Source organism: Balaenoptera ricei, chromosome 14 (genome assembly GCF_028023285.1).
Source record: "Balaenoptera ricei isolate mBalRic1 chromosome 14, mBalRic1.hap2, whole genome shotgun sequence".
Classification (NCBI taxonomy): Eukaryota; Metazoa; Chordata; class Mammalia; order Artiodactyla; family Balaenopteridae; genus Balaenoptera; species Balaenoptera ricei.
The window spans coordinates 87138041-87282219 of record NC_082652.1 but is presented as its reverse complement, the minus strand read 5'-3'; positions in this window follow the sequence as shown (position 1 = coordinate 87282219).

Sequence of the window (144179 nt, the reverse complement as noted above, 5' to 3'; positions counted from 1 at the left end):
AAATGGATGCCACCAAGAGAGTGTGTCTACAATAAAGAAGACGCAGGGCAATAAATTATGGATGATTAAGAGAATTAATTGGACTCTGCAGCTGAGCCTGGATATTTAGAGCAGGGTGGGTCGAAATCAGCAAAGTCACATACACACAACTGTCCCACCCCCAGGCCTTGACTCCGAATGGTCAGAGCCTCTCCTTGGAACAAAGCATCGTCTGGAAAGCCCCTGTTGAAACAGCTACTTGTGTGGAGGAAAGAGAGTCAGTCATGAACATCTCCCGACACGTTAGCTGCTCTTCTCCTTCTGTGAGGTCTGAGGACCAGATCCAGAAAGAAAAGGATAAATGTGAAGGCCTGGCGGAGGAGAAGACGAATCACTGAGACTATGAGACCCCATCTGAGGGAGACAACCTTGGAGAGACACTTCCCGGAAGGCGTGCACAGCGCAGAGGTGGTGAGCATGACCAGACGAGAGAGAGGAAGACTGTTTCCCTCAGGGGGCCGCATGCTATAGAGGGTTAGACCTGGATGCCTGGGCCAGGCTGCCTGAGTTCAAGTCCAACCTCAGCCTGCTTACTAGAAGCAGGAACAGAGCAAATCTCTTAACCTTTCTGTGCCTCTGTTTTCCTCATCTGTAAAATGGGAAAAACAACAGCACCCCCCCCCCTGTGAGGACAAAACAGCTATTTGGAGTTGCTGCCCTGGCATTTCACAGCATGACAACCCTGTCACGCCAGAGTCTGGACATTTAAAGAAGGACCCTCCTACACTGTTGGTGGGAATGTAAGTTGGTGCAGCTACTATGGAGAACAGTATGGAGGGTCCTCAGAAAACTAAAAATAGAATTACCATACGACCCAGCAATCCCACTCCTGGGCACACATCCAGACAAAACTATAATTCAAAAAGATACATGCACCTCTATGTTCACAGCAGCACTATTTACAATAGCCAACACATGGAAGCAACTTAAATGTCCATCGACAGATGAATGGATAAAGAAGATGTGGTACATAGATACAATGGAATATTCCTCAGCCATAGAAAGAGTGAAATCACGCCATTTGCAGCAACCTGGATGCAGAGATTATCATACTAAGTGAGATAAGTCATACAGAGAAACAGACACCATATGACATCACTTGTATGTGGAATCTAAAATGTGACACAAAGGAACTTATCTAAAAAACAGAAACAGACTCACAGACATAGAGAACAGACTTGTGGTTGCCGAGGTGGGAGGGGGGTGGGGGAGGGAAGGATTGGGATGTTGGGATTAGCAGACGCCAACTATTAGATACAGGCTGGATAAACAACAAGGTCCTCCTGTAGAGCACAGGGAGCTGTATTCAATATCCTGTGATAAACCATAACGGAAAAGAAAAAGATACCAGCTACTGGCCCCCAACCCACCCCCGGCAAATACACACTAGGTTGTCATGAGGATCTGAATTGCAAAGCCTTCGATCCAGACCTTGCCCGTGGTGATAACCACCGAAGTGATGCTCTTGTTCTCATTGTTATTACCTGAAGCTGTCCTGTCTTAAGATTAAAGACACGGGTCCTAGAGGAGAGTAAGGATGAACACGCTGCCCCACCCACACGTGCAAGAAATTCATCCCGTTTTCTCTGTCGTGTTGCACTTGCTTGTGCTGAGTTTTTTATGAAGAGCAATTTCCAATCCTCCTATCGGTTTAAACAGTACAAGTACGGTTTTGTTTTCTCCCTCCCTTATTTCCCTATTTCTTGGCAAATAAGACAGAAAGGTAGAGAGTGATCTTTCCTCCAAAGGCCCCCGTACGTGCGTGAGTCATACGTGTCTTTAGAGATCAACCCACAGAGTCATTTTCTTGTCAGCCTACCGTTAAGACTCGCTAACCATCTTACAAATGTTCTCAGATGCTGCCTCCCTCATGTCAGGCTGTCAAATAGCTCGTGGAGCACTCCGCAGGAACTATACTCACAATTCCTGGGTTTAGCGGCTTTAAACAGAGCAGGAGCGTTTGCAAGTGTGACCAAGGGTCTCCAAATATAATTACACACCGTAATTGATACTGTGAGCTATAAATATTTCACTGTAGGATCTAACACGATCCTCGAATGTTTGCCTCAAAACCCTATCAGGCTGTTGTAAGAGACAACATAGGAATAGCCATTCAGTCACTAATATTAGTCCTTCTAATCTACCTGCCACATACAGGTGATTTATATTTACATGACAGAGTGATGGAACTTTTTAAAAGTCACTTTATATTTTAGGGTCACATTTTATTAACTTCTCCCATTTCCACCACCATCATACACGTACAGATCAATTATAAAATATCCAGTCCTCATAATTTCATCGATGGACCATCCAGTTTATCGTCAAAAGATAAAATTATTAAAGGGTTTTCTGCTGAAGCTCCAGAAAAATAGGATTTGAAAATAATTAGGTAACCAACTAAATCACAGCAATGATTTCCATGTTTCTTTAGCCGTTAATGAGACCAGAAATCATCACCTTCCTGGCTTTGTTCAGATGATTAGAAATGTTTCCAGGCTAAAGTCAAATTTCCTCAGCAACATTTGGGTTCAATAAGGGCAGAACTTTGGCAGTTTTTAGGGTCTAAAATCAACGCATACATGAAGACAAAGTCAAGTAAAAGGCCTATTACAGCAGCTTCGATCTGTCAGTCTTTCAGAGATGACATATTTTAGGACACCAAGCACACATTTGTGCCAGCAGAGATTTTAATTAGCTTTCTGGCCTAACAGCAATAAGGGAGGGAGCAGAACCTGGGTCACCACTTGGTGTGTTTTGGATCCTTTGAAAACTCACTTTTGTTCTCTTGTGAGCCGTGGCATTGAGTGCCCTGCATCTCTGCCCCGCGTCCCTCTGTAGGGATTTCACAGAATGACAAATCAGCTGTGGGACAAATAGTTTCTAATTAACAGTGACAGGATATTGACTGGGGTAACAACTGCTTGATAGAGGCCAAAGAAAAGTTTTAGGGCCATGAATTTTCCATTACATTCACAAGTGATTATTCTCTCAAGATTTCAGCTTGATCGTTATCTTTCTACCACAGATATTGGAAAAACCCCTTCTGAAAAAAATTTATTGTTGTAGCTCAGTTGGAGGAAATGGATGAAAAATCACTGATCAATGATCATTCTTGCCATCAATCAGCTCTTCTACTTGTAGTGCTATCTTATAAAATGCATTCATTACAAAACACTGGGATGATTGGCAACCAAATTCTTTTTTCCTGAGGATATCATATTCTGAATATCATATTCTGAATTCTTCAGCACAGACTTTTTCCTCTTCTTTCTGACACTTGTCTTTAAATAGTGCAATGCTGCTATTGAAAATAATAGCTGAACAATTCTCCTGGTCCCCCAAGTAGCTAGACGGCTCCAGATCCCTCAAAGCCAGCTACCCTAAAATGAAGAGGGTCCCCAAGTCATTTCCTAAGCCCCAGAGGGAGGGTCAGTCTGACTTCCCAAATCCCTTCTGCTGAATATGACACATCTGTACAAGAAATATTTGATTCCTGCCATTTTAAAGATTTTTTCGTGGTCAGGAGAACGAATAAGTGCTATGTTCCCAAATTTAAGAAGAAAGATCAGTCCATCCTAAGGTGCTCAGGAAGTAATCTTTACTCTAGAAATACAACCTAGAATAGTGTCTTCCTGACTGTGTTTCATGAAGTCCTCGTGTTCTACTAAATTAACTGCAACAGCCTCCTTAAGGAGCAGGCATGGTAAAAGGAACTTCAGGAACGTCTCCACCTCCCTTTACCCAAAGAACTCCATGGGTGAAGGTCAAAGCACTGAGCAATTGGTTCCCACGGGTGCTCCCCAATCAGTATGGACACCATTTGGCTCTAATGATCATGGACAGACAGGTGTTTATCAGCCTGGCATCGGCCCTAAGCAGACCCACTTGCACTGATGTTATGTACTGGAGATGAGGGTCCAAGTAAAGTTAGTTATTAAAAAGTGCTCACTGCTAAAAGTTTTAAAAACTGCATGTATACAAGAGGAAATGTTTCCATTTTTACCTGTTGCAATTGAGCACTCCTGCAACTACTGGAAACTCAAGAACTGTTACATGGTATACAATGAATTTCCTCCACTAATTATAACAAAGTTATGGCCTCAGAAGCAGACAAGGCTTTATATATCCAGCTAGTTCAACTACCCCTATGATCCTTGAATTCCCTCTACTGCACCCCTTCTGGTTAACAACCGTGTCTACAGGCAGCTTCAGAGATGGAGGCGTCCTAGGGGTAAGGCACCGCAGAGGAAAAGGTCCTAATGCAGGGACATGCCTGGCTTGTTTGAGGAATAACAAGGAGGCCAGTGTTACTGGAGTGGAGTGTGTATGAGAGAGAATTAATAGGAGAGAAGGTTAGAGAGACAACCAAGGGGTGGGCAAATATGGAAGGAGGTCATGGTTTTTCTGAATGAAATGGAAGCAGAGGGTTTGGGGCAAATAAGGAACATGAACTGACATGTCTTACCATGATCATCTGGTGCATGTTGAGAACAGATTGAAGAGGGGACAAGGCCAGAGGTGGGAAAACCAGTGAGGAGGCTACATCAATAATCCACGCAAGGTGGGACAGAAGATCAGGCCAGGGCGTTAGCAGAGGAGAAAGGGAGGCATAGTTTGATTCCCAAGATATGTTTAAGGCAGAACCAATAGAACTTGCTGGTGAATAGAACGTGGTCCCTGAAAGAAAGAGTGAAGGACGAACCCAAAAGCTTTATCCCAAACAGCTGGAAAGATGGCGCTGCCATTTACTGAGCTGAGGAAGACTGAGGGGTGAGCAGGCTTACTGGGCTTGTACCAGGAGCTCCATTTTGGAGAAATCAAGTTTCAGGTGCTTATCCAAGTGGGTGTATCAAAAAGGGATAATAGATAAATAGATAAAATAGATAATCAACAAGGACCTACTGTACAGCACAGGGAACATTGCTCAATACTCTGTAATAACCTATATGGGAAAAGAACCTGACAAAGACATATGTACATGTGTAACTGAATCACTTTGCTGTACACCTGAAACGAACACAACATTGTAAATCAGCTATACTCCAATATAAAATAAAAATTTAATTAAAAAAAAACACACAAAAAACAAAAAAGGAGTGGGATATGCAGTTGGGCACTCAGGGGAGGGGTCAGCTTGGAGATTTAAATTTGGTGTCATCCTCTTCTCGATGGTATTTAAAGCCATGAGACTGAGCCCTGGGTGTTCTATCACCTAAGAGAAGAAATGAGGAGAAACCAGCAGAGGAGATTGAGAAAGAAAGGTCCAGAAGTCAGGAGAGAAACCCGTGCTCGAAGCTGAATGAAGACCATGTTTCAAGGAGCAGAGAAGGATCTGCTGCATTGGATGCTTCTGTGGCTATGGCATCTAAGAGCGGCATAAAGTGTAACACAGGAAGGTGTTAGAAAAACACCTGTTAGTGTTAGTGAGAGAAAGAAATGGAGAGACAAAGATGACTCCTTCAGGCAGGCTGGCTGGCAAGGAAGTCTGTCTCACTTTGTAACAAGTTGGGCAACAGGTATAGTACACCTATCTGACTGTTGAAGAAACCAAGGTTCTAAAGAACTAAGTTAACATCTTAAGGCAATGGAACCAAACCTCCCATGTCTGGTTTTAGTTTCTCTGCTTTCATTAAAGGGAACCTATGGTTATATGAGTATACTGGAACAACCCTAACACCAATAATATCAACTTAAATCCCATTCAGCTCTACTACTATTTCATCTCTCCCTCATCTTTTTTTGTGCTGTTGTTTAGAACTTTACTTTTGTCCTAATCAATTTTCATTCTGTTAGAGTCATTGCATTATCCCTGAATGCTGAGATTTTTAGAATCCCGATTCTGTTCTTATATATATTTGTTATTTCCCCCCAATTTAGGTAATCTAAATATGTGAAATAGATATAATTGGGTTTTTTTCCTTTTTGTTTTCCCAAGGATTCAAGTACATATATTTCATCTCAATTTTTCTTAATCAATATGTAAATGTCTAGAGCTTTCTCTCTGATTAACCTAAAATACTTACACTGTAATTTAAGTCTCATTCTCATCTAGACAGTACTTTTAAGAATTCTGATCTTTTCCATAGATCATGAAATATTATTTAACTCTGAAAAACTTCAAGTGCAGGTGTTAGCATCCATCATTCTTCTTAATTAAAAAAAATGTAATAAAAGAAAATCAACTGTTCTTCATATTTGATTTGTATATATATATATAAAACTGAATCACCTTGTTGTAGACCTGAACCTAACACAACATTGTAAATCAACTATACTTCGATTTAAAAAACACCTATATGTATCAAAATACAGGCAAATAATATTTTTGCAAATATATATGCTATATGTGAACATCGAGGTCCATAATTAATATAGATTTTAGAAAAATTATGAAATGACCGAGGGAAAACTTTTAATAGTGGTCACCTTTGGGGAATAACATTGAGGAAGCAAAAACATGACATGAGCTTTCATACTCACACATGTGCCATTTAAACATTTACATGATATTTTTAAATGAAATGCTAATTCCTGACCTATTTTCCAAAGACCTTTGTTGTGAAGATAAAATTGGATGTGATGGGCTTCCCTGGTGGCGCAGTGGTTAAGAATCCACCTGCCAGTGCAGGGGACACGGGTTCAAGCCCTGGTCCAGGAGGATCCCACATGCCGCGGAGCGACTAGGCCCGTGAGCCACAACTACTGAGCCCGTGTGCCACAACTACTGAAGCCCACATGCCTGAAGCCCGTGCTCCACAACAAGAGAAGCCACCGCAGTGAGAAGCCCACGCGCCGCAATGAAGAGTGGCCCCCGCTCGCTGCAGCTAGAGAAAGCCCGTGTGCAGCAACAAAGACCCAACACAGCCAAAAATATAAATAAATAAATAAATTTATTTAAAAAAAAAAATTGGATGTGATATTTCTCTACAATATTGTTTCAAGCACTACGAAATTCAGTATACTTTTATTATTCCTTTAGCATGAATAATAACATATTAATGAAATACCTTAAAAGCACCAAAAAAATGAAACTAAATAAGGTTATATAAATAGAAGAGAGTGCAATCAGATCAGATGACCATTCTGATCACGCTGATGGTTGACGTGGTGTTAGCATAACGGATTTGTAAGAAGAATTAGCAATCCAGTCATTAGAAAGCTCCTTGGGTTTCATCCATATATTATTTTCTAGCCTATGAAACAACGATAGATTGGTGAACACTGCAGAAACTCTTACACTCTTAGAAGTAAATTCTCTATTCATTTTCACTACTTACTAAACTCCTTTAGTAAGACTTTTACTCCATGTTACATTTCACTCCTAAATTTGTCATCCAGAGAAGGGCTGTCCGGTGACTTCATTTTCAAGCTACATCTCAGATGCCTCTAAAATTCATGCAAATTTATGAAAACTGATATATAAATTATGTCATACAGATGTTCACACCCACACAGAGAAGATACTTGACCCTTGTCCTCACTGCAGTTCTGAAGAAACCAATATGCTTTAGCAATATGCTCGAAAATTGGTTTTATCGAAAGCATAAAATAAAATGTAAGAAATCAATACTGAAACAGATTGCATAACTCAATGGCATAGTGCCTCTTGACATACATGTGTATAAATTTGGAGAATAACCAGCTATCCTATTGGAACACCTATTAGTGCTTTGACCTTACAGTAGAGTCTTTCAACTCATTTTCCTTTTTAAATCTTTGATTTGGCAAAATAGAGTATTAGAAAGGCACCTGAAAGTACAGTAGCAATCACACTACAGTTTTGAAATTGTCAAAAAATAGAGTATATAATTTTACTCTTTTTAAGGCAATTATAAAAACAAGAAGCAATTTTTGTAATGCAATTTTCAGTTTGCTTGACAATGATTATCAGGAAAATAGAATCTCAGATGGGGACTTCTCTGATAGTTATCAAAACAATTTTGTAAGTTCTAGTTTAATTAATTGATCGTTTTTCCTGCCATTCATCTAATTGCTTAAAGCTTTTCAACAAATCTGAAAATTACACTTTATGTTTCTTTAATGACATCCTTAAAATTAAACTGAAAAGTCAAATCAGTGAAATATTTTTAAAATAATTTTATCATTCATTTTATTCATCTAGTATAAATATATATTTCCTATACTTTGGTGTGTTAGAGAACTGGTCATTTTCAAGGTTTTCATAAGTTTATAATCAGTAAGATTCCAGAGGACAGACAAATCCATAAGGATTTCTAGTGCTTCAACCTCTACTCTTTTTACTTTTTATTTTTTTCAATTTTTATTTATTTATTTATTTTTGGCTGCGTTGGGTCTTCGTTGCTGTGCGTGGGCTTTCTCTAGTTGCAGCGAGCAGGGTCTACTCTTCATTGCGGTGCGCAGGCTTCTCATCGCGGTGGCTTCTCTTGTTGCAGAGCACGGGCTGTAGGCGCACAGGCTTCGGTAGTTGTGGCTCGCGGGCTCCAGAGCGCAAGCTCAGTAATTGGGGTACACGGGCTTAGTTGCTCCGCGGCATGTAGGATCTTCCTGGACCAGGGCTCGAACCCCTTTCACCTGCACTGGCAGGCGGATTCTTAACCACTGCGCCACCAGGGAAGCCCTGGAAGTCTTTTTTAAATATGAAAGATCCTCATTTCTTTTTATGGTTTAACTATAAAACAGCAGAAAATACCTGATGACGAACTAAAAGCTTTTCTTCCCCCCGGATCTATGTGACAGCCAAGAAATAACCAAAATAAGAAGTCTTCCCCAGGAATAGAAATGTACCACCGGTATTTGCATTCTAGAACTGCCCTTGGGGAAGCAGTGTTCTACTCACTCAAAGATGGCAAGTGAACCATTGTTAATCTCACAGCCAATTCAAATGCTCTGATATGTTATTAAATTGCTCTATAATGAATAAATAGTGTTTAGAAGATTATCCACAGGTGCCCAGATATCCACAGAGTCAGGAATGATTTAAATATTGAGACAGATTACGACCAGCCTTCAGGGAACTCTACCAAGAGGAGAAGAAACAGATATTTATCGAAAGAGCCAGGATCTGGGTATCTGACAGAGAGTAGAATAACCAACAACTGTTATTCCTGCTAATTTCCCTAACCATGGGGACAGGGAAGTTAAACCCCTGACTTTGCTGAATAAAATGTTTGGTTTTGCTTTATCTAGTTCTCTGGGTTTCCTTTCCTTTGGGGACAAGAACTAGCTATATTTTAGGAAAGAGTCTCAAGCTTGAGGCTCACTCTGGAAAATCTATCACATGTTAAAGAACAGCATGCTCAGCCTTGCTGCTCAGAATGCTGTCAGTCATTCAATTTACATCCGACAAGCCAGGTTCACCTCCTGTCCAATAAGAGATTGTGTGTTGGACGAGTTAAAGCAGGAGTCCTAGGTGATTCCTAAACTAAGACATCCTACTGGAGCAGAAATCAGGGCGATTCAAGCCAATGAGAAACCTCATGGGCACCACAAGGCAGGTGCAATGAGGAAATTACGGGGGCCCCTAGGATGCAGTGCCCAGAAAGGCAGGGGCAGTGTTACTGATTGACACTTTGTGGGGACTCCAGCCAGTGAGGATGAAGATCAGTGGGGGAGCTTCACCAACGTCCTTGTTTCCCCTCCACTGAGCCCTCAAAGTCAAGCAGACTTGAGAGGGGAACTCAAAGGAACTGTCAAGTCCAAGAAAAGGGCTAAATGCCCTAAGTGCTCTGCGGTCTGAGTAGCCTGGAGACTTTTTATCTTCCCCAATGGCTTCCTGGGTTTATTCTAGACAGACTAGTGGAACACAAAAACCCTTTGGCGCCTCTCTTGGATTTTTTCAGAAAGACCAAGGCCAGAAGTCTATTAATGAAAGGGATATCTTTTCTCCTTAGGTTTTTTTGTATTTTTTAAATCAATGGAATAGTCCTGGATTAGTCTACAGGTGGACCCCTCCCATAGAGGCATGGCTAAAAATCTCTATCAAGAATCACTCCCGCCCTGGCCAGGTCTGGTTGGCCCTACATAACTCCAGGAGGTACCTGAGGAAAACCAGTACCACAGAATGAAACTTTTTAAGCTAGGTTGAAAAAGAAGGTGGATGAAGCCAAGGTAGGCATAGGAGAGACCACCTACTGTAGAAGTATTACTGGAAGCCTTGCACACACACTCTGGTGCCACGTCTGTTCTGAATGTACAGCCCCTTCTGAGAGAGGCTGGGACCTGGGACCCTTTGCTGCAGCGCTGCAATGCTTGAGCAACAAACCTCTCCTTGAGCAACAAAATGTAAAGAAACTATATGGGACTAAAAATAACTGCATGCATGCACAGTTGGGACAAAATTATGGACAAAAGATACAAAGAGACAAAAAAAACCCCAACGGCCACTTTTGAAGAGCCTGGAGCAAAAACAGGGTGTTGGGAGCAAAATCAGGGTACTGAGCATGCCCTCTGCACTCAATACCACCAGAGGGGTGAGCAAAACACCTAAGCCACCCCTCCAGCCGGACCTCTAGACACACCCCTACCCTCACCCCATATAAGTAACAAGCTCGCCCTCCCCCTCAGGGAGCGAGCTAGCAGGAGAACCTGTTACTTGTTCTCACTCCCTGCTGCTGCAGCAGGGGCCCCAATAAAGCCTTGCCTGAATTTCTTGTCTGGCCTCTAGTCAATTTCTATTGATTGAGGAAGGCCAAGAACCCTGGTGGGTATCACTTCTTGTTATCCACTGCTAATATGGTCTATAAAATCACTTCTAATGGGGAATTACAGAATCCTGAACACTGTTCCTCAGGGAAAGACAGGGTTACATTCCTTGAGTCTCAGGCATATTTATCAAGAAATCTAGTATCTCTTGACAGTTTCCTAAATTCAACTGAGTCCTTGCAAGAAGGATTTACCCTATCCTCAAGTTTAGGACTTGCTTATTTTCACCTCCCGCTATTGCAAATACTGCTGACAGAGTTTGCCCAAACTCTGTTTAGTTTTGTCATAAAACATAGATTTTCAACATATTTCTGTGCCACAAATGGAATCATACTCAAATTCAAAGAACAATACTGTACTATAAGTTCACATGCATCTTCTGTTCATAAATATCACAAATATCCTAAGTAGGGTAACTGTGCTATGAGTCAGAGCATCCCAAAGAAATATCTGGAACGTTGATATTAGAAAAGAAAGAAAATCTATACAAAGGAATAGGAGGAACGGCTGTGGGGACAGATAAAGGGGGAAAGACCCAGCCAACTCTCCCTGCAAAATGGACCCTCACAAGCTTCTCTGCAGCCCTGCTACTTTACTGTCATTAACTAAAAAGTGTAACTTTTATTTAAGAAAACAGAAAGAAATACAATGTTTAAAATAAGTAAAATGAAACAGAAGTATTAGAATAAACTAAAAAGTTAAGAACATGAATAAAAAATTCTAAAAGTTAGGTGTAAAATACGAAGACAATCAAAGAAGTATGGATGATTCACATACCTTTAAAATAAGAAAATAAAAGTGTTTAAAAATGTAAAGGGAGAAATTAAGAGTATGAAAACAAGTCAAATATATTTAAATTAAAGAAAGTAGAAAACTTTTGAAATAAAAAATGGCTAAACATTTATCAAAGAAATTAAAAATAAGATATGATAAATGTTAAAGGACCACATGAAATAAGTGAATAATGAAAAGCAATAAGATGGAGAGGGCAGACAGCAGAAGCAAGAAGAACTACAATCCTGCAGCCTGTGGAACAAAAACCACATTCACAGAAAGATAGACAAGATGAAAAGGCAGAGGGCTATGTACCAGATGAAGGAACAAGATACAACCCCAGAAAAATAACTAAATGAAATGGAGATCGGCAATCTTCCAGAAGAAGAATTCAGAATAATGGTAGTGAAGATGATCCAGGACCTCGGAAAAAGAATGGAGGCAAAGATCAAGAAGATGCAAGAAATGTTTAACAAAGATCTAGAAGAATTAAAGAACAAACAAACAGATAATGAACAATACAATAAGTGAAATGAAAACTACACTAGAAGGAATCAATAGCAGAAAAACTGAGGCAGAAGAATGGATAAGTGACCTGGAAGACAGAATCGTGGAATTCATTGCTGTGGTACAGAATAAAGAAAAAAGAATGAAAAGAAATGAGGACAGCCTAAGAGACCTCTGGGACCACATTAAACGCAAAAACATTTGCATTATAGGGGTTCCAGAAAGAGAAGAGAGAGAGAAAAGACCTGAGAAAATATTTGAAGAGATTATAGTTGAAAACTTCCCTAACATGGGAAAGGAAATAGCCACCCAAGTCCAGGAAGCGCAAGAGTCCCATACAGGATAAACCCAAGGAGAAACACGCCAAGACACATAGAAATCCAATTGGCAAAAATTAAAGACAAAGAAAAATTATTGAAAGCAGCAAGAGAAAAACAACAAATAACATACAAGGGAACTCCCATAAGGTTAACAGCTGATTTCTCAGCAGAAACTCTACAAGCCAGAAGGGAGTGGCATGATATACTTAAAGTGATGAAAGGGAAGAACCTACAACCAAGATTACTCTACCCAGCAAGGATCTCATTCAGATTCGATGGAGAAATCTAAAGCTTTACAGACAAGCAAAAGCTAAGAGAATTCAGCACCACCAAACCAGCTCTACAACAAATGCTAAAGGAACTTCTCTAAGTGGGAAACACAAGAGAAGAAAAGGACATACAAAAACAAACCCAAAACAATTAAGAAAATGGTCATAGGAACATACATATCAATAATTACCTTAAACGTGAATGGATTAAATGCTCCAACCAAAAGACACAGGCTTACTGAATGGATACAAAAACAAGACCCATATATATGCTGTCTACAAGAGACCTACTTCAGACCTAGGGACACATACAGACTGAAAGTGAGGGGATGGAAAAAGATATTCCATGCAAATGGAAATAAAAAGAAAGCTGGAGTAGCAATACTTATATCAGATAAAGTAGACATTCAAATAAAGAATGTTACAAGAGACAAGGAAGGACACTACATAATGATCAAGGGATCAATCTAAGAAGAACATATAAAAATTATGAATATATATGCACCCAACATAGGAGCACCTCAATACATAAGGCAACTGCTAACAGCTCTAAAAGAGGAAATCTACAGTAACACAATAATAGTGGGGGACTTTAACACCTCACTTACAAAAATGGACAGATCATGCAAACAGAAAATTAATAAGGAAACACAAGCTTTAAATGACACAATAGACCAGATAGATTTAACTGATATTTGCAGGACATTCCATCCAAAAACAGCAGATGACACTTTCTTCTCAAGTGCGCATGGAATATTCTCCAGGATAGATCACATCTTGGGTCACAAATCAAGCCTCAGTAAATTTAAGAAAATTGAAATAATAACAAGCATCTTTTCTGACCACAACGCTATGAGATTAGAAATCAATTACAGAGAATAAAAGGTAAAAAGCACAAACACATGGAGGCTAAACAATACGTTACTACATAACCAAGAGATCACTGAAGAAATCAAAGAGGAAATCAAAAAATACCTAGAGACAAATGACAATGAAAACACAACGATCCAAAATCTATGGGAAGGTATAACCTTCCAAGAGTGAACCACGAAGAAATAGAAAATATGAACAGACCAATCACAAGTAATGAAATTGAAACTGTGATTAAAAATCTTCCAACAAACAAAAGCCCAGGACCAGATGGCTTTACAGGTGAATTCCATCAAACATTTAGAGAAGAGCTAACACCTATACTTCTCAAACTCTTCAAAAAAATTGCAGAGGAAGAAACAGTCCCAAACTCATTCTATGCGGCCACCATCACCCTGATACCAAAACCAGACAAAGATACTACAAGAAAAGAAAATTATACACTAATATCACTGATGAATATACATGCAAAAATCCTCAACAAAATACTAGCTAACAGAATCCAACAACATATTAAAAGGATCATACACCATGATCAAGTGGAATTTATCCCAGAGATGCAAGGTTTCTTCAATATATGCAAATCAATCAATGTGATACACCATATTAACAAATTGAAGAAGAAAAACCATATCACCTCAATAGATGCAGAAAAAGCTTTTGACAAAATTCAACACCCATTTATGATAAAAACTCTCCAGAAAGTGGGCATAGAGGGAACCTACTTCAACATAATAAAGGCCATATACGACAAACCCACAGCAAACATCATTCTCAATGGTGAAAAACTGAAAGCATTTCCTCTAAGATCAGGAACATGACAAGGATGTCCACTCTCACCACTACTATTCAACATAGACTGCCAAAGCAGCCTTGAGAGAAAAAAACGGAGCTGGAGTAATCAGGTTCCCTGACTTCAGACTATACTACAAAGCTACAGTAATCAAGACAATATGGTACTGGAACAAAAACACAAATATAGATCAATGGAACAGGATAGAAAGCCCAGAGATAAACCCATGCACCTATGGTCTACTAATCTATGACAAAGGAGACAAGGATATACAATGGAGAAAAGACAGTCCCTTCAATAAGTGGTGCTGGGAAAACTGGACAGCTACATGTAAAAGAATGAAACTAGAATACTCCCTAACACCATACACAAAAATAAACGCAAAATGGATTAGAGACCTAAATGTAAGACCGGGCACTATAAAACTCTTAGAGGAAAACATAGGAAGAACACTCTTTGACATAAATCACAGCAAGATCTTTTTTGATCCACCTCCTAGAGTAATGGAAATAAAAACAAAAATAAACAAACGGGACCTAATGAAACTTAAAAGCTTTTGCACAGCAAAGGAAACCATAAACAAGACAAAAAGACAACCCTCAGAATGGGAGACAATATTTGCAGATGAATAATCGGATAAAGGATTAATCTCCAAAATATATAAACAGCTCATGCAGCTCAATATTAAAAAAAAAACAACCCAATCCAAAAATGGGCAGAAGACCTAAATAGACATTTCTCCAAAGAAGACAAACAGATGGCCAAGAAGCACATGAAAGGCTGTTCAACATCACTAATTATTAGAGAACTGCAAATCAAAACTACAATGAGGTATCACCTCACACCAGTTAGAATGGGCATCATCAGAAAATCTACAAACAACAAATGCTGGAGAGGGTGTGGAGAAAAGGGAACCCTCTTGCACTGTTGGTGGGAATGTAAATTGATACAGTGGATCCACTATGGAGAACAGTATGGAGGTTCCTTAAAAAACTAAAAATAGAATTACCATATGACCCAGCAATACTGGGCATATACCCAGAGAAAACCACAATTCAAAAAGACACATGCACCCCAATGTTCATTGCAGCACTATTTACAATAGCCAGGTCATGGAAGCAACCTAAATGCCCATTGACAGATGAATGGATAAAGAAGTTGTGGTACATATATACAATGGAATATTACTCAGCCATATAAAGGAACGAAACTGGTCATCTGTAGAGACGTGGATGCATCTAGAGACTGTCATACAGAGTGAAGTAAGTCAGAAAGAGAAAAACAAATATCGTATATTAACGCATATATGTGGAACCTAGAAAATGGTACAGATGAACTGGTTTGCAGAGCAGAAACTGAGACACAGAAGTAGAGAAAAAACATATGGACACCAAGGGGGGGGAAAGCGGCAGGGGGTGGTGGTGGTGGTGTGATGAATTGGGAGATTGGGATTGACATGTATATACTGATGTGTATAAAATGGAAGACTAATAAGAAAAAATAAATAGATAAATAAACAAATGCTCTTCCTGCAAAATAAATAAATTAATAAAAATTCATTCCTTTTTTCTAAAAGAAGTAAACAAATAAAATAAAATAAAGCAATAAGATGTAGAAAAAAATTAATAGTAGAAAGGTACGTAAATAACAGCAGTTTCAATATGGTAAATACACACCAAAAAAGGTCAGTACACAGTGGTACAAATTAAAAAGCATTTCAAATGTGTTCTTTTTTTAAGTTGCAGACTAACTGAAGTAACCGTTTATTGAAATGAAATAAAGAAATTATGGGTAAAAATGGAAGAAGGGCTCACCTCGAAAATGTGTAAATTGAATGTGTAATCACAGAATTCATTGAGTTCAACCCCTTCCTTTAGCATGAAATCCTTACAGAAGTGTCCCAGGAGCAGAATGAAATGCACAGCCTTGATCTCCCCTCCCTCACCCTGGGCACAGACCGGGGCGACCCACCTCTGGTGGCTCTTCTGGAATATTCCTGCTTATCAGACCAACATAACCCACAAGAATACCCCAGGCAGGAAGGCAAACTCATAAGCTGACCCTACACAGTACAGAGGGCTCCAAACAGAATAATTCATGGAAACAAACAGGACTAGAAAACAAGTGGAATTTCCACATAAAACCCTACTGAGAGGGTTGATACTTCCATGACAATAAAGCTTTCACACACAATCTCAATTTTTTTTAGTTTGTATCGAGCAACATCATATGTTATCGAAGCAAGAATATAAAGATAATTTATTTCAATAACAATTATAACAATTCCAGATGGGAACAATTTCAATGTATTAAATGAAATCATTACTCCGTAGCACCCCAAATTCAGGGAACTTTTAAAGTCTTTATATAAACACACACATAGTCCCAAGCAAAACTATCTGGGGAACCAGGAAGTAAAGATTCCAGGCCATGGTGTGGATGAAACCAAGCCAACAACTAAAGGAGCAGATTGTGGGTTTTAAAAAAGTGATTCAAATGAACTTATTTACAAAACAGAAACAGACTCAAGACTTAGACAATGAACTTATGGTTACCAGGGGGGGAAGGGTGGGGGACAGGGATAGATTGGGAGTCTGGGATTGACAGGTACACACTGCTATATTTAAAAAAGATAACCAACAAGGACATAGTGTAAAAAAATAAATTTAAAAATAAATAAATAAATATATATTTTTTAAAAAGACAGGTAGTGTTTCTCTTTTTCATCCTCTCTATACACAGAGGACCTAAATATCTCCAGTGGGTCATGAATGAGATATATACGCAATCAAAATTAAGGCATACATGACATATTACACAATTATCTACATTCATTTCAATTTAAGATTTAATAATGTCCTTTATTCATTATGACACCTTGGCATAGCCTTAGCTGGAAAATATCTTTCTCAATGACTATATATTCTTTGTAATTACTCGATGTAGGAAACTTAGCAAACAGCCACAGTGACTACCCTTTTTCCCCACTGAGAGAACACACAGGAGAGTAAACTGTAGAGGAACAACCATAAGTGTAAGTCCCTTATCACACTCTAAAAGAGATTTGCCATTTTAATTGTCTGGCACTTTAGCAATTACTCTCAATTTTCTCCTGCATATTGACTGATTTCTTCAGTTTTTCCCACTCAAAGGGAAGCCCTGAGTAGTCTGAAATTGCATTTCTTCATTTTAAATTTGTCCTTTTTCTTATGGATTAGTAGAATTCTCGGCCCAGTGGGGGGAACACACATGTGACTTGTAGCTAATACCCAGACCTGAGGAATACCCCTGCCACTGACTGCAACACCAGCAGCTTGTCCAGACCCACCGTCTCAGGTGCTCCACGTGGACATGGGAATAATAATATAACAATCTTACAGCATTTGTTTGCAAAAGATTTACTGTACATGAAGTCCATGTCTTTTTACATTTTGAGTATTATATTATTAAGTGATGGGAGGAGTTCTAGAACAACATGGTGGCCTCATCTTCTATTTCATTATTTTATAATCAAAAGATAAACATATAATGATAAAGAGGCAACTACAGCTATATTGAAATGAGATGGATGCAGAACGTGTGATTATGATTTTGGCTGCGAGTGCTCAGGCAGGTGGTTCAGCGGGCTGATGAGAAAGTCCACGGAGGAGGGAAAAGGTGGGCTGTGCCAGTTCCAAGCTGCTTTCCTCATTTGTCCTTGATGTCACGTCCTTTCTTACTTAAACATAAAATGTTAGTGTCAAGTCAATGCCATTATAACAAGCTGATAATTCTCTGTCTTCGCATTTTTCAAAGCTGCATTCAACCGTCCTTTGAAAAACACCCTTGATTTTCCATTAAAATTCAATTTGTTGACTTATGTATTTCAAGACGGGGCTTCAGAGATCATTTTAAGAAATCAAAAGCTCTAGTTTTTGAGACATGGTTCTTTGAAAAGCCTGATGCATTGGGTACATACTGGTTTTCAAATTTAGTTGCTGTTTCCTTTAAAAAATATAAATCCCCTAAGATAAAAAAGTATTCCTGCCTGGGTTCACTTTGAAGACAGATCTCTGCAATATTATATTCTTAAAATGGCAAATTCATCTTTTAGCTGATCTAAAGAATTCAAAGGAAGTTAACATATGCTTTTTTCAAGATCATAAGTGTTTCTTTTTTCACACAAGGATCAGAAGAAAATCTTGATTGCCAAAAATACTTTTAAATTTTCTACTGTATATGTATAGATTGTGCAAGAAAAGGTCAAAGTCATGAAATTTTTGACAAGATAAAACAGATAAAAGAACACACTTTAGATTCATGGTAGCTGTGGCCACCACGTAAACGTTAAGTGCCCAAATTAAATGTCATCGGACTCTTGGGTCACCACTTACTTTAGAGAGTTTCATTTCTTTTGTAGGATTCACAAAAGAAAGACAGTGCCTCAAAAGGTTCCTTGGTCTAAAGGATTCTTCAGAGGAAAACACCTAAGAGGAGGATTACATTTTCAAGAAAGAAAATCAAATCTATCAAGATAACGTGGAACCATCAGATGCATCTGTAGAAGTGAATTGCTAGGCTCCAAAAGGCATATTTTTTTCTAAGAATTATTGTTATAAAAGAACATGGACCCCCCCCTAGGTGTGAACTTGTTTGCTCCTGATTCAAACAAACAAACTTAAAAAGAGACGTGTGAAGCAATGGGGGAAAATATGAAGCTGACAAACTGTTTCATAACATTAGGGAATCACTGCTAATTTTTAGTTGTGATAATAGTAGTTTCACACTTTAGAAGAACTTTCCTTTTAGAGATGCATACTGAAGTATTTATGAAAGAACTGCTATCATGTCTGGTATCTGCCTCAAAATAATCCCCTGATGGAAGAAAGTATTTGAGAATTTAGATGAAACAGGACTGATCATATGTTGACCATCACTGAAGCTGAATGATGGGACTTAGTAGTTCACCATAAGATCATCTCTAATTTTATAGAGGTTTGGAAGTTTATTACCAAAAATGTTTTTAGGGAATTCCCTGTCAGTCCAGTGGTTAGGACTCAGCGCTTTCACTGCCAAGGGCACGGGTTCAATCCCTGGTTGGGGAACCAAGATCCCACAAGCTGTGCGGCGTAGCCAAAAGAAAAGAAATGTTTTTAATACACATTATCCTTTCTCTAATATTTTTCTCTGTGATAAATATTACATTTCAATTTGAAACAGCTTAAATGTATTTGATGACTTCAATCCTTTAAATTTTAGACTTGGTTCATTATTAAATAAATCATCTTTCCTAAAGCACTCTACCATTCCTAGTAGGTAAATTGCAAAAAAAAAAAAGAAAAAAAAGTCACATTGCTTTCATTCTTAAAAATTAGCATGACATTGTCCCATCATTTGCTATATGATATACTTGCAAGTATGCAGTAGCCTAGGTGCTTCATATGTTATAATTTGCAAATGATTTGGCTAAAACATATTTGTATACAAATATACTCTATAACCTGTAAAATATGTCAAGATATTCTTATATAAGGAAATGCAAGGAGACCAATGCCCCGAGATGCAATGCCATCCAAAGTCCATTAACCATAAACTCTCTCACTTCTGAACTGTGCTTCACCTTTTCATCATCCATTAGGGAGAAGCTTTTACAAGAGACAACAGCACTACGAAGAACTTTCTGTTGGGGTCTTTTTATTTTCTGACTTAACTTTGATGCTCCCTTTGGCACTTGACTCCATTACGTTTCCATGAACGCTGAAGAGAATCACAGAAACAGGACTGGGGTAGGTGCACTTCTGGGGGGTTTGCTCTTGTGAGGATGTGAAAAGCTCAAGACAGGGTGGTCAGTGGAGAACGTGATGGACCCTCGAGCACGTAGGACAGAGCAGGCTGGACAGACACAGGTAGGAAAGTTGATTCAGCCACTTTTAACGGGTCTTCACTCTCCTTCCCTCACACCCAGGTCCTCATTGACGTCTAGTCATCCTGCCACTGATTCTGTGCTGGTTGCCCTTCTTAACCATGTGTTTCTTATTTAGGGATAACTATAGTCAAAGTTAAAGCTTGATGTTAAACAATAAGGAAAATAAAAGGTGTCGATAACAATCAGAGGAACAACTGAAATTTAATATAATCTATGTAGCGGCCACCTACACAGGAGCTTTGAAATCATAAATACCATCAAATCATTCCAAAATGTGCAATTTTTCCCTACTTCCCTCTGATTTGCTTAAGGGTCCTCTAATTTACACACTTGAATGCTGACACTAGGGGAAAAAAGCAATCCTAATGGGTAGCGTTGCACATTTGAGATTTTAAATGAAAACCAAATAAAGGGGGCTTCCCTGGTGGCGCAGTGGTTGAGAGTCTGCCTGCCAATGCAGGGGACACGGGTTCAAGCCCTGGTCTGGGAAGATCCCACATGCCGCAGAGCAACTAGGCCCGTGAGCCACAACTACTGAGCCTGCGCGTCTGGAGCCTGTGCCCTGCAACGGGAGAGGCCACGATAGTGAGAGGCTCGCGCACCGCGATGAAGAGTGGCCCCCGCTTGCCGCAACTAGAGAAAGCCCTCGCACAGAAACGAAGACCCAACACAGCCAAAAATAAATTAATTAATTAAATTTAAAAAAAAAAAGAAAGAAAACCAAATAAAGGGGCCAATCTTCAAGTTGAAATGAAAATCTGAGTATTTCATTGATATTTTTAATAATTGTATGCTATAGCTAGACTTCCTGGTTTCCAACAGATTAATTCGTTATGCAACTCTCACGTTTATGAATGGGAGAAGGAAACCCATCGTTCATTTAGCTCATCACCTGCTCCATTTTGTGTACAATGGAGCCTACAAACGTGTGTGCATTATTTTCACTGCTCCCCATGTTGCAGGCAACTGCAGGAAACAAACTGTTGCGATTCATCATGTAATCAGTATCTTGTACATTAAAACCTCAGCATCTCTCTATGCAGCCTCAGAACATTTAATCACTGTCACCAGCCCCGTGTAATTCTAGAGTGTGCGGTGTACTCCTCAATAAATATTTTATGCTTCTCTTTAGAGGTTTATTTCTATTACCTCTAGAATACCTGGAAAATAGTTTCTTCATTGTTCTTTCCTTTTGTAGCCATTAGCATGGTATTTATCTCCTGCCTTAGAATGAATTTGATTTTGTGATTCTTAGTTTAACATATAAATATAGGGGAATTTTTATCTTGCCTTGATACCTGTTTCCTGAGTGCTCCACAGTGGTTTTGTCTTGTGAAAATTGTTTGAGTAGTGTTCGAATTCTTAAGAGCGTCTCAGAGGAGTTCCCATACTGGCTCTGTTGCTTAAGGGTGTCTTGTCACATTCATTTTTAAAGGGAGAGTAATGAATATGGAAAGAATTAATCTGGTATGATCACCCATGTTTTCCTAAATGCCTATCAGACTCACCAAGTAAATAAACCTGAAACCACACAAAGTAAAAGTAGGATTAGGTCTAACCTGCCCTCTGATTTCAAATAATGCAATAGTAACAGAAACAAAGAACTTTTTTTTTTTCATTAAAAATCTACTTCCTCAGACCAGAGCTCTCTCAGTAGGTTCAGCTTGGGACTAACAATTACTACCACAGTGCGAAGCCATTTCTGGCTATTTATGATTCATTTTGAATTTTTATTTATAATAAGAAAAAAATGGAAAATATTTACCTTTTATTTCTCGACTTCTAAAAAAAATTCTACATCATTATTTCACCTGACAATTATTTGAAGGCAAATCAACTAAAATGACTGATGTCCCTCAAGGCTGTTCCTCCTTTATGAGCCCATTTTGCCCTGCACTAAGTAGCTGGAGAAAATACAAAGCATCTGATTCATTAAGCTGGAAACATATTGTCCATACAGCAGGATGGGATGGTAATTTACTGTATGCAGCCAGGAAAGACACACTTTACAACACAGATTTGCAGCTTTTAACCTGGAAACTTAATAGAAAAGGCAATTCTGCTTTACTTTGCTTCCCTTCAAATCCAAAAGAAAGCAATATCTACTTTGTTACAATACAGAGCAGGCAATATTTTATATTGCCATAGTCAATTATGTGAAGCTGTGTAACCTTTTCCAGCTATTATAGTCTTCAAATCTTCCTGTGCTAATGTTGCCAACACAATACAGGAGGAGCTTCAAAGCATCTTTGCAGTGATAGAAAGAGAAGACAGCTGGCACTGCTCAGAGACTGAGCTGAGATGACCAGATTTCTAATTTACAAAATTGGGACAGCATACATCAGGGCAACATCATTGGGGGTTTTGTGAAGGTCTATCTCCAGCTATTTCCTTCTGTCAGGTGAAGACTTGTTTATTGAACAAAGAAAAGGAAAAACTGTAAAAGGTTTTGTTGAGAGACTCAGGGAAAACAAAACAAAACTACAGCCCAAAAACCCACCTTTAATTAAAAAGAATGCTACAAATAAATATTCACATTCAAACCAATGCTGTGCTCCAATGTACAGATTTGAGAGAATTCCATCAACAAGGTAGATCGAGAGACATAAGAATTCATCAGTCTCACCTTCAAAACCCATTAGACCTTGGTTATAACAAAACATTCACTGCAGGAAGGATGTGATACAACTGTAAAAACCATGGACTTTCAATTGTTAGTAACGACTGATAATCTCTTGTGTCATTTTGAAATTAGGCTCCATCTGATGTATCTTGTGAACTACGATAACTCCTGATAACACCAGAACATCAGCCTCTGAAAGGGTGGAGATGGGATAACTTAGACTGAAATATGCACACTGTAGGCATGAGTCTGGGGGTGAGGGGGAGGGTCCACTGTGGGCAGTGGAGACCACACATTCAGTTGATTTAATAGAACAATTCACCCTGTTTTCTAGATTGTCTCAACTCTTCATTAGTTTTGTAGACGGCTGTTTTCAAACACCACCTCATCTAGTATCTTCAGTTTTCACAACTCGGAAGAATGTTGAGTAAATGTCAGTTCGCCCATTTAAAAGAAGAGGAAAATTTGGATTCAAAGAAGTTATGTGCCTTGTTGAGACAAGGTCACACAGCTGAAGAGTACAGGAATTGGGCCCAGAATTCTGCTCTTCTAACCCTTAGATGGATACACTTTCTTCTCGCTTCTTACAAATGGATTTTGGGAACACCAAATATTAGGATTACCAATCTATAACCCTCTAGGGTATCCTATTTCACATTTTGCCAGGGGAAAGCCAGGGAAATGCTGCTGAGGTGTGGATAAACTAGATAGAAAAGAGCTTTTCACAGAATGGTTTTGAGCTGTTTACACCGTGTTGCTTTGTTCTTGCAGACATATTCCTTACAACTTACATAACAATTCCCTCCTTCTTTAGAAAGAGGGAAATGTAAATTATTCATCATGAATCATATTACAAGCTCTGTTTTAAATGGAAATGCCTCAAGTCGTTGTGTTTAAACTCTGCAATATATTAATGTTCAGAAGCCTAAATGAGAAATTAATTCTCAAATGTAAGATATACTTACAGTGGGGGACCAAAACAGATAAGATTTTATTTAGCCCTCAAAGTGAAGGTTTTCACAAGATATAACAGCCAAGAAGAAATCATGGCCTGAGCATGAGGGACTTTCATCATGTAATGATGGAGACACACTCCTTACACATTTATTTTTGTTTTTGCACACAGTTTACGGACAGTGCTTCAGCTAACACAGCAAATATTCTCCCGATGGATTGTTCTTTTGACAATGCTATTGTTATTCTGTGAATATCAAACAATAGAAATATGAATGCAACATTGAAACTGGTCGTGGTCCTACTTACCATGTCAGCATCTCCTGCAAACAAAGATCGCTCTTAACTTGATAACCAGTGAATCTTTTAAAGAATTATCTTTGTTCTTCTGTCTTACATTTTTGCGACCTTAAATGAAATGGTCTATCCTTCACGTAAATACTGAATCCAATGTCCAAGGTATATAATGTCAAAGAGGGAATTCATTCACAATGTATGAAAGTATGGAAGCACAATAGCAAGTCTACACCAGAACACAGAATGCTAGTTTTGCTACATCCTTGACCGTGAGAATAACTACTGCCAAGCCAGATCCTAAATACGAAAGTCATCACATTTGATAAGCCAAGTTGCTCAAATAAATTTCATCCAGCTATAGAATCTGATGATCCGGGCTAGTTCTACTCATCTGCCTTGGCAGACACCCTCTTCCTTCTTCACTGTTCCGTGGACATGCCCCTGAATTTGGGTCCCTGACTCCAAGTGGACATATGTTTCAGCACTTGTAGCATTCGTCAGTTTGAATTAGAATTTGCTGACATAAATGTGTGAGGATTTGTATAGCATCCACAAATTCAACACTACTGTCACAGGTGTGACGTTGTCAGGCTATGAAGTAGGATGTGGACATTTTCACTTCACAGCTGAATGTGGATGCTCCCTTGAATCCTCGTGGTAATGAGCTGATTTGAGGGGATTCGCTGGTTTGACATCATCGGAGAGAATTATCAGGTATTGGACCCCCGCCCTTCAGACATCCACAATTTTATTCCATCTCACTAGACTTCTTATATTCACATTGTCATCAGTCTCCCTTTCTTCATCTAAACACTCTTATTTCTAAGCAGAAATTACGACCACCTCCGGGTCTCTATCAGCCATTTCTTTTTTATTTATTTATTTATTTTTAGTTATTTCTGAGATATACATTTTAAAGTAATAACTAGAATTATGACTTATAACATTATACCAGAACATATAAGATTTTTAGAAATTTCATGTAATGTCTGAAACATTTATATCAACATATTTCCATAAAAATAACCCAGTGAAAGTTTAGTATTAGTTGCTTTGTTTGTTTGTTTTTTTATACTGCAGGTTCTTATTAGTCATCAATTTTATACACATCAGTGTATACATGTCAATCCCAATCGCCCAATTCAGCACACCACCATCCCCACCCCACCGCAGTTTTTCCCCCCTTGGTGTCCATATGTCTGTTCTCTACATCTGTGTCTCAACTTCTGCCCTGCAAACCGGCTCATCTGTACCATTTTTCTAGGTTCCACATACATGCGTTAATATACGATATTTGTTTTTCTCTTTCTGACTTACTTCACTCTGTATGACAGTCTCTAGATCCATCCACGTCTCCACAAATGACTCAATTTCGCTCCTTTTTATGGCTGAGTAATATTCCATTGTATATATGTAGCACAACTTCTTTATCCATTCGTCTGTCGATGGGCATTTAGGTTGCTTCCATGACCTGGCTATTGTAAATAGTGCTGCAATAAACATTGGGGTGCATGTGTCTTTTTGAATTATTGTTTTCTCTGGGTATACGCCCAGTAGTGGGATTGCTGGATCATATGGTAAATTTATTTTTAGTTTTTTAAGGAACCTCCATACTGTTCTCCATAGTGGCTGTATCAATTTACATTCCCACCAACAGTGCAAGAGGGTTCCCTTTTCTCCACACCCTCTCCAGCATTTGTTGTTTGTAGATTTTCTGATGATGTCCATTCTAACTTGTGTGAGGTGATACCTCATTGTAGTTCTGATTTGCATTTCTCTAATAATTAGTGATGTTGAGCATCTTTTCATGTGCTTCTTGGCCACCTCTATCAGCCATTTCTTACCCTCTTGAACTTGGTCATGGGAGACTAAGGAATCTTTCCCCATCTCTCTTTATCTAAACATAAAATTCCTCAATTTCTATTCTTTGCTGAACCACAGTGCTGAAATGACACAGGAAAAAAATTCTCGAGCAACACTTACATTTCTGGTACCATTTCGTGTAATTCTGAGGTACAGCCAGAGACAGCCCCAAACCTCTATATCATTACAGGTCCAGTCAGACACATTTAAAGGCACCTAGCCCTCTTGACCATTACTGAAACTCTCTCTCCCTCTCCTAGGTCAGAGAGGTCTTACACTCTCGTGCAGAAATCTGAGGGGCACAGTGTGTTGCTTGCCATGTTTTCAAATCCAAGTATACTGTTTATATTTAGATATAACTGAGATACAACATTATATTAGTTTCAGGCACACAACATAAAGACCTAATATTTGTATATACTGCAAAATGATCACCTCAATAAGTCTGCTTAACATCCATCACCACACATAGTTACAAAATGCTTTCTTGTGATGAAAACTTTTAATGTCTACTCTCTCAGCAACTTTCAAATATGCAATACAGTAGTATTAACTACAGTCACCATGACATCCCCCTGTCATATTTGACATCCCCATGACATACTTATTCTACAGCTGGAAGTTTGTACTTTAACACCCTTCACCCCTTTTGTCCACTCCCAGCCCCTACTTCTGGCACCCACCAATCTGTTCTCTATATCCACGAGAAGTACACTTTCTCAGCTTAAACAAAGGAGGGGAGTGTCAGCTTTACTGCATTTGCCTCATAATGCCTTTTACCCTCTCTCCTCCTTTCAGACTAAACCCTAACCTCCACTACCCTAGTCAAACAAATACCACAGCCAAAATGCAGAGAGGAAACACCATTCGTTCCTGAATTTTGAGCTTTCTGATGCTCATTCCCTGGAATTTAAGGATTTTTAAATATAATCTTTAATATACCTATTTTTTCTCATAATATATAATGCTGAGTAAACTGCAACTGTATTTTATTCTCCCAAACCTACTCCCCACCTTGGGTCTCAAAAAGTATTTTCTCTCAAAGATACTACATCTAGTATTTACCACAAAAGTCTATTTGGAAACTCAAAAGCTGATCATTTCTTTCCCTTTACGTTTCTGTGGAACCATTATTGAGGGGGCAGTAAACATACAGAGAATGAATTAATGGCTGCCTGACTGGAGAAGATAAAGAGTAGCAGGAAATACTGATTTTTAAGAATTGGTTCACAGCTGATAATATTATGCCTTCACATTATCACGTATCCTGACTTAAAACACTCTTTATGAAGAATCAGTCTATGACACTGGAAGGTCATATTTCACGAAGGAAGTTTAACAGATGTGGTTTTACCTCTTTTTTTCCAAGCAAATAAGTCACTTGATCCCCACTCCCTAAAAGAAAGGCTCATCATCCTCAGAAGGTCCCCTCCTCCCCTCACACAAATTGCCTGAGATCCAGTGCAAGGAGGTCTCAGTCCTGTGTCCAAACACGAGTAAAGAGATCTGGTACCTAAAGAGCTGAATGCTGCAACTGTTTCTCTTTGCCACACAGAGTGGCTGCCATGAGTGATCCTATACCATGTGATGTGTGATGCTTGTCTACTGATGCCAGGATGCCCTTTCTGGTCCAGGTCGCAGGACAAGCCACAGTGGAAGGGCCCATGTTGGATGCTGAAACTGGAGTTTGTTTAATTTCACACTCGCGTACTCAGCTAGCGTTTCTCATAGCAGAACCACTGTGCTAACGTGACTGAATTGAGAAACCTTTCCAGCATCAGTTGTGGATTTCACTCCTTGAACTCTTGAGTATGGGTCACCAGCCTAAACTCACATTTTTCTCAAGGAAGTTATATTTCAAGAGATTTCATCCCCTTTCGTGCCACCAGACCTCAGCCAATGCTACCATAATCCACGCTGATGGCTCTGCCAGTTGATCTTAGAGAACAGTTGATCTTTTGGTATCTCACCCCTCCTTAAGACTGTGGGGTTCCCAAGGTAAAGGGATCCACTCCCCCCCAGTGACCAGCTTCACACATTTGAGGTCCCAACAAATGGCAGTCCGATAAAGTCACCAAAAACAATGGTTGCACCAAAACCCAGAAAAATGGCTGCTAAGCTGCCAACTTCTGCGTAACTTGGAGAAGTGTCTGAGGAACACTTTCAACGTAAAAGTACCTCTTGTTCCCACTACATAATCATGGTGTGAAGACAGTAAGAGTTTGGGCATGTTACAAGGTTAAAAAAAAGTCTGCAAAAAGAAGATATATGAGCCTGGTCTATGCATATGAACAGACATGTAATAGCCACTCATAAACTTTCCCAGAGAAAATAATAACATACCAAATGAGTAGCTAAGCACCCTGATTTCATTTACTTTGCTATCTGGAACCTTCTATTTCTAAAATGAGCTCTAGTCTCACACCCCAGAGCCCCAGAAGATTTGTCTATTTTGTTCGCCCAGAGCCATTGGTGATTTTTAGAAGCAGTGATGTGCACACAGGCACTGAAGCCCCTTCCCCTTCTCCTCCATGAAAACCCAAATGCATGGTACTATCAGGGCTGCAACATAAGCCAACACCATGAGCAAACTATTTTTCTAGGTAGTACTTTTCCAACTAGAGGGATTTAGAGTTTTCAGGACAAGTAACACACTAAACACATACTTGATATGACAATGAAATACCTGAAGCGATCGGAATGGAGGAATAGGCTTTGCTCCATCAGGACCCTTTGATATTCCTTCTCCTTCCCAGGGTAAGAGCAAACCCAAAGGAGGACCATGGCAGCAAGGCTGTAGAGAACTACTTCACGGTGGAGATGCATGAAAGGTTGAAGTGACATCCTAGAAGGATAATGCAAGACAAGGTGAAACTCTCAAGGTCACAGGAGAAAAACGCTTAAAGCCTAGACTTCTAGGAAGGAGGTGAGTCGTTTAAAGAAACCTTGTATTGTTTCTGTGTTGACCGCCTTTAGCAATGCTGTTCTGCCTCATGTTCTACAGGATAAGCATCCATATAAATGCACTCCCTGGACCTATTGCCCAGTCCCTGTATCAGGGACATATGAGTTGAGAAGAAATAGCTTGCATGCGGTCACCTTCTGGCCTCTATTATGCATAGTGCCATTTAGCCACAAACATAACTTTTCTTTAAAAAGAATAAAGGTCTGTACAGAGAATGTAATTGGAAGAAAAAAATATCAGACAAAACAGCTGCCAAACTCTATAGCCTTGGAGGAAAATACTGTTTGGGCCTTTTCGTGTTTCCATAGCACTCATCTCACAGGGACTATTCAATCCAGAGGAACTCTGTCCCCTCTGTATTACCACAGAACCCTCGCTCTAAGCCTACATGCCTCTGAACGTTTGGCCTCTAGTTATTTTGCCACAAGTTGAGAAAGGAAGAACTATAATCTTTATTTATGTCACAATTTCAGTAATCTAAGTGCAACTTTTACATCTGAAATATTAAATACATTAATTGGTCTCTGAAAAGGGGAGAGAGTGAATTTTTATACTTAAAAAAAAAAGATATGCAAACCCAGTCACTCAATTTTACATATGTTTCAACTGTGAACTTAGAGCACTGAAACAGTCCTTCCTTCATCCTGCACCAAATGTGGCTTCTCTCCAAAGGGTCTTTTCTGACATGAACGCACAGGAAACTTTTGGGCTCTTCTATTAATTCAGGGAGCTGTGTGGGTTTTTTTCAGATCACCCCACACCTGCTTTTACAGTAGTCACATAAATAAACAACACCCAGCCTCACTGGAAAATAATGGAAGCTTTGTCAGCAGAACTTCATGAAGAAGATTCTCTCTTCTTGAGAAAACAAATCATGATTAAAAAGTAAAGGCAGGGTCTATGAAGAAACCTTTCTAGTCAGAACCCTACACTTGCAAAAAGGTTTGACTGGCTCAGTCCCCACGGGGTCACCCACAGACCATTCTGCTGTGCTTCTGTCACCCAGCTTTCACCCTGGTCTCCCTTTCTCTCTCTGTTTTTTTACCTCCCCAAAGTGGAAATCCTTTCTCCATAGAAACCTAAGTCAAAATAAAGTTTTAGTAGAAGAAATAGTATGACCAAATTAAGTCTAACAAGGGAGTCTTTTAAGAAGACGCTACAAGGTCTGCTGAAGAAGCTATTATAACCAGGAGATAAATGCATTTTGTACTAAGTTACACAAACCTCCTTCAGGAGGGCAGTAAAATCTGGATGACACCACTGACAAGACGCCTGGCTTTCTCGACATCTTAGGGAAGACCACTAAGTAAATCATCATGATAGAATTTAATTTTAATGTAGATTGTTGAGCCATAATTCTTGTTTTCTGAGATTAGAGACCAGACCAGACTGACGCTCACATTCTCCGTCCCAGTTGGCAACGTGAAGAAAGGGTTCTGGCTGCAACATTAGGACTGGCAAGGTACACGGACACCTGCGCTCTGGCCCTGCTTCCCTCTTTCTGTAGACCTCGGCCCTGTTGGATGGGCAGCTCCAGGACCAGTGGGTGGTCCGCTGGTTGAGTGGGATGTTCTGATCACAGAGCTTGAGTTATCTGAGTGCGGTAACGAGGAGTCACCACAAGCAGAGCCCAGGAATCCCTCAGTGTTTATAGTTCTCTTCTGCTTCAATTAGAAACTCGAGGTAAATCACCCTACAAATAGGATAAAATCAGATACCTTTTCTGCATAACTGGTAGAGATTACATATCTGAGAACTCAATATCTAGCCCAAAACCCTACACATAGAAAGGCTAAATGAGGCACAGTGTAATACATGAACACACAGAAGCTAGCTACCTAACCAGTCACCTGGAGAAAAGCACTCTCCTTAGCAAAGTTTACCACGCAGGAAGTTTGGGTTTGGGTGGTGGAAAGAAAGGATCATCGTTGCCAAGGACTGTCCACTAAAGCTTTGTGATAGAGACTAATTGTCATCTGGTAAGGAGGACTCTTTCATCTAGAATAGGAAAATGTACACTATCAACTTTTTAAGTTATTTTCTTTATTCTATGTGCTTTTCTCTCCCAATTAAAAAACATTTCCTATATTGTAATTACTTCAAAAGCCAACACATCACTACTCCTCTTGGGTTAAGCAATCTGCAAAATTAAATTGCAGAATATGAATTAGATAGCTGGAAATATGTTATCTCATTTTACAGATTTACATATATACTATATAGTTAATAGACACATATATACATGTAATTAATATATAACATATACATATATAATTATATAATGTCATATATAATTATACACAATGATTATGCACTGTAAGCCATTTTAAATGTTTTATTTTCATTTTAACTCAAAAGCCTCCCCTACCAATATGAAGAAGGAAACATAAGAGCATCTAGTTTCAGTACCTCTGCTATTTATGTAGTCATTTATTTGATCCCAGGAGACAATTTACATTTTTAGATTATTTGCATCCTTCCACTCTATGCTACACTGTAGAAAAGAGTGTTTCCCTGATAAGGAACTATTTACAAGGCAGCTGTTATTGACTGAATTATGTCCCCCAAAATCATGTTGAAGTTTAACCCCCAATGTGACTGTATTTAAGAAAGAAATAAGAATTATTTCTTATTAAGGAAGAAATAATAATTAAATAAGGTCATGGGGAGGGAGTTAATCCCATAGGACCAGTGTCCTTATAGGAAGAGGAAAAGACACCAGAGACCCCTCCCTGCACACAGGGGAAAGGCCATGTAAGGAGGCAGCTAGAAGGCAGTCGTCTGCAAGTCAGGATGAGAGTCCCCACCAGAAACCAACCCTGCTGGACTTTGATCTTGGACTTCCAGCCTCCAGAACTGTGAGAAAATAAATTTCTGTTGTTTAAGCCTCCCAGCCTGTGGTATTCTGTTATGGCAGCCCAATCAAACTAACACAATAGCCAGTGTGTGCCTGGGAGCTGGAACAGAATGAAACTACTTTGTTGCATATTCCTGTAAAAAGAATGATGCTGTTCCATATTATTTCACCAGGAATGAGATCGTAGCGGCATTGTTTCCACTTACAGCAGAAACACATTAAAAATAACACAGGAGCAAGACATGGTATCCTATTCTATACCTGGCCCATTTTGTTTATGTAAGGAGATGAATAGATTAAAAGTCAGCTAAGTTATCTAGATTGCTTTGACTTAAATACTTACTGATAAAGCAGAAAATCACACAACTAAGGTGACAATTCACAGGTGTGCACAGCCAAAGCCAGAATCCCCTGAGTCATTTTAGACATGAAATCCATTATTGGAAAAGACAAGGCTATTGAAAGAATTCAGAACGTCTCATTTAACTTAAATCTAAAATTTCTTATCAACTAGTTTATACTGTTTACTGGCTCTAAGTGAAGAAATTGTTCATGAGTTTAAGAAGAAATATTCGACATTCCTGTTGTTTTTACTGTTAAAGAGCTAGTGGGAAATAAAATTCAGCATCCCATCACAAATTAAGACACTGATCATCACACTGATGCTAAGAAAAACCCATCTTCCCAAAGTGGGTGATCACAGCCTCTCTTTTCCGAGCGAAGGCCCCCTGGTTCAGACACACTATGACTGTAAACCAGACACTGGGCATCCATCCTTTTTAGCCTGTGGACCAGGTTTACTTGGGTACACATAGTATTTTGTATGTTTATAGTTTCATTTTAACCTTATTTGGTGTTTAAATAATTGGGTGATTTCACAAAATCTAGATTTTTGTCTTTTGGTGAGAAAACAGAAAAGATCTGGCAACTGTGAGTAGGGCTGAGCAGCAAGTGCCCCTTTATTTGGACAGGATCCCCCATGTGCCTACAGACCCAGCCAAGACCACTTCCCTCCTTTTTCAACTCCTGGCTTTTTCAGACGTTTCGTATATAACCACAACTTTAACACTGGGAGGAGTGTTTAAGAAAACCAGTGTACTGTCCTTCCTCCCTCCCAGCAATACTTCTCTTCCTATAAACCAATCTAATTAGAAATGGCCACATCTGGACGACTGGATCAGAGAAGAAGAAGAACCAGCCATCATAAATTTGATCCTGGAAAGCACAGCCCGGGCCACTAAAGCACAGCAGAAATGGTAAAGACAGAGAGGTGTGTGGCAATGCATATTTTTATTTCAAATTTTTATATAGTCGGTACCTATTGTCAGTGTCAGAGGAGACAGGGTTAGAAGAACATACTGCCTCGTTTACCAAAATTATACTAGTTAAAACCCAGTAGATGCTGGGGTTTGGGCCAGGAAATGCACATCTCAGCCTCCATCTGGTTCTACATTTGAGAAGGGGATTCAGGGGGGCCCAAGTCCATACCGAGTGAGGCCAGAGCCCCGAAGGGCGTGTCTGTGTGGGTCATAGGCCTCCTCTGTGAGGCTGGGTACTCGGAAAGTAGAGAGGTAGGGAGGACTATGTACCAGTGGGGCTCACACCCACCAGAAATGCAGAAATGTGGAAAGGGAACATTAGCCCAAAGATTCTGAGCACAACCCTAAACATAACTTAGCACAAAAAGAGAAGAAATATCTATAAATCGTTCGCATTTGAAAAAAAGACTCGAGATCAAGTACGTCCACATTATTGTGCAATTATCACCACCATCCATCTCCGGAACTTTTCATCTTCCCCAGCTGAAACTCTGCACCCATAAAACAGCAACTCCCCATTCTCTCTTCCCCATCCCTTTCACCTGCCCACCGAACCTCTCCCTTCTCTCTTTCTTCTCTATGAATGTGGCTACTCTAGAAGTAGAATCATAACAGGATCCTTTTATAACTAGCTTATTTTACTTGGCACTTTAAAATGATTATATTATATATATTTCACCTCAAAAATAAAAAAATTTAAAAAGACTCAAGCAATCACTTTCTTTATGAAATAGGAGTAGAAAGTTATAAGGGGAAAAGAAAAAATAGGCTCTATTGAAAAAAGCCAACAGGACAGAAGATCAGTCGAATAAGGGAGAATTGCAGATACATTTCAAAATAGAAAAAACCATTAAAATTGACATTGGAGATAGTACACAGCTAGACTGATGCTATAGAAAATGGAATCTGGAATACGAGTGACAAACATAAAATAAGACAGGAATGTATAGAAAGCACTGTGCCAGCACAGAGCAAGTTCTCTACAAAGGCAGCCAGGATTGTACTTGGGGGAGCAGGAGTAAGAAGGTCTTTATGATACAAAGAAAAGAATAAACAAATAGGCAATGGGAAGATGTGAAGGACACAGAACCAGGGGCTTCCCAGGAACTAGTCAAAAAGGATCGCCAGGGACTTCTCTGGGGGTGAAGTGGGTAAGACTCTGAGCTCCCAATGCAGGGGGACCGGGTTCAATCCCTGGACAGGGAACTGGATCCCACATGCATGCCACAACTGAGAGTTCACATGCCACAACTAAGGAGCCCGTCTGCCGCAACAAAGGAGCCCACATGCCGCAACTAAGGAGCCGGCAAGCCACAACAAAGGAGCCTGCCGGCCACAACTAAGACCTGGTGCAACCAAATAAATAAATTAAATAAATAAATAAATACAGTAAATAAATCAGTAAATAAATCACTGATGCAATACAGTGATTTTAATGGCAAGTTTTTTTTTGTGGCGGGGGGTGGTTTAATCCACAGCATAGGGAAAAGAGGTAACCTAAAGAGGAAAAAAAATTTTTTTTAATGTATTTTTTCTTCTACACTAACTGCCATAAGACAACAGGGCAATATATACTATATTTAAAGACTTTAAAAAATTATGACCTACGGATTATTCCTTTCACAAAATACTGAAAAACTGCCTCCAGCCAATCAAGAAATGAATCAAAACGAAGAACCTAAGAACAGGAACAGCCTCATAATGACGACAGCACACACGGACAATGTTGAATTTTCATGGATTGAGATTAAAAGTGCCATAAGCTACAAAGCGTTTATTTTCTCTGTCTTCTTTCTACTACTTTGGTGTCACTTCAATTATCACTGAACCTGTAGTTGCTTTGCTCTTTAAAAGCTCTCATCAGAAAAAAAAAAAAAAATTCTCATCTATTTCATAATGAGAAGCCCTCAATCGTCAGTCAAACTACAGGATTCAAAACCTGTATTTTCTACAAAGCATCCCATCGTTTTAGCATTTTTCCTTGATAAAATGTCCGCCTTATGATTTGCCTCAGATTTCAAGCTATTTTCTTGTTACACACTTTTTAATCTGATCACTGCTTCTCCTTGTAATTATTTCTTATGCTGTTGTAATTTTCCACTGGTCTTCTTTCATTCCACTTTGTGTGGAGGCTGAATGCGTGTCTGATCTTTCAGGAATTTATTAATTTTGCGGTAACCTCTGGGCACCTGCACTTCTCCTGACTGGCTTTCCCAGAATGTTTTCAGCCTCACTTTTTGCATCTGTCCACATCTTGCTCCGGAATGATTTATCATCCCTGTTGTCCTCAGGAATCACTTTTGTTCTAATTTCAATGCTAAATAAATTGGATTCCTTCACTGCCACTCTGGCAAATTTCACTCTCAGTTGAACATTTCTAATTATAGCCTAGGGAGGTCCTAAAAATTAAGGTCAGAATCACTCCATTTCAAGAGTGCTACAAAACATTGTGAGCACAGAGACCTTTTGTACATATAAACAAACATTTGGCTAAGTGTATGCCTCTCGTGTAAAGGCTTTTCCGTACGTTTTCAAATATTTTGTCTCTCAGCTCTGCTGGGTCACGGTCTCAAACCTGTGAGAGACCCAGTGCAGAAATAGACAATGGTCAGACCGGATAGAAAAACTGAACTCTGACCCACAGTCTGCAACCGGTCCAGGAAGCCAACTTACCTTCAATGACCAGTCCAGGAAGCTAACCTACTATCTGCAAGTCAGACTTGTAGAAGGTCAGACCATTACATTTAGCAACCAATCCAGGAAGCCAAACAGTAACCCCGTAACAATCAGCCCTAAACAGCCAGGACTTGATCAATAACTGACAGCTTCCCTAATCTTTCCCCCACGCCCAACTTAGGACCAACCAGAGAAAGCCAAATACGCACCTCTAGCCAATCACGTAGGATGCCCTGCTTCTAAGTACCCACTGGCAGCTTACCCATGACAATACCCTCCCATCAGGGCACACCTGGAGCCTTCATTTATCCCCAGAGAGCTTCCATCCCTCTGCCAGCCTCTGAGTCTCTGCCAAACCCAAGTAACAGTGGCTGGCCCCTTTGCTAGACCAAGCTCTGAATGAAGAGATTTTGCTTTTTCTCATTTGGATGGTCTTCTTCTACATCCAACTTAGCTATCAAAAATTCTGCTAGAGCTTAACTTTTAGATATGATGTGAAAACTAAAATGTCCACTTTCTTTTCTATTTCACTATTCCTAGAGACATAAGGCGCTGGGGACGGCACAGAGCAACAAGACGTAATATTAACATAGATGCTCACGGCCTCGTGCAGAGACGGTCCCAGAACTTCTAATTCCTTGTCTATTTCAGTGAGTATTGCCCTATTGCTTTTACAAGTCAAGTTCAGTACAAAGCAACAGGAGTCTTTTATATCTAACAGGGAAAGTGTGGGTTTCCCCCCAGGTTGCCACCAGCTCCCACCTGGAGAAGTGGATGTCGAGGCACAAAGAAGCAAAGCCTTCCCGAGTTAGGACTGACTCCCTAGGACCCCACCGAAAAGGTTCCAGTTTCCAGAAACAGTCGTCAGCAAGCTAAGTTGAAAAGAAGCAGATCACCAGGTGCTCGGTGGAAACACAGAACTCTGCGTCCTTCCCAGGAAGCTTCATTTTTATCCTAGCCAAATATACGGCTTTCCTTTGGGCTATTAACAAAATCTCTGAGTGCAGAGCCTGTATCAAAGCTTGGCACTGGCTTAAAAGAACGAGAGGAAAGCCCTTTTGTACCTGCAACTTTTCCCATCTAACCTATGGGCAATGCTGGTTGTTTCCAGAGAGGACCATGTCCCCTGCAGTCTCTCAGCAGGCTTTCCTCTGGGTATACGAGAAGTAACAAGACCCCCAGAGGGAGTATCACAGTCGCCAGGATTACCCACAGTGTCTCACTCCTGCTGGAAGGCACTCAGAGCCACAGTTTACAGTTTAGAACCGGAAAGATTTCATCCTCCATATCCCACCTTAGTTATTCCACCACTTGTCAGAAAGGACTGTGTCTCCATCTAGATCTGTACCTCCATCTCTATCCATCTACATACTCGAGGTGCATACTGTAGCAGCCTCCCAGCAGGGGTATCACAGAACAAGCAGAATAACAATGAGGTTGAACCAGTCTTGAAAAAAAACAAGTCATGGCGATTAAGAGGAAGAGCTATGTGACAAAGTAGCATGCAGCTCAATGCTGGGGTCCTGCTGCCACAGGAGTTCTGATGTAAGAGAATTACTAATTGCCCTGTGCACATGGCCCACTCATTTGCTTTGTTTTAGCCTGCCTGCCTAGCTGGAAAGAAATATTTGTAAATCTCAGTTACAAGGCCCAGCATGGGCATTCGAGAATATGCAAATTTCAGGCCCTAGATCCTGTGTGTTTGTCAAGCAAGGGCATAAAATTCACACCAGGGCCAGATTCTAAACTGAAAATATTATACAAAATATTTTGATTACCTAAAAACTCCTCCAAGCTCCCTTGGTGGTATTTTTGGAGGTATGTCTACAGAGATTACCTAAGTGATGGGTTCCCTAGTCATTAACACAGGGTTGGAAGACACAGTCAGGAGATTTTTATTTCATTTCTTTCCTTCCAGATGCAAGACAATCTCCCCTATTTTTTCAAGACTCCTGGGAAGAATGCACCAGGTACCCTCTGGAATTCTTCATCTAACCCTTGATATAACCCACCTCCCAGTTGTCTTACTATGAGTTTATGCTTATACTAAGAAAAAAGTTTCTGAACTATAAAGATTAGAGCACCTTGTTCAAATGATATTGTTTAATGACCTTGTTTAAAATGATACATTTACACATACACATGAATCATCATTTGAAGGATTTAACTTTATATTCCTTATACCCGTAAATTGAAACAGGATGAGATATTCATGACCCCTTGCACAAGAAAATAAAGAAATCTCATCTTAGTCACTTACAGTCTCATATAAAGTGTTATTTCTAACCCACCCTTTTAGTGGTGAGAAGTTGATTCAAACTTCCCTTCTGCTAACCTGCACTGAAGCATTTTATATTCTTCCTGACTCCTTATAGGCTTGTACTTGGTAATTAATCCCCCAAGTGTAATATAAAGCTAGGCTAATACAAAGAGCCAGGTTGCTCGAAGCAGCCGGCGGAGCAGGTGAGGCAGGCTAACAGATCCGCATCTTGAACCTCACTGGGGAATGAGGGCGTGGAGCAGGGATGGCAAGAGTGGCAGGACAAGATAGGACAAGACAGTTACAAAATCAACCACGCCGCCGTTCTATTTCCAGGGAAAGCGGAGTTCGCCGGCTAGATTAAAAATGGCCAAGAAATTTTATTACCAGCTTATTTCCACATTGTAAACATTGTTAAATGAAAAGAAACAGGAAACCAATTCAGTTCCAGGGTGAATGTAAATAATGGTAATGGGCAATGCAGCAGCATACCACATCTGACCTCCTGGGTCTCAGACTCATAAACCTCCTCTGCTTATGATGACAAATGCTCCAGGGTATATTACAACCAGGACCAATGCAACAGCATAGGAAATTGAACAACTTCCAATCCCTGACTCTTGTTCATTCTTTTTGGATGAGATGTGTGATTAGAATTTTGCTTGAATTTCAAATTCTTTCCAGAAAAGCAATAGTCTAAGTTGGGGAATAATTACCATAGTTGTTATCATGGATTGATTCAGCAAAAACTGGAAAAGGCAGATTCTTTTAAAAGCATGTGTTTTTTTATAAATATTTTTGGAATTATAAGAACCAACTAATATGATAATTAACATGCTAAAATAGCAGTTCTATGGATCTAAGAATGGTTACTAGATCAAGTATTTGCTGATAATCACAATCTCATCATTAAATCATTTGTGTAAAGAGAATAATCTTGAAATTTGGTCAGAGTCATCATGCAGTTTATAATCTGGAAAGAAAAGAAAACATTTATGAAACAATAAAGATAGCACAAATACCTTAACAGTATCAATCGACTGCCAGTCTTTTCAGAGAAAGGGGAAATTTTTAAGGAAAGGCGTTTGCAGGAGACATTTATGAAGGAAGCCAGGATGTCAGGTAACCCGCAAATGATAAGTAAGCTACAGCAAAGGGGCAGGGAAACATCCCAGCTCCGAAGAACAACAAGGGTAAATGGAAACCATAAAAATGGTTGTGTAGAATATTAACAAATGAAAAATCAATAGCTTTCCCCTACACTTGCAATAACCAAATGAATACAACAAAAATTTCCATTCACAAGAGCCATAAAAATTTTTAAAAACTGTAAAACACCGAATAAATCTCTCAAGAAATGTGCAAGATCTAGATGATAAACAATCTGAAACTTTTCTGAAGGACAAGCTGAATAAGTGAAGGGAGAAAGCCATTCCCACATGAGGGGACTCAACCCCAATATTGCTGATCATGTCCCTTAAATTGACGTATATATTCAATGAAAGCTCAGTACGTACCCTAATGTTTATAAAACACTGCAAAAGTTGACAAGCTGATGAGAAAAGTCATGTAAAAGAGAAATAACAACATGAATGGCAAAGAGGTTTTGGAAAAGAAGGAGGGAATACTTGCTTGATATACTTCAAAATTGTAGGAAATTAAACGGCATGGGTAAAAGTGCCAGCAATGCTAAACAGATCAATAGAACCAAGAAACTATTCACAAACAGTCCCAGTTTTTAGAGCTGAAAATATGAAAAGGTGGCCTTTCAAAGTAGTTGGAAGGGATGCACTGTTCAGTTGGTCCATGCAGTGTTGGAAGAATAACGATAATTTTTTTTTTAAAAAGTAAATTTAGACCCCTGCATCACATAAACAACATATCAATTCTCAATGTGTAAAGGACTAAGTGTGAAAAAGAAAACTCTGGTAGCATGGGGGAAAAAACAGCGGAATTGCTTATAACCTTGGGGAGAGGAAGGAACCTTCCTTAAACAAGATGCAAAGCAGAGAAGCAATAAAGAAAAGTGGATAATTCTGACTACATAAAAACGGTAATCTCCACTGAAAATAAGACAAGCCCAGTCTGGAAGAAAATATTTTTAAACACACAAAGGACATTCAGAAAGTGCCAAGAGAGGAGCTTCAAGATGGCAGAAGAGTAAGATGCGGAGATCACCTTCCTCCTCACAAATACATCAGAAATACATCTACACGTGGAACAACTCCTAAGAACACCCACTGAATGCTGGCAGAAGACCTCAGACCTCCCAAAAGGCAAGAAATTCCCCACGTACCTGGGTGGGCAAAAGAAAAAAGAAACAACAGAGACAGAAGAATAGGGACGGGACCTGCGCCAGTGGGAGGGAGCTGTGAAGGAGGAAAGGTTTCCACACACTAGGAGCCCCTTCGCGGGCGGAGACTGCGGGTGGCGGAGGGGGGGAGCTTCGGAGCCACGGAGGAGAGCACAGCCACAGGGGTGCAGAGGGCAAAGCGGAGAGACTCCCGCACAGAGGCTCGGTGCCGACCAGCACTCACCAGCCCGAGAGGCTTGTCTGCTCACCCGCCGGGGTGGGCGGGGCTGGGAGCTGAGGCTCGGGCTGCGGTCGGATCGCAGGGAGAGGACTGGGGTTGGCGGCGTGAACACAGCCTGAGGGGCTAGTGCGCCACAGCTGGCCGGGAGGGAGTCCGGGAAAAGTCTGCAGCTGCCGAACAGGCGAGAGACTTTTTCTTACCTCTTTGTTTCCTGGTGCGCGAGGAGAGGGGATTCAGAGCGCCGCCTAAACGAGCTCCAGAGTCGGGCGTGAGCCGCGGCGATCAGCGCAGACCCCAGAGACGGGCATGGGACGCTAAGGCTGCTGCTGCCGCCACCAAGAAGCCTGTGTGCGAGCACAGGTCACTCTCCACACCGCCCCTCCCGGGAGCCCGTGCAGCCCGCCACCGCCAGGGTCCCGTGATCCAGGGACAACATCCCCCGGGAGAACGCACTGCGCGCCTCAGGCTGGTGCAACGTCACGCCGCCTCTGCCGCCGCAGGCTCGCCCCGCCTCCTCCGTACCCCTCCCTCCCCCCACCTGAGTGAGCCAGAGCCCCCGAAGCAGCTGCTCCTTTAACCCCGTTCTGTCTGAGCAAAGAACAGACGCCCTCAGGCGACCTACACGCAGAGGCGGGTCCAAATCCAAAGCTGAAGCCTGGGAGCTGTGCGAACAAAGAAGAGAAAGGGAAATCTCTCCCAGCAGCCTCAGGAGCAGCGGATTAAATCTCCACAGTCAACTTGATGTACCTGCATCTGTAGAATACCTGAATAGACAACGAATCATCCCAAAATTGAGGAGGTGGACTTTGGGAGCAACGATATATATATTTTTTTCCCTTTTTCTCTTTTTGTGAGTGTGTATGTGTATGCTTCTGTGTGTGATTTTGTCTGTACAGCTTTGCTTTTACCATTTGTCCTAGGGTTCTGTCTGTCCGTTTTTTTTTTAGTATACTTTTTAGCACTTGTTATGATTGGTGGATTTGTTTTTTGGTTTGGTTGCTCTCTTCTTTCTTTCTTTCTTTTTTATTACATTAAAAAATTTTTTTCATAATTATTTTTTATTTTAATAACTTTATTTTATTTTATTTCATGTTATATTATTTTATCATTTTCATTCTTTCATTCTTTTTTACTCTGAGCTGTGTGGATGACAGGCACCTGGTGTGCCACCCAGGCATCAGGCCTGTGCCTCTGAGGTGGGAGAGCCAAGTTCAGGACATTGGTCCCCCAGAGACCTCTCAGCTCCACGTGATATCAAACAGCAAAAATCTCCCAGAGATCTCCATCTCAACGCCAAGACACAGCTTCACTCAACAACCAGCAAGCTACAGTGCTGGACACCCTATGCCAAACAACTAGCAAGACAGGAACACAACCCCACCCATTAGCAGAGAGGCTGCCTAAAATCATAATAAGGTCACAGACACCCCAAAACACACCACCAGACGTGCACCTGCCCACCAGAAAGACAAGATCCAGCCTCATCCACCAGAACACAGGCACTAGTCCCCTCCACCAGGAAGCCTACACAACCCACTAAACCAACCTTACCCACTGTGGGCAGACACCAAAAACAACGGGAACTATGAACCTACAGGCTGTGAAAAGGAGACCCCAAACACAGTAAGTTAAGCAAAATGAGAAGACAGAGAAACACACAGCAGATGAAGGAGCAAGGTAAAACCCCACCAGACCTAACAAATGAAGAGGAAATAGGCAGTCTACCTGAAAAAGAATTCAGAGTAATGATAGTAAAGATGATCTGAAATCTTGGAAATAGAATGGAGAAAATACAGGAAACGGTTAACAAGAACCTAGAAGAACTAAAGAGCAAACAAACAATGATGAACAACATAATAAGTGAAATTAAAAATTCTCTAGAAGGGATCAAAAGCAGAATAACTCAGGTAGAAGAACGGATAAGTGACCTGGAAGATAAAATAGTGGAAATAACTACTGCAGAGCAGAATAAAGAAAAAAGAATGAAAAGAATTGAGGACAGTCTCAGACACCACTGGGACAACATTAAACGCACCAACATTCGAATTATAGGGGTCCCAGAAGAATAAGAGAAAAAAAAAAGGTACTGAGAAAATGTCTGAAGAGATTATAGTTGAAAATTTCCCTAATATGGGAAAGGAAATAGTTAATCAAGTCCAGGAAGCACAGAAAGTCCCACAGAGGATAAATCCAAGGAGAAACATGCCAAGACACATATTAATCAAACTATCAAAAATTAAATACAAAGAAAAAACATTAAAAGCAGCAAGGAAAAAACAACAAATAACATACAAGGGAATCCCCATAAGGTTAACAGCTGATATTTCAGCAGAAACTCTGCAAGCCAGAAGGGAGTGGCAGGACATATTTAAAGTGATGAAAGGGAAAAACCTACAACCAAGATTACTCTACCCAGCAAGGAACTCATTCAGATTTGACAGAGAAATTAAATCTTTACAGACAAGCAAACACTAAGAGAATTCAGCACCACCAAACCAGCTTTACAACAAATGTTAAAGGAACTTCTCTAGGCAGGAAACACAAGAGAAAGAAAAGACCTACATAACAAACCCAAAACAATTAACAAAATGGTAGGAGGAACATACATGTCAATAATTACCTTAAATGTAAATGGATTAAATGCTCCAATCAAAAGACATAGACTGGCTGAATGAATACAAAAACAAAACCCGTATATATGCTGTCTACAAGAGGCCCACTTCAGACCTGGGAAATACATACAGACCGAAAGTGAGGGGATGGAAAAAGATATTCCATGCAAATGGAAATCAAAAGAAAGCTGGAGTAGCAATTCTCATATCAGACAAAATAGACTTTAAAACAAAGACTATGCTAGAGCTAATTAATGAATATGGTAAAGTTGCAGGATACAAAATTAATGCACAGAAATCTCTTGCATTCCTATACACTAATGATGAAAAATCTGAAAGAGAAATTATGGAAACACTCCCATTTACCATTGCAACAAAAAGAATAAAATACCTAGGAATAAACCTACCTAGGGAGACAAAAGACCTGTAGGCAGAAAACTATAAGACACTGATGAAAGAAATTAAAGATAATACCAACACATGGAGAGATATACCATGTTCTTGGATTGGAAGAATCAACATTGTGAAAATGACTATACTGCCCAAAGCAATCTACAGATTCAATGCAATCCCTATCAAATTTCCAATGGCATTTTTTACAGAGCTAGAACAAATCATCTTATAATTTGTATGGAGACACAAAAGACCCCGAATAGCCAAAGCAGTCTTGAGGGAAAAAAACAGAGCTGGAGGAATCAGACTCCCTAACTTCAGACTATACTACAAAGCAACAGTAATCAAGACAATATGGTACTGGCACAGAAACAGAAACATAGATCAATGGAACAAGATAGAAAGCCCAGAGATAAACCCATGCACCTATGGTCAACTCATCTATGACAAAGGAGGCAAAGATATACAATGGAGAAAAGACAGTCTCTTCAATAAGTGGTGCTGGGAAAACTGGACAGCTACATGTAAAAGAATGAAATTAGAATACTCCCTAACACCGTACACAAAAATAAACTCAAAATGGATTAGAGACCGAAATGTAAGACTGGACACTATAAAACTCTTAGAGGAAAACATAGGAAGAACACTCTTTGACATAAATCACAGCAAGATCTTTTTTGATCCACATCCTAGAGTAATGGAAATAAAAACAAAAATAAACAAATGGGACCTAATGAAACTTCAAAGCTTTTGCACAGCAAAGGAAACCATAAACAAGACGAAAAGACAACCCTCAGAATGGGAGAAAATATTTGCAAATGAATCAACGGACAAAGGATTAATCTCCAAAATATATAAACAGCTCATTCAGCTCAATATTAAAGAAACAAACACCCCAATGCAAAAATGGACAGAAGACCTTAATAGACATTTCTCCAAAGAAGGCATAAAGACGGCCATGAAGCACATGAAAAGCTGCTCAACATCATTAATTATTAGAGAAATGCAAATCAAAACTACAATGAGGTATCACCTCACACCAGTTAGAATGGGCATCATCAGAAAATCTACAAACAACAAATGCTGGAGAGGGTGTGGAGAAAAGGGAACCCTCTTGCACTGTTGGTGGGAATGTAAATTGATACAGCCACTATGGAGAACAATATGGAGGTTCCTTAAAAAACTAAAAATAGAATTACCATATGACTCAGCAATCCCACTACTGGGCATATACCCAGAGAAAACCGTAATTCAAAAAGACACATGCACCCGAATGTTCATTGCAGCACTATTTACAATAGCCAGGTCATGGAAGCAACCTAAATGCCCATCAACAGCCGAATGGATAAAGAAGTTGTGGTACATATATACAATGGAATATTACTCAGCCATAAAAAGGAACGAAATTGAGCCATTTGTTGAGACGTGGATGGATCTAGAGACTGTCATACAAAGTGAAGTAAGTCAGAAAGAGAAAAACAAATATCGTATATTAATGCATGTATGTGGAACCTAGAAAAATGGTACAGATGAGCTGGTTTGCAGGGCAGAAGTTGAGACACAGATGTAAAGAACAGACATATGGACACCAAGGGGGGAAAACTGCGGTGGGGTGGGGATGGTGGTGTGCTGAATTGGGCGATTGAGATTGACATGTATACACTGATGTGTATAAAACTGATGACTAATAAGAACCTGCAGTATAAAAAACCAAACAAACAAAACAACTAATACTAAACTTTCATTGGGTTATTTGTATGGAAATATGTTAATATAAATGTTTCAGACATTACATGAAATTTCTAAAAATCTTATATGATCTGGTATAATGTTATAAGTGATAATCCTAGTTATTACTTTAAAATGTATATCTCAGAAATAACTAATTTTCTTGTCAACTGCATTATTATGAACTTTCATCAAATCTTTAACTGTGGTCATTTTTAAGTCTTTTGTCATTTACAGAGAGTTCTGGGTGTACTCTGATGCTTTTGCAAATATGTTCCTATAAAAGGGTTTCATCTTCAAGAAATTCATGGAAAAGACTCTGACAAGTACAGGTTTCTGGTAACTGACTGTACTGCTGAACTGAATGAATAAGCATTTTCAGAACTCTAATGAAAAACTGATGAACTCATAAAAGTGCTAACAAAAGATCAAGATGAACAAAAAAAATTAATTACATGGGACTGAGTGAACTGATGAGGATGAGTATAATTTTTGTGACTTTCTGTTTGAATTAAAAAAAAAAATCCCACAAGGACTCAGAGGCAAAGAATATACAAATCAATTTTCACTGCAAAGTAAAGCAGCTGTTACAGTGGAGGATTACCAGACTGAATGTCAATATTATGACATAGTATGAGTGTGTTTCGTGTTTGGTAATTGCAATCATTGTTGCTTTTGTTGTGGTCATCCATGTACAATGCTTGGTGTCAGTCTATTTATCTCTTGTAAAAATAAAATACAGTGTGTGTGTGTGTGAAAAAAAAAAAAAAACAAAGACTATTACAAGAGACAAAGAAGGGCACTACATAATGATCAAGGGACCAATCCAAGAAGAAGATATAACAATTGTAAATATTTATGCACCCAACATAGGAGCACTTCAATACATAAAGCAAATACTAACAGCCATATAAGGGGAAATCAACAGTAACACAATCATAGTAGGGGACTTTAACACCCCACTTTCACCAATGCACAGATCATCCAAAATGAATATAAATAAAGAAACACAAGCTTTAAATGATACATTAAACAAGATGGACTTAATTGATATTTATAGGACATTGCATCCAAAAACAACAGAATACACTTTCTTCTCAAGTGCTCATGGAACATTCTCCAGGACAGATCATATCTTGGGTCACAAATCAAGCATTGGTAAATTTAAGAAAATTGAACTCGTATCAAATATATTTTCTGACCACAACGCTATGAGACTAGATATCAATTACAGGAAAAAATCTGTAAAAAATAAAAACACATGGAGGCTAAACAATACACTACCTAATAACCAAGGGATCACTGAAGAAATCAAAGAGGAAATCAAAAAATACCTAGAAACAAATGACAATGAAAACATGACGACCCAAAACCTACGGGATGCAGCAAAAGCAATTCTAAAAGGGAAGTTTATAGCAATACAATCCTACCTCAAGAAACAAGAAACACCTCAAATAAACAACCTAGCCTTACACCTAAAGCAATTAGAGAAAGAAGAACAAAAACCCCAAAGTTAGCAGAAGGAAAGAAATCATAAAGATCAGATCAGAAATAAATGAAAAAGAAATGAAGGAAACGATAGCAAAGATCAATAAAACTAAAGTCTGGTTCTTTGAGAAGATAAACAAAATTGATAAACCATTAGCCAGACTCATCAAGAAAAAAAGAGAGAAGACTCAAATCAATAGAATTAGAAGTGAAAAAGGAGAAGTAACAACTGACACTGCAGAAATACAAAGGATCATGAGAGATTACTATAAGCAACTATATGCCAATAAAATGGACAAGCTGGAAGAAATGGACAAATTCTTAGAAAAGCACAGTGTTCTGAGACTGAACCAGGAAGAAATAGAAAATATGAACAGACCAATCACAAGCACTGAAATTGAAACTGTGATTAAAAATCTTCCAACAAACAAAAGCCCAGGACCAGATGGCTTCACTGGCGAATTCTATCAAACATTTAGAGAAGAGCTAACACCTATCCTTCTCAAACTCTTCCAAAATATAGCACAGGAAGGAACATTCCCAAAATCATTCTATGAGGCCACCATCACCCTGATACCAAAACCAGACAAAGATGTCACAAAGAAAGAAAACTACAGGCCAATATCACTGATGAACATAGATGCAAAAATCCTCAACAAAATACTAGCAAACAGAATCCAACAGCACATTAAAAGGATCGTCCACCATGATCAAGTGGGGTTTATCCCAGGGATGAAAGGATTCTTCAATATACGCAAATCAATCAATGGGATGCACCATATTAACAAATTGAAGGAGAAAACCATATGATCATCTCAATAGATGCAGAGATAACTTTCAACAAAATTCAACACCCATTTATGATAAAAACCCTCCAGACAGTGGGCATAGAGGGAACCTACCTCAACATAATAAAGGCCATATATGACAAACCCACAGCCAACATTGTCCTCAATGGTGAAAAACTGAAACCATTTCCACTAAGATCAGGAACAAGACAAGGTTGCCCACTCTCACCACTATTATTCAACATAGTTTTGGAAGTTTTAGCCACAGCAATCAGAGAAGAAAAAGAAATAAAAGGAATCCAAATCGGAAAAGAAGTAAAGCTGTCCCTGTTTGCAGATGACATGATACTATACATAGAGAATCCTAAAGATGCTACCAGAAAACTACTAGAGCTAATCAATGAATTTGGTAAAGTTGCACGATACAAAATTAATGCACAGAAATCTCTTGCATTCCTATACACTAATGATGAAAAATCTGAAAGTGAAATCAGGAAAACACTCCCATTTACTATTGCAACAAAAAGAATAAAATACCTAGGAATAAACCTACCTAAGGAGACAAAAGACCTGTATGCAGAAAACTATAAGACACTGATGAAAGAAATTAAAGATGATACAAACAGATGGAGAGATATACCATGTTCTTGGATTGGAAGAATCAACATTGTGAAAATGACTATACTGCCCAAAGCAATCTACAGATTCAATGCAATCCCTATCAAACTACCACTGGCATTTTTCACAGAACTAGAACAAAAAATTTCACAATTTGTAGGGAAACACAAAAGACCCCGAATAGACAAAGCAATCTTGAGAAAGAAAAACGGAGCTGGAGGAATCAGGCTCCCTGACTTCAGACAATACTACAAAGCTACAGTAATCAAGGCAGTATGGTACTGGCACAAAAACAGAAATATAGATCATGGAACAGGATAGAAAGCCCAGAGATAAACCCACACACATATGGTCACCTTATCTTTGCTCATGGAGGCAAGAATATACAGTGGAGAAAAGACAGCCTCTTGAATAAGTGGTGCTGGGAAAACTGGACAGCTACATCGAAAAGAATGAAATTAGAACACTCCCTAACACCATACACAAAAATAAAGTCAAAATGGATTAAAGACCTAAATGTAAGGCCAGACACTAGAAAACTCTTAGAGGAAAACATAGGCAGAACACTCTATGACATAAATCACAGCAAGATCCTTTTTGACCCACCTCCTAGAGAAATGGAAACAAAAACAAAAATAAACAAATGGGACCTAATGAAACTTGAAAGCTTTTGCACAGCAAAGGAAACCATAAGCAAGACGAAAAGACAACCCTCAGAATGGGAGAAAATATTTGCAAATGAAGCAACTGACAAAGGATTAATCTCCAAAATTTACAAGTAGCTCATGCAGCTCAATGTCAAAAAAACAAACAACCCAATCCAAAAATGCGCAGAAGACCTAAATAGACATTTCTCCAAAGAAGATATATAGATTGCCAACAAACACATGAAAGAATGCTCAACATCATTAATCATTAGAGAAATGCAAATCAAAACTACAATGAAATATCATCTCACACTGGTCAGAATGGCCATCATCAAAAAATCTAGAAACAATAAATGCTGGAGAGGGTGTGGAGAAAAGGGAACCCTCTTGCACTGTTGGTGGGAATGTAAATTGATACAGCCACTATGGAGAACAGTATGGAGGTTCCTTAAAAAACTAAAAATAGAACTACCACATGACCCAGCAATCCCACTACTGGGCATATACCCTAAGAAAACCACAGTTCAAAAAGAGTCATGTACCACAATGTTCACTGCAGCTCTATTTACAATAGCCAGGACATGAAAACAACCTAAGTGTCCATCGACAGATGAATGGATAAAGAAGATGTGGCACATATATACAATGGAATATTACTCAGCCATAAAAAGAAACAAAATTGAGTTATTTGTAGTGAGGTGGATGGACCTAGAGTCTGTCATACAGAGTGAAGTAAGTCAGAAAGAGAAAAATAAATACCGTATGCTAACATATATGGAATCTAAAAGAAAAGTTTCTGAAAAACCTCGGGGAAGGACAGGAATAAAGACGCAGACGTAGAGAATGGACTTGAGGACACAGGGAGGGGGATGGGTAAGCTGGGACGAAGTGAGAGAGTGGCATGGACATATATACACTACCAAATGTAAAATAGCTAGTGGGAAGCAGCCGCATAGCACAGGGAGATCAGCTCGGTGCTTTGTGACCACCTAGAGGGGTGGGATAGGGAGGGTGGGAGAGAGACGCAAGAGGGAAGAGATATGGGGATATATGTATATGTATAACTGATTCACTTTGTTATAAAGCAGAAACTGACACACGATTGTAAAGCAATTATACGCCAATACAGATGTTAAAAAAAAAAGAAAAGAAAGTGCCAAATCGACTACGATCATCTGGTAGGCAGATTTTTGGCCCCCATGACCTTCATCCCCTCATGCTATGCCCAGGAGTTACATGGCAACTCATTTAGATTATTCATCAAGTGACCCTAAGATAGGGAGGTCCTCCTGGATTATGAGTGGGCCCCGCATTAATCACATGAGCCCTTGAAAAAGAGCTTCTTCCCAGATGAGGAAGAGAAAGTCAAAGAGAGAACAATCAAAAGGCATCAGGAGAACAATCAGAGCACCAGAAACAGAGCACCCAGCCGGCTTGGAGATGGAGGGGACCACAGGGAAAGCATGAGAAGGAAAATGATTCTGCCAAGAACCACTGAGGTTGGGAGAGGGCCCTGGGCCCCAGGTGAGAAGCTTTACTCCGGCCAACACTTTGATTTCAGCCTCGTGAGACCCCGACCAGGGAAACCAGCTGAGCCCCCGGCACTCCTGGCCTTCAGAACTGAGATGATACTCGAGTGTTCTTTTAGGCTGCTAAATTTATGGTGATTTGTTACCCAAAAATAGAAAAGTAACATACATGGTCACCTCTGAAAAGAGGAAGGAGATTAACTGGGGTGAAGATTTAGATTCATACACATTGTTTGAACTTTTAACAACAAGAATATATTTATTTATTACATATGCATCTTCATTTCAAAATGATAAAAACAAACACTAACCTTGAAACAGCACGCAAAACACTGACCAGCTAAAACTGGTTTTGCCTCGTAAATGGGTTATTGGTTAATCAAACTGAAACAGCACCAGCTTAAACTGATTTGGGCCTCCCTGAATAGGCTGTTAATTAATCAAACCTAGAGTTATTTTACAGAGGCAACACTGCGCAGGTGCAAGACGGGAATCCATGCCTCCAGGATGACCCTGGAGCCAAAAGTCTGCAGTTCACGGCACTCAAAGAATAGAAATGTTGCCACTGGAGCCCTTTATGCAGCAAGAAGCTGGTCAGTGAAGAAAATCAGGATCCCAGCAGCACAGATAGTTTATATGGCTTGATTAGCAACTAGCCAATCAGCTTCCAAGTTTGAAATTCCCCTAACTCTTTACATCGTGCCCCAAACCCTGGATGAAGAGACAGATTGGAGAGCTTGCCTCCTGTCTGCTTGCTGGTGCACCCCCATAAAGCTCTTTCTTTTCTCAAAAGCCAGTGCCACAGCGTTAGGGGAACCACCGAGTGAAACCGCCCGCCCTGGCCACGCACCATAGTAACCACTTGCATGAGTTCTCTTACACCAGGAGGTCCAGGTAAGGAACGGGGAACTAACAAGCTGCCACCCACCGGAAGAATTCGGGGAAGGTCAAAAGGAGAGAGGAGACGCCAGTCATATGTCCTACCGACCTCCCACGATCCTCCTCGCTGAATCCATCTTGGCTGCGCGGTGACCAGGAAGAACCCTGGGTCAGAGTGATTGGCCAGAGACAACCCGGAAACTCACCGCATTACCATAAAACCCGAGACTGCGAGCCACGTGGCAGAGCAGTTCTCCTGGGTCCCGTTACCCTACTGCTCTCCGCCCCGGCGCCCCTATCCCGATAAGGTCTCTTGCTTTGTCAGCACGTGTGTCTCCTCGGACAATTCATTTCCGAGTGTTAGACAAGAGCCCACTCTCGGGCCCTGGAAGGCGTCCCCCTTCCTGCAACAACAGTATTGGCTTTCACGTGAGTCAGTCAGCGAGACCGTGCTTAGAACCACTCGGCTCAAGAAGTCAGGTTAAATATGAACATGTGGGTGGGCAGAACCTGAGCGTAGAATGAGACAAATGAGATAACTATCTCTCAGATTTTAAATAAATATATATGGAGATTTGTTTGGTTCGGTCCATTCATTTTATTCTAAATCTATTGCTAAACATGTGGATACTCTATAAATTTGAAAAATGGATCGATCTTTAAGTGAACGAACAAGGTTTTCTCAGAATTTCTATGAGAATACTTGAGAGTGTGGGAAATATTTCATCCAAAGAAGTAAAATATCAATACTAATAAAGACTTGTCTTTTTTTTCCTCCCAGAGAGTCAATGAGAACTTTAAGCACTGATTTATCTGACCACTTTTTATAGTCAAATGCTGTCAAAGCAGAAACAATTACACTTCAGCAACATATTTTACTGCCATTTGAGAAAACGCCCACACGTGCAGGCATCTTAGCAATCGTGAGAAACACCTTCTGAACATTTTTATATGCTTCATACTTGAATGAGTCTCACACACCAAAATTACATCAGACACTATTTCAACCATTCAAAACAGTAAGAATACTTACAGTCCCAATGCCCTCAAAAATGTTAGCCTACCTCTCCATGGCATACCAGCTTGGTAGTTTTAATGCATGTATAATATTTTTAGGGAATTTACACTGAGTTTAAATTTATAGATTTGAATAACTCACATACATTTTATGTTTCACTGTTTAACAAGTTAATTTAGATTTTCAAAATACGCATACAAATAAACTCCGTAAAGAGACATTTTCCTCTCCATTGGAGGATGACTTTTCTCACACATATTTTCTGAACAACAGGTTCCCAAGAGATTTCTAACAATGGTTTCTCTGATTCATTTTCATAGCCATTATTTGTATTTAATTAACGCGACACAACCCTTTCTGAGTTTTGTCCTCACATAATGATTGAAGAATGAGCCAATCTGTCACCTATTCATTTATACACGGCCTATTTTTCTCACGCAGAAATGCTAACATAGATACTATATCACAAACAGGATAAGAGGGAAAAATATTCCTTTTTTACATGACCTCTTAAATTTTACTAAACAATTAGCCAGAGCAGCCTAAGGGGAAAAAAAAAAACAAATGTTTTTTAAATCACTGGATAGCAAAATAACAGGAAAGTTTCTAAAAACCTAGGAGACAAACAAGAATGACTAAACAATACAAATTAGTGAATTAATAGAAAGTATTCGCTAAGTTTGGATATTTCCTAAGTCACTAAACATTAAGAAAGGCATGGATAACTTTGAGTTGCCCTCTCCCATGGATTTCCCACCTTACCTGTTGATTCATCATTTCTAGTTTTCCCATATAACTATTTTCACAGTGGGAAACCACAGTTGTATTTTCTTTGAATATGTGTTCTCAAAAAATGAAAAGCAAATTATTCTGTAGCTATATTTTAGATTTTCTTGATAGCTAAGTGTGGATACTTAGTTCTCTCTTGATAAAATCAAGCATGTATTATACCTGGTATCTAGTAAGCACCTGGTAAATTTGTTAAATATATGAATCTGATAGACATTCTATGATTCCGAAATCTGAAGTCATAGAACTTATCTAATGTCATTAAGGACACCCAACCAGGAATTACCACTGCCCTTGGTTTTTTTCTTCTCCTTATAGTTCCACCAAATTCAGAAACCAGATTTTAGATAATATTAATGCAAAATGCCAGATCAGAGAAGGAAGCAGTGGGTGTGCTTTACATCAGAATTACCACCCACACCCACAGCAGAAAGAAGCAAAGAGGAGACCTCACTGTACAAGATCTTGACTTCCTGAAGCGGAATCATTCAGGAGGTCAGGGGTTGGGCATTTCTCCTCATCCCTAGCTGCCCCCTTAATTCCAGAGCTCCATGGCCATGTGTGCTTTGCAAAAGCAATTAGGACAGAATGAGGTAATTGGGGCAGGAAGATGGAGAAGAGCCTTGAGCTGTTATTTAAGAGGCCACAAACGTACACTTAAGAATTAATTTTTTTAAAAAAGTACACACACTACATAAGCTAAACCTGGAGGATTTAAGCTACAAAAATAAATTAACTCATAGAGTTAACTCTAATTATATTTTTAACTCTAATGAAGAATAAAAAGTTAGTTTTTTTTTTTTTTTCCAACCACTTGCAGCAACATATGAAGGATGGGAAGCAAGAGTTCTGTTCCACACTGAACTCAAGATGTCAGGTAGGCAGTTGGATACAAAGATTTATAGCCCAGGGGAGAAGTTTGTGCTGCAGTCCAAGTGGGGCAGTATAAGCATACAGAGAATTCCTGATGCCATGATGTAACCCAGGGAGGGAAGGTTATCAAGGAACAGGAGGTCCAGGCTCCAGCCTCGATGCACTTTGCTATTCAGTGATGACAGAGGTGACACGGAGGAATCAACAAAGACTCCATCCAAGAAGGAGCCGGCAGTGTGGACTGGAGAAGAGAGAGCGGACCTCACTTTACAGAAGCACTGGGAGAGTGTTTGGAAGGTATTGAGGCTGCGGGCTTGAGTGCACTAAGCCTAGGGGAGTGTTTCAGGATTCAGCCGCAGGAGAGACTGAGGGACCAGGGCAGTTTCAGGGGAGACGTGGAAACAGCAGCCAGACGGGAGGACGGTAAGACGAGAGGTGAGAAGGGTCCTGCCCTCCCTCCCACGAAGCCTGCTACAACTTCCCCCTCCTTCGCTTCTGCCCCTTCATTTTGTCCCACATGACCTGCCCTTCTCCGGCTCTGCTCTTCCTTCTTTCGTCCAGGTGGCCGAGGCACTAAACCACTTCCTCAGCGACTCCCAGTGAGGGTTTACAACCCAGGCTTCGTCCTCTAGGACGCAGGAAACCAGAGGCTGCTGTAAGCTGCTGTGTCCCCAGTGGCTAAAATACACCCTGCGAGCCAGCGGTGAAGCATGACCTTCGACCAAGGATGACCTTCGACCCACCAGCCCCAGATATCCCCTGGGGAAGTTATGTTCCCCAGCCCTGTACCTTAAGGTTTACATGATCAGAGGTTATGGTTTCCAGCGTGATGACCACTCCCACAAGAGGATAAGGTAAAGTTCTACCCGAGTCTAAAGCTACCACTCACACCTGGCCATGTTGCCCTCCTGCTAGTGGCTCAAGACAAGAAAGGACCCTGGGCTGCCCTGGATGCTTTTAATAGGGAATAGGTCTTTGCAGCAACCAATCCTGGGAAGAAGAAGAAGAAAAGAACACACCTCCCCCACCCCAGCCCCCGAGGATGAGCCCAGGTCACCTCACCTGTGCAGGCAGAGCAGCTGAAACGCTGGCCGGAACTTAGGATGGGCGCAGAGAGAACGCTGAAGCTCGTTGCAATTACGGTCCCGAAAGCAGACGCAGCAGTGGGTTCCGCAGTGCCTTCTATGACTAATGCAATTGTACTGAGTCTTTGGGGGAGACTGCAGCTGACGCTGCATTGAGGGGAACCCTGTGATGCTGAGAGGAGTGGATCTCAGCGGTGCTCGGGGGCTGTGTTGGACGCCTCTCCCTTCCTGACCAAGGCTTGGAGGTCCCCCAGAGACGGACAGTATCTCTGGAAATAACTCTGACTGCTTGCACCAACCTCAGAGAGCTAAATACATTTTGCGGTTTCACTTGGTGTTATAGGAGTTAATCAAAGTCATTCTTGTCCTGCCAAACCTTGATCAAGATTCTGGCCTAAAGCTATGGGCTCTACCCAGGATACTCCATGGGAGGCCACGCCCTGGACAGTGCTAGACCAGAACCGAGGCCTGGCTTCCCCACGTCACAGGAGCTAGTGGAGGGAGGGCGGTGAGCGGAGGACAGGCTCGCAGGGGCATCTTGTTGTGGCCTTTGCTGACCTTCACCAGGTATCTTCCCTTCCTCTGTCTGCTCTGAGGGAGGGGGCGGTATAGATTCAAGGGGAGATGAGGAACCTAGTAAAACCTCTCGTGAGAGTCAGTTCCAGAACTGATTCAGAAACTGTGCATGTTAGGTTCAGAGAGGATCTGTATGAATTAGGTACCCCCTCCGGCTGAGGCTAATGAAAACCTGCTTCCAGACAGGGTTGCCCGAGCAGAAAGGATGTCCCTGGGTGGAAATGGGAGGCTGTGCTGACAGACCAAACGTGGGAACTCTGCACAAACCGGCCCTGCTCTCTCAGTGCAGCCCGCGGGGGACATCTCCATCCCAGGGAACCTGGGGAGCTGGGTAGTCAGAGGTGGGGAGTATGGCCAAAGTTTGGAGTTTGCCCTGAGTTGGAGTCTTGCCTCTTCAGTTAGGGGTAGAGACGTGGCAGTAAGTTACAAGGGAGACCATGGTTGGGGAGGGGGGGTAGGGCGGGCAGGACCCCCCAGGGCAGCACATCACACTGCCTCAGCATCTCCCGGCCATCGTGGTTCAGAAACATTTCCTCCGGCCCTGACAGTTAATCCTCTTACAGCCTTTATTATGATGATCCCTGGTTTCTGTGTCTTTCCCTCCCTCCTCTCTCCTATAAAGACACAAAGCATCCTGGGCTGTTTTGTTATCCGGCCCGTGTCTCTCTGCATGGCTCATGTTAAGGAAAACACCTGGTTGTTTGCCTCGTTCCTGTTTTACTAAGAGGATGGTTTATCGGCATCTGCTTGTTTTGCTGAAATGTGCTTCACAGACATGCAAACCCCACTCAAGGAAATGGTATCCATCCCCACCCTCTGAAACACCGTGGTCCCTTCAGAACTGCAGCAACCTCTCATGTCAGCTCCGCAATCACCACGTGCAGCCCTCGACCCAGACACAAGATGCATTTTAGCATTCTCCTGTCAGCTCCAGACAAGAGAAGATGCATAGACAAAGTAGTGCTAGCTTGCTAAATGCTCAGTCTTTCCCGTAAATACATGAATGAGGATTAATGAAATTTATTAGTTATGAATTCTTGGTATTTACCCATGTTTAAATTGTACCATATATGCTAAGTACCAAGAAAGATAGGTCCTTTTCTCAACTTCTGATAATTACATTTAAAAATAAGAGAAGCGCAAACCACAGCCACAAACACGTTGGGATATTTCATATTTACCTCCTAGGCCACTAGTACTAGATACAACAGCCAAGGTTAGCAATTAATATGAGTAAGAGAGCTAGTCAGATGCCTGCCCTTCTCAGGTGTTATGCTGGGAACCGGAGCTGATCAGACAAGGTGTTGCCTTCAGGAAGCTCACAGTATCATGGTGAAAACATGTGAGCAGTGCATAGTGAGTACTGAGCAGCTCGCCAATGACACAGCAGAAGCATCTAATCCAGACCCAGGGAGGAGGAGGCTGAGTGAAGAGTGGGTGAAACAGTCACAGAATACCTCCTGGCGTACAGGGTCACCTAGGCTGAATCTTAATGTAGAGGATTTAGCTAAGTAGAAAAGAGAACAGAGAAAAGGGCAAACATGCCATCCAGGTAGAAGAAAAGCTTCCCGTGAAACGTAGTATGTTTCTATGAGCAACATAACAGCTCGTGTTCAATGACATTTTGAAGTAGAAAGTGGTGTATCTATTCTTTACAACCCAGTCCTAGTCTTGAATCGAGATATAGCCTGAAAAACTCAGATCTATGTGCACACTAAAATGTGTTATCTTTCTCAATTCTCAATTTATGTAGGCAACAGATATTTTTGAGCACCTACTGTGTGCCAGGTACAGTGATAAGCACTGAAGATACAAGAGGGACCAAGATAGACCACATCGCTGCCTTTAAAGAACTAATACTCTCATGGGCTCAAAGTAAACACTTATAAGTACTTTAAGAAAACTAAATGATCCAATGATCTAGAACGGCCTGTCCAACAGGGTGGCTACCTGTCACATGGACTATTTAAATTTAAATTAATTAAAAGTGAATAAAATTTAAAATTCAGTTACTCAGCAGCACTAGACATGTTCCAAGTGCTCAACAGGCACATAGGATACTATATTGGAAAGCACGACATAGAACATATCTATCATCACAAAAACTTCAGTTGGACCTCTTCCATGTAAAAAAGTCTCCCGTGCTTACAGTAAGGAAATAAGGACTTTGTCAGAGACCCACTGACTGACAGCTGATTCCGAATACTAATTCATCAACAAAAGTCTACCATTACTTTAAAAATTCTGCCGAAGCACAATTCTTTATAAATTGTGATTTCACCAAAGTAAAATACAACATACCTTCAATATAAACTTTGATATGTGACCCTTTATATTTTGGACACAAGATTAAAAATATGCTTTTATTGCCTCCATTTCTGAGATGTCATTAGAATGATGAATAAAAAACAGCCACAATAATTTTCTTAAATGAGAGGGAGATTTGGCCAAAGATTACAAGATGGCCCAGATGCAGGAGACGTGAATGATGAAGCACAGCAGGAAAATCACAGCGCAGAAGATGCCCTGTGGGGACCTCCATTGAGCCAGTTGCCAATTTGAAGGAACTCAAGACCCAGAAGGGCCAGGAAAGAAGGAGTAGGAGATATGGGGATAAAAACAGCCTATAAATGTTGATTCCCCACTCCAATCCCAACTTCCATGTTCAAAACACTTGGCAGCCTGTTTTTATAATACAAGTCACAGAAAAAGATGCTCTTCCCTAAAGAAATTGGGAATAATGTTGAGAAGAATTGGGAAGGCCATCATAGGGGACACAGCACCAAACAAAGCCATGTGTAGCTTGGCATTTTAGAATATATCAAAAACTAAGCCATGCCTTCTGGGGTCTGTTTCTTAGTGCTTCATTCTTAAATATGAATGGGCAACCAAGCATCACCAGACATTTGAGGAAATTCTGCAACATAAAGACCAAGGTTTAAAAAAACAAAACAAAACGAAAAGATCCCAGGATTAAAAAAAAAAAAAGAAAAAGACACAAGGCAGGAAATAGAACTTTTTTTAAAAGTCTAATTTGGTGACCTCTTAGGAGATATGCCATCCACAAATAATAACAGTTGCTATGAAAAAGGAAAAATCAGAGAATCAGAAAAGACTCAGAGATTAAAAATATAATTGCCAACAATGTTAGTAGGAGGACAGGAAGAAGATAAATTTAAAATATCTCATAGAAAAATAGAACAAAGAGAAGAGATGACAGTTGTTCAATAAAATAAAAAAAGAAATCCAGTTTGTTTTCCACCAAACTAACAGATTCCAAACGGAGATCACAAGGAACAGAAAAAAGAAATTAATCAGATAATTTTTAGAACACTGAGAATAAAGAGAAGATATTAAGGCTTCCACAGAAGATAGAGGAAAATCACCTACAAAGGAGAAAGAATTAAATTTCTCATCACTAGTACTGGATGGCAGATGACAATGTAGCAACATCTTCAGATTTCTGATGGGAAAGTCATTCTTAACAGAAATTTCTATAGAAGTCAACCAGTTAATCGATTTTAAGTGCCAAATGGAGACATTTTTAAACATGGTAGGACTCACAATACTTATTTCCTTCTTAATAACTTTATTAAGAATGTAAATCAGCAAAAGGAAGGACTAAGTCAAGAAAAAGGATGAGAAAGAGGAAATAAGGGGATATAGGAATGAGTGGACCCAACTGAGGAGAGCTATGAAGGGGGTCCCTAGGTGAGAGTTATGGAGCAGCCCTAGGAAAAAGCCACCTAAGATCAGAGAAAAAAGATAAAGGTCTCAGAGAGAGGCCTTTAGGTAAAAGGGAAATTAACAAAATAGTTGGTATGATATTGATTTATTTAAGAATGAGGGGACTTCCCTGATGGTCCAGTGGCCAAGACTCCACACTCCCAATGCAGGGGGCCCGGGTTCAATCCCTGGTCAGGGAACTAGGTCACACATGCTGCAACTAAGAATCCACATGCTGCACCTAAAGATCCTGCATGCCCCAACTAAAGATCCCACATGCTGCAACTAAGACCTGACACGGCCAAATAAATAAATAATAAATATGAAAAAAAATAAACATGAGACTATGATAAAGGCAAAGAGTCAAGTTTTTTAAAAGAAAGTCAACAGAAACTCCATGTGAAACAGAGTTCAAAAACAAAGACAATACAATCATTACACTACATGGCCCTCTAGTGAACAATAAGCACATAGTGAGATCAAGTAAACTATTCTATTTTCAAGTTCTTATCAAAATCTCAACAAAGAAAAGAGGACAGTTTTGGTTATAGAATAAAATGAAAGGTTATGTGAAGAAATCACAGAAAACAAGAGCTAGAAATTGAGAAGAGCTGAAAGAATAATGTTATTATCTTCATATCATGAAGTGAGGAATCAAGAGCTATGGTCTATAATTGATGAAACAAGAAATAACAAAGGTAAAATACTACTTAGAGTCTAAAAATAATCAATCAAGGAACTAAAGTTAGTAATACAATCCTTCTGGGATGGAGACAGAGAAGTTTGGTTTACTAATTCAAGGATTCCTCTCACAAAACAAGTATGTGTCTAAAAGTGACGAATCAAGAAACAACAGTTTAAACATATTAGCAATATATAGGGGTAAATGTCAGAGAAGAGGGTTAATTGAGGTGAAGATGGTTCCCTCTGAGAACTGGAAATACAGAAGGCGAGGAAGTTGCTCTTCACTTTAAATGCCTCTGTACCGTATGATTTTTTAACCTCAAGCATGTAATACTTGATCATATTTGTACATTACTCTATAATAATAACAACAGCAACAGTTTTTATTGACAAAGTGAGGATTTCAAGGCAGGCAGTTTCAAGGCCACCCTCTTAACCGCAAAATTAATTAGATGCTTCCCCTAAGATAGATTTGGGGAAAGGAAATTAGAATAAAAAACAATTTAACCGGGGCTTCCTTCCCTCGTGGCGCAGTGGTTAAGAATCTGCCTGCCAATGCAGGGCACACGGGTTCGAGCCCTGGTCTGGGAAGATCCCACATGCCACGGAGCGACTAAGCCCGTGAGCCACAACCACTGAGCCTGCGCGTCTGGAGCCTGTGCTCCGCAACAAGAGAGGCCGTGATAGTGAGAGGCCCGCACACCGCGATGAAGAGTGGCCCCCGCTTGCCGCAACTAGAGAAAGCCCTCGCACAGAAACGAAGACCCAACACAGCCAAAAAATAAATATAAATAAATTTATTAAAAAAAAAAAAAAAACAATTTAACCTGTAGCATTTTATAGACCAGCGGACTCCAAGTGTGATTCCTAGGCCAGCAATATCAGCAACACCGAAAAACTTTGGAGAAATTTGCTCAAAGTATTATGTGCATGTGGTTAAAAATCAACCAGTCCCCATCGACCACATACTGAATCAGAAATGGCGGAGATCGGCTTCAGCAATCTCTGTTAATAAGCCCCCCTGTAGATTCTGATGCCTTCTGAAATGTAAGAACCACTGTTAGGGACGTAGAGAAAAGCTGGGAAGAACAGACACCCAATCATTAATAAATAAAGCTCTGGGAAGGACTTCCATATTCTTGGTTTTTAACTGTCAAGCATTATTTTCATAATAAATATAGTTTATATAGGAGAAATGTTAGTATGTATATGTGTGTATCTGCATAGAAAATGACAGAAATTTTCCAGAACCACCAAAGTATTTACTTAAATATGCTTACTTTCCTAGAAAAATAAATGGAAAGTTTTAACAAAGACTTAGAGAATTTATCATCCCCAGTCAAACCTGTCTGAAAGAATTATTAAAGGATATACTACCTCATCAAGAAGAAACATACTGAATGAAAAGTATCAAAAGGTACAAACTTCTAGTTATAAAATAAATCCATCATGGGGATGTAATGCAGGGCATGGTGACTATAGTTAATAATACTGTATTACATATTTAAAAGTTGCTAAGAGAGGGGATCTTAACAGTTCGCACCACGAGAAAAAAAATTTGTAACTATGAATGGTGATGGATGTTACATTTGTCACTTTTTATGATATTAGACATTAAAACTGAAAAATTCAAAAGTATGTATTTATTTTAAGTGAATGATGATAAACCCATTACTTTTTAAAGAAAATGATATATTTTTATAAATAATTATATTTATAATTATTTATAATTATATTTCCCAAAGAAAAGAATTGTGAGAAGAGTGGCAATGTTTTACATTTTTGCAAACATCTTTAATGTTTGGCTTAATAGAAGCAGCTGAATTTTCATATAAGGGTCTATATTCAATATGTTGAGAGGTTACTCTTGCTGAAGTATACGAAAAATATCTGACTTAATGCAGATATATACTTAAGAAAAGGAGAAGTATTTTCATAGCTATTTTCAGATGATTGTGGATATTATTTCTTTTTTGAAACTACACCAAAACTCAGTAAGTGGAAGTTTTTTTAAATTTAGCTACAATGTGGAAACTTAAATTGTCTAAGTAAATATTTTTACTCTATTACATTAAAATCGATTGGTCTATCTTGTACATTGGATCGTTCTCTTACCACACATAATTCTGTGACATTATACATTGATACTTTTTAGAAAATATTGGTTTACTGAGTTATACCGATCTTCCACATGTTCACACATTTCACTACACAATATCAAAAAGTTACCTTTGTATCACCATTGAGCTCGTCAGAAAAATCTTTAAGAACTGGGAAGTTTTCAAGCTCAGGGTAGACACAAGTTTTCAAAAATGTAAATTTTTACCTGAAATTTCCAATTTTATCCTTGGCAACAAATATAGTAGTTTGTTTTCTTGAATTGACATTTTTAAGGAAAGGTCTGTCGAATATACAAACCTGAACAGACATAGATGTGTATGGTTGTGTATCAGTGGCTCTTTCAAGGAAAAATGGTATTCTATGCAAAAAGCCAATAGTTCAGCTCACAATTCAACCTCATGATAGCCTTCGTACTTCAATATAAAGCAAAAATGTTTTATGTATACTTCCCATTTTGTCACAAAATATTAAAAAGATGTTTACTCAAGGGTCAAGGTTTAATAAAGTTAATAAATTGTATTGTGTCATTAAAGACAAAAAAAAATAGATGGGAAGGTTTAGATAGTTGTGCTCCCTAAACACCGTAGGATAGAAAACCAAGACCGAGTTGAACATATGTACAGATACAACAAACATACCAGAAGCTGAATTAAAATTCTAAATAAGTGCATATACAGCAACCAAAGTATTTCCCACGACATCTCTCTCTAGCATGACAATATTTATGTCTCTGACATTCCTAAATGTCACATCCATACAAAACACACTGGCAAGAAAATTGTTAATTAACCAAAACAGATGAAATTTCTTCCTCACCAATTTTATTCTAATTCCGGCAAAAGAGGCCAAATTATTCGTCAAATAAATTTATTGTACTGCTCATCATTTCTGATTTTCAAATATCAAAGTTTAAGTTAACATATTTAATCTCAGCCTTTTAAATCCCTGCTTCCATTCAACTAGACACCTTTTGGATCATATTCTAAAGTAAAGAAAACTTTTAGGTTAGAGAATTTCTAACCTAAAGTTCTAATAAAAAGTTCTATTTCTAATAAAAGCTACGTGTGTATAAAATATTTTAGAAAGAATATAGAAGAGAGAGAACTAAAAGGAGAAAAAGGAAAGAACAGATGACACGGATGACTGTGATTCAAGTTCAAATTAAAGAATAAAGCAGGTGTAAAATGAAAAGAATACAGAAAAGAAGACAGGAAGCCTGGGTGTCGCCAAAGATATCTGATGATAGAATCATAAAATAAAACGGACCTGGGGAAAATGGAGATTTAAAAACCATCATTCTCCTCGCTTTATATAATCCAGTTAAACTGCCTGTTAGAAAAACATCTGGTGCATATCTAGCTGCAATTTTTTTGGAGCTGCTCTCTTTTCAGAAGATTTATTTGCAGCAGTGCTGTATGATTAAAATTCCATAACAAAGGTGGATGCAAGTGTAAGTATTTCCCTAGCTCCAAATTCTGAAAAGTTCTCTTTCTCCTCTTCTGGAAGAGTGGAAAGGTCTGAGATAATTTTTTAATAATAAAAATTAAAAATTAAACATTTATTAAGGGAAATCAAAGTAAATATACGTTAAATCTTCAATGCAGACCACAGCGTATTATTGATACATGTCTTTTCTTAGATTACTCCCTTTTCTGGTCTTGAAAGTATGTAATAATTAAAATACGTATGTCTTCATAAAAGTGCTAGTTGCTTTACAATGTACTTTCAATTTTACTAATGAAATAAAAATCACAAAACATTAACAAGCAGTCTATTCTAACCTATGTATAGGGACACATCAGAGGCTCCTTCTTTGTATGGCCATCTCTTTCCTGGCTATAATGCAATGACCACTTTTGTGATCGTTATTAGTATTGGAATGTCAAGTCAACATCCATATCTATCACCGTTTAAAAGCCTTGAAGTATAAGCAAACATTTTATAACAAAAATACAGGCAACCATTACATAAAATTCAATTGCCTTCAGGGGACTTCCCTGGTGGCGCAGTGGTTGGGAATCTGCCTGCCAAAGCAGGGGGACACGGGTTCGAGCCCTGGTCTGGGAAGATCCCACATGCCGTGGAGCAACTAGGCCCGTGAGCCACAACTACTGAGCCTGCGCGTCTGGAGCCTGTGCTCCGTAACAAGAGAGGCCGCAATGGTGACAGGCCCGCGCACCGCGATGAAGAGTGGTCCCCACTCGCCGAAGCTGGAGAAAAGCCCTCGCACGGAAACAAAGACCCAACACAGCCCAAAAAAAATTAATTAATTAATTAATTATTTTTAAAAATTCAATTGCCTTCAATCGTTTAGTTAAAATTATTTGTAATTCATCCAATTCCCCTCTACCCACCTTACAGATAAGAACATTTCATTCACTCATGTTGATCCAATAACAAGTCCCTGGACCTGACACACAGTAGGACTCCAACAAATGGCTGTTGTATCGAATTGAACCCAGGTCCATGAAAATTGCTTTCTTAGCTTTCTGTATTTTATCTATTCATGTGTTGCTGTGGACTGAATGTTTGTGTCCTCCCCAAATTCATATATTAAAATCTAATCCCTGATGTGATGGTATAAAGAGGTGGGGACTTTAGGAAGGTGATTAGGTCATGAAGGTGGAGCCCTCATGAATGGGATTATTGTCCTTATAAAAGAGACCCCAGAGAGTTCTCTCTTGCCCCTTCCATCATGTAAGGACACAAGGAGAAGACTGCATCTACCAAGAACCAGGAAGACGGTCCTCACCAGACACTGAATTTTCAGATGCCTTCATCTTGGACATTCAGCCTACAGAATTTTGAGAAATAAATGTCTGCTGTTTAAGCCACCAGTCTGTGGTATTTTTGTTATAGCAGCCGGACAGACAATGAATTGAATTCACTTGATTATAGGTGATCGTCAGGTGTTTAATCATCAGATGATCACATCACAATCATTCATGATCACTAACACATTTCTTTGTTTTTTAAAAGCCTTGTATTTCCGTTGAGATGAGGCCGAAATATTTTGAGATGAGAATGGGAGAACTGCTTCCGAAATCAAAGTATAAACACAACGGTAGATCAGAGCACATAAATGAAGTTGGAAAAGAATTGTTCACAGACTGCACGACTAGACATTACCCTAATGATACATTTAGCTTTTTAAATCCAAATGGTGGGTTGTCTGCCCTGGAAGCACAGAACAACGTCTTGCAGAAAAGGGCTTGCAAGGATGGCGCCCATCCCAGGAGAGTCCCAGAGAAAAATCTATCCCCAGCAAAGCAACCCCTTTCGTGGAAATGTTGGTGACAAACATTCAAAGCCTCTAAGTCCCTCCGCTCCGAATCCATGCTTGCTTATAAATCTTTTAAGTTTCTATGTTTCCACGGTTAGTCACCTGGCATCCTAATTTCATAAAACTTGGGCCTTATAAACCCGGCTCATGAGCTTGACCAGGGTGGCAGCTTTGCTCTCAGGACGCTGACAAGACGGGAAGTTTGGCTTTGGTCTATTTCCCGAGTCCAGGCACTTCAGGGATGAGCAGGACGTCTCCCGGGTGGCGCCCTCTTGCGTCCGTTCTCTGAAGCCCCTCAGCTCAGCCAACCTCATCACGTCCCATGGAAATAAAAATACAGATGTTATGTCCTATTTTACCAACTGACTCTTAGAATTTTAGGGAGCTTAGATTTTCCACAGGGGGAGGTCACTGCGGAATAATCAGTGGATTCCCCAGGCCGCCTTTCAACATTCCAGCAATGTCCACTCTGCTGCCCCTCAGGCGGGATTCACAGAGCACGGCCCTGCACCTCACTGCCCACAGCTGCCCCCTGTTGGGTGCCAGGGTCCCCTGGCGGCCAGGAATGTTGCTGCGGCGCGTCCTGCGGACCTGAAGTCAAGTGGTGTCTCAGCCACTGTGAAAAGGGAGCAGTACAGCTGCAGGGTGACCTGGCAAGCTGCCCTCTGCAAGGGTGTGCTCTGGGCCAGCTCACCCCCTCACCACTGAAGGCCTGTCCCCTCTGCTGACTGTGGCACCTCGCGGGCCCTGGCAGATCCCAGGACAAGAAAGTCCCCACCTTACAGCCCCGCCCCGCCCCCTTCCGGGAGTCCCTCTCAGGCTGGGAGCAGCTGCACACAGCGCTTTGCTATATCCACCTCCCCACCCCGATCCAGCAGGCCTGGGGTGAGGCCTGGCCCTGGGACCAGCAGCTCCGCAGGTAACTGTGCTGGGCCCCAGAGCTGGGGGCACGGCTGCAGGGCCTCCGTGCCTTCTTAGGCGGAAAGGCTCACCCAGATCTCTGCAGCACCGAAGGCTGTCCACCAATCGTCTTCACACTGGGACAGCTGCTTTTCCTTTTCAACCTAAAACAGCTCTGCAGAGAAGGCCTGATGCCTCCCGAGCCTCAGGTCTCACTTCCGAAAGCCCGCCGCCCACCCTGAGAAATCTCTGGGGAGATCGGGACAGCAAGATGACTTAGGCGCAGCAGGAACGAGACCTCGGCAGCCAGAAGGCTGAAAGGCATGAGAGGCCTGGGTGAAGAGCGAGCATTTCACGGGGGAGCGTCTTCAGCCCACAGTCCCAAGTCCAAGCCCAGTGAGAGGCTCTGTGGGGGTCAGGCACAGCCTCATAATCAAAACAGAAGGAAATCCAAAAAGAGGGGATACGTGTATATGTATAACTGATTCATCTTGCTGTACAGTAGAAACTAACACAGCATTGTACAGCAACTATACTCCAATAGAAATTAATTTTTAAAAATAGTGCCCAGCTTCCCTGGTGGCGCAGTGGTTGAGAATCTGCCTGCCAATGCAGGGGACACGGGTTCGAGTCCTGGTCCGGGAAGATCCTACATGCCACAGAGCAACTGAGCCCGTGTGCCACAGCTACTGAGCCCACGTGCTGCAACTACTGAAGCCTGCGCGCCTAGAGCCCGTGCTCCGCAACAAGAGAAGCCACCGCAATGAGAAGCCCATGCACCGCAACAAAGAGTAGCCCCCGCTCACTGCAAATAGAGAGAGCCCGCGCACAGCAATGAAGACCCAACGCAGCCAAAAATAAATAAATAAAATAAATAAATTTATTAAAAAAAAAAAAATGTGACCTCTGTGTCCACTGCCCTGCATGAAGCCCTCCATCTTTGAAAAGTAGAGCTGCTCTGCAATATTGGGGACATATTTATACTAAAAAAAAAAAACAACTATTCTTATAAAACTAAACATACTCCTACCATATCATCCAGTAATTACACTCCTTGGCATTTATTCAAAGTTGCTGAAAACATGTCCACACAAAAATCTGCACATGGATATTTATGGCAACTTTATTCATAATTGCCAAAACTTGGAAGCAACCAAGATGTCCTTCGGCACATGAATGGATAAATAAACCAGTACATCCAGACAATGGAATATTATTCAGCAATAAAAAGAAATGAGCTATCAAGCCATGAAAAGACATGGAGGAACCTTAAATGCATACTTCTAAGTGAAGGACGCCAATCTGAAAAGGCTACATACCGTATGATTCCAAATATATGACATTCTAGAAAAGGCAAAACTACGGAGACAATGAAACGATCACTGGTTGCTAGGAGTTTCGGGAGAAGAGGGATGGAGCACAGAGGACTTTTAGGGCAATGAAAGGACTCTGAATGACACTAAAATTGTGGATACATGTCATTATACATTTATCAAACCCCATAGAATGCACCACACCAAGAGTGAGCCCTAAGGTGAACGGTGGCCTTTGGGTGGTGATGATGTGTCCATGTCGTGCATCCTTGGTTAACAAATGCCCCGCTCTGGGAAGAGTGCTGATTATGGAGGAAGCTGTGCATGAGTGGGGGAAGGAAGTAAACGGGAACTCTCTACACTTTCTGCTCCATTGTGCTGTGAGCCTAAAACTGCTCTTAAGGTCTATTAAAAGGAAAAAAAAAAAGTATTCATTGTTGAGCTGAAATTCAGTTTTAACAGGTGTCCTACATTTTTATTTGCTAAATCTAGCAATCCTGTTGGAAAAGCATGGAAATTTCAAATTACAAAAATCATAATGAAGATTTCAATACAGTGGCCATACTGTGTGCCTCGGCAGGTGCCCCATGTTACCGACCTGCTGAGACACCCCAGTTTTGTCAAGGGAGGGTTTAGATGGCTGGATACCCCCAGCGCTGGATGCGTTTGGCTCCCTCTAATGACCCCCAGAATTTAAAATAAATTTTTTACATTAATGTCTAGTCTCTTAAACTAACACGCTTTGTTTATATGAGGTTTACATTTGATCATAGGATTTTCTGTGTACATGTGTGCTTTTTTCAGTCATTTCATTAAAGCACATGAAATCAGCAACTGGGATTTCAAATATTTCAGTGCTCACCAGTAACCCCAAAAAATGACATCCAAAAAATGTTCTCGATAAATGCTTGTTAAATTATTCTTCTCTTGTCTCAGATATTTTAAAAGCAATACACCTGACCTTTAATGCAACATGCTTTCTTTCCATTAATGGGACTGTTTCTTAGAAGATCATTTACATGATCTCAGTATTAATGTAATATTTTATTTATTTGAGCAGCAATCTCCACCAAACTCTGCAGAGACAGGATTAGCATCTCTATATTTCTGAAGTCACCTGTCAACACAGGGTTGAATAATTACATTTAGCAATCTATAACCTCGGGCAATTCCAGTTACTACAGCTTTGCCCAGACTGAGATTTCAGGCATCAGCACATCACCAAGATAACAATAAAGCTCATAAAACTGAACCTATTATCTGCCAAACACATCGCTGGATACTTGCATCTTGGAGAGAAGTCTATTATAGAGATACTGACACACATCACCCCCTCCCATCCCACTACATACCTACAATATTATTATTGACAGGAAGCACCAACTAAGGCTTGTCATCAGGCATAATCGGCTGATCTGCCTGGGACAGATTTAATTTACTGACATAAAACATTCTCATTTTCTGCCTGCCTGGGTTAGGTGTATGCCTGAGAGGTCACAGGGAGTAATAATGCCCACCCTGGGGGCTGACTGCAGGTCACCAATTACAACTGGGCATTGGAAATTCTTTGCCACACACACACACACACACAAAACTATAATGAATATGAAGGGACTTCCAAGCTATTCACACTTTCTTAGTCGCTTTTATTTAGAGGTTTTTCTCAAATGCAAAGCCAAGATAGAATAGCTCAGCATAGCATTTTCATTTTTAATGACTCTCAAGGTAGAATGTAAATCCATGCTCAGCGTGCATTAACCTCATCGGGATTTTAACAACTGGCCTAAATCTTGCCTTTGCCCACACTGGATCAATATCCTCAGCACACGCGTGGTAATGCCAAGGCAGGCAGGGCTGAGGGCCGCAGAATTCCTAACAGCTGGCTGGAAATAGGGAAAAGCACAAGCAACTTTAACTCAGTGAAGACAGTCTCTCCTTCCTTCCCTTGTGGAGTGCACACACTAACCCCCCAAGCAAGAAAGAGACAGATCAGGGGCTCTAATATTTATGCTCAGGGAACAGAGAAGCCCGCTGGGGAGTCAATGGGCTCTCAGACATTAAGAACAAGGACCCGAATCAGGAACAAGAGTTTCGGTCTCCAGCGCCTCTGTAAAGAAAATCTAGAACACACCTTTTGCTCTTCAGCAAAATCTGAGAATTCAGACGCAGCAAGGTCACCCATATCTCACTCCTGGAATAACATACAGCAATGCCTAAGAATAAAAATTAAAGTTAGCCATCAAGATATACGCGTTGGCAATGTCATGCTAGTCTAAAAGTCCCTCAGTCACAATAAATGACCCTTCTTATCCTCTGCGCCTTGGACATGACGGAACAAATTAGCCACACGGCACTCCATGAAGGAAACCGTCAAAGCCCACCCCACCCCCGTCCCACATGATGACAAGTAAATATCGTTCTTTGTGCCTTTGGAGAATGCCTACTGGTATATGAAAAATCCCACCAGAGGATGAAATACGTTATTAAAAACAAATGAAAATTCCATATGCACTCTGTAGAAAGAAATCATTCTGTGCTCTGTGGCCCAAGTCCACATAATTGCTTTTAGATATGGTGTCCAGTGCCCACGTATAAAACAGAACTTTGCATTTCATGTCTGGTGCAGCAAACACTCACTGCCCCTGAATCACCTGCCACGGGTGTGAAGTGTCTCTCTGGGTCTTTTCATTTGCTCTAGCAAGCGAGGTGTGTGCCTTTTATGACTTCTCCGTGATGAAACTCAGAGACAGTGACTCAGAGAATAGGAACTGAACTGTGCCTGAAACGTGGGCTGCCATGAATAAGGGGGAAAAGGTAAACTGGTTACTTTGGCTGCTAATTTAATTATGTTTAATTAATTAATATCAGCCTGACACTCTCCCTTTGACACCCCTCACCTATACACACGCGGTATAAGACCTAAAATTAAGTACTGTATTATGTGCTGTCTTGACATCTGAGACCAAGAGGGCCTTGGATAGGCTAAGGTCAAGTTCCCCTCCCCACCCTGCTCCTGCAGAAAAGATCCTCTAGTGCGTGACCCTTGTCACGGGACCAGGCAGGCTCCTGCGCACAGCTGAGTAGTGGGTGTCAGCCCCCAGCCAGGCCAGGGAATGATTCAAACGAGTCAATCACATCCTCCCACGGGACCCAGGGGCACCTCACCCTCTTGTGAGTACCCAGCCCACCTCCTGCAGCCCCTGCTGGGTCAGCCTCTTCTGAGCTCGGCCCCATGTGGTCCAGCATGGCCCGTGGTGTCCTCCTCTAGGCTGTGTGCTGGCCATCCCCATTCCTCGGGTGGAATCCCTCCCTCACCAGCAGGGCCAACAGGAGATGAGTAAAACAATACAGTCCATAACTGGCTAATTCCCCAAAGTCCCCTCAAGCTTTCGCCACATGAAACCTTAGCTATTGTGAACCTCCCAGATGGGTCAGGGGTGATTCAAGGGCAGGCCTCCCCTCATGCCACAGGACAGGCCTCTGATCCTCTGCTTTTTAATTAAAAAAAAATAAGAAGAATGATTATATATCAAATCTTTTCCTCTTCTTAAGTAACAGTTTCTCTATAGACACAAGTTCATGGAAGAAACATTTTTCCTCTGTTAAAAAAAAAAGTTCCAGGCCAGGGTTTCACGTGGGTTAGCACAACACCAAATAGTAATTTATTCTTTTTTTTTTTTTTTTTAGTTTATTTATTTATTTTTGGCTGCGTTGGGTCTTTGTTGCTGCGCGCGGGCTTTCTCTAATTGGGCCCCCGCTCGCTGTGGGCTACTCTTCGTTGCGGCGCGCGGGCTTCTCATTGAAGTGGCTTCTCTTGTGGAGCACGGGCTCTAAGCACATGGGCTTCAGGAGTTGTGGCACACAGGCTTCAGTAGTTGTGGCTCGCGGGCTCTAGAGCGCAGGCTCGGTAGTTGTGGCCCGTGGGCTTAGTTGCTCTGCGGCATTTGGGATCTTCCCGGACCAGGGCTTGAATCTGGGTCCCCTGCGTTGCAGGCGGATTCTCAACCACTGTGCCGCCAGGGAGGCCCAGTAATTTATTCTTTTCTCTACTTTCATGTTTATAATGTTGATTTTAAGAATAACCTCCCGCCTACGACATGAATTATGCCCTGCTTACCTCGCCTAGGAAAATTCTAAAACTTCTTCTGCAGCAGCCATTAAATAATGAACACTTTATAGCGATGCTTTGAGTCATAGTCACTCCATGGTTTAATGATGTATTTATACAGATCCCCAGGGAACTGCAATTTATCACCTCAAAGGCCACTTAGTCTCCATACCCCCTGACCACACTCACTCCTCTCTAAGCAAAGATGTGACAGTAACTGCCAGGCCACCTTCCGGGGAGCACAGGGGAGCCCCCGACAGCAGCCGTTGCTGGGCCAGTGGAAAATATGTGTCCGGCTGCTGTGCCCGCTGGCCTGTCCCTCCTCAGGGCGTGTGTCGCTGCCCTGAAGACTCAGCACCAGACCCTCCAGGTTCCCAAGAATAAAACCAGCCACGGCCTGACATCATTTCCCACAGCCCTTTGAAGACCTGCCACTTAGCGGCACCCTCCAAAACGAATGCTATTGTAGCCGATTTAAAAGTCCTTTCTTTCCACTTTTCTTATTTAAACAAACATTTATTGCAGACCTACTACTTAGCCAGTCTTGTCCCAGATTCTAAGGCTACAGTGATGTGTAAGCTGCAATCTCCTCCTCCATCGGCTCCCAGGAGTGGGTGACAGAGGGAAGGAAGCAGTTCAAATACCATGGAAAACAAGAGGTGAATGGGTAAACAAAATGTGGCCAGAAAACGGAATATTACTCGGAGATGAAAAGAAATGAGCTATCAAGCCAGACATGACATGAAGGAAACGTCAATGCAAGTTACTAAGTGAAAGAAGCCAATCTGAAAAGGTCAATGCAAGTTACTAAGTGAAAAAGCCAATCATCATACTGCATGATTCCAACTATACGACATTCTGGAAAAGGCAAAACTCTGGGGACAGTAAAAAGATCAGTGATTCAGACATAGAGAACAGACTTGTGGTTGCCAAAGGGGAAGGGAGGTGGGGGGAGGGATGGATTGGGAGTTTGGGGCTAGCAGATGCAAACTAGTATATACAGGATGGATAAATAACACGGTCCTACTGTGTAGCACACGGAACTATATTCAATATCCCATGATAAGCATAATGGAAAAGAGTATGAAAAAGAATGTATATATTTGTATACCTGAATAACTTTGCTATGCAGCAGAAATTAACACAACATTGTAAATCAACTATACTTCAATAAAACAAATTGAAAAAAAAAAGATCAGTGATTGCCAGGGGTTGGGGGAGGGGAGGGATGAATAGGTGGAACAGAGAAGGTTTCTAGGGCAGTGAAACTATTCTGTATGATGCGAACATGTTGGACACATGACATTATCCATCATCAAAACCCACAGAATGTACAACACAAGGAGCGAACCTTAATGTAAACTATAGACTTTAGTTTATAATAATGAATCGATATTGGCTCATTGATGACAAAAAATAGTGGAAGATGTTAATAATAAGAGAAACTGTGGGTGGGAAAGAAGAGAATGTGGGAAATCTCAGTTCTCTTTGCTCAATTTTTCTGTAAACCTAAAACTGTTCTAAAAAATAATATTAATTTAAAATAAAAAATTGTACAGGCAAGGCCAGTTTTAGTACCCGGTTTTACCACCAGTTCTGTCAGTTAACAATAACTAATAATGACCGTTCAGCGTTTTATAGACAGAGTGGCCCTTCACCTTCACAGTAACCTGTTCCTACATCCAATTTGCACATGATGAAACTGAGGCAGGGAAGTTGAACCGTTTGCCTAAACTTACAAAGTTTGTTCCTGGCTGGCCCAGGTTTGTTTGGCTCCAGAACCTGGGTCTTAACCACAATCTACTTGTTGCCTCTTCCCTAGAGGAGGCCACATAAATGCTTGAGAAAAAAGGGAACAATTGCTCGCCTTGGGTGGGATGGGGGGTGGCATCCTTGAGCTCTTCCTGTGTTAGGGTAAATGCTATTTGGACAATGCTATTTAGACTCTGGCCAGACAATCAGAGACCACACCCATCACACCCCAGGATAAAATAGATCCAGCCTGCGCTGAAAATACACAGGTAATTAGGAAGCAATGACTCTTCAATACAGAACTTATTACAAGTCGTTGATCCAGGCAACGAGAGAAAAGCTTCTCTTAAAATAACAATAATTTACAAGCAATAATCACTTTAAGTAAATGACTGTACAAATTCAATGACTTGAAGCTAATCTTTAGACCATCAAGGTATGACACCCCAAGGCTGTCATTAGTCTTCCCAACGCAGTGTGTACCAATGTACTACTAACATATAACAAACCAGTTCCAAGGAACTCCTATTCCAGTTGCCTCGCCAATCCAAAATGAAATGTAAGAGGCCAAACATTTCGTGGTACAGAGGATTCTATCTGCAGAACGATACATGGTTACAGGATCACCTCCAGGTACCCAGGTGGTCACTCACTGCACAGAGAGCCAAGGGGCAAACGTTCATTTGCTTTCCAAGCGTAAAAGACAAATCATGATTTAATCTAAAGAGTGGCTTTAACCTATATCTAAATCTCAAAGCACTGCATAGCTGCTATTTGATAGTTTTCAAAATTATAATTATTTCCCTTAAAAGTTTCCCCAGTAATATTTGATAGTCTGGGTTAGGTCATATCTCATTTCCACCACTACACTTTTACTGTGCCAAGCAATAACCCTAAGTAGAAGTACTAGTTAAATGGAGCATGGATTAAGACGTGAGAGAATGTCTTATCACTTTCTGATTCTACGTAACACCTACTTATCAGGGCAGGACTTTGTTACAAACTGTCATTAAACATGTCTGATAAATTAGTAAGAAATCACCGGAACACAGAGCTTACGGTTTGGGGATGTGGGATTCCTGCAAACAACAATCTACTTGAATGTTTTCCTCCTTCTGAGAAATTTGGGGTAGGTTCTTGACAGTGTTTACATGATTTGGGCCCATTTCATGGGGCCAGTTCAGTTTGCTCACAAATGCCAGGCATTGACTTAAAGTGTCAGCCATGGTAACAAAGGGCCTCCACATTGCCAAGTTTGACCACGTGCAAATGGGCTTAAAAACATGATACCTTTAAAAAGTTTTAAGGAAAAGATGGAGGAGAGAAAATCATACTCGAAAAATGTTTCGGAATCCTCAAATCCATAGGGGAAATACATAAATTAAAATATCTTTGTAGGACTTCCCTGGTGGTCCAGTGGGTAAAACTCCGCACTTCCACTTCAGGGGGCGCAGGTTTGATCCCTGCTGGGGGAACTGAGATCCCGCAAGCCATGCGACGCAGCTAAAAAAAAAAAAAAACAGAAACAAAACAAAACTCTGTAAACAGACAGGAAAAGAATTTGTGCACAACTACAACATTCTGACACTATTCAAACAATAATATCTACCTCAATGTCTAACAGAATGTAATACATTAGGAACTAGTTCTTTTTCTTTAGTTTAAGATGGAGAATTAAACCACATAATGAAACTAAAAACATTTTCAAAGAGAACTTAGAAGTCATGCTGATTTATACAGGGCACTGATGTTATTATATTACCTTCTCTTAACTGATGTAAGCTACATTCATAACCATGTAGACGTTTCCTCTTTATTAACAATTAAAGAGAAATTCTACTATGCCATTTATCTAATTTCTTTATTCACACTGCCCCCTTTTTTTAAGTTCCCTTGCTTTTTTAAATTTAATTTTTATTTTATATTAAAGTATAGTTGATTTACCACACTCCTCTTTTAATTTCTGCCATATTTTTTGGTCTGAAACAGTTGCCAACAGACCTGAGTGACACAGTCACTTCTGGAGCCTTTGAAGATTTGAGCATCCAATATGGAGGCACCGTCAGTATGCAGTGCCCTCTGCTGGCCAATTTATTTAACATCGCGATTAAACAAAGCGCCTGAGTATTGATGTTACTTATAATGGGAAGAAGAAAGTAGGAAAAAAGGAAAACTAAGACATTTTTCGGAATTAGAGATATAATTCCAGATAGTCACCATTCACTGCTGTAGTTCCTTTATTGAACAAGCGTTTAGCTTTATTGAACAAAACAAGCGGAATGCTACCTTGTACAAATATCCATTGCAAAAAATAGAGCGTATGTAGAGAATTAGGGTTCTTATGCCTGCTGCAAACCCCAGGTCAAAAACTACCCCATCTGTAACCCCTTCCTCAATGTTGCACAGCCCTCCATGGCTGCACTAACCACTTGTACTGTAAACTTTCACCCCATGTCTTCTCCCTTTGAACTGTGAGCTCATCCATGGCAGGGGTACATGTTGCTCATCTTTGAAGCCTTGAATGTTATAAACATCCCATAAGGTCTGTCTGATTTTCTCGAATGCTGCAAAATTAACCATAGGGCCAAATTGCGCAATACTGCAATAAACTTCCCGGTGATGAATTTAGAGAGATGTCCTGGGCTCCAGAAGTAAATAGAATTTTTAATAGTAAGAGGTGATGAAGAACAGAATAGATGTAACATAATAAATCTCTGTTTGTGTACTCAGTACCTTTAGAAAAGAAAACAGGTACAACACTGTGCTAAGACTTAGATGGGTTCCTGTCTACAACCTCTATTTGAGTTCCAGGCCAGATTCTCTGGTCCAGAGACCAGTAAGCGAGGGAGGAGGGGACCCTTCTGGGACAAGGTAGGTCAACCTCTGGGGGGGGGTGGCCGATACAGACCTCAGTGACACAGATGGCAGGGACAGGGGGTGAGCAGGCCTCTGGGACAAGGGGAGAGAGCATTCTGGGCCCCTCTTTAGGGGTCAAATTGACTCCGTTTTATCTGGAGTAAAACAGAAGTCACTTCAATTAGTCCTTGAGATTCACACCCTATGCTTGAGGTGCTGTAGGAGCACTGAGAAGACAGAAGGCTCATCCAGATCTTTGTTGATGACCACTTAACCCGTATACCAAGAGGTCTTTCAAATAAGAAACAAAACCTAGAAGTAATGAAGATAAAATTGTGTGATTTGACTACATAAAATAGCAAGTTTTTACTGTGCCAAACAATATTACCTAAATGTCAAAATACAAGTGACAAACTGTGAAAGTTTTTGCAACACACATGAAAAGGCTAAAGTCTTTACTATTTAAAAAGTGTTTACGCAAAACGGAAAGAAAAATACCAGCCATCTACTAAGACACACATGGGCAATTTTCAGAGAGAAAAGAAATACAGATTGCCTTTAAGCATTTGTAAATATGCTCAACCCCACTAATGATTAATGAAATGCAAATAAGGTACCTTTTTAATCTAACAACTCTCAAATTGGTAAAAATAAAAACATTTTATAATCTTTGTGCACTAAAGCAGGTATGGGCAAACAACCTTTCTAATATACTGTTGGCAAGAAAAGACACTCCTACAACTTTTACAGAGGACAGTTTGGCAATGTTTATCATAATCAGTCTTATATAATGCCCACATGCATCTAGGCATTTATCTTACACATCAATTCATGCTGATACAAAGATATTCGTTGCATCATATGTTGTAATAGCAAAAAACAAAACAAAACAAAACAAAACTGGAAACAACAGAAATGTCCATGGAGGAAGCTGAATAAATAAATCCTGTTACCTCTCTCCAATGGAATTCTATACTGACATTTGGAGCAGGAGTAGAATTACATATACCAATATGGAAAGATTTCTGAGACACTGTTCTTTGGAAAAATGTACAGAATACAGAATATCATACACCCCCCATTTTGTGTTTAAAAAACAGATATACATGCTTGTTGATCAACAGCATTGCTCTGGAAGAGTATGGAATGACCTCTGGGAAGGGGGGCTGGGGAGGAAGGGGGGAGGGGACTTAGTTTCCGCTGCATAGTGTATATTCTGGTACTGCTTGGTTACTTTTTAACCGCATTCTTATACGGTTCTCTCAAAAAATAAATTTTAAAAACTACATTTAAAAGTTTAAAAAGAACTCTCTGCAGAAATTCTGTGTCTATAATGTGAATTGCGTACGTATAGGAACAATGAAGTCATTCTGTCTTAGCTCCTAACTTGTCAAACAAATAGGGTGACAGGATGGCGAGATGGAGAAGAGGAGGTCACGGAGGCTCTGGGAAGGGATGCTCAAGAACGAGCCCAGGATGCAGGGACCTTGGCAGCCGCTCAGCTCCCACGGCCCCTGCTACGCGGGAGTGGAGCATTTCCAGCAGAAGTGCAGGCCGAAGACTCAGGGGATCCAGTGATGCTGGGAGGTCTTTGAATGTAATGCAGAACACTGCTCTTGGGCAACTGCCCTTCCTCAACTGCCCCAGGGCTGTATCCCTACGCTCAACAAATCCCTGGTTCTACTAGAGAATGAAAACCGTGTGATTCCTGTAGAGCTTAAGTAATTGTGGACTGAACAAAACTCCTGTGTTACGTGATTTCAGGAAAAATAAAATAAAAGAACAAAAATTATCCAGCACCCTCCCTTCATCTCCGTCAATGAAACACATATGCCGAGAGCTGTTCTCTCCTTGGTTCTCGACGTCAAGGGTCTTGCCCAGACATTAACACGTTATCCACAAGCACACAATGCACAGGCCTCAGTTTTCCAGGGTGTTGGCCCCTGGTATCCTGCAACCTCCAACAGCGGTTTGATTGTTCAATGACGGAATCTTGCCTGGTTCCCTGGACAAAATGTATCAATTTTTACAGCTGGTTTTACAAGCATCTTGGCAATCAAATGTATAAATTACATCCTTTTTCCTAAGGAATTCACCATTCCATGATCCCTCTGAAGCTTTGGTCACTTCTCCACCGTTAGGAAAAAAAATTTTTTTAAGTCCATTTTCAAAAAAGAAAATCTTTAATTCGTAGTTATTCTAAAAATCTTCAATGGGTTTATAAAAAAGGTGGTGATGCCTTGTTTTAAAATGGCTCAAAGCTTTGGTGGGTTGTTGCCACCACTGTAATCTATGTATATGTCTTGACATATTTATTAAGTGACATTATCTAATACAATGTACCTAGTAGGATCTCAATAAATACTAACTGAATCAATGAAATGATTGATCAGTTACGATTGCAAATTAACTAGGCATTGCACAAAATTATTCTTGATACTGAGCTACTAAGAGGTATCCTGGAGTGAAAGAAGGCATTGTGCATAGAATTACCATTCGTTTATTCACTCACCCATCATAAGGTAAGACCTCCACGCTTGTTCTACCACTTACAGGTTGTGACCTTCAGTAGATCACGTCTCTGTGTTTTAGCTCACACCATTCTCTCCTCCAGCCATGCTCATCGACCCCCACTGCTAACTTTCAGCACAATCCTCTAATCTACCTAGCAAAAGTCCAAATCAAAACATCTGGAACTCAAGGGAGAGCCAGTGCCAAAAACACAAGAGAGAAAAAAATGTCGAGTATTATGCAGAGGTAAGACTTTATTTTATGACATATTGTTGCATTTGTCGGCAATCAAATTTGACTCAATCCATAAATGACACCCTCCTATTCTTTGGCCAGTAAAATTTATTTTCCTCTTAGCCTCACAGAGTGCATATCTGGTGCATATTTTTCCTGAATCCTCCTTAAAAATGTCATGAAAGTACCCAGGGCTGTAAGAGTTAGTCCTTGTCAAAAATAGATGTTCTTCTTCTATCTGGTGCATACTTCCTTTGAGCCATCATTTTGACCCCCAACTGCAGCCAAAAGGGTTGCATACATTTATTGAGAATGTACTATGTGCCATAAGAATTATCATTTAAGCCTCACAGTCATCCTGTAACGTTGGCACTTTCACCGTCCCCATTTTAGGGATGAGGAAACTGAGGCTTAGTGAGGTTGAGTAATTTACCCAGGGTCTTAAGGCAGCATCAGAATATGAACCCAAGTCTGTCTGGTTCCAAAGTTCAAAATCATAAACGGTAATTTATATTGCCAGTGGTCTCATCTAACTGCACTCAGAAGTGCTTTCTTGACTTTGTCCCCGCAGATGTATCTCCTCTCCTTTATTGCCCCTCAAATCACCAGCAACATGTTTCCAAATTCAGGGTCCTGAACGTTTGTAGTTAGAATCTTTGTCAAGAATGGTCCCTGAATTGATACCATCGTCTTTTTCATCCAGAGGCTTATTCCAAAAATAGTAGAGATGTTGAATGGCATTCTTTTTTCTCTATATATAGATATTAACAACTTAAATATCAATGAAGACTGCATGTAAAGATGGAGAAAAAAATAGACACAAAATACTCTGAAACTTCTGCCTGAGGAAACCTCTCTGAAATCTGTTCCAGCATAGCTGAATGATGATTAGTAAATAAAAAGGCCACATTAAAGAAAATAGGTTTAATGAAATGTTGATGAGCTCCCGTTCTCCAAAGGTTAATAACCAGGAACACTTCCAAGCTGGTATTTTATTGGCACTTCGAAGTTGTAAACATGAAACTTACTTCCCAAACTCTGATACTGTTCATCGACCAGAATTCGGCACTCCTTAAATTAGTGCTGCTCTGTTGCCATCAATGGCCATTTAAAAAACAACATTTACATTCATCATGAACATAAGCTGATCAGGGAATGAATTTCTTCTAAATCATCTTGCTCACAAAAGATGATCTCCTTATGAGAATTCTAATTCTATAGAATTATGAGCTCTTTTTTTTAAAGAGAGCATCAATTTCTCCTTCAGGACATTTGTGTCTTTGGTATTAAGGAAAGAACTAGATTAATCCTATATTAATCCTGAGAACTCTAATCCTCTTTTTATTTTCAAATCTATATCGGCAGAGTGTGAACAGCATTTAAACTCATCTCCACTTGTATTTGCCAGTGCTTTACCCACCAAAGAGATTTTTTTTTCCCCAAGGACTCTACCATCTTAGGATTGCACTTACCCTGATCCCTGGAGCCTTCTGAATCAGCCCAAAACAGAGAGAAAATTGGATTTCAGAGTGTCTCTTAACCCTGCTAAGTCACTGCCAGATAACCTCCGGCTTTTATGCTGTAGTTTGGAGTCCCCACTGCCAGAGCTGCTGCCAGCAATGGGTCTCGGCAGAAGCTGTTTCTGCCCCCAGAACAGGAAACTCCTACGAGGTTTATCAGCTGTGACGGCCAGCAGGTATCCACTGTAGGTAGGGAGTCTCAAAGGTGCAGTAACAGAACCGGAGCTGGCAGAGGTCTCCCCTAAATAATTGAATCTGAGTGCCTGGGAACTCACTGCTTTGACTCTGGACTGCGGGCAAGCTTGACCCTCTCCCTTCAGTCAGGCCTGTAACTGAATCAAGTCTTATAATTATCCCTGGAGTCATGCCAACCTCCATCTGTGTCTTCCAACTGGCACTTATAAATGAGGGAAGAAGATGCCTTTTCATCCGCAGGACCTCTTGCCAAACTGACCGGTCCCCTCACCACCACCAATTTTCATGATATTATAGTTATAATTATCATCACTAGCAAACTATTTCAGAGAGCCTATACGATGGAGGGTGGTGTTCTACCATTGCCCGATGACCAAAGTTGAGCAAATTTTTCTATGCCTCTCGGGGGGATTCTCGGTCAGGCTCACACAGGCACCTCCCTGAGAATCTGCTGCAGAGAACAGGAAAATAACTGTTTCATTCTGTAGCATTTAGACCAAATTTCAATGAAAATTCTTCAATAATTGCCTTAATTTGTAAAATAGATTTCAAATAAATTATCTACACGCAGTATTCACTCCAATGTTTGCATACAAAATCCTAGCTTTTTTTTGTTGTTGTTCAAAATCCTAGCTTTGAATCGCCATTATCTTACTCTGTTCTGACTCTTTTAAAGAACAGAGAGTTGTTTTTTCCTAACCACTCAGGAATGATTAGTGATGAAATACCTCTGCCCAGTGTGAGGGCTTGGGGGGAGGCGGTCCACAGGAAGGAGCACATTCACCCACTCTGCTCAAACCCCAAATGAACAGTTGTAGACATACAGCTAGACGCTTGATCATTTGCAAAAAGCTCTACCTCTAACCTGCTGAGGGTATAACTCAGCCTCCTTAAACATTGTGGCTGAAGGTATAATTAGTTGCATTTGTGCTGCCCCGGGGGAAAAGATGACAGTGACCGTCACCCCTCAGAGCGTTGCCCTGTAAGAGGGAACTGGGAGTCCCTCCTTGCCTACTTGCCCCCTTGGTGGAGGCTGATGGGAGTCACGCCTGCCAGGCAATTAGCTCAGGCCTCCTCCCCCCAGCCCGCCAATACCCATCTGGGAGAAGAGAGTGGCAGGGCCGGATCCTAACACGGCCAGTTCGAGCAGACACCTCTGGCTAGGTCTTGCCTTGGCATGTGGAAGTGGCACCACGTGAGGCTGGGACCCCTGGAGATACATAAGCACCATCCCAGCAACCTTCTCCCAAACCCATCCTGATGCCTCTCTCCTTTTCCTTACCCGCCACTTCCTAATCTGCACCCTGTTGACCTTGGACCCTAACAGATGAGTCACTCCCTGTGTCCTCCTGGCGCCTCTCCACCCAGGCTCAGCCCCTGCCTCATCTTCAGTTCAAGGCTCCTGGAAAGGGGGCGGTACCACACCTGGTCCTGCCACAGCCCAGAGAAGCAGAAAAGGCACAGAGGAGGGCCAGCCCTGCCTCCATCACCAACCAACGCGACACCTTTGGAAAGACCATCTGGGCAGCAGGGCGTTTGCTTCTGGCTGGGTGTTTGCTTGTTCGTGTCCTAAGAAAACCACATACTCATGGGAGTCAAGTGAAAATCAGAAATCTTTAATTAGGAAAGAGAGTCGGTCTCCAAGGGGCTGCTCCTAACTATATTTGTATTTTAACATTGATGGTCCTTAATCTTTGTTTGGAACAGTGGTTCTCAGTCTTGGCTGTACAACAGACTTACCTGGGGGGGGAGGGCGCGGAAAACTGAAATCCCGGCCACACGCCAGACCAATGAAGTCAGAATCGCTGAAGGGGAGGTCCAGGAGCTGGTAATTTTCAAGGCTCCCAGGGGATCCCAGAGTGCAGCCAAGGTTAAGAACCACTAGTTTGGAAGAACCTTCCTTAACTAGTTTTTAATCCTTTTGATTTCAGCAGTTTTACACGTGTGGCAATACATTTCTTCATGTAAAAATTACAATAATAACAATAATTAGTACCTTCTGTTAAGAGTTTGCTCTGCCAGAAGCCTGAGCTATATAAAAGTTAAGGATGACGATTTCCATCAAAATTAAGTAAAACATATGCTCTAGAAAAACCAATGTTTGCAAATATCTATAAACTGACATGCTTCGATATGCATAAAAGATGTCTGGAAGGATACATAAAACTTCTAAATGTGATCCCATCTGGGGTGCGGAATGAGAAAAGAAAGAATAGCCTTTTATTTTTTTAAATATTCTTCGTTTTTGAAATTATTATAAGGAAGATGTGTTTTGAAAGTTAAAAATGCAAACTCAATAAGGAGAATTTCTTTGCGGTTTGGGATTTTTGAGCTAGAAGTTAGGACTTGGGATTTGCAAGCTAAACTTGCCCAGTGACAAAATCTGGACAACCAGAAGAATAAAAGAAATAGTAACCACATGCTCGCTTGGAAGAGCAAAATTCTGGCAGATTAATACACATGGGCAACAGAAAAGTCACTTTTTAAAGGTAGCCAAATCTATTAATTGAGAATAGGCAGGAGTAATTCTTTATGGTTATACAGAAGAAGCATCTGAAGTTAAGGGTCAAGAATATTAAATGTGTAATAGGTTTTGACACAGGCAGAAAGGGGACAGAGAGGGAAAAAAAATAGCTGGGATTGGAAAGAGACAGGGCAGCAGAGAGATGCAAGAATTAAAGTCAGCGAGAGCTGGTTGAGCAGCCAAGGACCAAGACAGACTCTGCCCCAATTCCAGAACTTGCGAAGAAGAGGAGGAGACAGAGCTTTTCAGCCACAGTTACCATTCATCAGAGGGAGAGATGGGAAAGGAGCGCAAGTGCCTTCACAGTCAACACTCGTGGGTCATGGGAAGGTGGCTCTGGTCTGGGGGATGTGGCCCGGACAGCAGGGCCCTGATGGGGGATAGGCCTGGCTGTCAGAAGCATGAAAAGAATAGAGCACCCCTTCTTTTTTTCACTTTTTAAATTTTTTAATGAAAATTATATCTATTTAAGGTGTATAACATGATGTCTCGATATACACAGTGAAATGATTACTACAGCTATGCTAATAAATATGTTCATCTCCTCACATATCTAGTTACCAGTGTGTGTGCGTGTGTGTGTGTGGTGAGAGCAGTTGAGATCTACTCTCTTAGTGACTTTCCGGTGTACAATGCAGTATTAGTAACTACAATCACCATGCTGTACATTTGCAGCAACACGGGTGAACCTGGAGGGATTACGCTGAGTGAAATAAGCCAGACACAGAAAGACAAACACCGCGTGATCTCACTTCTAGGCAGACCTACAGAAGCCAAATGCATAGACACAGACAGTAGAACGGTGGTTACCAGCAGCAGGGGGGCGGGGAGAGATGTTGCCAGAGGGTGCAAAGTTGCAGCTCTGCAGGATGAATAAACGCCCCTCTTCTTTACCACAATTTGGAGGAGGGCTTGGAGGAGCTGGGAAACTCACAGCGCGATCTGGAGAGGAGCAGGAGACTCTAACTCTGTGAAGGGTGAGCTACAACACAGAAGGACCACAGAGCCCCATAAACACCCCAAGAGGCCTGGACCTGATTGGCAGAAAAGAGACTCAAGAAACAAAGTAAGGGAACAACCCCATGTTGGGGGGTCTTTAAATCCTGAGTCTGCATGTGTCCTAATATTTCCTCACTTTCCCAAAAGCCAGGGTGCAGTCACTGATGCACTTCTTTATGTACCTCTGCACTCTGGAAACGAGTGAAGGGCAGTGGTGGACGCAGCTCCCAGAAGCCTGGGGTAGCTGAGACCTGAGATGAGGGCAGAGCACAGGGCACTGTTTCACAAAGGAAGTTCACTGTCGACCTGCCTTAGCAACACCTGGGATTCTTTAACTGGGAGATTGGGACTGACGTATAAAATAGATAACTAATAATGACCTACTATACAGCACAGGGAACTCTACTCAATACTCTGTAATGACCTCTATGGGAAAAGAATCTTAAAAAAAAAGAAAAAGAATTGATATATGTATATGTATAACTGATTCACTTTGCTGTACACCTGAAACTAACACAACATTGTAAATCAATTGCACTCCAATAAAAATTTTAAAAATCAAAAACAAACAAACAAGAAAAAACACCAACTCCTGGACTTCTTTCCAAACCTACTGAACCAGAATGTCCAGAGAGCAGGGCCAGGAATCTGAATGTGTAACAAACATTCAGGTGATACTTATCACCTTTCGTTTGCTCAGCTGAAACAGTGGTTCCCAGAATGAGTTGCAGCAGAAAACCCCAGGAGATGTTTTCAGCCTCCTGGGACTCATGTGACTCGGGCAAGTTCACGTCACATTTCCCAGCCTCAGGCCAAACGCCTCCTGTGTGGTCTCTGGCCCAGAGCAGTCCTCAGTGAAGGATCAATAAACTCCATTTTGTCACAGTGGGCGACCTTCTTCTGCCCACATTCTCCCCTTCACACAAGCTGTCTAGTGGCACAAATCTAGTGCCACAAAAAAAGTGGCACCCATTTTTCCAATCTGCTTTGATGTACTACTCTGATTCTTCTGATTTCTAGAACACTCAGCAGGTATTTTTAATATCTTTATGGAGATGATTTACATAAGTCATACTAATGGAAAGATCCAAAAAATTTTTTTCTCATGAGGGAAAACAAGATGAAAGCAACAGAAAACATCCTATTTTGTGCCTCGTCTCAATCAAGAAAATATTTCATCGCTCCTTTCTAAACTGTCTCAGGCCAAACACCCTCCATAACACCTGTACCATCTTCCCATCATATCCACAGAGGGACAGTGCAATGATAAGGAACCTTAATTTCAGTAATGAACCATTTACTTCTATGGGGAAAAAAAATCTAATTTGTAGTTAAAGTATTCTTCTAAATATGTAGATTAAATAGCTTCCTGCTAAGTAGTTGAGGAAAATTATATACAAGGCACTGAAGAAATTTGTTAGAAATTAATGATTTTAATATGCATAAATGAGAACTAATTAGATGTATGAGAATTATTAGGAAATTATGGAATTATGTAGGAAATGTGCATTGATCTGAAGGTGTAAGGATGTGAAGAGGGGAGCACAGGAAACTGGGAATTCCGTCCATGTCAGGGTCCTGGCAGCTCTGGCCTGACTCACAGTGGAGACTGTGCACAAATCCCCTCCCAGAGTGTGATGATTAATTTTCTGTGTCAACCTGACTGGGTCACAGGGCACCCAGATATTTGACTAAACAATATACTGGGTGTGGCTATGAGGGTGTTTTTCTAGATGAAATTAGATTTGAATCAGACTCAATAAAGCAGACTGCCCCTCCCAACATGAGTGGGCCTGATCCAATCCACTGAGGGACTGGACCGAACAAAAAGGCTGAGGAAGGGAGAATCCATGCTCTCTGGCAGACAGATTCTGAGCTGGGACATCAGTCCTCTGCTGCCTCAGGAGTCACACTGGACCTGGAACTTACACCACCAACTCTTCTGGTTCTCAGGCCTTTGGACTTGGGCTGGAACTATACTATCTGTCTCCAGCTTGCCTTATGTATAAATATATAAATATAACAATATAAAAATATAAAATATATAATAATTTATAATAAATAAACATGCATATATTATACTAATAAGTTTATATAATAATGAATAGGTTATAGTCTATGAAAATAAATATCAAATTATTTGTTATAATAAACATATAATAAATTATCATAAGAAATATATTATATATATATATATCTCCTATTTGTTCTATTCTATAGACCCCAGACTAATACACTGAGCTTGTGTCTTAATTTGTAAACCGAGGAAATTATATCAGGTGTCCTCAAGGCCCCTTTCATTTGCACATTCAATGGGATTTGAACACTGACTGTTCCTGTGATTCAAACTTCTTCGGAAAAACCGCTGATTGTAACCAATTAGTAACTGTGTGACTCTGAGGAAATTAGGCCTCTCTGATGCTTAGTTTCTCAGTGAAATGAATCTATTATTAACAAACCCACTTGTACCCTTAGAACTTGCCAGGAACATCCCCTTTTGGTAGGTAAACTTATTTTGCACTTGCCACTTTTTGTACCTTTGCATAAATTAGTTAAAGCCTATGGATTTTAAATATAGACCTGGCAAACTGAACTTCTTTAAAATGGAGTGGTTTGAAAATAAGACCAAATACTATGCTTGAAATTAACATTGTGATTGAGTTTTGGCAACATATTTTAATGGATGGGTGGATTACTTCTGAAACAAACAACAGAGGACTACTCATCAAATTATGGGATTGCACAGGACTTGTTCCCTGTCTGTGCTGTTGCAGTTGAACCATTAAAACCCACTGCGGAGGGAGATGCTTCTTTCTGGACTAAAGCAGATGAGACCCAGATTGAGCAGAGATCTGGAACAACTTCCACTCTCCTTCTGTGCCACCATCTTCCTTCCCGCCATAAGAAGTTATAACTCTTTACTTCCCTATTTGGCTAAGAATCCTCCTTTTCTTCCCTTTTGGGTCTTTATTCATTCAATCAATTATGTATTGGGTGCCATGCGCCAGGCACTGTTCTGGGCGCTTGGGATACATCAGTGAATAAAACAAAGCAGGACTCCTGCCCTCTACATTCTAATGGGGAAGAGACAGACAACAAACATAATAAATAAGTAAATCATAACATACTTGAAGGTGATAAGTGCTATGGAAGAATCAGAAAGTAGAGCAAGGAGAACCAGCACTACCTTAGATATAAGCACAAACAATAACTGGAGATCCCTCTCTCTCTCTCTCTCTCTCTCTGTCTCTCTGTCTCTCTCTCTCACACACACACACACACACACACACACACACACACACAAACACACACACACACACCTGCAGTCTATTCCCACTACAAAACTTCTTTACCCACAGTATTATTCGATGCCACATGTCACCTCTGAGAAAGGTTTCTTGTTTCCTGTTTCCTATATTCACGGCGGCCTGGGACTCTCACCTTCTCCCCGACATCTCTGCATTAACTGGCCCATGATCCAGAATGCAGCATCACTTGCAGACCATACCACACCAGTATAATGAGGACGTTTTCTCGGCCTTCCGAAGCCAAGCTATGATCCCTTTTGTAACCTGCTCTTTCACATGAGCTTCAATAGGACTTCTGCTCAATTTGGATAGGTAATTGGGAATTGGAGGGATTTAGGATGGTTTGCATTTTTTTCATAACATGCAGGGAAAAGGATCGATCATTTTTCCATCCCTAAACTAATGATGATTTTTGCCTTCGTCATTGTGCTTCTCCTCTGTGATTCAGCTGATTTCTTCAATAATGTTTCTTTTGCCTTCTAGGCTGGCTGGGCCACTGTGTCCTGGAACATTTGATTGCTTGGTTTACATCTCAGACACGCTCCCCTGAACTTCCTGATTGCTCACATCTTGGTTCTCTCAGCTCCTTTCCTTTCTGGTATGTTTTAAACCTCAGGGACTTTGAACTTTCCTCTCCTTCTGAAGCAGTCATAACCTGTTATATGTAACAGCGTTAACGCTGACTTGGATAAAGAATTAGCCCTGAGGCTGGCAAGAGTCCTGTGGTTCTGAAATCCCCACTAATAAGACCGCCCTGCAGTTAAACGGCTATAACAAACAGTAATAGTCTATCCACATCCATTATACACCAGGATGCCCACTGCTTTATTGACTGGCAGAAAACAATTCCCATTTCATGAAACAATAAAAATTAAATTGAGTGTAAACTCTCCCAAGGTCACTGCCTCTAACCTTATAACATCAGCAAGGAGGACTGTAAACCCGACCGTGGACCATTTGATCTGGGAGAAGCCAGAGCCCCCGTTCCTGTGCTGTGTGTGTGGATCCCATCAGCGCTGGGCTGGGCGATGCCTCCCACAGATCTTGATGTCAGGAAATGGTAGGGGTGCTCTTGCCCCCCAGTTCTGGCAGATGCCTTCCTGACAGCAATTGCTGCCTGCCTGGCCCGCTGAGTAATATGGCACATCGCTGTGTCATCTTGAGAGTTATCTTTGGTAAGCTACACTGTTGGTGGCATTAAGGAGTGATCACCCCGGTACTGAAGGACACATCAACATGATGGCCAGCCTCCAGGACTGCCTCGGCCACCCATTCTCCTCCAGGTGACCCTAGGACCTGCCAGGGAGAACTCTGTGAGATCTTAACAACTGACAAGTTCACAGTCACCAGTTTCTCCATTGTAAAGACCCATATATCCCTTGCAAATACGTGTAGCAAAAACTGAGTGAATTCGAAGATGAAAAGGGAAACTGAAAGGTAATCTAGCCCAACTCCCTTCTTCCCCCCAGAAATGCCTCCATAACTATCCCAGCCAGAAGTATCAGAGTTATAAAAGCATGGGAAAATGCTCTGATAAAATAAATACGTAAATGCAATGAAATCCCTATCAAAATCAAAGCAGGCTTTGTGGTAGGAATTCACACGCTGATCCTAAGCGTATGTTCTTATAATGCAAAGGACCTAAAACAGCCAAAACAATTCTGCAAAAGAACAACACAGTTGGAGGACTTAACACTACCCAATTCCACGATGACTGTAAAGTCATCAAGACAAGTAAACAAGTACAGAAGACAGGGTGGTCCTGGCATAAGGACAGGCACACAGGTCCATGGAACAGAACTGAAAGTCCCAAAATAAACCTTGACATTCACGGTCAATCGAATTTTGACAAACATGCCCAGGCGTTTCAACAAACGGTGCTGGGACAACTGAATAGCCACACACAAAAAAACAAAAAAAAAACTGAAACCCTTATCATACACCATACATAAAAATTAATTCAAGCTGGATTATACATCTAACTATAAGAGGTAAAACTATCAAACTTCTACAAGAAAACAAAAGACATAATTGTAGTGACCCTGGGGTGGGCAAGAAGCTCTCAAATACAACATCAAAAGCATAACCCATAAAAGAAAAAATTAATAAATTGTACTTCATCAAAATTAAAAACTTTCGCAGTAAAAAGAATGAAAAGCCAAGCCACAGACTGGGGAAAAACTCTTGCAAATCATATACCTGATAATAGGAATTGCATTCAGAATAAAGAACTCATAACTCAATAGTAAGAAGACAATTCACTTTTTCAAATGGGCAAAAGATGTGAACAAACATCTCAGTGTGGAAGCTACACAAACGGTTAGTGAGCGCATGAAAAGCTGCTCCATGTACAGTCACTAAGGAAATCCAAGTTAAAACCCCAGTGAGAACCAGTACACTCGAGGATGGCTGCTGTCAATAAGATAGACGACGACAAGTGTCAGCAAGGATATGCACCAACTTGAACCCTCACGTGTTGCCGTTGGGAATGTGAAATGGCACCGCCAGTTTGGAAAACAGTCTGGCAGTTTCTTAAAAAGCTAAACATAAATGTACTGTACAACCCAACGGTTCAACTTCTAGGATTTTACCCAATAGAAATGCAACCATGTGCGTGAGTGTTCGTGGCAACAATATTCATAATAACCGAAAGCAGGTGAATGGATAAACAAAAAGTGGCAGATTCATACCATGGATTATTATTCTGCGATTAAAATGAACGAGCTATTGATACCTGCTACAACACACTACAACAAAAACGTATGCTAAATGCATGAAGCCAGACACAAAAGGCTATATATTGCGTGAGTCCATTTATCCGAAATGTCCAGAAAAGGCAAATTTGTAAAGGCTGAAAGCACATCAGTGGTTGCCTAGATTGAGTGGCAGTGGGGAGAAGAATTAACTGCAAATGAGCAGTTGTGATGGCTGCACAAGTTTACACACTTACTTTTAATTGTGTTGTACATTTACAATGGGTGGATACTACAGTATATACATCATATTTCAGTGAAGTTGTTTAATAAGAAGTAAAATCTAAAATCTCCATATGTGGTACGTCTGAAATATTATATTACATATGCATATGTGTCTCAAAAGTAATAAACACAATACTTCCAAAACATTAACAGTGAACATTTTTTGTGTGGAATTAATGGGTGATTCTTGTTCTGTTATACTTACCTGTATTTTCCAAGTACTCTATAAAAAGCATATATTCAGTTTATAATCAGAAAAATAAAGAGTTCTTAAGAAAGATACGAACCCCACTAAAAGTAGTATCAGGAAACAGCTTCCTCTAAAATACGTTCTAGCATCTCCTAACACTCGACATCAGTAACGAGTCCTACATTGCTGGTATAACATCAGTTCCTAAAAATACTTTAAGAACCAATTTGCCAATAATGCCTCTTACCTCACTACAAAATAAAATCTGTGCAGGTGAAATCTGCCATCCACCCATCCCCATCAGCCCTCTTCTTCCATCTCAAGATGGCACTCTTGCCACTGAATCCAGCCCCATCTCCCCTGCTCTGCTTCCTCCCACGGGTCCCTTCCACACAGATCCTTCTGGATTTTACGATAAAAGCAGAGAGTAGCTTTTCTCATAGCCCCTGGCAGCCCTTTCAGACAGAGCTGGGGCAGGAAGGAGAACCTGGGGCGGTTGGCGGCCGGTGATTAACAGGACAGCGGCCATCGAGGGAAGGAATCCGGAGACAGCTGACTGGCTGGGGGCCGGCAGCAGGGAAAGGAAGAGGCCCCGCTGCGCTCGCCTCTGCAGACCTCTGCACCCCCCAAGCGCGGCTCACCCCGCGCCGCCCGCAGCTCCGCCTCCCTCCCCCCCAGTCGCACCACCCTGTATCTGAGCTGCCAGATCCGAAGACACGACTTTCCCCCTGAGCACCCCAGGAGGCCGAACTGAGTGCGAAGAGTGTGCGAATCTCTGTCGTGAGTGTTCAGGACATGCCACCCCAAAAGATGCCCCTCGGGTATATTGATTATTATGAGCCGAAGGCACCTGAAAAACCGCCAGTGCTGGGCGAGGCTTTCTCTGAAGTCCCCTCCTCTGCCTAAAAACAGATCCCCAAGAGGAACTCGGTTGTCAAAAATTCCCTCCCGGCAAGAACGAGCCCATTCATCCTGCCTAAAAATCATTTACTCTCCCCTAAGTTACTAAATGGCCCCCCTTCCTTCCCATAATAGACGGTATATATGCTCTCAAATCGCAATGCTTTTTTGGATATTCACTTTTTTTTTCCCCTGTGCTTTCCCCACGTATTTAATATTAAAAATGAATAAATTTCAGTACCGTTTCTCATGTTAATCTGCCCGCTGTTAGTTTATTCCAAAGACCCTGTTATCAAAGCTAGGAGGACAGAGGCAAAGTGTTTCTTCCCCTACCTGATGAGTCACATCAGAAGATAATAAAGAGGCGACGCCCTGCCTCAGGCCAAGTCACAAAGTTCATGGTTGCTGCTAGCAACTCAACTTCGTTAGGGAGAACAAATTACCAACAGAGCAGAATGTCAAAGATCCAGGCTGTGTGTCAAGCAACAATTTTAAGGCCTTGGGAGGACCCTATTCCTTTGGCTGATCTTATTTTAGTTTATGGTGTGATTAGAAGGTAAACTTGGCCTTGGCTAGCATGAGGCTTGGCCAGATCCAGATGCGGCAGACTCCCCTACACCTTCAGCCCAGGGAGCCTTTGTTTTCCTTCTGTCTTGACGTGCTGCCAGGGAAAGAATTAACACCAGTCCCCAAACTGAGTGCAAACATAAAAAGACTGGGCTGTTTTCGAAGGGAAGCAGTCACTTCTACAAAAACTGAATGCACATAAATTGCTCATTCCTAGGAAAGGGAAGCACCGGAAAACAAAGTGCAATTTTTACAGCAGCCTTGTAGATGAAATAAAACCTTACCGGCCTGTAACATTTTTTTTTTTTTACCATTTCAGTTTCTTCAAAGACTCACAGTACTGTAAAAAACATCCCAGGTAAGATCAGCATTAGTACTAATCCACAGTGATTTATTACTGCCTGGAGCACAGAGACGGATAAGCAAACAATGCACCTGGTTTATTGTTTCACAAGGTCTATGGTCCAAATATAAGCAGCAACATATATCCCCAGCGGCGATGGGCATTCCAACACTATGAATATTTTGCAAAAAGAAATAAATAGAGTTTATGGTTAAAAGTGGAAAAGCATCACCATAGTGTTATGGAGAGGATGCTGAACCAGGATCTATAAAAATCTTTATGTCAGACCCTGAATTTTCACTTAACTGCCTGCAGGCCCTGAATCAGGTCATTTAAGCTTTTGAATCCACATTTCCTCACTTGTAAAATGGTATAAACTCTCGCCCTCCAAAACATACGGTGCTGTCGTAACGATTAAGTGATATAATGTAATACAAACAGGGGGTTACTCAAAAGTGCCGCACGGATGTATTACATTTTATTTTTAATGTATTTTTCATAAAGTTTTCCCAAAGAACGAAAAGAAGAAAAATCTTGCAACTCTTACTTGCTGCATTTCTTCATTGCCTTGCTAGTGCTGATAGATCTGGTGAGTTATTAATGTGGATGAAGATTTAACACGGAATTTTCATATTAAAATATTAAACTTTTGTATATGATGGCATTTTCCAGAAAAGAACTCGGCAGTGTTTGTATGCTGATAATAGACATTCTGAGCTGTGTCTAGTCATTAAAATAAAATTTCCCAAGACAACAAGCCAAGAATTCTTTATTCATTTGTAAGTTCTTAGTAACATTTGGCAACTATCTGAAGATTCATGAGGATAAAGTTCAAGTGTTAATATGTTCAGAATCTCCTAATTTGTTAACTAGGAATACCACACTGAAAGCAAGCTGCCCTAATCCTCCAATTTATTAAATGGATAGCTCACCCTACCATAGCAAGGAGCTGTCATTTTCAATTAAGAGTGGGTTGAAAAATATTGTAATTAATCTGCCTCATTCGGTCACATTTTTGACTTTTCTGAGAACAAACAAAAATGATTATCTCTGGCTTTTTGCTTCCTGAGAAATTTTACACTTTACACATGATTTGTCACCTAAGTCAATAGTACGAGGCCTATGTATGGTCAAAACTATGAACTTCCGTATTTCTTTCTCGTGTTCTCCATTTTTTCAATTGTTCCCCCCCTTTCTCATATCTAGCCAATACCCACTGCCGGCATTCTGATATTTTCCAGTTGTCCTGGCCTCATAAATTCATTCACACAGACCCTCTTAAACTGCTGTTAGACATCACTGGTGCTGTATTGTAAAAGAAGGGGCAAGGTGAGGGTCCTGATTTGCATAAGGGGTGATGACAGGACCAGGAGCAGGAGAGGGCTGTCAGTGTATTCGTCAGGGTTCTCCAGAGAAAGAGACCCAACAGATCTGTACAGATATATGCAAGAGGAGAGTTATCACGATAAGTGGCTCATGCGGTTACAGAGGCCAAGAGGTCCCACGACCTGCTGTCCGTAAGCTGGAGACCCAGGAAAGCCCACGATGTAACTCAGTCTGACTCCAAGGGCCTGAGAACCAGGAGCACTGACGTCCAAGGGCAGAAGGAAATGGACGTCCCAGCTCAAGCAGAGAGTGTGAATTCACCCTTCCTCGCCTTTGTGTTCTGTTCAGGCCCTTAACAACTGGACGGTGCTCATCTGCATTGCTCAGTCTACTGATTCAAATGTTAATCTCTCCCAGAGACACCCTCACAGACAACCCTAGAAATAACGTTTTGCCAGCTATCTTTCTGGGCATCCCTTAGCCCAGCCAAGTGGACACAAAAAAGTACCCCTTGCAGTTGGGTGCAGGCAGAGTTACAAAGCTCAGATGGCAATGACACCACGTAGCCACACTTTTGAGGTCACTCTAAATGGCCACTAACTAACCCAGTGATGGTAAATAAAGCCCTCCAGGTCTTAGTTCATCTGAGTTTAATCATCTAAAACAACATCTGATACTGGGGGAAAAAATCGACTACTGGATCCAATTATGTGATTTATTATTTTACAAAGAACTAAAAGCAAGATTAAAGCAAAATTTCAACGTTTGTGAGTTCTTCCATTTTGAGAAAATTCACACTTGAGCTATTAAATTTGTGTCAAATACTTTCCCAATGTTTAGTTTGATTTTTAATTCATTTGGTATATTACTCATATTTTTATAATTCAAATTATACTTGAATTTATGAAAAACGAATTCAAGGAAAAGAATTGGCTAAATTCTTAATATTCTTCCAGATTTTCTTCCAAAAGGAATAGCTCCATCCTTGACACTTTATCCTAAAGCATTCCGAACTTTTTGAAAGAGGATGGATTCATTTCCCACCCATGTTGTAAACAATATGTTATGATGAAGGTTCAGGGAAACAGTTGGGGGAGGGTGTATACCATTTTCCATTCCAAAATGAAACAGCCCTAATCCTGTATGAAAATGTCTGAGCAATTAGAATATGAAGCTGGCAAAGTTTTTTTTTTTTAAAAAAAACCTAAGTCTGACCTCTTTACAAAAGATTAGATTCTGTAACGTTCAGCCTTGTTGCGTGGCCTAAAATATTCTCCAAAAACAATAGACATGTCTCTTTTCCTCAACAGAATAAAATAGTCCATGGACTTCAAATTTGTATTTTTACGCAGATAAACGGAATGAATCGGGAGCTATGGCTGTATCCCTCAGCCTGTCATTGCCTTACACACCCAGAGAAACTCAGGAGGGCGAGATGCCCTGGCACACTCCTGCCCACACTCCTCCCATGCACACATGCCTACCTGAGACAAGAACCGGGTTGCTTTTTTTATTTTTTTAAGCTCTTTATTGGAGTATAATTGCTTTTCAATGGTGTGTTAGTTTCTGCTGTACAACAAAGTGAATCAGCTATACATATACATATATCCCCATATGCCCTCCCTCTTGCATCTCCCTCCCACCCTCCCTATCCCACCCCTCTAGGTGGTCACAAAGCACCAAGCTGATCTCCCTGTGCTATGCGGCTGCTTCCCACTAGCTATCTGTTTTACGTTTGGTAGTGTATATATGTCCATGCCACTCTCTCACTTCGTCCCAGCTTACCCTTCCCCCTCCCCGTGTCCTCAAGTCCATTTTCTGCGTCTGCATCTTTATTCCTGTCCTGCCCCTAGGCTCTTCAGAACCTTTTTTTTTTTTAGATTCCATATATATGTGTTAGCATACGGTATTTGTTTTTCTCTTTCTGACTTACTTCACTCTGTATGACAGACTCTAGGTCCATCCACCTCAGTACAAATAACTCCATTTCGTTTCTTTTTATGGCTGAGTAATATTCCATTGTACATATGTGCCAGATCTTCTTTATCCATTCCTCTGTCGATGGACACTTAGGTTGCTTCCATGTCCTGGCTACTGTAAATAGAGCTGCAGTGAACATTGTGGTGCATGACTCTTTTTGAATTATGAAGAACGGGGGTTTTCCAAGAAGAGAGATCAACACGAGCTCCGCTGGCCACTTCCCGGGCTTGAGATCGCCTTTGCCAGAGAAGTCACACCACTGAAGATGTCTCAAATGCTTTGAACACAGAGCGCGCGCGAACCTGCGCAGGAGGGGCTGCCGCCTGGGCCAGGATCCCGCCGCGATGCTCAAGGAGGCGAACCAGCAGCAGCTGGGGACAGTGCGCACGACCCGGGGAGACGCCGGGAGACGCCGGGAGACGCCGGGAGACGCTGGGAGCCAAGGCCTCCTCTCAGTCTGCGGACTGAAGGGAGGTTCGAGGTCCGTGCGGCCCCCTCCTGACCGCCGGGCCTCCCCGCGGCTCCGGGGCCGGGGCGCACCCACGCCCGGCTGGGGCGTCCGCCCAGCGGGGACAGGCCAGAGCCTGGCCCGGACGGCGCCGAGGCCGGAGCACCTGCGGCACCGCATCGTCGCCACGCGCAGCCCCGGGCCCTCCTCGGGTCCTGTCCCTCGTGGCGCGGGCTTCTGGCGCCGCTTCTTCCCCGCCTCCCCGGGCCTGGGGTGCAGGGGCATCCGCTGGGCCAGCCTGGAGTCCTCTGCACCGGTCTGGAAAGCTCCGCGGGCCCCGGGGGCCACTCTCGATGACTCGGTGACCCCGTGCAGCCCCTGCCGGCCCGGGCCCACTCCGCCCAGCCCAGCACACGGCCTTGTAACTGACTCGGACCCTGGCCGGTAGGGACCGGGCCTCCCCGCGTGGGGTGAGGCCTCCGGGAGTGTGTGCAGGACGTGACCAGAGACGGGCAGCCGGGGTCCGGCGGCCCAGCACCGCTGCAGGGGTAGGCCTTCCGCCGAACAGCCCCAGTGGGTTCAAGGCCCAGCTAGGGGTCTTGGCAGATGGACCAGCATGATTGTGGGGTGCAGGGGCTGTTTGTCTCGGGGGTCAGTTGCCTTCAGGAGACAAAGTGTATCTGGGGCGGTAGCATCAATGCGCATCCTCTTGGGTTGATTTCTGTGGCTTAAAAAGGGTTTTTTCATTTGTTTGTTTGTTTTTTGTTTTTTTTGTTTTGCCAAGGACCAGCCCGCGGTGATCCCAGCAGCTCCGAGGGGCCTGCAGCCCACACCATGGCTAGAATATGATACCTTATGGCAACCACTCACTTTGGGTCAGATGGGGTCACCAGCAGGGCCTGGTAATCCAACCTGGCTAATCACTGGGTGGAGGAGAGCTAAGGCGGGAGAAAGATACCTGGGTTTGGAGACGGGTAGGGTTAGCAAACTCCAGCCGCCTAACACCCCCACCCCAAGCCGTGGAGATGCCCGTGGCCTGGGGTGGGACACAGCCCTTGCCCCTTCCCAGGTGCTGCTCCCCCACCTCAGCAACACACACACCTTGTGCGGGGCCCTCCTGCCCGGGAGCTTGTTCTCAGAGGGTGCTGGGCCCAAAGTGAGCAGTCAGGTGCTTCCCACCAACCCCACCACCGGCCTGCCTGCAGGGACCGCACCGGGGGAGGGAAGCCACGCCCCGCCTCCTTTTACATCCCTCTGGATTTGTTACTCTTTTGCACTCTTAATACCAGCTGATAATAACTGTCTAGACTGGAAAAAAAAAAAATCGAACGTTTGCAATTTTTTTTTTTTAAACTGCCATCCTCTGGTTCATCTGTAGACTAGATCAGTCGTAAATACAAAATAATTTCTTGAAATAACACGGTTAAAAAAAAATAACTGTGATCCCAGCTCATACCTTTGCTCACAGGCAAGGGCAGCCTTTAAACATAGGGTCAAACAGGACAGCAAATATGGTTCAAGTCCCAGAAGACAGATAAGGCCTCTGGCTTCTGGATAAGAAGTCTGGCTTTTCAAGAATAAAAAGGTAATTGGATTACTATTCTGTAATTTTCGTGTTGATTCAGTAAGATAAGATTTTCCAATATTGTGACAGGAGGGATCTGGTTGGACCTACAGAGTGTGTTCCAGGATGTGAGTGTTCCTGAAACACCAGGACACTTAGACCAAGAGCCTCTGGGAAATCGCCCTGCACTGGACACCTGCTCGTATGGCCTGATCACAGAATTTGCTGATGGTTTCATTATGATCATTCAGAGGACTAAACATATTGTTCCTCTTTTGTAGCAAAAAAGCAGAAATACCAGGCCAGAGAATGAAAATCTATTTTTTTCCCTCCTTCCCTAGATTTCACTTACCAAGAGTATTTCTTTTCTTACAGGACAACTGGGTAAGAAGCCACCAGACTCCGTGTTCATTATGTCAAGTCTGCTCGTGCAAATGAACATTTTCTTTGAAGAATCATCAGGTCAAAATTTAGGGATCGTCTGGAACGGAATGTTACCCTACATTTGAGATTAGGGAATGAACAAATATGCTTGTCTTTCTATCTTTTCTCTTTCCTCAGAGCACAGCGAAAACATCAGACAGGCTTCTGTGGGTGACTGACTTGACAAGTAGCTTAGAAGTGCAGCCCAAATGCAAAAAAAGAAAAAAAGAAAAAAAAAAAAGAAAAAATCCCAGCCTCCGCAAAACCAGGCTCTTCTTTTTCATCTTTTCTTGACATTTTGCTCCCAAAATTAGCTTTTCGATGAGAAAATCGCAGTGAGTCATACCAAAGCTAGTTAAAGGTGAGGCAAATGCCTGAGACTGAAATTCAGTTGATTCCACTTTGCTGTGCTGATGGTGCTTGGTAATTGGACATTGGAATTAGAACCACTGTGACCTTTCACAATGAGAAGGAAAAAAGCTCCATTCAATTTGCTGGAATTTTGTCTATATTTAAAGCACTTTTTTTGAATGAAGTAATTTACTCTTCTTCTTAAATTAGCAATAGGAAGCAGCCTGTTTTTCATGTTGCTCTGTGCATTTATTCAATCATTCTAGTTCTTAGACCAATAAAAGCCAATCTGTTTCTTGCTTTCTTATCACCTCTCCCTCCATGACCAACTTCCCACCTCTGCCCCTCCCATGCCCACTGTTTCTGGAAGTTACTAGCATGACTTACCTTCCCTCCCATTGCTGTTTCCACCCAACTCTTTTTTTTTTTTTTTTTTTAATTTTTTGGCCAAGCCAAGCAGCTTGCGGGATCTTAGTTCCCCAACCAGGGATCCAACCTGTGCCCCCTGCAGTGGAAGCGCAGAGTCTTAACCACTGGACCGCCAGGGAAGTCCCTCCACCCAACTCTTAGAGTTGCTCCTCTCCAGATGCAGTCTTCCTTCTATTTCTTCCTCTAGTGCCATGTCTTCAGTGGCATACGAGCATATATTGCTTAGGGTTATTGTTTGAAAGTGGGGTGAGGAAGGAGACATGCAGTTCCTGGTTCCGGTTATGTACCCAAAGCAAGAACAGATTCCTATTTCTTCCTCCATAGCACTTCGCTGCTCTCGTATAGCTTGTCCTTTCTATTTATTTATTTCATCATTTAACAAATATTTATTGGCTGCTGCTATACATTCAGCCATATTCAAGAAAGAGAAGAAAGAGAACTGGCCAGTGGATTATCACATGGAAGTAGCAGCCTCCCATCATTCACAAAGGCATACGGACAAAAAAGAGACACTGTCCCTGTGACTGTTTCTCTTCTAAGTAGTTAAAAAACCTAAGTTCTTTTCATCAGGCCCCAGGATTTCATGTATTTCGTATTTTTAAACACTTCTTAGAAAGCGCTTTTAAATATTGGATTTAAGTTTTTTAAAAAAATCAAAGCTCTCTAGCACAAATCACACTGTGGATTCTTCCCTCATATATGAAATTGGATTATTAAAAATCAACAAAATTGAGGGACAATAAGGGAAGGCGAGTTCATAAAAATAGTTAAGATATATTAACCAGTAGGATAAGATTAATTTGCTTTCCATGGAGAGTAGTGGGGTGCAAGAGACTGATTATAATGTAAATTGGCTTTTTTTAGCATCACCTGATTCCCTCCTTTCTCCCAGCAGCTGCTAATGGAGTCACTGCCCTACTCCTCCATGCCTGGTCCTCACAGGATGTGAGGTCCATAAAGAATAAAGCCCCGACATGGGGGGGTGGGGAAGGGAGAGAGCTGTGGGTATAGTTTCAGCTTTATAAAAGATGAAAAAGTCCTAGCCATCTGTTGCACAAAAATGTGAATACACTTAAAAATGGTTTAGATGGTAATTTTATATTATGTGAATTTTACCACAATTTAAATAAATAAATAAGCAAGCAAGCAAAGCTTATACTAATTAGAAGACCCAAAGTTTCATAAAGTTCTAGAAATTTCTTTCAAAGATTTTTCTTCATAAAAGAATACACTCATCACAGACTATAAATCAGGGATGCAAAATCTTATAGTTCAAAAGTCAGAAGGTCACAGATAGTATATTAAATGTTCTATTAAAGACAGAGGTTATGGTAGGTGTTATAGCTAATTATACTAAAACAATAGGGCAAATCCAAAGCACTTCTTAGAGTAACTAGAGCTAGATAATACAAGTTGAAGTATCTTTAAAATCTTAAAAACTTATCACTTAAAAAACTATGGCCCAGATGAGAAAGAAAATGACGATAGAAGTTTAAGGAACCTGATACCTACTGCTTCTAGAAGAAATTCTATTGTTTCTCAGAATATACATTCAAAACACATGAAAACCCTACATGATTTTTAAATACACATAAGCATGCTTGTTCACACACACACACACACACACACACACACACAGAGAGATAAGTCCTGGGCCTCTAAATTAATTGCCCTAGATCTGATTATTTCTACAGCTAAGCAGTCACTGAGTAAAATACGTACTATAGTCTAGGCAAAACTATATTTTAAATGATCTCTGAATGACCGCCTAATCTATATTATTCAAATAAGGCAAAAGCTTGACAGACAGATGGAAAAGTGGTCATAGTGATAGGAAAGTAAGATAATGACCCAAAGGAAGAAGTTGTCAGGCAGCATTTTTAATGTCAGTGTCATAAGAACACCAAAATACCAAGAGTTAGAGCAAAGCTCAAAACCAGATGTTCCTCTCATGTAAAATGGGTTAATTCTGATTTTTATTGCTCTGAATTAAAACATGGAGTGTTTTTTTTTTAAAAAGAGATGTAAAGCCTAGGGTAGCCGTCCTTGCTGAGTCTATACCTCTCATATATGAATTTATCATTCAAACAACTTAATTTCCAAATAATTTCGCACAGAATTTAAGTGGATGTGAACTTATAAGGTATTGCACAAGATATACATTTTGGTAGTTAGTGAAAAAGTCTGAGCTCAAATAAAGACAAAAGGAATACTATACCTTGAAATAACAATAACAACAATTAAAAATACTTCAGTCTTGAAAAAGTGTATTTTAGAATTAAATTACTCAAATGTTTAAAAACAAGTCGGGTGCAAGGGTTTGGCGCAGACTGTTGCCACTGACTTAGTGGTCACTGTTAATAACGCGTGTTCGAACCCTACGTGAACCTGAGGCCCAGTGCACTCCAAGACACAGACTTCATCCCTAAATTTAATAATGAAGACCAGTTCCCCCGCCTTAGACAGGCAGAACCAACAGATACAGCAGGAGAGAGGAGTAATTAAATCAACAACTTGAAAACCGAAGTAAAATATTGTTTATAAGTCAAATTTAGCCTCATCTTGTCCTTGAGATTTTTAAACTATTTAGAATGATGAAATGCATAGAAACGCCACCAGGGGGAGCTGTTGGTAAACCAACAAGAGCCCTTTCGTGGCCACGCAGGTAACACAAGGAAACAATCTTCCCATTTCCACCCTACTGGGATATCAGGATGAACTTGGACAATTCACAAAGGAGGGGAGAGATTTTAAAATAGGATGTGTTCAAGAACATGTATCCAGAAATAGAGCATCACGCATAAAAACAGGCAAACCGAAGGGAATACCAGGCCTTTACTTCCCTTATCTTATTTTCTCATCACAGATTTAGTCATTTAAAAACAGGCAGTCTTTGCTTCTTTTCAACAGAGCCTTACACTTGAGATATATTTACTCTTCCTTCTCTTTGGGGAACAATCCACTTTAAAAACAGCTGGAAAGCTGAGTATCCTGGGGGAGGGAGTCTTTCATGGGGACCCCTGGCCCACACCAGCCAGGCTCCAATTACCCTGCACATCATTTCAGTTCAAAGTGCTGTCTTTTACCGTTACATTCTCAAGGGCTAAGTGAAAAACAAAAGCAAACAAACAAAAACCGAAGGTTTAAACTGCAAATCGAGTTCTGAAAGTCTGAGTCAGGCTTTGTTGTGCTCAGAATTAATTCCACTATTCCTAACTTGCCCTGAAGTGAAGTCACCAAAGAAAGAATCGCTGAAACTTGAGGACTAAAAGTTATAAGCCTCATTATGATTTAGCTTTAAAGCTTTCCCAGGAGTGACGATACAAAAGCGAAGCTTCTCTCACAGTGCTAAGGTTTTGTCTTTTTTTTTTAAATAAATTTATTTATTTATTTATGGCTGTGTTGGGTCTTCGTTTCTGTGCGAGGGCTTTCTCTAGTTGCGGCAAGCGGGGGCCACTCTTCATCGCGGTGCGCGGGCCTCTCACTATCGCGGCTTCTCTTGTTGTGGAGCACGGGCTCTAGGCGCGCGGGCTCAGTAGTTGTGGCTCATGGGCTTAGTTGCTCCGCGGCATGTGGGATCTTCCCGGACCAGGGCTGGAACCCGTGTCCCCTGCATTGGCAGGCGGATTCTTAACCACTGCACCACCAGGGAAGTCCCAAGGTTTTGTCTTTTTAATAAAAGCATTTATTTGATTGATAAGACCTGTGATACCTTGATTCAATTATTTTTCAAGAATTATTTTCAAAATGAGCCACAAAAAATTGTTTTCTTCAGTCTTTTTAGCCTTAACCTACTATCCCCAAATCAACTGCAATTTACCTATTTTAGCTGCTTCATTTTTTTCCCCCCTACTGCTGTGAACTTCAGTGGACTGAGTATGAATCAAACAATAATAAAGTAAAATGGGTGACAAGGCTGAGCATGTAGTAGAAGCTCAATAATTATGGGTTCCTGCCCCAGAACTTCCAGCACGCTTCCTTGTTTGTGTGTAGGGACACCACTCGTGTGCTTACACCCAAGAATGGCTTTGTCCATAGACGTCAGTTACCTTTCTGTGGCTGTGATGTAGAATTCCAAGGACAGCTCTTGCATCCATTCTGATGCCAGCCATTCCCTCCTGAGCACTTTCTTTCATACTGCTCTGTGAGAGGCACTGAGGGGCAGCAGATGGTGTAGAAAGCATGGTCGTGAAGCACCAATAGTTGAAATGAAACCAAGCCTTGTGAAACATACAGCTGCAAGTCTGGAGAGCGTGTCATCAAATACGACAGCGATGGACACAAGGCAGCATGGCATGGAAAGAATGTGTGCTGTGTAGTTAGACAAACCCTGCAGTGGGCTGAATCGTGTTCTCCAAAAAGAGATGCTCATGTCCCAAAATCCGGGTACCTGGGAGCGTGCCCTTATTTGGAAATTGGGTCTTTGTACTTGTGATGAAGTTAAGGGTCTTGAGAGGAGGTCACCCTAAACCCAGTGACTGGTGTCCTTACAAGAGAAAGGACAGGGAGCAAGGACAGAGAAGAGAAGGTCGTGTGGACATGAAGGTGGACATCAGAGTGATGCGACTACAAGCCGAGGAATGCAAGGCCTGCTGGCAACTATTGGTACGTGAAGCTGGGAGACACAGAGGCATGGAGCAGACTCTCCTGCAGTCTCCAGGAGCCTTTCAACACCTTGACTTCAGACTTGTCGCCTCCAGCACTCTGAGACAATAAACCTGTTGTTTAAGCCACCCAGGTTGTCATGATTTGTTACAGCAGCCCAAGGAAACTGATACAACTGACATGGGTTCACATCCGTTCCGCCCCAGTTTCCGTGGCCCTCTCTAAACGAAGGTTCATAATACTCATCTCGCAGAGAGATCTAAACCCAATTTAGACTTGGTGTTATGCACACTCCACCTCTTACAACCTCTGCAACCTTGGGAATGAGACTTAACACCTTGTTTCTCAGTTTCCGCACATACAATGGGGATGAAGATAGAAACCACCCTGCAGGGCTAGTTTGAGGATTACAGGAGATTTTGCACAGAAAGCACAGGTGCAGAGAGCAACACCTGCACAAAGAGGCCCTCCAAAAATGTAAGACCTGTCGTTACGGTGGTTGCCATGGGAACTGACTGAACAGGAAGATGACTAAGGTTTGAGACAACAGGAAACTCTAACCAGGAAGAAAACATGCAGGGGACCTAGAAGCAATGGTCCCATTTGGACGGGTCACAGAGCAAGAAGGGGATGCTAGGTTAGATCCAAGGTGTGGGCAGCTCTGGAATATAAGCAAAGAAAGAACGGAACTGAAGGAGCGTCTGCACAGGGGTCCCTGAGAGCCCCGGGGCTGACTTGAGAAGAAGATTGGACAGCTTCTTCCTGACGCTGAAGTTAAAATTCACTAGAAATCCTAGGGACAGTTTAGAAGTGATACACTGTGAAATAAGTGTATGGAAATCTTTGAGTGAGGAAATAACCCCTAAAAAAGGATGATGAAGAAGGATTAGTCCAGTGGGCTAGACTAGAACAGTGTTCTGCGAACCTCGTGTAGCGAAGCGCTGGTTTATTTCCAGCCTAAGAAGGGTTACTATAAAAGACAATAAAATACAACAAAAATAGGTGTCGAGAACGTGGAATAAAGAAAGGCAATGACTACTCCCAAAACCCAATTTTTTTGTTATCAGATTCAAACATACACAAAATTACTCTGTCAAATGATCATGAACATTTTGAAATTCTTACTCTCAGTTGCAGCCTGATGTTATCGCAGACCCAGAAGGAACAGCTGATTCTCAGACAACACGTGGAGTAGTTCTTCCGAGGAGTGGCGCGTGAGCGAAGAATGGGCAGCGGAAGAGGAGAAACAGAGGACAGACCAGTGGGTGCCAGAGGCAGGGGGTGGGGATGGATGAAATGAGTGAAGGGGACTTCCAGCTATAAATAAATGTCCTAGGGACAAACTGTACAGCATGGTGACTAGAGTTAATAATACTGTAATGCCTATGTGACAGTCACTAAGAGACTAAATCTTAGAAGTTCTCATCACAAGAAAAAAAATTCTGTAACTATGGATGGTGACGGCTGTTAACTAGACATTGTGATGATCATTTCACAGTGTGTACAAATAGTGAATCATGATGTTGTCCACCTGAAATTAATATAACGTTGTATGTTGATTATGCCTCAATTTTTTTAAAAAAAGGGAGTTAAAATCAAGAGAAGGCGCTCAGGGGGCTACTGTCATCTTCAAGGAAGCTGAAGACAAAGGTGGTGAAAATGCAAGTGAGGAAGAGACTCAGACACAAGGTATTTTGAAAAGTAAATTGATGGGGCATAAGAATAATGAACTTTAGCTAACTAAAGAAGAGCTGACTCCAAGGTTTCCATGAGATAAATTAAGACTGACCCATTTATTGAATGGAAGGAATAGGAGAAAAGTGCAGTAAATGGGGGAAATAACCACATACTTAGAGCGACCAGACTCCAAATACCATACCTCCTGCACTTTGAGGCTCTACAGCCCTGCACCTGCCCCACAAGTGACAGAAGAGGGTCTCTTCTTCACTGTTGCCTTGGTGAGCGAGAATTATAGATTGACCATACCATCACGGTTAAGTTAAAATAAACTTTGTGGTTTGAAAATAAAAATTTCCATGATAGAGAAATTATTAGAAGGAAAACTTGGTAAAGAAAGGTAAACTTGGTTTAAAAAAGAAGAAGAAAGACAAAAGAAAAAAAGAAAAGAAAAGAAAAGAAAAACTGTTTAATAAGACTCCCTGGCCACAGGAGGTCAGTGTTGCTTCAAAGCAAAATTACCCTAAGTCCCTTTGGGGGTTTAAAGGTCTTACAAGAAATGACTACATTTTCTTCTAAAAGAATGTTAATTTCAATATCTCTGATTTTTAGACTTACTGACTGACAGATGGTTACAGCATGTTAAAAAAAAGTCAACTTGTTAAAAATATATGTTTCATGCAAAAATTAGCTTGGATCCTCCTCATTCAAAAGCAATAAGAGAAATTAAGGGAGGGGAGAAATATATGTATAAAAAATACATGCATCCCCTCAAATATGTATCTATAGGTATATAGATATATATTCAATCTCACCCAGAGCTCAGTGCCAAGGAAAAGGAAAAAACCACGTCTTTAATTACTCTGTAACCGAAGAGGTCAGGCACACACTCATAACATCTCTTGGTAAAAATACAAAAATAAAAAAATTAATGCTCTACTGCAGACAATAAACGCAGAAATTAGTATTGGCAGAAACATTTGCAATGTCTTCATTCTAAGATTAGGAGAGTTGAACAAAGTAATGTAAGAGTGAAGAAGAATAGAGATCACCTCGAACAGAGGGACAAAAAATTACAATGAACTTGTCGGGGAAATCCCACTGGGATGATTGGGCCCAGTTTTGGGATACGTCGTGTAATTTTGATTCATCCATGTTGCCCAAGTTCCACGCTTATCTGAAACATTTGGGTATTCATTCATGCACTGCTCTGGACAAAAACAGAGAGATCCCAGCCCTCATGGAGCTGTGTTAAATGAGCAAACAAATGTGTGACAATACAATTACACATAGTGATAAAGGCTCAGAAAGAAAAGAGCAGAGCGACCAGACAAGACCTCTAGGAGGAAGTGACATTTAAGCGGACACCCGAAGACCATTCAGGCCAAAAGTTGTGAGTCAGCATTTTGGGTCACAGACGCCAAAGCCAGCGTGGATAGTCCACAGTGAGTGAGAAGGAGAGAAAATCCTGGATCTGAAGAAGTTCAGATGTATCCCAAGTGCAATGGGAAACCAGTGAATGAGAAGAATCATGATCCCATTTGCATTTACAGGGAAAAAAATCATTTGGCTGCTGTATAAATGGATGGGGTGGGGATTCAGCGAGAGCAGAAGTAGGGAGACTCAGATGTGGTTAGGAATTTGGGTGGTAGTCCGGGAAGACCATGTCTGAGAAGATGAAGAGAAGGAAACAGGTTCTAGACATTTGGAGGGAGAATCAGCAGGTCTTATCGGGGATCAGATCGGGGGGGCAGGGGGCAGTATTTCTCTTAACTGTATGCTTATGCCTCTACAGCTGCAACTTAATTTTATTGTTTCTACAAAGAAATACTAACCTTTCCTCTTAAAAGTAGAATTATTAAATTTTCACTGATTATACAAAGAAGTAGCAAATAATCATATATCGTTGATTGTTTTGATTTATGTACATAAAATAATACCAATTGAATGCCATGACTTTTTAATGCCAATGCAAGCAAAACTATATTCAGCCAAATGCTTTTAAAATTTAATAAAGATGAAAAGATGATTATTCCCTTGCAATTCTGATTTGATATCCATTGTTCAAAGTCTCTGTTGATTTTTTTTCTCTTAGAAATATTCATGGGAAATGAATATGTTGAATCCAAAAATATTCATCCACAAATCTATAAATTATAGTCACATTTAATTTCTATTCTATGGGAACATTTTCAGTAACATGCAGGCACTGTGATAAGAGTATCTATGTCAGCCAGACAACTAACAGGAAGAATGATGGGCCTGTGGATACATCTAAATCATCTTAAAAGAACAAGGACTAACGTACACTAAATGGGCAAAGCTTTATCCCAAATTAGTTCTGGACTTTCTAATGAAAACGGAGATTACCTAGGCAAGCTGGTTGCCATCTGGCAGAACTGGACCAGCCACCCTTGTGAGTAGAATCCTAAGGGAATAGATTTCAAAAGATGTTAGTTGCCAGGCGGAGACTGCAGGAGGCTACAGGTGTAGGGGTTTGGGAAATATTTTTAAATGACAGAGCATAATGCTAAAAAGGCAGTTAACTATAACGGCTATAATTCTCCTGTAAAAGAGTTTAGCACAAACAGACAGGTAGTTACTGGGTAATCTCTGCTAAACGCCAGAAGTATGTTCAGATCTGCACATTTAAGCTCGGGACACGCACTTACCTGGATCCTTTCCGGTAAGACTCTCCTGTGTCGCTACCTTATCCCGATCATTGTCTCTTTTCCAAGGAACAGCCCAAAGACTTTTCACACCTCTCTTTTGCGATTGCTGTAGGAACAAATCAGGATAATGGTTGTAAAGGGCTTTGAAAAGATAAAAACAGCAATACAATGCACGACAGGGTTATATAATCAGTTATGATTTCCTTTTATGATTCACCTGTTACATTTTATCGTAACTATAGGCTTTATCTAAGTAGAGTATAAGTATCATACATTTATAATTATACATTTTATATTACGTAACAGGATTACATTGTTAGTCTTCAACAAGGAAATGAATCCTAAAATCTCCTTAAAAAATTTTTTTTAACTATAGCTATGTTGGTTTCATCCCAAATCTTGAAATCTGATTTTCTCAGGATGGATTCGAGGCATATGTATTTTTACATCTCTCTCGGTGATTCTGATGTGCACCCCAGCTTCAGAATCTCTGCATTGCTTTGACGAATATCAGGTTAGAGTACGATTGTGGCAATCAAATAAAATTTATTTTAATGTATATATTTAAACTGAGATTAAAAAAAATAGCAATCCTTATAAGTTAGCAAGGTAAGAAATGCAAATAATCTGCCAATTAACCCACATGTGGATTATGTAGGTTCACGGTGGATTTCATTTGGGTTTTTCACAGCAGTGGTACATGAGCTATTTCTCTGCTCGTCCTGCGCTGGTTACTGCAGGATCGGTCTCTCTTAAAATTGCAAATCTCCAGAAGGCGTCTGTCTCGCAGGTAATCAAGAACAGATCCCCGAGCTGCCAGCGTGGTGACTTCCTCAGCTCTGGCTCCCTTCCTACGCATGGTGCTATATGAAGCGCCTTGATGCCATCGGTACATGGCAGCGATGCCATGTAGGAATCCCGGAGCGCCAGTGCCCCGCGTGCCGAGTCCTCCCTGCGCCAAAGTCACTGCCTGGCTGAGACCTCACCAGCATCACCGAGATGTCAGCATGCTGCGCCCTCGGCACGCACACGCTGTGCTGGCCAATGACGCCGTGAGCGCGCGCGTGCGCGCACACACACACACACACGCACACACACACACACCCTCTAGGTCACACATCTAGGTTGGTTCCCCAAAGTGCTTCCTTATGCCCCCAATGCCACTCCCAGATCTGTAAAATTAGCCTCTCTACTTTTGGTCCCCAGACGTGAGACCCTCACCTGGTGGAGGGTGTGTGTGGAGAAGGCAGGAGAGGACCCGAGATTAATGGATGAGGACGGGGGTGAGGGACCGTTGGCAGCTGCATTAGAAATTCTCTCGTTTACAAATCTGGGGTGTCTCTATCCCACCAAGTTTGACTCAAATCTCTTCTCCCTTATTTTCTGGAGCTGCCCATCAAAAAGGCTGCTCCCATGGGTCTGGCAGAAATGCTTGAATTCTAGCTGGACCACAATTTAGGGGCATGCAGTGACCTCCTAATATCCTTCCCAGAGTCCTCTGTTTGCTCTGGAAGGGAAATCTGACAGACTAGTAATACTGTAAGGAAAATTATAGAAAAGCCAATTTTATGTACAATTAAACATATAATTTAGTCTGCGTTTGCAAAGAGCTGTTCCAATATTTATCTTTTATTCTTCATAAAAATCTAATAAATCTATAGCATTATTTCTTCCCCTCCCTCCTCCACCCAAGCACAAGTTTGTTACAGAGTCAAACAATTCTGACCAGTCCTCTGGAAAACAATCCAGCCCGATACTGGTGCATTAAGCAAGCGTGTCGTTAAAGCCTTGTTTGTCAAAGCTGATCTTTTCCAAGGTGACCGTGTCCCCAGCTCCAGGAATGCACCCACTTCAGACATTGCTGGTCAAGCAAAGCCTCTGTACTTGTCCCTGATCGATGTAGAACAAACTCCAGGATGACACTCCATCCAAGCAGGATGAGGGATGGTGAGGCTTCGACTGCAGGTGAGCAGCAGAAATGCCTCGGACCCTGAAGAGCTGACTGCCTCAAAAGTTTTGAATCAGGCTTAGCCAATGACATAATTAGCATTTCCTTTAGGAAGAAGCGAGAGAGCTATAATTTGGTTTGGTAACTCCCTCATCTGGTCAAGTAAGATGCAAACATCTAATCTCAAAGAGCTATTGTTTTCAATTCTTTCTTTTGAGATAATTTCAGCCTTACAGAAAAGTTGTAAAACTAGTACAGAGAATAACCACAGAGCCTCAAGGAGATTCCCAAATATTGACATTTTATCACGATTGCTCCCTCAGTCTCTCTCTGTCTTAAGCACAGTATGTTTTTTCTGAAGCGTTGGAAAGTGAGCGGCAGACATAATAACCCCCTCTTCCCAAATACCTGCCTTACCACATTGCAATTATCAAAAGCAGGAAATCAGCATTGATATACTACCAGTATCTATCCTATAGATCTTATAACAAGTTTGCCAGTCCTACCACTAATGTCCTATGTAGCAAAAGAAAAGGAGACAGAATTTTAAGGCTTTTAGGTGAGGTCACAGTGGCTCCGAGATTCTTTCTGGTAACAAGGTAGCATAAGAATTGTTAGGGCTCAGTACACAGTAGTCCTGGTCTAAAATACTCCTTGGTATTTAGACCTTGAAACCTGCTGCTATCTTCTCAATTGAAGAGTAAGAAGTGAAGAACCAGAATGTTGATTATGTGCCTTTTTTTTAAATGAAGTATAGTTGCTGTACAATGTTATGTAAGTTACAGGTGTACAATATAGTGATTTGCAATTTTTAAAGGTTATACTCCATTTAAAGTTGTTATAAAATATTGGCTATATTCCCTGTGTTGTGCAATATATCCTTGTAGCTTATTTTATACCTAATAGTTTGTACCTCTTAACCCCCTACCCTGATACTGCCCTTTCCCCCTTCCCTCTCCCCACTGGTAACCACCAGCCCGTTCTCTATATCATGAGTCTTCTTCTCCTTTGTCATATTCACTAGTTTGTTGCATTCTTTAGACTCCACGTACAAGTAATATCATACAGCATCTGTCCTTCTCTGTCTGACCCACTTCACGCAGCATAATGCCCTCCAAGTCCATCCATGTTGCTGCAAATGGCAAAATTGCATTCCTTTTTTTATGGCTGAATAGTATTCCATTGTATGTATATACCATAACTTCTTTATCCATTCATCTGTTGATGGACACTTAGGTTGCTTCCACATCTTGGCAATTTTAAATAAGGCTGCTATGAACTTTGGGGTGCATGTATCTTTTTGAATTAGTGTCTTTTTTTCAGATATATACACAGGAGTGGAATTGCTGGGTCATATGGTAGTTCTATTCCTTTTTTTTTTTTTTGAGAAACTTCCATACTGTTTTCCACAGCGGCTGCACCAATTTACATTCCCACCCACAGTGCACGGGATTCCCTTTTCCCCACGCCCTCTCCAGCATTTGTCATTTGTGTTCTTCTTGAGGACGGCCATTCTGACAGGTGTAAGGCGATATCTCATTGTGGTTTTGATTTGCATTTTCCCAATGATCAGTGATACTGAATATCCTTTCATGTACCTGTTGGCCATCTGCGTTTCCCCTTTGGAAACATGTCTATTCGGTTCTTCTACCCATCTTCTAATTGTTTCCTTTTTTTTGATGTTGAGTCATATGATCTGTTTACATATGTTGGATATTAACCCCTTATCGGTCATATAATTTGCAAATATCTTCTCCCATTCAGTAGGTTGTTCTCTTGTCTTGTTGATGGTTTCCTTTGCTGGGCAAAAGCTTTTAAATTTAATTAGGTCTCACTTGTTTATTTTTGCTTTTATTTCTTTTGCATTAGGAGACAGATCCAAAAAATATTGCTACAATTTACGTCAAAGAGTGCTCCACCTGTGTTCTCTGCTAGGAGTTTTATGGTTTCAGATCTTACATTTAGGTCTTTAGTCCATTTTGAGTTTATCTCCTTTTATTTCTTCTCTGTTTCTCTTCTGAGCAGCTTAATTCAACAACTCCTACCGACTGCCTGATACACCCAAGACACTATCTTTGGTTCAGGAGGATACAAAGTTTTATAAGATGCAGTCTCAATACCCATGAATCAAAATGTTATTAAACAATCAGTAGCTAAGTGGAAATAAAACAGATCCTATGATAAACCATAATGGAAAAGAATATTAAAAAATGTATATGTATGTATAACTGAATCACTGTGTTGTACAGTAGAAATTAACACAACATTGTAAATTAACTATACTTCAATTTAAAAAAAAGAAAAAAAGAAAAGGAGGGATATAATAGATTATTGAGGCCCAACTGTTTGGTAGATGCCATGTCAAATGATTCATATGCATATCTCATTTTTCACAAATATGATGACATTGGCATTATTTTCCCTGTTCCATAGATGGGAAATTGAGGCCCATAAAATTGAGAAAGCTGCCCATCAGGTCCATGCAGTGAGACTCAGAGAGGGATCTGAACCGAGGTCTGCCTCCAAAGCCCTTGCTCTGCTCCTCAAAAACGAGGTAGAAACATATCATGTGGAACAGCCGGAAGGGGAAGAGAGAGAGGGAATGAGAAAATGAAAATTAGTGAAGGGGAGGAAGCCTTCCCAGGCCTCAAGGACAAACCTATATTTGAGCACAGACTGACGAGCGGATAGGATTTTGAGGATAAAGATGAAGAAACGGTCCAGACAGAAGCGAAAGCCAGTGGCTTGAAATAGCTGTCTGCAGGGTCCTACGCTTTGACTCAGCTAAACAGCCAGATTAGGTTCTCGTGACAGAGCAGAGGAAATGCGGTTTCTTGAGGAAACACGGTTTCTTAAAAGTTCAAGTCTGCCCCAGGGGCGTCCCAGGGACGACAGAAGCCTGGAAGAGGTAATTCATGCCACTGGGCAAGAAACAGCTTCTCCCCTGGAATCAGTGGTGGGCAAGCTTTCTTTTCACTGTGAAGCTCTTGCTGATTTCTTTTTTCACAAGGAGGACTTGCCCATTTGAGCTAAAGAGTGTAAGACGGTACTGGGAGCCCTTTTTCAAATTCTCTCTCTCCTCAGGGTGTGGTCTCTTCAGTGTGGACAGAAGCAAAGAGGCAGGACTTGCCAGACTCCTGCCTGTTGGTCAAGCAACAAACTGCAGTTGCCTTGGAAGCGATCTGGTTGGGGGAACCTCGTTATTTCTGACACAAAGAGATGTTGTCTGTTTACATTTGCATCTTCTAAGGAACTGATGCATAATAGCTTCAGCAGGACATTACATCCTGGACAAAAATCGTATTGATGACACTATCATTGACTGCTGAGAAATTATAGTTAGAAGGAAATTTTGTGTATACTTGTATGTCTATAATAGACGGAATAATTTTATATTGTAAATATTCAAATTATATTACGGACCCAGATCAGCATGTTTTGAAAGATGCTCATTTTGAAGTTTGAAAAGTTATACAGGCCTCAGCTTTAAAAAAAATGGTTTTTTAAGCTCCAACTCACAGTTTAAAATAGTATGGAGAAGGTTTAGGCACCATTAGCCTGTCATGGGCTTAACCACTTCCGCTCTTTTCAGAGACCACGAGAGAGGAGAGCGTCCCGGGCTGCCTTCCCCATCTCGCTTCAGATGCGGAGCACCACGAGCCCACGGTCCCCTCCCACAGCGCAGGGAAATACTCACTTCCCTCCCTCCAAGTTCATGAACACTGTCTACCACTTTTTTCTGGGTAAAGTGCTCACATATTAATGTGATTATCATGAACAACCAGTGGGTATTAAAAAGTCACATGCTGGGGCTTCCCTGGTGGTGCAGTGGTTAAGAATCCGCCTGCCACTGCAGGGGACACGGGTTCAAGCCCTGGTCCGGGAAGATCCCACATACCACAGAGCAACTAAGCCCATGCGCCACAACTACTGAGCCTGCGCTCTAGAGCCCGCGAGCCACAATTACTGAGCCTGAGTGCCACAACTACTGAAGCCCACGTGCCTAGAGCCCGTGCTCCACAAGAGAAGCCCCCGCAATGAGAAGCCCGTGCACCGCAACGGAGAGTGGCCCCCACTCGCCACAACTAGAGAGAGCCTGCACGCAGCAACGAAGACCCACCACAGCGAAAAATAAATAAATAAAATTAAAAAGTCACATGCTGTTTCATACAGGTAGCCTGAGATCACCATCTCAGTAGGTGCCAAAAAACGATTTTGCTAGAAGCCCTCCTTGCAGTGTTTTGTGTTTTTTGTTTGTTTGTTCTGTTTTGTTTTGTTTTTTGTCTCTGCGTGGCTATGAAGGATCTCATTTCCCCGACCAGGGATCAAACCCGTGCCCCCTGCAGTGGAAGCACAGAGTCCTCACCACTGGACCGCCAGGGAAGTCCCAGCAGTGTGTTTCTATGTGTCTCTTCTTACGTGTCTCACCACCACAGTGCAAGGCTGAGAAAAATAAAAAGTTCTCTCCCATGCACTCAACATAGCTTAAGCTATTAACTCACGCTCCCACTTAAGTCAGGGACAAGAATGCCCCACATCAAGGATAACTAATAACACTTCTTTTCTTCAACCTTGTATCAGGCACCTAACCAATGCAGTTAAAGAGAGGAAAAGAAGTAAGTGGTATAAAAAGTGGAAAGTTAGAGATAACAATTCTACAAAATTCCTTATTTGTAGGAAATGTCTCACCATTAAAAATGCAAGCAAGTTACAGTAGAGGATTACTGGACTGAATGTCAATATCATGACATAGTATGAGTGTGTTTCGTGTTTGGTAATTGCAATCATTGTTGCTTTTGTTGTGGTCATCCACTTACAATGCTTGGTGTCAGTTTATTTATCCCTTGTAAAAATAAAATACAGTGTGTGTGTGTGAAAAAAAAAAAATGCAAGCAAAACTACTAAAGAGTTCAGCTATGGCTTTAGAATAAACAAGTAATAACCAAGTGCAAAAGTTATTAGGAAAAAAAGGCCCCAAAAGTGGTAGCATACACTGCGAGATGCAAAGGAATAAATCTTAAAAAGTATGGGCAAGACTTTTATGGAGGAAACAATAAACGTCATTGAAGGACACACACAAGAAGGTTTTGAATAATAGAGACATATGCCCTGTCCTTAGATAGAAAGACTCATAACTATATCAGACTTGATCTGAAAAAAAGAAACTCCAATTTTTTAAAATCAACAGGGTTTTTCTCATAATTAAACATACATATTTTAAAATTCATAAAGAGTTCAGTATCTTGTAATAACCTATAATGGAAAAAATCTGAAAAATCTGGATCACTTTGCTGTACACCTGAAACTAAGACAATATTGTCAATCAACCATAGTTCAATTAAAAAAAAGAAGAAGAAGAAGAGCAAAGAGCCAAGATAATGAAGACATTTCTGAAGAAGAAAAGCTGTAGGAAGGGTGAGATTTGCCTATCTGATAACAGGCACTGTTACAAAACCATGGCCAATTAGGTGGGGGAACTAGGCAAGCAGCCCAGGGCTTCAGGGAGCCCGGACCCACACTGCTCTTTTCAGTAAATACGAAACAACTGATCCCCCATATGGAAGATATTATAACCATCACTTTCATCATACACAGAAATAATTCAAGGTCTATTAAAAACCTAGGCATGGAAAGCAAATGCATTAAAACATTTAAAAGAAGTATCAGAGCACGATGCTATGACTAGGGTGGGAAAGGATTTCCTACACAAGATTTATTGAAAAGACCAAATCATAAAGATTAGGCTCCAGGAATTCCTTGGCTTGTAGCTGCTTTTCTCCCACATCTGCCTTAAACTCCATCAGCCTTCTCCTCTCTCTCTCTCTTATAAAGACACTCGCCCCTGGACATAGGACCTGCTGAATAATCCAGGGTCATCACTTCTCCATATCTTTAATTTAATTGCATCGGTAAAGACCCTTTTCCCAAATAAAGCTACATTCACAGGTTCCAGGGGTTAAGATGTGGGCATATCTTTTGGAGGCCACCAGCCAACCCCCTGCAAATACTATCAATAATCTACAGATACGTACCTCAGTAACAAAATGATTTAAACAAAAAACACTCATGGGGGCTTCCCTGGTGGCGCAGTGGTTGAGAGTCTGCCTGCCAGTGCAGGGGACACGGGTTCGAGCCCTGGTCTGGGAGGATCCCACATGCCGCGGAGCGACTGGGCCCGTGGGCCACAATTACTGAGCCTGCGCGTCTGGAGCCTGTGCTCCGCAACAGGAGAGGCTGCGATAGGGAGAGGCCCGTGCACCGCGATGAAGAGTGGCTCCCGCTTGCCGCAACTGGAGAAAGCCCTCGCGCAGAAACGAAGACCCAATACAGCCATAAATAAATAAATAAATAAATAAATAAATCATTAAAAAAAAAAAAGAATACTATTAGTTGTAACATTGCCATCACTGTCACACCTAGGTGTAACAGCTTTAAAAAAAAAAAAAAAAAAAAAACACTCATGGGAATAAGAAACACCACACCCTTCTCTGGGAATGTAAAGGGAGAGGTGGGGATCGGAGAGGGAGACCTTACAGAGGGGCTCAAGTGTGTCTGCAATTGTCCTCATTTTAAACCATGTGAAGTAAATGTGGCCAAACATTGAGCTTTGATAGGAATCAGTGGCCATGCTGGTGGGGGTCATCTTTTTCTCTGTACTTTTCTGTAATTATGAAATATTTCATAAATTAAAAAAATTAAACAATGCAAAGATGTTCTGTTCCTTGGCTCTCTCAGGAATTTGGAGGAGTTACTTTTGACGAGCCCTGGCCCAGCCTTGTCTACCATCTGTTCATTAAGAATCTCTCACACATTCACGACCCCTCTCAGCCCTTGGCAAGCTTGGAGTCAGAACTCTTTCACACTTACCTAACCCACCTCTCAAAACGTATGGTCTTTCCTCCCTACCATTTTGCTCATTTTAGATGCTTTGTTCCTCACTAAGGACACTTCTGCTCTGATAATGACAATATGCTCTCCAAATATCAGAGACTAATCAAAACCATCAAAACTGAACTGTACAAGCAAAAACTGCAAATAAACAACAAGGCTTCCTCGTGATGTTTTTGTGCTTCTACCAAATAACTTAACCTCCCAAGGCTTTAAATTGCATTTTAACTTTTACAAAATGAGTGCTCTGGCCTTCTTCGAGAACGTGCCCGCCTCTCACCACTTTGATGGTCTGAGAGTTATTTCCCTTGGGGTGACCTGACAGTAACCGAATCACTGGCACAATCTCTCTGAAGCACTGTTTTTTCCCCAAATACCCTTTCGATGGCATCACCCCAGCCGAAACTGAGAGGTAAGGTGATTATCCTGGCCACTGCCACCTCCAAAATGGAGTCATTCTTCTTTTTCTACCCATAGAAAATCAAGACTATTCACTGAGATGTAATTTCTGACATTTCAAAAATGCAGCGGCTGAAGGAAAGCTATGATAATTTCTCTTAATCACAGTTTTCCTTTATATTTATCCTTACGGTGGTTTTCTCTCTCTCTCTCTCTCTCTCTCTCTCTCTCTTCCTCACACATACCCAGGACTAACATTCTATTTTAGGTTATGGGGAGACCAGGGAGTTGCAGAATTATTTCTATGGTTCAATTATAAAAGTAACCTAATCATTTAAAAAAATCATAATCTTAAAAAAAATCATAATCTTTGAGAGTAATCATGATTAACAGCCCAGGCTTTAGAATCAGAATTTTACTTTGATTTAATTTGCTACTCCAGTGTGACATTGAACAAGTCACTTCTCTAAGCCTCAGTTGACAATGTTGAGATAGTAGTTACACCTACCATGAATCTGACATAGGTATTAAAAAATAATAAATAAGTCCTTGATGTCTCTTAGCTGATATTAATATTAGACCCTCTAAGCCAACTACTGATATTCTTCTTATGCACATTTATTGTTTTTATTGACCTTCCAGAGAAAACCATGGTCCCTGTGCTGTGGACTGCATTGCATGAAAATTATTTCTGAGCGGTGTAACCAATATAAATCTTCTGATGTTTCTTTTTTATAAAGTTGTAGTTAGAGGTCTGTGGGCTTTTGCATTCTGTTTTGTCACAGAACAAAGTATAATCATTGTTTTCAATGCTCCTACAAAGTAGTTACAATCACCACCGTCCTCTGGCTGTGCAATATTTTAGCAAGCAGACACTGCTCAGCATAAGGCAGAAGGCAATAAACTTTTAAAGAATGAATTGGCACATTGTCAAAATGTGGGACTACACTTGGAGTAGTAAAAACTATGTCCCTGTAATGTACTAAAAATCTGAAGTGCTTACCTGAGAACACTCTTCAGTGAAAGATATCTGTTTGGGCTTTTACCTGACTATCAATGACCAGTTGTCTATGATTTGGGGAAAATATTATCCTACAAGAAAGAAACTCCCCAGAGCAAAAGCTCCACCTTTAAACAAATGACAAACTAAAGTGTCTCTGTGAAGGATGCATACTGCAAACTTAGAGTAGGGCTTGCAGCGACCTCAACTGAGAGATCTCTACAACATTTTAACAAACATTTTTTTTCTGATTACAAAGTAATACATTTTTTCTGATACAAAGTAGTACTGTGGAAAATGCAGATAATAAAATATCCAAAAATAATATAAATCAAGGGTAACATCACCACCTGGATAGAACCACAATTAAATTTAGCTATTTGTAGAACATTTCAGACTCTTCTGCTGTGTGTGTGCATGTGTGTTTGTATATATATGTATTTTATATTTTTAACTCATTCTTCAGTGTACACAATACAAAACTAGACATTTCTCACTTAACAATGTTGTGTTCATTTCCTATTGTTGCTGTGACAAATTACCACAAACTTGGTGACTAAAACCAACACAAATTTAATATATTAACAGTTCTGGAGGTCAGAAGCTCAACGTGGGTCTCATTGGTCTGAAATCAAGGTATCCGCAGAGCCCTGGACCCCTTCCATGTCCAAACCCAGCAGTGGTCCATTGAGTCTCTTTCACATAGCATCCCTCTACTTTGGACTCTCCTGCCTCCTTCTTTCACCTACAAAGGCCTTTGTGAGTACCCTGGGCCCACTCAGATGATCCAAGATCATCTTCCCCTCTCATGTTTCAACTGAGAACTTAGTCACTTTAGCTTCATCTGCAACCTTAATCCCCTTTACCCAGAAGCACAATACATTCACAGGTCCCAGGGCAGCTGTGGATACCTTTGGGGTGGGGTGGGGCCCATCGTCTGCCTCCCACAAATCTATTCTGAGCACCCTTCTAGTCTTTGAATATTCCTCTATCTGTACTTTCCTTTTTAATCACTACAGTGCACCTTACTGTATGGATGGATACAACGTAAGTCATGGTACTGTTTTGCTACCATAAAGATATTTAAGTTGCTATCATTTGCCATTCCTGGGCAGTAAAAATGATGGGAGTTACAGTTTTAAATAATACTGTATATGTATTTATATATTTCTGGGAGGGCAATGAATGAGTTTCATATCAGCTCCACTTCTACCGCTGGTGTGAGCCAAGGTTCCCCGACGCCCTCACAGACCCTGGCCGTTATCTTTCCTTTCTAATGTCCGCCATATTGGTAAGTGGGAAGTTACTTTCCATTTTTATTTGCCTTTCCTTGGCTTCTACTGAGAGTGAACATGCTTACATACTTATGTTGTCCACCCGAGGTTCCTCACGTGTGACTGCGTGGCTGGGATGAGCAGACTCTGAAGTCGGCCGTGACGTCAGCGACCTTGACACTGAGACTCGGTGGGCGGTCCCTTCGCTCTTACTGAAACCCCTGGACTTGACTCTCCTTCTACCTCCTGCTCACGACATCCTTCAGTCCCCACACTGCTCCTGCTCTGCGGCATCCTGAGATGCGCCCTCTGGGTGTGACACAATTTCTGTCCCCACGGTCACGGGGGCAGCGAGCGCACTTGTTAGCAGGGTGGGGTGGGGAGGTTGCTGGAGCAGTTCCAATGGACTCTTGAGCACTGTCCCCTCTCAGGATGGCTCTTCCGCGTGTGTCACGTGAACTTTGCATCCTTAGGCATTCTACTAGCATGTGGCTGCATGAGCCTCCTTGACATGTGTGACAAAATGAACTGTTAGGACCGTAATTTTAAACTGAGAGAGAGCTCCTAAGGCCTGAAGTCTAGATTTGCTGGAACTCTCGTCCAGCACATTATAGCCAACACTTATTGTAAAGGTTGTTCTTATGTTTATATAAGTCATTATTATTTAGCACCCTTTGTTTATTGTTCTTGTATGCCTTCCAGAAGAAAAACTCAGTTCCTGTGCAGTGAGCTGTGCTGCACGAATGTGACACAGACCAGTGTAAACAACACCGAGAGAGCATCTTCAGGTGCTCTGCTTTTTAATTTAGGCACAGTTAGTACATCCATGGCATTTCTCTAGATTTCAGATTCCCTCATCTCTTTCTCTCCACTTGCATTCATTTAAAGGGAGGGGGATACAGAAACGCAAAGAAAATCAGAAACAAAAACACAGTGAGTCTCTTCATTTGGAACGCAAATGAGGTGTTAAAATAAATGAAAGAATACTGGGCAAAATTCCAGAAAAACGTCAATAATGCCTGGCTGAATTTGAACAAATATCAAAAAGACGCCGAAACTCTTACATCCCAACGAGAGGCAAGCATTTTGCTGTAAGTCAGGAGTTGGAGAAAGTCGGGCTGCAGCCAGGGATGGGGGATGGGGGACAGTCTGGGTCCCCACCCCTCAGCGTTGATGACAGATTGAAATTACAGTGGAGTAATCCTGGTTCAGACACGCAAAGTGGAGCTGGGTGGCCATTGAGGACCGGCTCGTAGACACCTTTCTGCACTGCTGAGAACTTGAATTTTCTGAACCAGAACACAACCTCCCAAGGACACGGCCAGCTGTTTTTGATCAACACCCACCAGCTGCAACGTGTGGCCTCAAGATCCCCCCTTGCAATTATGTAACCCTTTCAGACCCCAACCCCCCTTGCTTAGAAAGCATCCTCATTTCTTGCCAGCTCCAGTGATAATTCTTAACAAACAGCTCATATAAGTAACGGTGGCCTTGCGGGTTTTGTCTTTATATATTCCTCTACTTATTTTGTGATTCAACAGAACACAATTCAGATGCTTCTTGAACCTGTGCTTCCCGGGCTTCAGTCTGAACAAGCCCCAAATACAAACGCCTCTTTCTCTCAATCAGGTCTTCCTTTTTGAAACTGTCAGTTAACAGCATCATCGAGGTTTATTCGGCCCTGAGTTGTGATGAATCATGTTTCTCTGGTTTAGAGGTTTTGTTTCAGAAGCCACCCCACATCTGACCGTTCCTATAAACAGCTTTCAAAAGCTGAAGGAGGCACGGCCTGCCCCGATTTTGTGTTTGTGGATATCCCACCAATATCTGAGTGTCGCCTAATGCTGATTTTCATAATTTCCCTGAAAGAACATATCCCGATAGTCCAGATATGAACTCCAACAGGCCCCTCTGTGCCTCCCAGGGGCGGAACTCAGCGGCCGTGTCATCACCCGCCATACACACCCCCGGGTCCTTATCTTACAAAAGACTGAGAATGACTTCCTCCCAGACTGTTTCCAGAATTAAATAAGTCAATACACATGCAGTGCTTAGAGGAGTGAGCAGTAAATATTAGTTTAGCTAATGGTGGGAACACATGATAAAGACTTTTGAATATTTGATCTGTCTGTTTAAAAAAAAAAAAAAAGCCACGATTAAAATCAGCAGTTTTTCATATAATTCACCACAGGCAAGAGAGTTTCACTTTGACTTTCCGACGTCACCCACATACCTGAGCTACCTTCAAGATAAAGGTTCTGAAGGTGAAATATTTCCTCTATCTACTTAGCTCTGGCCACAAGCACATATGTGAAACCTTCTGAGTCAGAATTCAGGAAATGGTCTAAATCTGTGATCTCAACCCAATTTATAAGATGGTTGATTTGAATAAATTATTGAGATGATTTCACAAATTGATTGTTCAGATTAGCATTGAACAGAGTGGCCTTTTTGATTCAATCTCATGATTTTTCTTCATGGTACCTTCCATCAACTCCTTCTAGACAACATTTACTCAATACTGAATCTGCATTCTTAGTCCTACCTACTAGATTGTGGTGATCATTAACCTAAGTAACATCCTTTAAGTGAAAAGCAGGATATTTTCATGATCATATTTCATTTTCATTGTCTCAATATTTTCCTTCTCATTATCATATTTTCATGATCTCAATACATACAACATTCCATTGTAATGGTACCAAAATCCAATCAATCATCTACTCATCAGAGGGGAAGAAGCATCTTCCTACAACACAGATGCCATTTCTAGGCACTTGGTCCACATCTGCATCCTCTTATGTAAATCAGAAACACTCTTCCGTTATTGGGCACTTCACCGAGACAACCATTTCTGAATTCTTGTTCCTGGTAGCTCTGAGTCCTGAGAAACGTCTCGACTATCTATTCCTTCAGAGGAACCTAGAAACCCTTTAGTGGATCCATTCATTCACTCATTCAAGCAGCGTTTGCTGAGCAGGTGCTTCGCCTCGAGCCTTCCTCGGGGAAGCGTGGAGATGCAGATGGGACCTGAGGACTTCACGGTCTTGTAGGACTGGGAGCTGGGGAAAAGGACATGGGTACAGGAAGAGGACCTGCCAGGCTGGCTCCACATACATGGGCCATATCTCTGAAATGACAACTTTTCTTGGAGACTTCAGAGCATGAGACGTGATTCTGTCCGCCCGTGTAGGGGACAACGCATACACCATCCCCACCAGATGTCTGTGGACAGCTGACGCAGGTGGATGTGGAAAGAAAACATTCTCCTGCCCCTTGTCACACCCCCTCCCCCCCACCACGCCTCCAAACAGCCCGAGTGTTTCTGCAAAGAGGTGACTCTGGGGATGCTGACAGCTCTTGCCTCCTATTTGCAAGGCAGCAACTGCTACTCTCTTCCCCGAAGAAATTGTGCCACCCTCTCCTAAAAGCAAATGAGGCAAATATCACTGCTGGCAAAAGAAATTTGCTTTCCTGCCAGGAAAAGAGAACTGGGGAAGAAGATGGGAGATTTTCCTGACCACCTCACCTAGGATCGGGTGTTGGTGCCCACTGAGAACGAAGACAGAGTTCAGTGTTCAGTACCAGCCAGTTTCCTCCACAACCAGGCAGGTGAGGGTCTGGACACCTAGAACAGCTCATTGCTAATTCCAGAGCTGAGACTGGGGAAATGCCCTTTCTCGGCATCTTAGTATCTTCCTTCATAATGAGATGATAATAAAACATACTTATTCACCTCAAAGGAAGCTACCTAGAAAAACTGGCTTTAAGCCTAGAAAGGTCTTTGAACCTACTGAGAGTTTATGAGTAGCATGACCACATCAAGTGAAAGGGCGACCACCTGGCCTGGCAGCTAAGCCACAGTGAACTTTCAAAAGCTCTTCCAGCCACCACCCTGGAGGCTGTGTGAATCCCTAGCACCTCGGAAAGATGTTGGGAAACAGGTCTTTGAAAATGATACCTTTTGCATTAGAAGGGGATGGATAAATGCCAATTTTTTAATTCTTCCAAATGTAACATCAGAACCTCTGGGTGTCTGCTGCAGAGGACCTGTCACTCAAGGGCATGTTCATGGCCAGAAAAAATTAACAGAGGGAAAGAAGAACAACTTCTACTATTAAAGTATGTTGTTCATTGCATGCCAGACACGCCATTGTGCTAAGGAATTAACTCATTAACTCATTCCGTTAATCCTCCAATCCAGATTGGAGATCAATACTGTAATTGTCCTCCTTTTCAGATAAGGTGACTGAGCTCAGGGTTAATATAAACTGGAGATACTTATGCCAGGACCATGAGGAGAGAGAAAGGCAAGCATAACCAGAAAGGCATCGTAAGATGACCGCAAACCAAGGAAATACCAATATATGGTGCCACATGGCATCACACCAATGGAAACGAAGCCCACTTAAATGATGAAAACATCTTATTTATCCAATAGAATATTTCTAAATAAATTATTTTCCACTTTTCATATGCAAATAGGAACACAGAAGAAACGAATGTCATGACGATTAGGAAAGGTTCTTGAGATGATCTTTTGATGCGTCGACTTGGAGAGGCTACAGCCCCCAGCTATTCAACCAAACACTCCTCCAGGTGTTGCTGTGCAGGAATTTTGCAGATGTGAATCAAGTCCATAATCGGTTGACCTTAGTTAAGGGAGATTTTCCTAGTTCATCTGGCTGAGCCAGATTCAGTCAGTTGGAAGACCTTGAAAGCAGAATTGAGGCTTCTCTGAAGAAGAAATTTTGCCTGGGGACAGGAGCTTCAGCCTATTTTAGAATTCCCAGCTTGTCCTATGGATTTCGGACTTGACTAGTCAGCTCCACAATCACATAACACAATGCCTTGCAATAAACCTCTTAATATTTATCTCTTCAACCCTGACTGATACAGTTCTGAAAATGTTCATTGTCATTAATGTATCAATATAAGAATGAATTAGAAACTTGCACAAGCCTCTTAGATAGCTTCATCCACCAGAGGGCAGACAGCAGAAGCAAGAAGAACTACAATCCTGCAGCCTGTGGAACAAAAACCACATTCACAGATAGACAAGATGAAAAGGCAGAGGGCTATGTACCACATGAAGGAACAAGATAAAACCCCAGAAAAACAACTAAATGAAGTGGAAACAGGCAACCTTCCAGAAAAAGAATTCAGAATAATGATAGTGAAGATGATCCAGGTCCTTGGAAAAAGAATGGAGGCAAAGATCAAGAAGATGCAAGAAATGTTTAACAAATACCTAGACGAATTAAAGAACAAACAGCTAGAAGAACTAAAGAACAAACAAACAAAGATGAACAATACAATAACTGAAATGAAAAAAACACTAGAAGGGATCAATAGCAGAATAACTGAGGCAGAAGAATGGATAAGTGACCTGGAAGACAGAATGCTAGAATTCACTGCTGCAGAACAGACTAAAGAAAAAAGAATGAAAAGAAATGAAGACAGCCTAAGAGACCTCTGGGACAACATTAAACACAACAACATTCGCATTATAGGGGTCCCAGAAGGAGAAGAGAGAGAGAAAGGACCCGAGAAAATATTCGAAGAGATTATAGTCAAAAACTTCCCTAACATGGGAAAGGAAATAGTCACCAAAGGCCAGTAAGCGCAGAGAGTCCCAGGCAGGATAAACACAAGGAGAAACACGCCGAGACACATAGTAACCAATTGACAAAAATTAAAGACAAATTATTGAAAGCAACAAGGGAAAAATGACAAATAACATACAAGGGAACTCCCATAAGGTTAACAGCTGATTTCTCAGCAGAAACTCTACAAGCCAGAAGGGAGTGGCAGGACATATTTAAAGGGATGAAAGGGAAGAACCTGCAACCAAGATTACTCTATGTAGCAAGGATCTCACTCAGATTCGATGGAGAAATCAAAAGCATTACAGACAAGCAAAAGCTAAGAGAATTCAGCACCACCAAACCAGCTCTACAACAAATGCTAAAGGAACTTCTCTAAGTGGGAAACACAAGAGAAGAAAAGGACCTACAAAAAAAAAGCCATAACAATTTAAAAAATGGTAATAGGAACATACATATCAATAATTACCTTAAACGTAAATGGATTAAATGCTCCAACCAAAAGACACAGGCTTGCTGAATGGATACAAAAACAAGACCCATATATATCCTGTCTACAAGAGACCCACTTCAGACCTAGGGACACATACAGGCTGAAAGTGAGGGGATGGAATATTCCATGCAAATGGAAGTTAAAAGAAAGCTGGAGTAGCAATACTCATATCAGATAAAATAGACTTTAAAATAAAGAATGTTACAAGAGACAAGGACGGACACTACATAATGATCAAGGGAACAATCCAAGAAGATATAGCAATTATAAATATATATGCACCCAACATAGGAACACCTCAATACATAAGGCAACTGCTAACAGCCATGAAAGATGAAATCGACAGTAAGACAATAATAGTGGGGGACTTTAACACCTCACTTACAAAAATGGACAGATAATCCAAACAGAAAATTAATAAGGAATCACAAGCTTTAAATGACACAACAGACCAGATAGATTTAATTGATATTTATAGGACATTCCATCCAAAAACAGCAGATTACACTTTCTTCTCAAGTGCGCACGGAACATTCTCCAGGATAGATCACATCTTGGGTCACAAATCAAGCCTCAGTAAATTTAAGAAAATTGAAATAATATCAAGCATCTTTTCTGACCACAGCGCTATGATATTAGAAATCAATTACAGGGAAAAAAATGTAAAAAACACAAACACATGGAGGCTAAACAATACATTACTAAATAACCAAGAGATCACTGAAGAAATCAAAGAGGAAATCAAAAAATACCTAGAGACAAATGAAAACTAAAACACGACTATCCAAAACCTATGGGATGCGGCAAAAGCAGTTCTAAGAGGGAAGTTTATACTTACAAGCCTACTTCAAGAAACAAGAAAAATCTCAAATAAACAATCTAACCTTACACCTAAAGGAACCAGAGAAAGAAGAATAAACAAAACCCAAAGTTAGTAGAAGGAAAGAAATCATAAAGATCAGAGCAGAAATAAATGAAATAGAAACAAAGAAAATAATAGCAAAGACCAAAAAAACTAAAAGCTGGTTCTTTGAGAAGATAAACAAAATTGATAAACCATTAGCCAGACTCATCAAGAAAAAGAGGGAGAGGACTCAAATCAATAAAATTCGAAATGAAAAAGGAGAACTTACAACAGACACAGCAGAAATACAAAGCATCCTAAGAGACTACTACAAGCAACACTATGCCAAAAAAAATGGACAACCTGGAAGAAATGGACAAATTCTTAGAAAGGTAATAACCTTCCAAGACTAAACCAGGAAGAAACAGAAAATATGAACAGACCAATCACAAGAAATGGAATTGAAACTGTGATTAAAAATCTTCCAACAAACAAAAGTCCAGGACGAGATGGCTTCACAAGTGAATTCTATAAAACATTTAGAGAAGACCTAACACCAATCCTTCTCAAAGTCTTCCAAAAAATGGCAGAGGAAGGAACACTCCCAAACTCATTCTATGAGGCCACCATCACCCTGATACCAAAACCAGACAAAGATACTACAAAAAAAGAAAATTACACACCAATATCACTGATGAATATAGATGCAAACATCCTCAACAAAATACTAGCAAAAAGAATCCAACAACACATTAAAAGGATCATACACCATGATCAACTGGGATTTATCCCAGGGATGAAAGGATTCTTCAATATACGCAAATCAATCAATGTGATACACCATATTAACATATTGAAGAATAAAAACCATATGATCATCTCAATAGATGCAGAAAAAGCTTTTGACAAAATTCAACACCATTTATGATAAAAAAACTCTCCAGAAAGTAGGCATAGAGGGAAACTACCTCAACATAATAAAGGCCATATACGACAAACCCACAGCAAACATCATTCTCAATGGTGAAAAACTGAAAGCATTTCCTCTAAGATCAGGAATGAGACAAGGATGTCCACTCTCACCACTATTATTCAACATAGTTTTGGAAGTCCTAGCCATGGCAATCAGAGAAGAAAAAGAAATAAAAGGAATACAAATTGGAAAAGAATACGTAAAACTGTCACTGTTTGCAAATGACATGATACTATACATAGAAAATCCTAAAGATGCCACGAGAAAACTACTAGAGCTAATCAATGAATTTGGCAAAGTTGCAGGATACAAAATTAATGCACAGAAATCTCTTGCATTCCTATATACTAATGATGAAAAATCTGAAAGAGAAATTAAGGAAACACTCCCGTTTACCACTGCAACAAAAAGAATAAAATACCTAGGAATAAACCTACCGAAGGAGACAAAAGAGCTCTATGCAGAAAACTATAAGACACTGATGAAAGAAATTGAAGATGTTACAAACTGATGGAGAGATATACCATGTTCTTGGATTGGAAGAATCAACATTGTGAAAATGACTATACTACCCAAAGCAATCTACAGATTCAATGCAATCTCTATCAAACTACCAATGACATTTTTTTACAGAACTGAACAAAAAATCTTAAAATTTGTATGGAGACACAGAAGACCCCAAATAGCCAAAGCGGTCTTGAGGGAAAAAGTGGAGCTGGAGGAATCAGACTCCCTGACTTCAGACTATACTACAAAGTTACAGTAATCAAGACAATATGGTACTGGCACAAAAACAGAAATATAGATCAATGGAACAGGATAGAAGGCCCAGAGATAAACCCACGCACCTAAGGTCAACTAATCTATGACAAAGGAGGCAAGGATATACAATGGAGAAAAGACAGTCTCTTCAATAAGTGGTGCTGGGGAAACTGGACAGCTACATGGAAAAGAATGAAATTAGAACACTCCCTAACACCATACACAAAATAAACTCAAAGTGGATTAGAGACCAAATGTAAGACTGGACACTATAAAACTCTTAGAGGAAAACATAGGAAGAACACTCTTTGACATAAGTCACAACCAGATCTTTTTTGATCCACCTCCTGGAGTAATGGAAATAAAAACAAAAATAAACAAATGGGACCTAATGAAACTTAAAAGCTTTTGCACAGCAAAGGAAACTACAAACAAGACGAAAAGACAACCCTCAGAATGGGAGAAAATATTTGCAAATGAATCAATGCACAAAGAATTAATCTCCAAAATATAGAAACAGCTCATGCAGCTCAATATTAAAGAAACAAACACCCCAATCCAAAAATGGGCAGAAGACCTAAATAGACATTTCTCCAAAGAACACATACAGATGGCCAAGAAGCACATGAAAAGCTGCTCAACATCACTAATTATTAGAGAATTGCAAATCAAAACTACAATGAGGTATCACCTCACACCAGTTAGAATGGGCATCATCAGAAAATCTACAAACAACAAATGCTGGAGAGGGTGTGGAGAAAAGGGAACCCTCTTGCACTGTGGGTGGGAATATAAATTGATACAGCCACTATGGAGAACAGTATGGAGGTTCCTTAAAAAACTAAAAATAGAATGACCATATGACCCAGCAATCCCACTACTGGGCATATACCCAGAGAAAACCATAATTCAAAAAGACACAAGCACCCCAATGTTCATTGCAGCACTATTTACAATAGCCAGGTCATGGAAGCAACCTAAATGCCCATCGACAGACGAATGGATAAAGAAAATGTGGTACATATATACAATGGAATATTACTCAGCCATAAAAAGGAACAAAATTGGGTCATTTGTAAAGACGTGGATGGATCTAGAGACTGTCATACAGAGTGAAGTAAGTCAGAAAGAGAAAAACAAATATTGTATATTAACCCATGTATGTGGAACCTAGAAAAATGGTACAGATGAACCGGTTTGCAGGGCAGAAATAGAGACACAGATGTAGAGAACAAACATATGGACACCAAGGGGGGAAAGCCGTGGGTGGGTGGGGGTGGTGGTGTGATGAATTGGGAGATTGGGATTGACATGTATACACTGATGTGTATAAAATGGATGACTAATAAGAACCTGCTGTATAAAAAAATAAATAGGGCTTCCCTGGTGGCGCAGTGGTTGAGAATCTGCCGGCTACTGCAAGGGGACACGGGTTCGAGCCCTGGTCTGGGAAGATCCCACATGCTGCGGAGCAACTAGGCCCGTGAGCCACAACTACTGAGCCTGCGCGTCTGGAGCCTGTGCTCCGCAACAAGAGAGGCCACGATAGTGAGAGGCCCGCGCACCGCGATGAAGAGTGGCCCCCGCTTGCCACAACTAGGGAAAGCCCTTGCACAGAAACGAAGGCCCAACACAGCAAAAATAAATAAATAAATTAATTAATTAAAAAATAAAAATCTAAAAAAATAATAATAATAAAGAAAGAAAGAAAGAAAATAAAATTCAAAAAAACAGAATGAATTAGCAGTCACATATTGTGTGCGTATAAAAACTAGTACTACAAAGTGTATGTTTAAGTGGGTTACAATTTCCCCTGCATTCTGTTTACTGATGAACTCACACCCTCAGAGGATGGAGTCAGAAAATCTCTCACTAAGCCAAAGTAAACTTTAAGTTAAAATTGAATATGAATTATTCTGAACAAATTCTGAATGGGTAGAGTCTTAACAAAGTTCCAGAGTGTTAAGAGAGATTTCTTCCCTCTGATTTAAAGCACATACACACACACATACACACACACACACACACATACACACACACACACACACACCCCCATCAGAAAGCACCTCCCTTACTCCCACAGACATTTTCATTTGTTCCAATAGCATGAAGTCAATGCCAATGACATCCTGAACACCTTTTAGCTTTGTGACCTTGGATGAATCACTCAACATCTCTGTATCTCAAGTTGCTTATCTATAAAATAGGGATAAAATAGCGTCTGTCTTGTAGGGCTATTATGACGATTAAGTTAGCTGATATTTTGAAATGCTTAGAAGAATGTCTGGCACATGGTACACAGCATGTATTTGTGGGTTTAGGAAGCTGGCAAGGACTTCACAGAGGAGCTGGCGCCAGAAAGAGTGGAATTAGGTCCAGAGCCTGAGGTACAATCCTGAATAGTGGGGAAAACCGGTTTGAACACAGCTTAGAGGCAGGAATGAGGAGAGCTTGTTATTGACCCTAATCAAACCAGCCTACCTGCAATGAAACCCCTTCTATTAGAAACCCCAGGGGAGAAAATGAGTGCCAGGTTATGGACAGAGCAAATCTGGATTCTAGGTCTAAAACACCATATTCAAGATATCTTAAGAACTACATGTTATGTATTTTTTTTAATTAATTAATTTATTTTTGGCTGTGTTGGGTCTTTGTTGCTGCGCATGGGCTTTCTCTAGTTGCAGTGAGTGGGGGCTACTCTTCATTGCGGTGCGCAGGCTTCTCATTGCGGTAGCTTCTCTTGTCGCGGAGCATGGGCTCTAGGTGCGCGGGCCTCGGTAGTTGTGGCTCGTGGGTTCTGGAGCACAGGCTCAGTAGTTGTGGTGCATGGGCTTAGTTGCTCTGCGGCATGTGGGATCTTCCCACAGCAGGGATCAAACCCGTGTCCCCTGCATTGGCAGGCGGATTCTTAACCACTGCACTACCAGGGAAGTCCCACATGTTATGTATTTCAAAAAGATTTTATGGTTAAACAAGCGTGGAAAGTTGTATTAAATCAAGACTAACAGGTTTCTTTAAAGCAGGACTCCCCAACAGCTTTAACCTACTAATGTGCTACCAACAGGGCGCCATATGCAACAGCTCCCAAAAGGGCGACAGAACCCTCTCCCTCCAGAGCGTCTCCCAGAAGAACTGTTCTGAGATGCACACTTCTGCAAATGCCAGTTGTATTAACTCTGTTTTCTGAATTCTGTCAGCTGGGGCCTCTGCCCCTGGCGGGGCTAGCTAGTTCTCAAAGACAGCAAACTGCACACCTAGGACTCACCTTTCCTACCCAGACTGACTCAACCAGAGCTCGCAAGCCCACCCCCGCCTCTGTATGGTTCTTACACTCCCGAAGGCAATCGTCTCCTGCCCTAATCAACCCAAGGTCAGCCTCCACACCCCAGAGCCCACTGAAATGATTCTAATGAGCCGGTTCTAAGGCTGCTTACCCTGCCTTTCTTTTCCTGAGGAAACCACAATAAAGGCTGTGCCGCCCTCCATGGCACCACCTACCCCCTCCTCCTGGGAACTGCGAGGAACGAACTACCTTTTCCGCAGCTATTGCTGATCTGTTGGCTTCACCATGGCTGAATAACAATAAAACCTACTTTTTAAAACATCCCTGTTGCCAATGAAGGGCTTTTAAAGACTTTTAAGCATAATTATGTTTAAAAGTATTCATCTTAAGCATCGCCTCCATGCCACGTTCCAAAGTCCCAGAGCATCTTTAGAGCCACAGGAAGCCCAAAACTCACCTGAACATTTCACTGAGAGACACAGAGGGGTCCCAAGGGCCAGAACCCTCACCTATCTGGAGTCCTGATAAACTTGCTGAGTCTTTGGGAGCTCAGAGCTTCTCAAGGAGGTCCAGCCCTTTAACCCAGCCTGGATACCTAGGAATATGGACCAAATCCCACAGTTACGAGAAAGGTGATGAAAAGCCAGCCAGCTGCAGCTTCTTCGTGGTGTTTAGATAATTCTAGAGGTCTATGGCAATCAAGATCTGTGATTCACCTAAACTTTTCAGTCGAAGGCACACAAGAATTGGGAAACTGGTCCTATCTCTAAACACTTTGACCTCATCTTTTTTTCATCTGCAATATAAAAGGGGTTGAATCAGTTATTTTGTAAAGTACCTCTCAGCTCTGAAATTCTGTGGTTCTCAATTACTCTCCAGAGCTACTAATTCCAGCAAATTTTATCATCCTATAAAATAGCTCTAAGGCACAAATAGGGTTGATGTAAAATTTTTCTATCTCTATGTGCTTTTTTTTTTCTTTTCTATACTATGCCGGTTCTCCAGAGTGCACTTCTCTTTTGTTAGCTACAATTGCCCCTACTATTTATTGTGAGCCAAATAAAATAAATGTTTTACTTTGGCAAAGGAAATGTACTTTATTTCCTAGCGTGGTGCCAACCTTCATTCCACACCTTGACCCATCATTTAATCAACAGTGAGCTTTATCTGCACTTGGAAAGGACATTAGGGAATTAATGAGTCATCACCCCACCAGAGCCCTTTTAGGTCAAGAGGACACAGGTTGCATCCCCTCCCCCCAAGGGAGCACTTGGCAGAACCTGAATGGGAACTTCAGTGACCTTTGCTTGAAAGTAAGGAAATGAATCATAGGGCTTGACCAAGACTTACTAGTTCTCTCTCCAAATGAAGGAACAGGGATAAAACTGATGGCTGCCTGATAAGAAAACTGGAGCAAAGCGTAGAAGACAGAAATGCATTAGCTTGATATCTTCTGAAGGGAGAACTTTGCAACTTGATGGAGGTTGCTTTTCTGTCCTGCCTTCGTCTTAGGTGGAACCTCAAGGCCCTCATAAGTAAAATGCCAGGTTTGGAACAGGTGATATTTCAAATTGATGTCTTCTTTAGTCATTAAATGTGGAGCTCAGGGGTGAATCCCTTGACCATGCTTTTGTTGTCCATAAGGAAAACAGATCCCCAGGTGTCACAGAGCTACCAAAGAAGTATGATCCTTGGTCAAAGAAGTATTTGTGGAAACAGAAAAAACTGTCGTACAGTCAGGACCATGAATCTTGCCTAAACAAGCCAAAATTGGAGTGCATGATTGCGCAATTGGAAGGAGAAGGAAAAACAAAGGAAAAGATGATTGACATTTAGCTTGGCCAATGGATTATCAATCATGAGAAAGAAAGGCAAAAGCAATAATAAAGAAGAAAAGACTGGCTCCGTTGCTCAGCAGTGTGGAGAAGCAGGTATAAATGGTAGCCGTGAACATTAGGACATGTGGACCATGTATTTCCTATTTTCTAGACCTTCTAGTACTGTAAAAATTGCCTCACTGTAATTATTGTTCCAGTCCTATAGGGAAAATAAATAAAATGTCTATTTATTGAACATCAGCTTATGCTTATAACTGAACTAATCATTTAGCACCTACAGAAATAAATAATTCTTGCTTTTAAAAAATTTGCTATCAAGTGAAGGAAACAGCTAACGACAACTCATGATAATAAAAGTGCCATGGCAGAAGTAGAAATAAAAAGAAGAGTGGAAAAAATATTCTTACCAAGGACCTTATGCCAAAGATGAAATTCAAGCTCAGCTTTAAAGAATGGATGAGATTTTGATAGGCAAATGAGAGGAAATTTATCCTGGGAAGATGAAACTGAGAGAGCAGAGGCATTCCTTAAAATGGTTTACAAAACTGTTCTAAATAAGATCTCCAAGTAAATGTCCTGCTCATAATGATTAGGTGGTGTCTTTAGTGGGGGCACGTCCTTGAACACACGCATTGCGTCCTTACATCCCTCTTAGATTCCAGCATCTCGGCCTATCTCTCACACCTCCAGGAAACCAGATGCCATCAGAGCAAGTGTTCATTTTACTGGTCAAGGGAAATGAGATCTTCAATTTCAAGTTTGAGGGTCCTGGCCAGAGTTGTGTTTTAGAAGGTAGATTGTGTGGCCTTCCCTGGATGAGCAATCACAAAGGTGAGTGACTCAGACACAGCCTCAGGGACTCAGCTCAGGCCAGCAGACTCCAGCCTAGAAGGACTTCAGGTAACGGGCCTGACCTCTCAGGAGCCGCTCTGGATACAAATCTCATATACGACCTAACCAACATCTTTCTAGGAAAATAAGATCATTTCTAGTACAATATTAAAAGAAAATCAGGGAAGTTTTCTGAGATGACTTTCTTTAACTGGAATGCCAATATTTTCATGTCCTCTGAATTTTTAATGTTCTCATTCTTTCTTTCCAGAAACTCCCAAATAGTTGTTTTAAAGTATATTAAAGAGGTTTTAAAGACATGCTCTGTTAAGTGTGGCTATCTGGAGGGGATTATGGGGTAGTTTCACTTTTTATTTTCTACATCTTGTTTTTTTTTTTCACCATGCTGAATAGCATGTGGGATCTTAATTCCCTGACCAGGGATGGAAACCGTGCCCCCTTGCAGTGGAAGCACGGAGCCCTAACCACTGGCCCGCCAGGGAATTCCCTATTTTCTATATTTTGTATTGTTTTAATTTCTTACAGAGCAAATATATGTTTCAAGGTTTACACATATATACTTTGCAATCCAAAAAGTAATCTGTTCGGTTGAGAACTTCCTAATTCATTGTTCCATGTAAAGCAAGCTCTTCGACTATCCCTGGGTGAATGTGTATTACGTGTATATTTTTACCTACTCCGTGATGCCCTGCACTTATAAATGCTCAATAAATATTAGTTGAATAAAATTACCAAGAAGGAAGCAACACCTGTCTCTAAGTACCAGGAACATTGTCTAAAGGCCTGTCCATCACTGTCTTACCATTGTTACAGACTGAATTCTGCCTAAAATGAACAGAAAATGAGGGAAGGGAAAACCACAAAATGGGAATGTCAGAGATGTGTGAGCGCGCTGCACCCCCTTCACATACCCACCTCACTCTAAGGAATTCTGGAAGGCTGTGACCGTAATTGTCCCTTGGTTCTTTTTTTAATTAATTAATTAATTAATTTTGGCTGCGTTGGGTCTTCGCTGCTGTGCGTGGGCTTTCTGTAGTTGCGGCGAGTGGGGGCTACTCTTTGTTGCGGTGCGTGGGCTTCTCATTGCGGTGGCTTCTCTTGCTGCGGAGCACGGGCTCTAGGCGTGCGGGCTTCAGTAGTTGTGGCACGCGGGCTCAGTAGTTATGGCTCACGGGCTCTACAGTCCAGGCTCAGTAGTTGTGGTGCATGGGCTTCGTTGCTCCACGACATGTGGGATCTTCCTGGACCGGGGCTCAAACTCGTGTCCCCTGCATTGGCAGGCGGATTCTTAACCACTGCGCCACCAGGGAAGTCCCCTCTTGGTTGTTTTATAACCAGTCTTGGTGCAAACCTGTGCCTTCCTGCCTGCTTCTGCCTCCAGGCCCTCCAGCTGCCCCGTCCGATCCCTTCTCATCTCCACGGCAGTGTTTGGTGCCCTGGCAGCCCTGATTGTAAAACACATTTGTACCCTTGGTCACTGCCGCGCACAGTGAAGCGTGGCCTGGTCTGCAGTGGAATGAAGCACAGGGTCTAACGACACACCACCACCGCATCCTCCTCGGGCACTCAGCGCCCAGCCCTGCCCCCGGGGGAGATATTTACCTGGGCACATGCTCAGCAGGACTGAGTCACCAGCCGTCGGAAGCCTCACCTCCTAAGCCTGGTTGCTTTATCAAAGAGCTGGCTGAGCACCAGCAAGTGTGCTATTTTTATTCAAAACTTGGGCTCAGAAATAAAATTATGCCCAGAGGAAAGAAATGCTGAATTTGCTTTCTGGAAAGTCTGAGATAAAAGGTTCTTTGCAGCCCTGCAGTTGTTCGGAGGGCAACCCTGAGTGCTTCAATCAGCAGAGCCTAGCTCGTATTCCTGGGGGTGAAATCAGCCACTGGATGCTACCCGTGCACCCCTTACATCAACAGGAGTGCATCCTTGCTGCACCCGATGCTGGCGCCCAGGCCAGTCGAACTGAAGAGCATCCAAAGCAAAGTACAGGGCAGACTCAGGTCAGCGTTGGTCACTCTGCGACATTCGTTGGCTCCCAGGTCACCCAGTCAACCTGTCACCAAATCCAGAATGCCTGGAGCCCATGATGTCCCAAGTTCCTGCTGGGGTTTGGGTATAAAAATCCAGGAAAAAACTCTTGAGTGTGTAGAACTCTTGAGAAAGAGATATAATTAGTTCTTTACCAATAGAATTTAATAGTGTCCACAGAGCCTCCTTACCCACCTTTCCCTGACAAGCTCCCACTGCCTCACTCGTACATCAAAACATATATCTAGGACCTAGTCAGTGTTTATATCTTTTTAGGTGATGGTTTAAAGTTTTAAAATCTGAGCCAAGGGATGGCCTAAAACTAAGCTGGAAGTTAAAGGGGACTGAGGGTGGGCATGAGGATGGTGGTCCTGACACACTGAATCCGAACCCGAGTTACCGCTGTCCCTCCAGACATCGCCCCTGGTCTCTGGATGGTCCCAAATGCCTGAAGGTCTTGTGTGTCAAGGCCCTTGGGTGCAGGTCTGGGAGGTTTAGTAGGTGAGGTATATTAAATGTATTTTTGACTTACGATATTTTCAACTTACGATGGTTTTATTGGGATATAACACCATCGAAGTCGACGAGTATCTGTATTAAGCAACAAAATTAAGAGAAAAAATATAGCTCAGATCAAGCCATATGAGATTAAGAGCAGTATTAATTATAATCAGTTACTTAAAGTTTGAGAGCAATTTGAAAATGAAGGGTAAAGAGCCCTCACCCAGTTAAAACACACTAACACTTCTCTTTCTCTTACTTTTTAAATCCCACAAGATCACTTGATGGATTAAATGAAATACTGGAAGAATAATTGCTTGGAAGAGGGAACTGTTAGCAAAGGAAGCTGGAAAAATGACGCAGTGGTAGGGTTCATCTAAACACCACCATAATGGAGAGGGAATTATGACCAAGGAAGTCTTATATTTAATTCACTCATCTGTTCATTCCATAATTATTGATTGATTGTCTGCTGGTGTTTGGTGAATTAGACAAATGAAATCAGGTTGGCATTTTAGCAAGATGACTAGCTGCCCTGAAGAAAAAGGGTGGGAGGGGGTAAACTGGAAGCAGAAGTAGAGGCTGCTGCAGTAATCCTGGGCAGAAATAATGGTAGCCTGAACTCCCTGATGACTTAGAAATAGATAAACTCAAGGGACAGATTTTTTTTGTTTAAGATTTTTTTGATGTGGACCATTTTTATTATTATTGAATTTGTTATTGAATTTGTTACAATATTACTTATTTTTTTTTATGTTTTGGTTTTTTGGCCCTTTGGCATGTGGAATCTTAGCTCCCCGACCAGGGATCGAACCCGCACCCCCTGCATTGGAAGGCAAAGTCTTAACCACTGGACCGCCAGGGAAGTCCCCAAGGGATAGATACTTGGGAGGTAGAATCAGTTCCTTTGGAAAGATTATTCTTATAATCAGGAAGAGAAACTCAAGCTGTCTACATCAAGGAACACTTCTTAAAATCAAGCTTATAATAATGGTAGATTAGGGACTTCCCTGGTGGTCCAGTGATTACGAATCCGCCTTCCAATGCAGGGGACGTGGGTTCGATCCCTGGTCCAGGAACTAAGATCCCACATGCCGCGGGGCAACTAAGGCCGCACGCTGCAACTACAGAGCCCATGGACTCTGCAGCCCGTGCACCACAACTAGAGAGAAGCCCACACGCTACAACTAAGACCCGATGCAGCCAAAAATAAAATAAATAAATATTTTTTAAAAATAATGATAGTTCAAAATTAATGAGTATTACCATGTGCTTTTACACTCTTCATCTGTGTAGCAATAAAGCAGCTCAGAGTGTCCATTCAAATCTTAGCTCTTCACACTAGCTGTGTGACTTTGGAAAAGTTCTTAACCTCTCTGTGTCTCCATTTTCATGGACAGTTTCATAAGAATTAAATAAGTTAATATATGTCCCTGACCTCATGCACTTTTGTGTCTAATCATTTAGCACATTCTTTCTCTGACCTTAAGATTAATCAACTCACATTCTCAGAAAGCAGGTATGCCAGACCATCAATACTACATTATGCTGTAACTGTTCATTTTTAATCTGTGTTATCTCCAGGGCACAGGTCAGATCCTGGCACACCTAAGAAACTAATTGTGACGGCGGCTGGAGGTCAGCTCAATGGCCTCTCCTAACCACACCCCAACCTCGCCCTGCCTGCCTTTCAGACTCCGGCTGTCACTTATGGGAGCCATTTGTCCTGTGTTCCTAATCACCACTTGCGATGGGCCAATTTAGACTATCACTACATGGAGAGTGGTTTAACCTTTTAAAGGTTATTTAATTACATTGGTGTGATTTGCTCAGTATTTATACTTTGTTGCTTCAGCAGGAGAGTCCATCTCTTCATCACTTTCAAATGTTACCAAGAATACTATTCCCAGTCCCAGCCCTACTGGAGGTGTTCTGTTTCTAAACAGCCGGGAACAAGGAAAGCTCTGGAAATCTGGGATGTGCTTGGCCTTCACGGGTCCCTGCCTGTCCCATCAGAGCCTTGTTAATCCAGTGATATTGGAAGCATCTTCCTGCCCAGTTAATAAACCGGGATGTTTCCAGTACTTCTCCTAGAGATTAATAACATAAAACATAACTCATTACATTTAAAATTTGATTTTTACTACATGTTAAATGATCATGAAACCTAATCTGTCCTATTAATTTTTATTGAATTCAATGATATTGAGTAAGTTGCTTTGGGTTACTTTCTCACCCAGACTTTCCGCCTTTTCCTTATAAATAAGGATCTTTCCGAGTGTAGGCTGGGACCTCTTCCCCACCCCCTCACACTGTAAGGGGGTCAGTAAGTCACAGCCCCTCCATCCTGCTCCGTCATCTCACAGGGACTCAGTAGCTACATCTACCAGTAGTTTTTCACTTTCAGTTTTCTTTAGAGGAAACTGCTTTTCTTTACAATTTTTTAACAGCAATTTTCACCAATGAGTAAAAGTCCAGAAAAAAAATGAAAAGGAATATCAAAATGCATACCTAGGACCAAAGGCTAACTTAGGTGAAAGAATTAAACAGGTTTAAGTTAGGTAAACACTAACTAGGTAGGGTAGGCACCTGCAGTAGATACAAATATCTAAAGGATGAAGTCATCCAGGATCGAGGAATCGTAAATGCAGATAAATGAGCAGAAGCAAAGTAAAATTGAGGTTCACATATAGATCAATATTGTAATAATGAAGCTGATAAACTTATCAAACAGAATCTAGAAATACACTGACAGAATAATACATCTTGATCAAGTAAAGTTTACAGCTAGAATGAGGAAATGGCTTACTATTAAGATTTTAATTTACTTTACCATATTGAGAGAAAAATCATATAATTATCTCTAATGTTATAAAACATTTGATAAAACTCAACACTCTTAAATTTGAAAACTCTCAATATGTAAGTCTAAATATATAAAACTAAACATATGTAAGAGGACACACATGCTCAGTGAATAAATACTAGAGTCATTGCTATTAAAATGAAAAACAAGGATACCAGTAGCACGATTATCATTAAAATTGTTCTGGAGTTATTAGCCAGTGAAAGCAGGCAAGTGAAGGAAATACAAAATATAAAAATGTGAAATAACAAATTGGAATTAATTTCTGGTGATGGACTTATTTGCAGAGAAAACCCAAAGGAAGTGACTAAAATTTTTCTAAATTTATTAATTTTAGAATTAATAAAGATCAATCACCAGATAAGTCCAGTGAAGAACAGCAAGTTAGGAAATACGATGGAAAGGAAGATCCATTTTTGCAATTCCAACAAAAATGATGAAATACCTTCTGATAAGCATCACAAGATATGCACAAGGCCTGTTGTTTTGTCATGTCAAGGCTACCGAGAGGCTTGATAAAGACTATTTGTTCCTCATTTCCCACTTCCTGCTCAGTAATGCAGCCCCTAGATTGCACCTGGGTGCACAGGCATCCAGAATAAAAACTATGTTGTGCAACTTTGCCTGCAGGTAAGTGTGACCATTCGGCTAAGAGCCAGCCCAGGAGGTTAGCATAAGTGTGCGGTGCTAATCCTGGGAGGGGTCCTTAAAGGGAGGAGGCGTCCCTCCTGCTCTCTGACCCCCTTCCTAAGCACAGGAAGGTGGAGCTGGTCCAGGAGGAGGGCAGAGTAACGCAATAGAAGGAGACTCGGCCTCAGACGATGGCCTGGGGCCACCATGGAGCCCTGGACAGATCCATCTGCGCTCACGGAAAAGGGTTCTCACGTAAGCAGTTGTTGTTTTGTGCTTGCAGTCAGGCACAGATGAACTTAATTTTGGTGGAGAGACCCAAAAGAGGACTGGAAACCAAGACAGACCGAAGCAGGTCCTTTCTTCCTAACCCATCGCCTTTCTGTGTTGCTGAGCTCCCACCAGTAACCAACCTCCTACTCCTCCATCTCCCCATTCCCCACAGGAATATTTATTTCTCTTTCTTATTGTGTTCTTATGCTTGCAAATGAAATAATAACTTCCTAACCCCTTTCTACATGACCCCAATGTGACCCCAGAGTCCGTCCTCCACGCCGCTCTGTGTTATCTTACAAAGTTACAAATTCGGTCCTGCTGGTCTTGTGTTTAAGATTATTCATCAGGCGGAGGGATAAATTAGGAGTTTGGGATTAACATATAGACACTACTATATATAAAATAGATAACCTACTGTATAGCACAGGGAACTGTACTCAATATTTTGTAATAATCTATAAGGGAAAAGAATCTGAAAAAAATAGATATACATGAAAGAAATAGATATATATGTATGTATAACTGACTCACATTGCTGTACACCTGAAACTAACACAACATTGTAAATTAACTATACTCCAATAAAAAAAAAAAGATTATTCATCAGTGTCCCACCACTTACAAACTCCTTAAATCCTTCATAATCTGGCCGTTGGGGCTCTCTTCCAACTTCCCTCCCAATTTACCCCCTGCAACCAGCCCACATTTCCCTCCGAGTACAATCCCTGGTAGCTCTCCGATGTACCGATGCACCAGGCCCTTTCGCGCCCCTGGCTTTGCACACTCCTCTCCGGCTGGCATGGTCGCACCTGCTCAGATCCGGATCCGCTTGCCAGAGCACGGTTCTCAGTTCCTGTTAGTAGCAACTCCCCAGAAGCCCTCCCACTTCTCTTCTCTTCTCGTCTCCCCCCAGGCCAAGTAGCTGCTCCTCCTTCGTGGTCCTTTGCAGGGTTTCCTCCACACCCTGACATGACCTCTGCATATTGTAAACACTGGTTTCTCGTCCTTCTGCCTCCTTTAGTACATAAGTTCCTTGGGAACAAACACTGGACCTTGTTCGTGTTGGTGTTTCAGTAACAGGAACAATTTGACTGACAGAGTAAGCGCTTAAAATCACTATTGAATGAATTTGTCAATCTCTAGAATTCTAGAGTTTTTTGCAAACCCTGGGAATTCACAGGCCGATCTAGAATGCTGCTTCTGTGCCCAGTTCGAGAAATGCTATATTAGAAATTAAATAGTATCACTTTAAATGATCATTGAGCATCAGTTCAATTAAAAATTACAAACACAGATGCTGAAACTAAATAGTAGTATTGGGATATAACAAGGCCTTCCAGATAATCATGAATAAGTGTATAGGTTTTTGGGGTTTTTTTAACATCTTTGTTGGAGTATAACTGCTTTACAATGGTGTGTTAGTTTCTGCTGTATAACAAAGTGAATGAATCAGCTATACATATACATATATCCCCATATCCCCTCCCTCTTGCGTCTCCCTCCCACCCTCCCTATCCCACCCCTCTAGGAGGTCACAAAGCACCGAGCTGATCTCCCTGTGCTATGCGGCTGCTTCCCACTAGCCATCCATTTTACATTTGGCAGTGTGTATATGTCAGAGGTAAGAAAGTCGAGGGAGAAAGAAAGAAAATCCACAAGGAAGAGAAAATGAATTAAGATAATAAATAAGACTTCGTGCTAAATGGAGAGAGAGAGACAGAGACAGATTGGGGGTGGGGCGGGGACAGAACAGGAAGGAGGAAGTGCAATGCTCAAAACTTAAACAGCACAAAGGAAAGAGAGAAAGAAAAGAGAGACCAGAATATAAAGGTGAGAGGATTAGAGGGGATGCGCTGGCGCCTCACCCAGTTCCCCCATGACAGCGCGAGTTGCTGTGAGCGTCTGAGGTTTGCCCTCAGCCCTGAGAGCCACCTCCCCTGGAAAGGACGACGGGGAGGTTATGCCCACCCCTGGGGGACCCTGCAGCCAGGGACTGACTGGAAAGTTCCAAAGGCCAGCCCTCTGTGCCATCATCCGTGCTCTGGAGCAATGCGGTGCAACAGAAATTGAATGCGTAATTGTAAATTTTCCGGTAGCCATATTTTTAAAATATTAATATAACAGAATAAAGAGTCCAGAAGTAGACGCACATAGGTTTGGCCAATTGATTTTTGGTAAGGTACAGGGCAATCCGATGGATAAAGGGCAATCTTTTTAACTAATGATGTTGGTACAGCTGGCCTCCCGCAGCTTGTAATAGACCAAAATTGGAAACCACCCAAATGCCCTTCAATGGATGAATGATTAAACAAACCGTGGTGCCTCCACACCATGGAAAACTACTCCGCAAGAGAAAGGAATGAACATTCCTGGGTGAATCTCCAGGGAATCATGCTGGGTGAAAACCGCCAATCCCGAAAGGTTACATACTATATGATGCCATTTATATAACATTCTTGAAATGAGAAAATTATAGAAATAGAGAACAGATTAGTTGTTGCAGGGGGGTAGAGAAGGGGAGAAAGGATGGGTGTGGGTTACAGGAGGGAGCCTTGTGACAGCACAGCTTAGTATCTTGATTGCGGCAGTGGTTATGCTGTAAAATTGCATAAATACACACACGTACACACACACACATGAGTGCATACGTAACAGTGAACTCAGGACAAATCTATGGACTGCGCCAAAGGCAGTTTCTTGGTGTAGTTATGGCGCTATAGTTCTATAAAATAATAACATGGGGGGGGGAAGGGCGCACAGGACCTCCCTCTACATTTCTTTACAGTTTCCTGTGAATCTGTAATTATATCAAATTTAAGTTATAAAAATAAAAACATGTAAATACAAGGCTTTTCTGAACATTATCATAAATTAATCATTTCAAGCACACCTTTAAGTAGTCTACAGACATGATTCCCTCGGGTATTCCTTTTTCTATTAATTCAAACTTTGTGCACAGAAAATTTCAAGAAGGTGACACTTCGCTACAGGAAAAAGGATGTTCACATGCATTTTAATGAAGTTTATGTGACGGACAAATATCTTCCTTATTCTAATGCCACATACTTTTTTCAGACAACAAATGATATTCACAACTGCAATGATAATGCGATGACCCTTTATTTGAATTATTTTTTTCATACCAAAGAAATTGGTAGTGGGAAAGCAATCCATAGGCAGAAAACTAACGGCTAACATTTTCAGTGGGAAGACCTATCTAAGTCGGTGGGGTCACCTTTCAGTCTATTAAGCAGAGGAGGAGCGGATGGGGGAGGGAAGGAGTGGGAGCTTAGGATTAGCAGGTGCAAACTATTATATATAGGTTGGATAAACAACAAGGTCCTACTGTATAGCACAGGGAACTGTAATCAATATCCTGTGATAAACTATAATGGAAAAGAATCTGAAAAAGAATATATATGTATATATATAACTGAATCACTTTGCTGTACAGAAATTAACACAACATTGTAAGTCAACTATACTTCAATAAATTTTTTTAAAAAATCTTAAAGTCTGTTAAGCAGAATCTGTATTCATTTCTATTAAATTCACTTATCCTAACTGATAGAATTTTACATACTAAAGGAAACTTTGAGAACCTACTTGCCCAGTGAGATTTAACGTTATATTTTTAAACTCCCGTTAAGTCCAACTGTGCAGTGCTGATGAGAGGCTATTTGAACAGATTCAA